Source organism: Musca autumnalis, unplaced genomic scaffold, assembly GCF_047663935.1.
Source record: "Musca autumnalis isolate F117 unplaced genomic scaffold, ASM4766393v1 scaffold_2, whole genome shotgun sequence".
Taxonomy (NCBI): domain Eukaryota; kingdom Metazoa; phylum Arthropoda; class Insecta; order Diptera; family Muscidae; genus Musca; species Musca autumnalis.
The window spans coordinates 177,523,991-177,628,229 of NW_027411755.1; the positions used below are offsets into that span (position 1 = coordinate 177,523,991).

The window sequence follows — 104,239 nt, forward strand, 5'->3', positions numbered from 1 at the left end:
AGTTAAGCGAATTTGAGCTTCCTCAAAGTCGTGCAATTTTTGAATGTGCAGGTAAGCAAAAAATACTGTATAAGATCACTTTTTATTTGTAATGGTTCTACCACCCACAAACTGTTGTCCTCACAATCTCACTCCACACGGGCCCATACTACAGTTTCAGATTGTGGTGGTAATCTCCGATACTCGATGGTTGAGCATTACTTTTATATCCGACGTCAAGGGGTATTTCAACATTTCGCCAAATCATTACTCTTTGTCCCATATAAAGATTGATGCCGTGGCCAATAATAAAATCTGCCCCAATGATAACTTCATGTCGGCAACAATAAATACATGATTGACGCTAATGTTGGCAATGGTTAATTTTATATTTATCTTACCATAGACAGTGGCAGGCTCTCCTGTAGCCGTGCATAGACTTACCCTGCATAATGGTTCAATTGTTTTAGTTACTAAATCAGGTCTGATGATAGACTGCGATGCTCCAGTATCTATAGTAAAAATGTGCTTTCGACCATCAATGTACCCACAAGCAGTAAGATTGTTGTCTTTCTGCAGTATTACTGATAAGGAGATTGTGGGGCCTTCAGATGTGGGATCCAGATCCTGCCCCTTGGTGCTAGCTCTTCTAAGTTTAAAGGTGACTCTTGTGATAATTGGTTACTTACCTGCCGGTTGTTTCCTGGTGGCGAAATAGATCTTGTTCGTTTTCTCGGCGGTTTACAGTTTCGTTGAATATGACCGGCTTTACCGCACTTATAACATCTTACTTTAGTTTTGCTCTGCTGTTCGTTTATTGCCTGAATAACAGCCTCTTTTATGTCATTCACTATACTTCTCTCATTTTCAGTTATAATCTCGACGTTTCTCACCGTCTCCTGTGGAAGTGCGAATGAGACGGTTTCTTCAAATTATGACTTTCGTGTAGCACACACTGCATGTTTGACTTCAGGATCACGAATGCCGTTCACAAATGCCTCGATCTTGAATTGATCCAAAAGAGGATGGTTTTCTCCAGGATAAGTCAACTGTACCAAACATTCAACACCCATCGCAAAGTCCTGTACACTCACATTGCCATTTTGCTCTCCACTACGCAATTGCATTCGGTATATTTCCTTCTTATGTTCGGCACCATACTTGCGTTTTAGTGCATCCATTATGTCATCATAACTATTTCTGTTGCATATTGGTACGCTCTCAAGAACTACTGCTGCGTTTCCTTTCAAGGCCAGGATCAACTTTAAAGCTTTGTCCTCGTTGCTCCACTTGTTCCTAACAGCAACTGTATCAAACTGGAATTTAAACACATTGAACGGAGTGGTGCCATTAAAACAAGGGGCCTTTATTATGCTAGAGGTTTCTGGAAAAATTCGCACCGGTCTATCTTGGCATTAACGGTTTTTAATCTTTGTTTCCATATCGTGCAATTTGCCATCAACGTTACACTCTATATTGGAAAGCTTTTCGTCAAATTTGCTGACTTGTATTTCCAGGTTATCCACTCTGCCGTTCATAACTTCCGAAATTTCTTGAAGTTTCCCGTTTCTGGTTCTAGAACTTTATTCAACTTTAGCTAACAATAGCTCGTTGTTGATTTTTGAACTTTCTTGAACTTCAGCTAACAGCCGCCACTCGTTGTTGGCTTGTGCTTCTTGGAATTTTTCCATCATAGCGACAAACATTGTGCTTAAATCCATGGTGCTCGCAGTTGCACGAGTATTTACTTCAATCTCTTCTTTATCTTCAAATTCATACGTACCGATCTCGATGCCGCGACGCTGGAATTCATCTATCAACCTCTTTTGTAATTCTGCTTTATTGTCTGTGGTCGACAACTCCAGTTTACCCAATTCTTTCTTGAGTTGCTCCACTTTCAGTTCATCAAACTTAATGACTTTTTGCATGCAATCCCACTTCTGACACCAATTGTTACGTTTTTACCTTTTAAAAACGTTGGTTTATTCCCTTTAAATAAACCGGGTTCTTATTGATTGCAAAAATAAAAAGCGTCCAAATAGTTTGAAGAAAATTATAATAATAATGAGTATTTATTTTCAATGTAGACAAAACAATAAAAAAATAGGCACAATTTGATGTGCCGAACAAGGAATTGAAACACAATTTCATAACAATATAGTTTTAGATAATTAAATGAGATCATATATTAGTGCTGTAATATACTGTGGTACGATCGTGGACATTATAATAATCATAAATCGTAATCGGCGAAATTTTTACATTATCCACTTGATGAGATTTATAAAGAATAAGGTCAAATGATTTAGCTTCCTTAGCACAAAGTTCTTCAAAGTAGATAATTACAAGAGTGCCATGATTTTTAGTTTCAATTCTTTTAGCTCCAGCTGCCTTACGCATTTGTCGTATTTTATCATTTGCCAAAGTAAATCCCGAAGGTAAAACCATTTCGATTATAACCATATTACAATATTTAATTTCTTCAGATAATGGTTTGTATTCTACTCCCAAATTCACAAGCAGTTGTCCTGGGAATTGAGTTGCCTTCACTTGCGGTTGTATAATAAAGCTGGACTCGTAATTGCATGCGGTATTGATGTTATAATGATAGAATAACTGTATCAAAGAAGTTCCTTGCCCAATGGCATCGAATTGAATTTGCTTTGTAGATGAGGGTAACTGGAAGAAGATATAAATATGCATGTTTTTTTTTAATGTTAATATTGAATTCCGAAAGTTTAACTCACCAAATGTTTTTGTAGTGTGGCGAAATTATCCTTGTCAACATGGAACAAACCAGAAGTTGTTTCAATGTCATTCTCAACAAAACCTTTGAATTGAATCTCAACTTTGCCACCATCATTTAAAGCAGCATATTTTTTAAAACATTTCACCAAAACTTTCAATCCAACACTGGTGTCTCTTGCACTATCATAACCTCCCAAATGATTACGCTGGACCACCAACCACTTGATAATGGGTAAGAGTTGTTCCAGTTCTTCCGTTTCCAGTAGAGATTGCAAAATATAGGAAGTCATTTCGATGTCATTGCTTGGATATTTCTGTGAGTCATTGCAGGACCACCATTTTAAATTATTTTCACATTTTGCTTTGAGTTGTAATTTCTGTTTAATATTTTCAGTTTGAGGATGCTTTATTTTCTGGAACACCATAAAAATGTGGGCCAGCGAATATGGGTCATCTTCATTCACCACAATTTCGCTTAGGTATTGTATTGCTGCATCAATTTCCTTTTTATATTTTAGAGCGGTATCCTGGAAAAAAATAAAGAAACTCTGTATGTAGTTTTGTATTGCCTAGTAGCAAATTTTTAACATTTTGCTGGAATTAATAAATTTCATTGCATGTATGTCAAATAAATCCCTAATAATGGAGGGTAATATGGCAAAAAAATTTAATGTAAACATAACCATAATCTTTAAAAAATAAAGTCCATTGATTGTTTTTAGCACCGTTATTATCGGACAAAATGTAGCTACAAAACAATAGACACGGGACAGTAAATCATTATTTTAGTCCTCAAAATTATATTAAACTCCTAGAGGACTGAACACTTTCGGAAGCACCTCCGATTTCTATTAGAATTTCGTAAGGGATTTTATTTGCCCAATTTGTTCAGATTTCGTTATGAATTCAGAGCGAAATGTCGGAAATAAATTTTCCTTCGAATATCCCCATGTCTTTCTTCCAATTTCGATACAAGTTTGGAATGAAATCGATCCGATTTGTCTCCGACATTTCGTTTCGCAATCATGTCAACCACTTCATACAACTTTCGTTATTGGGGTATTCGAAGGGAAATACAAGTTTGGTATATATGGTAACATGGGGCGGCTTCGCCACTGGGGCGCCTTCGCCAGCACCGATTTTCTTGATAATTATAACTGCTACAGAAATGCCGTTAAAGGAAAAATTGTGAGTTTAACGAAGATCTTTCATCTCCCAAAAATTGGCATTTCTATCAAATATATGATTGCTGATGCACGCGGTTTCATGTTTTTGGGGTATTGCGAAAAATATTTATGGTAGGTATATTTTGTGATATCTTGTATACCTTTTGTGATATCAAAATTATATTTTATACCGTTAATAGACAACTACTGAAGAATGAAAATCCAAATAATTTGCATGATAAAAGTAATTATAAATGTTAATATATTCATATTATGAACTATGTAGGGGGTGGGGCGGCTACGCCATGATAGGGGTGTTGTGGGTTAATGTGAGAAATATGTCAGGTTTAACTTAAATATTGTTCTAAACCTATCTAATTTGGCAAAAATTTCATTTTTATGCCTAAATTCAAGGTACCTACTTCAATTAACGGCTAGAATATCTTTCTTTTTGTAAATTTTAGAATCATTTTTGATTATTAAATAGAAAACATGTTTCTTTTATGCATAATGTTGATATTTGGGAAGGAAGTATGGTAAATGTCATTTTTAGAGTCCGTTGATATATGTCCTATGTCGATGGCGAAGCTACCCCATGGGTGGGGAGGCTTCGCCACTTTTTAGACATTTTGTAAATGCTCAAAAATAATATTTTAAAAACAAAATTATAATCATTTATATATCAAAACTTATAGTCAAGACATGCTAATATTCTTACCAAAAATAATATTTGGAAAAACTTTAATGATGTCGATATGAGAACATTTTGAAAAAAACATGGCGAAGGCGCCCCATGTTACCATATGTAAGTTGTTCAAGGATGGACTGCATCAAATAAAATCTTCATAATTTCGAAACTATCGTCTACCGCATTTAATGGGGTTTGGAATGTATATTAAGTTTGTTTTTCTGTTTGTAACACATCGAACTAATCACTTGCGACCATATAAAGTATATATGAGGAAAAGTCAGAATTTTTTAATATTCCATTTGAAAAAAATTACAATTTTATAAAACATTATATCGAGAAGCATTGTTAATTTACTACATACTATATGTTTACAGATGTCCCAGTGAAAAAACTTGTAAATTTTCGCGGAAATTAGGAAAGAATTAAAAACAATTGATAGTTTGCAACTTGTTTTAATAAAATTCAAGCTGTTTATGCATCTGAAAAATATATACGTAATCTAAACATCGCGAAGATTTAAATGAAACAAAAACTGTACAAATCCGTTTAGTGGTTTGTATATTATAGCAAATACAACAAAATATATTAAGGAAATTTATAAAATGTTTGTATGAGAAAATATTTATTAAAATTTATTTTGTGAGTTAGTTGAAGAAAATGTAGGAAAAATAGGTCGGAGTTATTCTTCTATTTTAGTTAAATTTCACGCAAACATCATATTTTTTATTCTAATAACTTCTCGAATACATGCTAACATCTTGCGGAAGATGTGAGTATCGTTCAAATAAATGTTGGGTTCCTTTAAATGGGGTATAACCTTGAAATAAAACTATATCGGATAATGTTCATTTTGAAATTCGTGTAAATCGCGAAATCCTCAAAATCACTTGATGCACATGCGGTTTACCAATACAGCGGATTCTTCTCTTTTAATTTGTACACATTTGCCAGGATTTACTTTGGTCGCTCTGATGTAGCATCGTCTGCAGTTTAGTGTGCAACAAACTGTATAACGCTTATAATTTGCACAAAGTGCATACACTTTTTATGAGCATCCGATTTCGCTATCATTCATGAAAAAATACATTGATCTAAACCTATTTGAATAAAATCTATCAAGAGCCGTGCCACTACATTTTTTTAAACCGCTGTTTTCGCAAAAACGCGAGGGATGAGTCTGTTTCTTCATTAAAAGAAAACGATCCACAGGAAACACGATTAAATCCGCGATATTTTCAAAAACATTTTACGCACATTTTTCGGTTTTTGCAGTTGCTGTTTTCGCCCTTCTTGTGGATGGATTTTCACGACCTATGATTTATATGATCCGGACCGTCAAAAAACTAAAATATCTTGGGGTCCCAGCACAATCTGTCTGTCTGTCCGTCTGTTGTAATCACTCTGGCGTTCGCAATAATTGAGCTAGAGCGCTATATTTTTGCACTCGAGTATCTTTTTTTCATAGGCAGGTCAAGTTCGAAGATGGGCTATATCGGACCACTTTTTTGATATAGCCCCCATATAACGGTATCTCCCGATTTTCGAGATTTTGGAGATTTTAGCTAAATTTTTTGACCGAACTACCTGTAATTCCACGTTTTTGGTTCCCAGTTGTTACAAAATATCTCCACTAAAAACCGTCATCATAGGTCCATGTTTTGGTATAGCCCCCATATAACGGTACCTCCCGATTTTCGGTATTTTGAGGATTTTAGCTAAAATTTTTGCCCGAACTACCTGTAATTTGACAGTTGAGGTTCCTAGTAGTCACAAAACATCTCCACCTAAAACTGTGAACATAGGTCCATGTTTTGGTATAGGCGCCATATAACGGTACCTCCCGATTTTCGGTATTTTGAAGATTTTAGCTACAAATTTCGACCGAACTATTTGTAAGTCGACATTTGAGGTTCCCAGTGGTCACCTAACATCTCCACAAAAAACTGTCAGCATAGGTCCATGTTTTTTGTGGTCTTCTCATAAAAGAGCAGAATATCTTCTCATAAAAGAGCAGGACGACTCTCTAAGAATTAGCTATGTGCAACCGACTTGCACGCTGAATGACAGGGTTCGATTCCCACGCCTTGCCACATAAAATTTTCAATGGTGGCAAAATACCCCTTAGTAATGTTGGCGACATTTCCTGTGTATTTCAGCCATGAAAAACGTCTCTATAGCATCATCGGGCTCGGCGATAAAAACTAGGTCACATATCAATAACTTAATATGAATCCATTGATATAAGAGAAGCATCCGTTGTCCCTGCTGGGATGTTTTAGAACAATTATATAAATTATACATTTCTAAAAAATATTCGAACGTTGGAAAATTCACAGTGATTAGCCCCTTCTGCTACATGTTCAAATTGTCTTTGAATATCAGGTTCCTTTTTGGAATAACCTAAAATAAATAAATATATATACAATGCAATTTTTTATATCTCTGATGTTTGATATTTCGGAAAATTGTGAGTTTATTGAAGATCTATCGTCCAAATATTGTGCACTTGTACCTCACATATGCTTAATAATGCACGTACTTTTGCGCTTTTTAGGGTATTTCGAAAGTAGTTCATTGTGGGTATATATTGTGATATCAAAAATATATTTTATACCGGTAGAAATAACTAATAATGAATAGAAATTCAAATAATTTGCATGCAAACAAATTTATAAATCCCAAAATTATTTATATTCAATTACACACCAAAGAAGATAGTATAAGTCAGCTATACCCTCTGCCTCTGACCAAAAAAAGAAACAAACACAATAATTATGTCGTATAAAAATATATTGATTTTGTATAACGAGTTTGCTTCAAAATACGTGAAATCTATAGGTATCGTAATGTGGGGCTATACCAAATCAATTTTAGTAAACTAATTTCTGATTTTTGAAAAAGTTTGAGAATTATTTTTCGGATTTGTAATTTTAGTTGGAGCCGCCAGGGGTTTTTGGAACTCAGGAAGTGTGGACTTATCCGGAAAAATGTACCGTTGCAATAAGGACCGTGAAAAGAACCTTCTTCAAAAAAATTCCAATAGACCCGATAAGAGTCCTCAAACAGCACTTTTCCCAAATTTTGGTTGGGAGGCATTCGAAGGAGGGGACCAATATAGTCCATATTCCAATGATACATGACTGAATGAAATAATACGATGTGCAAAGTTTGGACCAATCAGAAAATCCCCTTGAGAGTTATTTTGCGTATTTGCCATTTTATTTAGGTTTCTTGTTTGTTTTTTCAGGGTTTCTTGAAGCTTTTCGGTCATAGTCTCAGGAAGTATGGACTTGCCATTGCAATTGTACCATCGCAAAGGGGACCGCAAGGAAATCTGCTGAAAAAGAATTCAAAACTATTCGAGACGATTCATAAATTTCATTTTTCCGAATTTTGTGTGGGACGTACCCGAATGTGTGGACAGATATTGGCTTACCCGATCTATCGATCGATTGCTTACTTCGCCAGTTATCGTTCACACAATGTGGGGGAGGTGTGGACCTATATTGCCTATATTCAAACTTAAACTAAGTTTGGACAAAATATTCGAATCGGTAGATCCGTTCGATAGTTATCGTGCGCACTAGCCAGCTAGACAGCAAGAGAGATAGATGAACGGACAGTGCTAAATCGACTCCAAATTGTCTAAACGAATTTCGTCCAAACATAATTGGGGACTAAAACCATTATTTCGATGAGACACATCTTTGGTCGTATATTGTATGTATCCCCTTTACTGTAAATCTTGAGGTATAAAATAGGTGGCGAGGCGAACCCATGCTGCAATATTTATATAAAAAATCCAATTGGACAACTGAACTGAAAATGTCTCTGTCATCATAGAGACAAACCCATGTAGCATGGGAGGAAATTGTGGTTCTCTACACAAAACCCATTATATATTAGGCAGTAGGCCCGTTATCTAGCAGACACATTATTACAATTTGCATCAGGGAAAAGGTCAATATTTATTTTTCCACATGTAGGCTACTTTGCCGGTATATGCTCTGCAGGATTTAAAATATGGACAAAAAATAAAATTTGGATATTTTTCATACAAAAGTAATGGTCTATGTCACCCGCTAAATAATATCAGATCATCATCAAACATTTTAGGCATCTTCTTTGACCTAAACTCTTACCTCGTAAACTCTTATTTCGTGACTCTTATTCGTGACCTAAAGGCTGAGGGTATTAAATAGTTGGCGAAGCGACCCCATGCTGCAATATTTGTATAAAAAAATCCAATTGGACCACTGAACTGAAAAATTCTCTGTCATGATAGAGACAATTTGTAATATGGGAGGAAATTGTGGTTCTCTACATAACAGTAGGCCAGTTATCTAGCATACACAATATTGCAATTTGCGTCAGGGGAAATGACAGTAGTTATTTTTCCATATGTAAGCTACTTTGCCGGTATTAAAATATGGACCAAAAACACAATTTGTATATTTTTCATACAAAAGTAATGGTCTATGTCACCCGCTAAATAATATCAGATCATCATGAACAATTGTAGGCATTTCCTTCAACCTAAACTCTTACGTCCTGCAAAATTTCGTGACTATTGAGCTGTAATTGCGACCTCTAGCGTGTTTATGATTACACTGCAAACAAACAACTGGATGTATTAGGCTGTAACTCCGTTATCTGATCACATACATCAACATAATTGACATCAATGGAAAGGTCAAGAGATCAAGGTCTTTCAAATATAACTCACGAGGGAGGAATATTTCTTTCAGGAACAAAGATTTAAGCAGTATATTAAAAATTTTCACAATTTTCACACAAAAGTTGTGGTCCATTTAACCCTCTAAATATTATCTATTATCAAATTGCAAGATTCTTCTTTGTCATATGCTCTTACCTTATTTAAAATTTCGAGGCGATCGGACGATTATTGCGACCTACAGGCCAGCTACAAAATCGGATAAAAATTATGTTTTTGGTCCATTTTACCCGCTAAATATTTCACGAACATCACCAATTAAAATAGAGATCTTTTAGAAAACCTAGAGTCTTCTTATAGAAGATCTGAGGCCTTCTTCATCTTATATCAGATCTGAACGACTTCTTATAGAACACCTGAATGTCTTCCTATAGAAGGCCTGGAGGTCATCTTGTAGAAGACCTAGAGACCATCTTACAGAAGATCTGGAGGACTTATTTTAGAAAATCTGCAGCAATTGTTATACAAGATCAGGAGGGCTTCTTATAGAAGGCATGTAGATCTTCTTATAGAAGACCAGTAGGTCTTCTTATAGAAGGCATGTAGATCTTCTTATAGAAGACCTGGAGGTCTTCTTATAGAAGTCTTCTTATAGAAGACCTGTAGGTCTACTTATACAAGATCTGGAGGTCTTCTTACAGAAGGTCTGGGAGTTTTACCGGAGAAGATCTGCGATAAGGCGAAGGCCATTTATAGTGATATTTAATTAATTCTCTTTCGAGTTGAGCTGTTATGCCTTTAGAGATACATTGAAAAATGAGGAGTCTACCGAAGTCCCACGCATCCAACCATTACACTACGTCTCACGGGTAGTAAAGCCGATGTTCAGGTGTATTAGGATATTGTTGTTGTGGCATACGAAGGCAAAGCTTGGAAACTAGTATATATATCGCACTTCATTAGATAAATGTATATGCGAAATTATGTCAGTTAATTGAAACTCCAAACTTTTCCTGCTTGGTAATCCCATAGTCCTGCTTGGTACTCCATTCGGAAAAATCTGTGCTATATGCCACAGTATGAAATATAAAAAATTTGGCTGCATTGAACTATGTTTCGGAACTTTTTTTGTTTTAATTATTAAGGCAATGATTATCTAGTAAATAAATTACAAAAAGTTAACCAAAAAATAATTATTGTTAATAAAATGTATTAAATTATAAGATGGTATTTTCTTGCAAATTTTAAATCGCACGAGGAACACACGCTCTTTGATACATAAAAACGTATAGGATCCACCAATCAAAATTTTTTGTTTTTTTTTTTTTAGATAACACTTCAGGGGAAAATACCAAATTATTATTTGCCTTAAAACGGGCTTTAAAAACTGGCTATGCTATATGGCAGAGAATCACCGAAAGGGTCAAGATCCACATAAAAGGTCATCGGGTCATCTCTAATATATTCGAAACTTGACAAGCCTTCACTTGTTATGAACACAATTGGCATAATGTATAGGACGTCGATCATAACCTCTGTCAATGTTGCAATAAATACATATTTTTTACACTCCACCATAGTATGGAGGATAGGTACATTAAAATTCTTTTCCGTTTGTAGCGCACTGAAATAATCATAGCCATGTCCGCCATGACATGTCTTTTTCCATAGTCAGGTCAAGTTCAAAGATGGACTATATCGACCCACGTTTTGTTATTGCCCCATATAAAGGTACATTCCGATATTCGGTATTTTTAAGATTTTAGCTAAAATTTTTAACCGAACTAGCAGTTATTTGACATTTGAGGTTCTACACCAAAAATTGCCAACATAGGTTCATGTTTTGGCATAGGACCCATACCATGGTACAATCCGATTTAAGGTGTTTGGAGGAGTTTGCTAGACAATTTTTCCTAAAATTGTGTATAGGATATACAACTAAATATTCCATTTTAATTCAGAATATTTTATGGTGAAGTGCGTCCTGACCGAATTTAACGATTTTTTTTTACTTATTATCTGCATATTTAGGTTCTATGACACTCACCTGGTCCTCCAAGAAAGCGTGTAGAATAAATGCCGTTACTACCAATTCATTGTGAATAGATCCACCAGTGATCGCAAACTGACCATTGTCCTTTTGCATTTGTACCAAATAGTCGAAGGCATCATCAATAATTTTCTCATCAATGCTAATGTATTGGCGAGCCTGTAACATTGATCGTGCTACATAGGCAGTAAGGCAGGTGTTTGATTTACTGCGACCCCTTCCAAATTGGCTGTATGAACCATTTTTATGTTTATAGGTTATTTGCTGTTGATATCCAAGTTCGAGGGAATTTTTTAATTTCTCAACCATGGAGGAAGAGGTATTACTATCGTCAGCATTCAAATATTCCAATAACGAAAGGTTTGTTACAAATGTATGCATATTTTCTTCTCCACAGGCAATTGGGGTGCTTAGCAGCTGATCTATATTCTCCATTATGGGTGCCAAAATATCTCCTACAACCATTAGCTCTAAATGTTGCGAGTCCATAACAATGTTATTTGGAATCATGGCTTTAAAGGTATCTTCAACAGAATTTTCATTTGATCCGATGTTCAAAAGATGAGCTTCATTTTTATATTGGGTCGCAACGTCGCTTTCTACTTTCAGATTTCGATGTATGGTTTCTTCGAACAATGAAGTTGAAGCTTTGATCTTCAACATTATTTCACCCACAACTTTGGGTTTTACTCTAAACATTATGGTCTCCTTGGTCATGGAGGCAACACACACTTTTTTAATTAGCTTATCAGCATCAAGGGTTTCTTCCATGAGTTTATATTCATTATCTAGAATCTCAAGGCTAATCTCTGTTTCGAAATCTTCTTCCATATTATTCCATATTTTAATGGGTATTGCTATGACTTCACCCAACTTAATAGAATATGGAAGGCTTGTATGCAAAGAAATGGGTTTAAACACATGAACCTTTGTTGGTTTTTGGGTTAAACAAAATCCGGTTTGTGGATTTAAAGAAAATCCAGTAATAACCCATGATGATGCCGAATCCTCGGGTATTTGTTTGGTGAATGTGGCCAAACCATTAGAATCGGTGCTGTTAAAGATAATAAAAAGTACAAAGTAATCGTATATAAATATTTAAATCACGAAAAAAGCAAATATTACCTCTCAATATCTTCAAAAATCCAGGTTTCGGCTGGAAGTTCTTCATTCAAAGTTGCATATTCTTCTATACGATTTTCTTCGCATGATGTTTTGTCATCATCGGATTCACTAGGAACAGGCCAATTTCTCCTATGTTTTGGGAATCTAAAAACTCTTTCTGCATTGGGAAAAAAATAATTCAAGATTATAGGCTGATTGAAAGCAGATAGACTAAAACAAAACTTTTTAAATCCTCCACCCTAAAATTAACTGAACTAAAATGGATTACTTTGTTTCCTTTCCTGTTCACAATTTAGGTGGAAAAGTTCTTGTATATAAAAATGTGTAAATGTCTTCAATCGGGCGGTACCTGTATTAAAATGCGGACATATGTTGACAATTTTTGATAGAGAAGTTATGTGGCCACTGAGAACCTAAAATGGCAAATAGAATGTAGTTCGGTCAAATAATGCAGCTAAAATTCTCATAGATCCATAACATCTACTCGTATGTTGACATTCACCTCACATTTTTGTAGTTGACTGTATCCTTAATTTGTGGGCGGTTGCGTATCTTTGGACCAGAGTCGGAGAAAAAAGTATAAAAATTGGATATTTTCAAACGATTTTTACTATTTTTACCATTAAGAAGCGTTCATAGACATTTCGCATATTCCAGAAAATTGTTTATTGAAGCCTTTGCTACAATATTGTGGTTGACTGTTTTCTTGAAATTTGAACGGTTTAATATCTATGGAGCAGAATCCTAGAAAAGATGATAAAAATCACAATTCTTTTGCTATTTTGAGCATTAAGATCCGTTTCTACAGAGTTCGTATATTGAGATCTGAGGTACATTTTGGTAGTTGGTTGTTTGCTTCAAATTTGATCGGTTTGATAGCTGTATAACAAAACTTGAGAAAAATTTTAAAAGAAATTTTACCATGGCGAAGATATGGTCCTGACTAAATGACCCTTTTTGCATCAAAGCCTCAAACCTTTGGAGGCCTATAACCTCGAAAGTTGATGAGATAGGGAAAAACGGCGAGACACGTGTCTTCTCATTTTTGGTGTTCTATCACACTGTGGAGTCAGAATATGGTTAATAAAACATGACTCAAAAAACAAGTAAGCAAAGGCTATAGTCTGACGGAGCCGACCATGTGATACCCTACACCACAACCTGTAGGTATTAGCTATGTACAACTGCCTAGCACGCTGAATGTCCGGCTTCGATTCCCATCAAATTGTCTACGGTGGCAAAATGCCTCTTAGTAATGTTGGCGATATATTATATGGATGAAATAATACGATGTGTAAAGTTTCGACCAATCAGAAAATCCCCTTAAGGGTTAACTTAAGGATTGGCGGCGCAAGTACAATCTGCTGAAAAAAATTCAAAACGATTCGAGAGGACTCTTAAATTTCCCTTTTCCAAATTTTGTGGGGAGGTACCCTAAGGACCGATATAGTCTTATCCGATCTATATCTGGAAGGAGTAATAATATATGGATAGTTTGGAGCAAATCGATTGCTCATTTCGCCAGTTATCGTTCACACAATTTTTCGAAAATAATTTTGAACTTTTTTGGGGGAGGTGTGGACCGACATAGCCTACATTCGAACTTAAACAAATTTTGAGCAAAATATTACGTTGTATAAAATTTGGTTCTAATCGGTAGATCCGTTCGAGAGGGACAGATGAACGGACAGCGCTAAAAAGACTCCAAATTGTCTGAAACGAATTTCGTCCATATATACTTGAGGTCTAAAACCAATATTTCGATGAGACACATCTTTGGTCGTATTTTGTTTGTATCCCCTTTCTTTATGATTACACTACAAACAAAAAACTGGATATATTAGGCTGTAACTCTGTAATGTGATCACGTACATCAACATAATTGACATCAATTGAAAAGTCAAGAGATCGTCTTCCAAATATAACTCACGATTGGGGAAGGTGTCTTTCAGGAACAAAGATATAAGCTGTTTATTAAAAATTTTCTAAATATTATCTGATCGACATCTGAAATTGCAAGCTTCTTCTTTGTCATATAATCTTACCTTATTTAAAATTTCGAGGCGATCGGACTATTATTGCGACCTACAGAGCAGCTGCAAAATCTGATAAAAATTATGTTTTTGGTCCATTTCATCCGCTAAATATTTCACGATCATCACCAATCAAAATAGCGATCTATTCTGATGTGAAGCCCACCTCCATACCAAATTTCGTGACGATCGGTCCATAATTGCGGCCTGGAGTTTGATTACAATTTATAATGGACAGACGGACACACGGACGGACGGACGGACGGACACACATCTCAAAATCGCTTTATCTCGCCGAGATATGAAGATTGGTATACCACATTGGGGGTCTCCGACGAATATTTCGCGGTGTTACATGAATTTTTCCCAAAACAAACTTATAATACCCTTTCCACATAGTGGTGTAGGGTATAATTACACACAGTGTAATTATTGCCAACCGAGTTTAGTTTACTTGAAAATTTGTATTCGTTTAATAGAAAATGTTCTTATAAAACAATTTACAGCATAGACCGCCATTCCCCCAAACATCCATTAACATTAACAAACGAAAATGAAGACAAGTAAGCCAAGGATATATTCGGACGGGCCGATCATTTGATACCCTACACCAAGGAATTAGACTTCCACAAACCAAAATTTCTTTATGGAACAAATAAACTTATTCTAAAACAAGTAAGCAAAGGCTATAGTCGGACGGGCCGACCATGTGATACCCTACACCACAACCTCTAGGAATTAGCTATGTGCAACCGCCTTGGACGCTGAAAGTCGGGGTTCGATTCCCAGGCCTGGTCACACCAAATTTTAAACAGTGGCAAAATATCCCTTTGTAATTTTGGCTATATTTTCTGAGTATTTCAGCCAAGAAAACCGTCTCTACAAGTGGCAACTTAGGACACGCCGTTCGGAATCGGCGATAAAAACTAGGTGACATATCAATAACTTAATTTGTAGCATTGGAGGAAATTGTGGTTCTCTATACAAAACCCATTATATATTAGGCAGTAGGCCCGTTACCTAGCAGACACATTAGTGCAATTTGCATCAGGGGAAAGGTCAGTAGTTATTTTTCCATATGTAGGCTACTTTGCCGGCATATGCCATCCAGGAATTAAAATATGGACCAAAAATAAAATTTTTATATTTTTCATACGAAAGTTTGTATCCTGAAAATCATGAAAAATTATAGACATTTTCTTTTACCTAAACTCTTACCTCGTGCAAAATTTCGTGACTATTGAGCTATAATTGCGATCTCTGGCTTCTTTGTGATTACACTACAATTGATTAGGCTGTAACTATGTTATCTGATCACGTACATCAACATGATTGACATCAATGGAAAGGTCAAGAGATCGGCTTCCAAATATAACTCACGAGGGAGGATTGTGTCTTTCAGAAACAAAGGTATAAGCTGTATATTAAAAATTTTCACAATTTTCACACAAAAGTTGTGGTCCATTTAACCCTCTAAATATTATCCGATCGCCATCTCAAATTGCAGGCATCTTCTTTGTCATACACTCTTACCTTTCTTAAATTTTCGCGTTGATCGGACTATTATTGCGACCTACAGAGCCGCTACAAAATTGGATAAAAATTATGTTTTTGGTCCATTTCACCCGCTAAATATTTTGCGATCATCACCAATTAAAATAGCGACCTATTCTGATGTGAAGCCGACCTCCATACCAAATTTCGTGACGATCGGTTCATAATTGCGGCCTGGAGTTTGATTACAATTTATAATGGACAGACGGACACACGGACGGACGGACGGACGGACACACATCTCAAAATCGCTTTATCTCGTCGAGATATGAAGATTGGTATACCACATTGGGGGTCTCCGACGAATATTTCGCGGTGTTACATGCATTTTTCCCAAAATTTTTCCTTTCCACATAGGGGATAAAAATATATTTGTGGATTTCTGGCACCGTATCACACCAAGGTTATAAAATAATAAAATATAGTATCCCAAAAGGGACAAGAGAGATTTCTCTCATATCAATGAGTGAGTGTACCCCGATTCATATTCGCTCAAAAATATGGGACCCGCGAAATTAATAACCTGCAAAATAATTGAGATACGTCACTGAAATGTGGTACAAACTCAGCTTGTACCTGTGGGCAATAATGGGCCAAATATGAACAATATCGGCTGATGTTTTGGTATAGCCCCCATATAACGGTACCGTAAGATTTTCGGTATTTTGAGGATTTAAGCTACAAATTTGTAGCAAATTACCTGTAATTTGGTACTTAGGGTACTTAGTGGTCACAAAATATTTGCACCAAAAATTATGGACTTATGTAACGCCCATGTAACCGCACCTCCCATGTAACCGCACCTCCCAATTTAAGGTATTTTGAATATCATGACCACATTTTTAAACCAACTTGGCTGTAATTTTGCATTACGAGTTCTCACTGCGTATAAATCTTCTTACAAAACATTTTCAACATGGATTTATGTTTCGATATAGCCCCTTTTATGTTTCCCCCGATTCGTTGAATTTTTACTTTTTATCCCATGTTTAATAACATTTTTATCTATAATATGGTATTATAGTGTCTCCGGGGGGTAGAAATCGTCCTTACAAATATTTCTCAAGATAGCTCCATATTTGGATTTAGCTCCCATACAAAGGCACAGCTAAATTTGTATGAATTTTATGCAAAATCCCTTATTTTAAAAGTGCAGTCATCAAAATATTTGCAAATATTTGCAGCCCTAATGTGGTTATTCCGTATCCAGAGAGTCCCCAAAAAATAATCAAAATAATCATTCCCCAAAAAATAATCGAACCTATGTTCGGCCAAGTTTACAAGATGCACTCTATGGACCAAGCGCGTACAACCCCTAAAAATACTAAAAATTTTATTTTTTGAAAATGTATTGCTATATAACTAAGTAGCTCCATGCCCCAAACTAATTTTTATAATTTAAATCTCACCCTCTGCTATTAATTAAAAATAAATCTTGTCCAGTTTCATTACGAATTTATTTAACATTTAAACAAATATGAAGTTATTTTTTTGCAACAATTTTTTAAAATCTGATGCAACAAAAACTCTTGTATTTGATAGGGAATAACTGAGTGAATATTTACAACAACAAAAATGAAAAAAAAAACAAAATCTTTGTCTGCAAAGTGTCTGTAATCGATACAATGGAAAATATTTCGCAATTTTATAGTTCGATTTTTTGACTTTCGCGCCGCTAGATCAGTGGTCCTAAGACACCGCTTGTAGAGAAGTTTTGCATGGCTGAAATACTCAGAAAATTTCGCCAACATTACTGAAGGGTATTTTGCCACCGTTGAAAATTTGATGTTACCTGCCTGGGGAATCGTTTTGAAAAAAGGTGACAAACCGACCCATGCTGCAATGTATGTATAAAAATCCAATTGGACAATTAATACGCTAAGGCACCATATATGGTAACATGGGGCGGCTTCGCCACTGGGGCGTCTTCGCCAGCGCCGATTTTCTTGATAACTATAACTGCTAGAGAAATGCAGTTAAAGGAAAAATTGTGAGTTTAACGAGGATCTTTCATCTCCCAATAATTGGCATTTCTATAAAATATATGATTGCTGATACACGCGGTTCAATGTTTTTGGGGTATTGCGAAAAATATTCATGGTAGGTATATTTTGTGCTATCTTGTATACCTTTGTGTGAGAAATATGTCAGGTTTAAATTAAATTGTTTATGCTATTGATATACCACGCTATAATATGAAGTTCAAAATAGACATTGAAATAGCAAAAATTCCCACAGAGCTGAATTTTGGTGGAGAGCTAGGGTTTGCCATTAGAAGCAACGTCCTAAAAGTCCCCATCGATCCAATGTGTGCAAAAAATTATTCGGGGTCAAAGGTCAAATTTTAAGGGTTTTTTAGGCTCTCGGATTTATTTTTTGAAAACGGTTGATCTAATCAAAAAGTGACTAAAGTAAATATTGTAGACCGGAAAATTATCTACAAGTTTGACTTTTATAATTTTTTCCTAGGAGGAACCATTTTTGAGATATAGCTGTTCTAAAAAACACATGATTTTTATGCACTTATAAGGGAAATATGCACATGTTCAGACGAACCGGCTAAAATAAGCGAAGTAATCGGGTCTGTCCCCCAAAAAATATATGTATTCTTGAAGAGCGAAATTATTGCTATCTTCTAAAAAAATCCAACAAAATCGGAGCGTGTTTAGTAGAGTTATTCAATGTTAGAGTCATTTTATGCGAAAATAGCCCATTTAACCCACATGTATAATCGAAAGCCCAACGGGAACGACCCCAACGAAAACGCTGATTACGGAAATGTATAATTTTCAACGGTTGCGAATCCGGTTCGCCGGTTATTATACCCGAAAGACCAAATTTAAAAACCGGGTTAGACCCGGTTCTACTGAACCGATTACTGCAAAGTGGATATCGTTTGAAATCTTACGGAAGTATCTAACACATAGTGTCGTTACTTTAACCGGTTCTCCTCATAATGTACTTACGCGGCTAATTCTTTATTTGACCTTTAGATCGCGATATCTCGAAAATGGTCCGTCTTTTTTAAGAATCATAAAGACCACTCTTGTAGACAATTATTGAATCTACAACTTTTACTTTAGCCGGCTTTTGCTAAGTCTTACCGTTTTTGAGAAAAATTAAAAAACTGAATAATGCCTCCAAAAATGACCTTTGACCCCGAATAACTTGTTTTGCACACATGGCATCGATGGGGACTTTTAGGACGTTGCTTCTAATGGCAAACCCTAGCTCTCCACCAAAATTCAGCTTTGTGGGAATTTTTGCTATTTCCCCTTATACGCATGTCTATTTTGACCGGACTATATCTAATTTGGCAAAAATCTCATTTTTATGCCTAAATTCAAGGTACCTACTTTAATTAACGGCTAGAATATGTTTCTTTTTGTAAATTTTAGAATCATTATAGATTATTAAATAGAAAACATGTTCCTTTTATGCATAATGTTGATATTTGAGGAGGAAGTATGGTAAATGCAAGTTTTAGTGTCCGTTGATATATATCCTATGTCGATGGCGAAGCTACCCCATGGGTGGGAAGGCTTCGCCACTTTTTAGACATTTTGTAAATTCTCAAAAATAATATTTTAAAAGCAAAATAATAATCATTTATATATCAAAACTTATAGTCAAGATATGCTAATATTCTTACCAACAAGTAAAAAAGTATCAGTCGGTTTTGCCGACAGAGATATACCCTCAGCCTGTGTATATTGAAACAATTTTTTCCCAAAATACGTGTGTTTTTAGGGGGTTTTTACAATTTTGGGCAAAAATTTTGATTAGGATTAAAGATCAAAAGTTTTGCGGAGTAGATACTAAAAGGAATGGATCGACATTGACCGTTATGGAAGTGGATCTCCAGCCAAAACATATGGTGCCATAGGGGGGTTTTTACACTCTTCGGGCTGTTTGCTCAAGAAGTATGGACTTGCCCCTAAAAAAACTTTTACCATCGTAATTGAAGCAGCGAATACAAGTTGCTTCAACAAAAATCAAAGTGATTCGATATTAGGTCTTAAAGTGAACTTATCCGAAATTTTGTGTGGGAGGTACCGGATGGAGTGGACCAATATAGTCCATATTTGAACCTGATCTATATCTGGTAGATATATTAGGATGTATAAAGTATAGACCAATTCGGTCACTCCCTTCAAGAGTTACCGTACGAACAATTTTTCCGAACATTTGTGGGGGAGGTATCTTCAAACTTAAACTATGTTTGGACAAAATATTACTAACTATTACGAATCGGCAGATTCGTTCGAGAGTTATCTTGCGCTCCAACCACCTCACACGGTGTCATAGGGGTTTTTTGCATCTTTCATGCTATTTTGTCAGGAAGTATGGACTTGCCCTTGATGAAACTTGTACCGTCGTATGGACCGAATCGGCAGATTCGTTCGAGAGTTATCTTGCGCTCCAACCACCTCACACGGTGTCATAGGGGTTTTTTGCATCTTTCATGCTATTTTGTCAGGAAGTATGGACTTGCCCTTGATGAAACTTGTACCGTCGTATGGAGGCCAGTGAATACAAGTTGCTAAAACAAAAAACAAAGCGATTCGAGAGCTGGTCCTAAACTAAACTTATCTCAAATTTTGTGTGGGAGGTACCCGAAGGAGTGGATCGATTAAGTCCATATTGGAACCTCATCTAAGTCTGGTAGATATTTAACGATAAGCAAAGTATGGACCAAATCGGTTGCTCCCTTCAAGAGTTATCGTACGTATAATTTTTCCGAACTTTTGTGGGGGAGGTACCGAAAGGAGTGGACCGATAAAACCCATCTTCGAACTTAAACTAAGTTTGGACAAAATATTACGAAAGCCAAGTTTTGGATCGAATCGGTTGATCCGTTCGAGAGTTATCGTGCGCTCCAGCCAGCCAGACAGACGGACGGACATTGCTCATTCGACTCCAAATTGTCTGAAACACATTTCGTCCAAACATACTTGGGGTCTAAAACCATTATTTCGATGAGGCACATTTTGCCCGTATGAAAGTGTATATACCCTCGTTAGCATAAATGTTGAGGGTATAAAAATGTGTTCAGCCAGGTGAAAGCTGCCGCCTATGGGGCTATATCAAAGTGTCTACCTATCTTTAAAATTTTTGGTGAACAAATTTTGTAACTACAGGGAACCTCAAAAGTCAAACTTTGTAACTACAGGGAAACTCAAAAGTCAAATTACAGGTAGTTCGGTTAAAAATTGTAGCAACATTTTTCAAAATACGGAAAATCGGGAGGTACCGTTATATGGGGGCTATACGAAAACATGGACCTATGTTGGCGGGTTTGGGTGGAGATTTTTTTGTTTTTTTTTTTTAATTCTATGAACTGAAAAAATGTCTCTTACGACACCACTTGGTTGAAATACACAGGAAATGTAAGCCAGCATTACTCTGAAGTAAATCAGAATGGCGTTAAGTTCACCCGGGCCGAACTTTCTATAACCTTCACAAACTTATTTTTACAAGGGATATTTTGTACCTGTTATAGCGTGGCTTAAACTTTAAAAATGCGAAAATTGAGAAGACTGTTAAGGGAGCTGTATCAAAACGTGGGCCTATATCGAGAAATTTCTGAAGGAAAGTTTTACAACTCCTACCAAGACCAAATAACAAGATTTCATCCGTTCATGTTTGGAAATGACGTACGGTTCTTTTCGGAAATATTTTATACCCACCTCTCCCCCCCCCCCAAACACCAAATGCCATCCATTTCGGTTTGAAACCTTCAAAATACCGAAAATTGGGGGCTATGTAAAAATGTTAAACTATACCGACAAATTTCTGGGGGATACTTTGATACCCCCAACGAAGCCTAAATACCAAATTACATCCATTTCAGTTTGATAATGACACTGAAACCTTAAAATTACCGAAAATCGGGAGGTACCCTTCTATTCGGTCTATATAATGATGTGAACCTATACCAATAAATTTCTGGTGGATAGTTTAATACCCCCAACGAACACTAAATGCCAAATTTCAGCCATTTCAGTTAGATATTGAGTCCACAACCTTCAAAATAACAAGCATGCGGAGATACCCTTATATGGGGGCTATATGAACACGTGTACCTATACCGACAAATTTCCGTTGAAAAGTTGTATACCCCTAATGAAGACTAAATGCAAAATTTCAGACATTTCGGTGTTATATTGAACCCACAACTTTGAAAATGCCGAAAATGGTAGGTACCATCTATGGCGGCTATTCTGAAAACGAGGACATGTACTGAAATCCTTTTCTTGAATATTTTATACCCCCAACGAAGACTAAAGGCCACATTTCAGCTACTTCGGTTGGATATTGAGGCCACAACCATCAAAATACCGAAAATCGGAAGTACCCTTCTATGGGGGCTTATGATAACGTGGACCTATAGCGACAATTTACTGGTGAAAAGTTTCATACCCCCAACGAAGACCAAATGCCAAATTTCCATCAAATTCTAAGTGGTAAAACCAACTGATGGTTTGTAAGGTACTGAGACGTGGGTATAAATATTCTTGGAGAATGTATTTCTTACGGCAGTTAATCGACAAATTTGTATATCGTCACCATAAATGCCCGAAGACGTAACCGACATGAAAATCGAAATTCGTTTTTTTACGTAATATGATACATAAAGCTAAAATACATGCTCTGGCAAAATTTCAAGTTTCTATGTTCAAAAACAACGATCCTATTCAAGAAATGGCATTTCGGAAAATGGGATAATATTGCATATTTTGTTGTAATGGAGGATCTCAAAACTAAGCCTCAGCGGTTTTGGTTTCTCTACTTATTACCCTTCGTATATGATCGATAATATCCCATATACTCCCCTTCATAACATTAATATTCCATAAAACAGTTTTTAATTTCACAACGTTTTTTGCTTCTCCTGTAAAGTTTTGATTTTGTGGGTTACGTCTTCGGGCATTTATGGTGACGATATGTTTTTCATCAGAGAGAGAAAGGGAATTACTTTTCTGACAGCGCATACAACATTGGCCTCCTCTGTGCGTCCGATCGCTACACGCAGAGAAGAGATATTGTAGGAGCAATCATATTCTAAGAATAAAATAATGTATTGTAAAAATCTGAAAATATATATTGTGGTTACAACAACATATTTTGTGTCATTATGCTGCCTGACACAAAATATATGGTTGAAACAACAGTACATATTTTCAGATTTTTACTATACACTATTTTGTTCTTAGAATACACGGTGTGCCTTAACTAAATTTAAATGAAAGGAGCTTAAACCTTGAAAGTTTTTGCAGTTTCTGAAACTACAATGCTCATAGATGGAAAAAAAAAAATAAAAAAATCGCCTTAGGAATTTAACGACTGGACTATAATGACTGAGTATTTAGATGTCTTAGAAACATCATCAATATTTCTGAAACTTCAACCATGCCTATATTTATGCTCTGGGTACTATTTCTGTGATTACCCTACTCTGTGACAATCGAAATATCGTCAATCGTCATAAGGACAATTTCTTCTTGTTATAGTAGGTGTCCTCTGGACAGAAGACATATTACAGACCTTCCTTAGATAAATTATCATTGTTTGATCTTCTAAAGGTATAATACAAATCATCCTGAAGAATTTAATATTTAATATTTCCAATATTTGTTAACAATACTCACTTGGCTGGGGAATTTTAGCATTTGTAAGTGTAAGAAATCCATCCATTTCTCCAGGTCGAATTATGTTCTCATTTTCTTTTAATGTCTCCGACTCATAATTACATAAAGCGTCAAAAATATTTGTATAGTTGAAATCATAAACAGATCTTGATTTTTTAGTTTTTGAAAAGACACGTTGATCAACAGCCATTAGACCTACAAATGACTCCGGATCAGTTTGAATTTTCAATGTTAAATCTTCACCAGTTTTAATTTCTTCTGGAGCTGAAATTTCCAACTATAAAAGAAGAAAGATATTCATCAAACCATTGGATATTCGAACAACAGCAACAACATACCTTTTGTTGAAAACTAGTCTTTAGTGAAATAAATTCAGAGCTGTGATATATTTCTCCATTATCTCCAATAAAATATGCAAATATTTTAGCATAAGGAAGCATATCAAAAGTGACTGGAATTTTTACGACATATCTTTTCTCTTTCTCCTTCAAGTGAACAAACTCATGATAGAGAATTACACCATTTGCCATGATAAGATATGCAAAATCGGATTTACTTGTTCTGATGTCAATGGGTACCTCGTCACCTATTTTGAAACTGAAACAAAAAACAAACAAAGTTTTTTTTGTGTTTGTAATGAAGTCTGGTGTCTGATGAGAAACTGCAATGGGAACTCTATAAGAATGGTAAAATTTTGTTAAGGTATTCAACATCGAATTCAAGGGTGAATTACTGCCTAATTTGTGTTCAGCGGCACAAATCAAGGTTCCTATATTCCTCTTTTATACCCTCAGTCTTTAGACTAATGATAAGTTGATTCAGGAATGTCCGTCCGTCTCTCTGGCTGGAGCGCATGATTACTTTCGAAAGGATCAGCCAATTCGGTCCAACAAAAATTGGACTTGGTAATATTTTGTCCAAATATCGGTCCACTCCTTCGGGCACTTCCTATGCGTTGAAGACCCAATGCAAGTATAATTCGGGAGATCACATTCAACAGTGTCATAAAGTGTACCCAACGGATAATAAAGGTAGTCACTTCACAATTATTAGATCCTTCTGTTCAAATTCGCAGTGGCAAAAAAAATGGCAGTTAGCAGTACCAGATTTAAGCATCTCGATATTCATAAGGGCGCCTGGCTGTCGCGAAATCAAAGAAATCAAATTGATCACGTTGTAATAGATGGAAGACATTCATCGAGCGTGTTGGAAACGTCGCAACAACACCTAAAGGCGACGCACTATATTATATCTGCCATGACCAAAAGCATGAGTTAAAACATCTGGTCGCCAGCTGAACGAAAGACTTGAAAGACTCACTCAACATTAGCTTTATCTGCGCTCATGCTCCAACCGAAGACAAGGGGGAACAGACCAAAGATATATTGTACGAGCGCCTAGAAGAAACATTTGACCGTTAACCTGGCCATGCCATTAAATTATTCTACGCGATTTTAGTGCCAAAATTGGAAAGGAGAATATCTTTGGCACAAGAGTCGGGAACTTCAGTCTCCCCAGTGAAACATCTGACAATGGAATGAGGCTGATAGACTTGATAGTTAGCAGTACCAGATTTAAGCATCTCGATATTCATAAGGGCACCTGGCTGTCTCCAGATCAAAGAACAATAAATCGAGTTGATCACGTTGTGATAAATGGAAGACATTCGTCGAGCGTGTTGGATGTACGATCGTTCCGAGGAACAAACATAGTCTCGGACCACTACATTGTTGCAGCAAAGGAAAGTACCCATCTAAACGTCGCAAATAAAGCACGAACAGACACAGCACGGAAGTTGGACATCGGTAAGCTGCAAACACAACAGATAGCTAAAGCATATTCCACTCAACTGACCCAACTGCTTAATCAAAGCACTCCTCGTCCCAATAACATATCAGCACAATGGCAAAGTATTACCCACTCAATGCAAACAGTCGCAAAATCCATACTTGGATACCAGAGACCTCCACCAAGGAATCCATGGTATCATCAGGAGTGTCGCGCTGCTACCGAAGAAACAAATGCGGCATATAGGGCTGCTCTACAATCAGTAGCAACGCTTAGCGCTCGAGAGAGGTATCGGAAGAAAAAGAGAGAAGAGAAACTGGACTAATGGATAATTGCAGTGAACTTCATACAGTTGTTGTTGCAAAAATAAATAAGAGAACAATAACAAGATCAAAGCAAACATAGAAAAGTAGTGATTGGAATTCTTACGTCTTTTCCGCAGAAAAAAAGAGAGATGGAAAAGCGGGAATGCGAAAAAATCGAGATGTTCAGGAGCCAGAATAAATTCCGAAAAAGCATCAAACTGAAGGCTTTGATGATTGCACATCCTCCTGCAGAGACCAGCAAGCTAATTTGGTAACTGACACAGATAGTGTGCTCGGGATATGGAAAGAAATTTTTTCCAAACTGCTGGTTTCCAATATTAAAGAAGACAACGAAGATATCACAGATCTAATCGCAGAAGATGAGGTAAAGACAGCAATAAACCGGCTGAAGAATAATAAGGCTGCAGGAGACGATGGCATACCAACCGAGCTGTTCAAATCCGGAGGCGACACGCTGATAAGGTGTATGCATCAGCTAGTTAGCACCATCTGGCAGGAAGAACGCGTACCCGACGATTGGAACGTGAGCATACTATGTCCAGTACACAAGAAGGTAGATAAGATTGTGTGCTCCAATTACAGGGGCATAAGTCTGCTCCCTATTGCATATAAGATAGTATCTGGCATATTGTGTGAGCGACTAAAGCCTATGGTCAATGAAATAATTGGTTCCTATCAGTGCGTCTTTAGGCCGAGCAAATCCACCATTGACCAGATATTTAGCTTGAAGCAAATCCTGAAAAGCATCCAAGAAATGCAGGTCGACATCTTCCATCTTTTTGTCGATTATAAAGCAGCATTCGACAGCCCTATACGTTCAAAGGTGTTCCAAGCCATGTCTGATTTTGGTATTTCCGCAAAGCTCACTCGGCTTTGTAAAATGACATTAACTGAGACTCGGTTCTCAGTTAAAATAGAAACAAGTAAGAATGGCGTTACGTTCGGCCGGGCCGAACTTGTTATACCCTCCACCACGAGTTGTATTGAAGTAAAATGGAAAAAATAGTTTCAATTCGTGTATGAAGACAACTTAATACAAAATTTCAGCAATTTCGGCAAAACAATGTGAGGCACCGTTTTATCGGGGGTATTTCAAAACGTCGATCTATGCGGACAAATATCTGCCGGAAAGTTTTATAAACTCAAAGAAAATTTCAGCCATTTTGGTGGAATATTGAAGCCGCAATCTTCAAAATACCGAACATCGGGAGGTACCTTTCCATGGGGGCTATATGAAGGCGTGGACCCATACCGGCAAATTTAAAGGGGAAGTTTAAGTATCCCCAACCAAGTCTAAATACCAAATTTCAGCCATTTCGGAGGAAAATTGTGGCCACAATCTTCAAAATACCGAAAATCGGGAGGTACCTTTGTATGGGGACTATATGAAGGCGTGGACCTATACCGACAAATTTATAGGAGGAAGTTGTATACCCCCAACAAAGGCCATATACCAAACTTCAGCCATTTCGGTGGAATATTGAGGCCACAACGTTCAAAATACCGAAAATCGGGAGGTACCGTTGTATGGGGACTATATGAAGGCGTGGACCTATACCGACAAATCTAAAGAGGAAAGTTGAGAACCCCCAAACGATGTCTACATACCAAATTTCAGCCATTTCGGAGGAAAATTGAGGCCACAACCTTCAAAATACCGAAAATCGGGAGGTACCGTTGTATGGGGACTATAAGAAGGCGTGGACCTATACCGACAAATTTATAGGGGGAAGTTGTATACCCCCAACAAAGGCTATATACCAAACTTCAGCCATTTCGGTGGAATATTGAGGAAACAACGTTCAAAATACCGAAAATCGGGAGTTACCGTTCTATGGGGGCTATATGAAGGCATGGACCCATATCGATAAAATTCAGGGGGAAGGTTTTATACCCACAACTTAGACTAAGTACCAAATTTCAGCCATATCGGTGTGATAATGAAACTAAAACCTTCAAAATACCGAATATCGGGAGGTACCGTTCTATGGGGGCTATATGAAGACGTGGACCGGTACCGACAAAATTCTGGGGGAAAGTTTTATACCCTTAAAGAAGACTAAGTACCAAATTTCAGTCATTTCGGTGTGATAATGAAGCTAGTACCTTCAAAATACCGAAAATCGGGTGGTACCGTTCTATGGGGACTATATCAAAACGTGGACCGATATAGCCCATTTTCAATACTAACCAACTAAGTACCAAATTTCAGCCATATCGGTGTGATAATGAAACTAAAACCTTCAAAATATCGAAAATCGGGAGGTACTGTTCTATGGGGGCTATATGAAAACGTGGACCGGTACCGACAAAATTCTGGGGGAAAGTTTTATACCCCACGGTGCTCTTGAAACAATTTTAAATGGAAGGTGCTTACACCTCGGAAGTTTTTGCGGATTCTGAAACTACAATGTTCATAGATGAGAACAATCAAAAAACAAAAAAAATCGCCGGAGCGCTTTTTAAATAAATCGCGATTCAAGTTGACATTTTTAGGGGTTGTTTAGGTTTTCGCGATTTTGCTTAGAAACCGCATTTCCTATCAAAATGGAACTAAAACAAATATTGTAGCTATGAAAATTCTCTACAAGAGCGACCTTTTTGGTATTTTCGTAGTTTTTACCATTTTTGAGATATAGAAGTTCAACTTGGGATAATGTACTGACTGTTTCGCCCCCTTATAAAACAATGTCATGTAGGGTGCGCCTTAACTAACTTTTGATGATAACCGCTTACACAGGGAAAGTTTTTGTGAATTCTGAATCAGCAGTGTTCATAGATGAGAAAAATCCAAAAACAAGAAAAAATCGCTGTAGGGATTTTTAAATAAATCGCGATCAAAATTCACATTTTTACGTGTTTTTTAGGTTTTTACGATTTTGCTTGAAAACCGCAAGTCCAATCGAAATGGAGCTAAAGAAAATGTTGTAGCTGTCGAAATTCTCTAGAGGATTGACGTTTATGATTTGTTCCCAGCGTGTACCATTTTTGAGATAAGGAAGCTCAGTTTACATTTTTAGTTTTTTTTTTTGTTAGGGTTTCGCGAATTTGCTTGAATACGGTAAGTCGTATCGACATGTGACCTGAGAAAATCTTAAAGCTGTGAAAATTCTCTACAAGACTGGCTTAAGTAACTTATCCTTAGTTGTAAGATTTTTTTAGATATATAAGTTTAAGTTGGCAATTTGCAGTCATGACATTGTTTTATAAGGGGGCGATACAGAATTGAATTGAATTTGAATTGTCCCAATTTGAACTTCTATATCTCAAAAACGGTAAACCCACGAGAATATCAGAAAGGTCAATCTTTTAGAGAATTTTCATATCTACAACATTTGTTTTAGTCGCATTTTGATAGGAGATGTGGTTTCTAAGCAAAATCGCGAAAACCTAAACAACCCCTAAAAATGTCAACTTAAATCGCGATTTATTTAAAAAGCGCTCCAGCGATTTTTTTTGTTTTTTGATTGTTCTCATCTATAAACATTGTAGTTTCAGAATCCGCAAAAATTTCCGAGGTGTAAGCACCTTCCATTTAAAATTGTTTCAAGAGCACCGTGACCCTTAAAGAAGACTAAGTGCCAAATTTCAGCCATTTCGGTGTGATAATGAAGCTAGTACCTTCAAAATAATGCCGGGCATACACTATGGGCATGCAGGACAGCAACCGATGAACCCTTGTGTAAGTGTGTGATTGAATAGTGTGTGGCATTCCTTCAATCCATATTGCAAAAATTATGAAATTTCCTCCAGAACTCGATTTTGGGTTGAAGTTTTCCAAATTTTTAATTTCCTCACAAATAATATTTGTTGTTTTCAAAAATTATTTGTTGGTTACTTGGAAAATAAACAAAATTCATCGGATTGAAAGGGGTTCATTTACAAAATCAAAACTATTTTGATTTCAATCCTGCCAAAACTACTCCCAAATACATTGACAAAAACTTCAAAATTTACTAATACTATTACAAATGCTGTCCTGCATGCCCATAGTGTATGCCCGGCATAACGAAAATCGGGAGGTACCGTTTTAAGGGGGCTATATCAAAACGTGGACCGATATAGCCCATTTTCAATACCAACCATCCTGTAAGTAATAAAAACTTCTGTACCAAATATTGACTCTCTATCTTTAAAATTGCGAGCTGTATATTGATTTCAACAGACAGACAAACGGAAGGACGAACGGACGGAGAGACGGACATGGTTAAATCGACATAGAGTTTTAAGCTGATCAATAATATATATACTTTATAGGGTCTTCGACGAATATTTCGATGTGTTACAAACGGAATGAAAAATTTAAATATACCCTCCATAATATGGTGGAGGGTATAAAAAACCTCACCGAAGAGTTTATTACCAAAAGAGGTTTCAGACAAGGAGACGGCCTGTCGTGTGATCTCTTCATCATCCCGTTGGAAAAGGTCATACGAGACGCAAAGGTCAAAAGAAGTGGGACACTATACACCAATAGCCACATGTTACTTGCTTCTTCTGATGATATAGACATCATGGGACGATCAGTAAAAGAAGTAACCGATACCATTATGAAGGTCGAAGTAGAATCTGGCTAAGGTGGGTCTGGCAGTAAACGGCGTTAAAACCAAGTTGATGGTATCGACGCGTAATATGTCCACAGATCTCGCACCATCTGTGAATGTTGGTAACGGGTGTTTTTTTTACAGGTTTGTTTTTCGAATAGAGATAAAACTGGCATTGTGTGGTCAAATCTGGCAACTCTAATGTCATTTATGTTCAGTTTGGTTTGCCATTTCATCATGAACAGGTTGACAAAAGAACAACGCTTGCAAATAGAGCAAATTTATTTCGAAAATAATGGTTCAGTTCGCGAAGTTTACCGCAAGCTCCGTCCATTTTATGGTCGACATAATCGTCCATCGGAGCAATTAATATGATTAATCATGGATCGTTTTCGCACAACGTTTACTCTATATGATAATACGCATCCGCAGAGACGTCAAACCGTGCGCACCGAAGAAACAATTGCCGCTGTAGAGCAAAGTGTTGAAGAGGACCCGAATGAATCGATTCGCCACCGTGCACAGCAATTGGAGCTTTGTCCATCAACTTTATGGAAGATTTTGCGCAAAGATCTTGGCTTGCGACCTTACAAGATCCAGCTTGTGCAAGAATTAAAGCCGCGAGACCATGCAATGCGTCGTGATTTTGGTGTATGGGCCGAAAATGAGATTGATCTCGATGCTGATTTTCATCGCAAAAGTTTTGTTCAGTGATGAGGCTCACTTTTGGTTGAATGGCTACGTCAACAAGCAAAATTGCCGCATTTGGAGTGAAGAGAATCCACATAAGACCCTTGAGACACCATTACATCCACAAAAACTGACTGTTTGGTGTGCTCTATGGGCTGGTGGAGTCATTGGGCCATACTTCTTCCGAAATAATGATGGAGAGGCAGTTACCGTTAATGGAGACCGGTATGGAGCCATGATAACCGACTATTTTGTTCCTGAATTGGATGTCATGAATGTGGATGAGTTGTGGTTCCAACAAGACGGCGCTACATGCCACACAGCGCACGTCACAATCGATTTATTGAAGGAAACATTCGATGAGCGCATAATTTCGCGGAATGGACCTGTCAATTGGCCACCAAGATCGTGTAATTTGACACCATTGGATTATTTTCTTTGGGGATATGTGAAGTCGCTCGTCTACGCCAACAAACCAGAAACGTTAGGGGAATTGGAAGCCAACATTCGTGGCGTTATTGCCGACATACGGCCCCATATGCTCGAAAAAGTGGTTGAAAATTGGACCTCTAGAATTGGCTTTATTCGAGCCAGCCGCGGCGGCCATATGCCCGAAATCATATCTAAACATTAATGGCATAAAATTATCCTTCCAATAAAGCCAAAATGATGGACATTAAAACGATTTTCTTGTGTTTTATTTCAATTCGAAGTTCTATACCACTAAAAAACACCCGATACGTACAATTTTCAGGTAGTAGAGGACTTCGTCTACATCGGCACCGCCATAATCACAAAAAACAATATCAGTTGTGAAATACTAAGAAGAATAGTGTTGACCAACAGATGATACTTCGGGCTGAGCAAGCAGTTTAGGAATAAAGCCACATCTCGTCAAACAAAAGTAACACTTTACAAAACACTGATACTGTCCGTGCTAATGTATGGCTCCGAAGCATGGGTACTTGCGCAAGCAGATAAGGCAGTGCTTGATGTGTTCGAGAGAAAAATTCTTCGAAAGATCTACGGACCAATCTGCGTTGACGGCGAATGTCGACGTCGTATGAACAACGAGCTGTATCAACTATACAACGTCATCAATATAGATGAACGAATAGAGATACAGCGATTGCGTTGGCTAGGCCATGTCATAAGAATGAGTGATGACGAACCCGCTAAAAAGGCGTCTAAATAAGGACCGCATGGCGGTTCAAGCAGATCTGGAAGGCCAAAAATTCGTTGGAGCGAACAAGTGAAACGAGACATCAGAAATCTACATACATATCCCAGATTGGGAAAATACAGCAGCAAACACACGCAGAAAAATATATGTTAGAAATACGTTTGGATACAAACAAATATTTGTTTGGGACTGGTTTGTGTCCAAACAAATATATGTTTGCAACATTTTGTAACATATCTCAATTTTATTTGTTTGGGTACCAACATATTTTTTATGTCAGAACATACTTTTTATGGTTGGAGAGAAGATTTTTGTCAAAGAGAGTAACAACAGGACTCTCGCGGCTGCTTTATGCTGTTTTATAACGAAACACGTGTGTGTCGTGCTTTGTTGTTGTTAACCAACGTAGCTAGCGAAGAGGAAAGAAAGAAATGGTATTAATTATGTTGTTCTTTTTTCAGTTTTCTAAATACAATCGTTGAGTAAAGACGGTAAAGTGAGTGAATAGATCAGTGTTTTGTGTTTTCTTGAAGATATGGTGCTTTTTTAGTAAATTAAATGCCCAATACATTTTATAATTTAAAAATTTTATAATTGATTGAAAAAGGTGAATGGAAATATTTTATTGGACAAGGAAGAAATCGCATTTAATATTGGTAATTACAACAACATAATTAATACCATTTCTTTTTTTCCTCGTCGCTTGCTACGTTGTTTAACAACAACAAAGCACGAAACACACGTGTTTCATTATAAAACAGCATAACGCAGCCGCGAGAGCCCTGTTGTTACTCTCTTTGACAAAAATCCTCTCTCCACCCATACAAAATATGTTCTAACATAAAAAATATGTTGGTACTCAAACAAATAAAATTGAGATATGTTACAAAATTTTGCCTACATGTATTTGTTTGGACACAAACAAATTATGTTTGGATCCAAACTTTTTTTTTAGCGACCAGTCCCAAACAAATATTTGTTTGGATCCAAACATATTTCTAACGTATATTTTTCTGCTTGTAGATTAATAAAAATTCGTCTAAATTAACTTAAATCAAACGGGGTTACCTTCGTAACATTACTTACTCATTCCAAGCGATGGATACTACTGGGTTTGAAACAGAACCATCTACTACCTCTTCCTCCTCTTCCACTTCTTCTTCTGAACTGCTTAGATCCGAAGCGTCTTGGTATTCTTCCCTCCCTTTAGGACGCAGTATAATATGATGTTTACTTATTTGCTCTTCGAACAACAGTTTAACGAAGTTATATTCTATATTCTGTGTTAAGTGCAATTTAAAAACAGCCACCCCATGCGAATTAATTTCACTTTCCGCGACAACTTCAGTTCCTTGGGGATTTTTACAATCCTCAATTAAAATTAATTTCATTGGTGATTTAACGTTCGTTATTGGCCGGCCAGTTATGTGTTTGACCACAGCGCTCACCTCGAATGTTTCATTAACTTCATATTCTTGTGGCATATCAAGTAAGGTTAACGTGTAGCGTTGCATAATGAAGTACGCTTTGGTTGAAGTGTTTCCTTGCATACCCGAAAATGAATCCGTAATATTGATATTGAAATTTATTTGCAAACAATTGACTTCTTTGTAGTATTGTTCAAAATCAAGTTCTTCCATAAAATTGAATTCCAAACTTAGTATACCATCAGTTTCCATGATTTTTTCTGCGCTAGACAGGACTTTGTCATCATCCATTAGTTTTGCATTAAGTTTCACAATGCCTTTTACAAAATCACCATTGGGATATTTGGAGTAAATTGTTAGATTCGTTATCCTGTCCAAGATAGGCACCTCTTCATCACTTTCGATTTCAATGGTAAATTCTGGTGGGTTATATTTTGCTACTCGAAACGGTTTTTGGGTTTTGACTTTATTTCCATGGCCTTCGGTAATGGAAATTATCCATTGTCCATACCTTGTCTGGTGGGACAATTGAAATCGTCCATGATGAACACCATTGTGGAATGGTATGTTCTTTACTTCCCGAAGTTTATGATTCTCCCTATCTTGTATGATCAAGTTTAGTGGTTCGAACAGTTTGGCTGGCTTTAGTTTTCTGTCCAAGGCTATGATTCGATACTGTACTGTATCTCCAGGTTTATAGGTGGCTTTGTCCATTTGCAAATGTACGCAGGGGTGTGCACATTTATAAAATAGCTTTGCTGATTCCTTAAAAATCAAACCCTTTGTCCCTTCGGCATGAAGTATGTATTGATCGTCCTTCAGCTGAGGGGGAATTTTGAAGTTTACAATTGCCGAAGATAATGGTTGTATTTCTATGGTTTCACTTTGGTTATATGATATACCCGTTATAGCCAATTGAATGGTCACTGGTCCGGAGTTTTGGTGCAATGTGACTGTTACTGTGTAATCAGTATCCGGTTGAATTGAACCTGGAGCAACAATGGTGTAAAAGCTGAAAGAAATATACAAATTATCGTTAAATACTTTCATATATATTGGGTTACCTCCCGCTTCTACTCAATTATCAACTATATCTTCTGTTAATAGGCGTGGCAATTGCGACCGGTGAATGCAGAATTTATGTGGTTGTTCTGTCGAAATTTTTAAATTTTGTGTGACAACATTAAATAATATTATATGTCTATAGGCTCCGATTTCTGCGTAAAATATGGTAGTGGCCAGATTTGAACAACTTTATATATACAAAGTCAGATCTAGTAATAAAAGAATGTCTTAACGATGCACAGTGAGACAAAAATAGTAAATATTGGCATATCATCTTAAAACTTTAGAGACTGTGTATTTATCTCTACATGAGAATCGTCACAAATTTTGAGCATGATCAAGTATGCTTAAGTATCCTTCCGTTACTAAAACCATTTATACACATACATATCAATTAATAATACCACTTAATGATGTATTAAAAATCAATGTCAAACAAGTAAAAATTATCCGTCGGATTTGCCAGCAGAGATATATCCTTAGCTTGTGTGATTTGAAAATATTTTTTTATACCCTCAGCCTTTAGGCTAGAAAGGGTATATACTAGGACGGAGCGATTTGTATGGAAGGAAAAAAACCTTAATGGGCCCTTCGCGTTTCTTATTCCTGGGATTGAACTGAGCAAAAAAGTCTACTAGACCATAGGTCTATCGTGAAAATCGAGCCTATATATATAATTTTGCATCAGAACGCTTAAATATTTTTCTGGTCAACTTTTGTAGCACAGTGCCATTTATCGACATTTTTCGAAAAGTTTGCACATTCTCAAGGCCAAAACCGCCTGAAGGAGCGTTCCAATGCTTTTGCGATGTATTAGAGAGTTCTTAACTACTGTCTTGGCTACAATTGTTGCCCGTGTGTTTGATCGAAAATCTCAATGTTTTGGTTGTTATATGCCAAAATGTCCAAAAAACGTGGATAAAAAACTTAAAGTAAAAATCGGGAGGCTCGATTTTCACGATAGACCTATGGTCTAGTAGACGTTTTTGCTCAGTTCAATCCCAGGAATAAGAAACGCGAAGGGCCCATTAAGGTTTTCAAATCGCCCCGGCCTAGTATATACACTTTCATACGGTCAAAATGTGCCTCTTCGAAATAATGGTTTTAGACTGTGGGGCTGTGGGGCTATATCAAAACGTTGAACTGCACTGCTAAACTTCTGGGGGAAAGTTTTGTAGCCCCAAAGAAGAATGAATACGGAACTACAGCCCTTTCGGTGTGATCATGAGGATAGAACATTTAAAATGAAGAACATCGGGAGGTACCGTTCTATGGGGAATATATCAGGACGTGGACCTATAACAACTAAATATTGGGGAGAAGAAGACTTAATACCTATTTACAGTCATTGTGATAATGAGACTAAAACATTTGAATTGCCGAACATCGAGAGTTACCGATCTACGAGAGCTATATGAAAATATAGACCTGCAATGACAAATTTCGGGGGAAAGTTTTGTAGCCCCAAAAACGGCTTAATGCCAAATGTCAACCATTTTTGAAACCGAAAAAAGGAGCTGCCATTCTTTGGGGGGCTATATTACAACGTGGACCTTTATAGTCAACTTTCAACACCAAACATCCTAGGAGTAATATAAACTTATCTACCAAACAAGTAAGAAGTCCTTAAGTTCGACCGGGGCGAACTTCTTGTACCCTCCACCATAAACTAATTTTAACAAAAATGCAATAATTAGTTTCATTTTCTGTTTGCAATTTTAGGTGCAAAACTTTTTCGACCACAGATTAAATTATCTAATTAATTCGAAAAATGTGTTCAGTCAGATAAAAGGTACCATCTCCGGGGGGCTATATCAAAGTGTGGACCTATCTTTACAATTTTCGATGGAAAAGCTTTGTAACTGCAAGGAACTTCCATTGTAAAATTACGATTAGTTCCGTCAAACAATGTCGCTTAGACTCTCCGTAGGTACCACTGAGAACCTCAAATGTGAAATTACTGTCAGTTCGGTTAAACATTTTAGCTTGAGTCCTAAAAATACCGAAAATCGGGAGGTACCGTTGTATGTGAGCTTTTTTCGAGTCGACGTTTCATGACCACAGAGAACCTCAAATGTCACATTACAGCTAATTCGGTTAAAAATTGTAGCTAAAACTCTTAAAATGCCTAAAATCGGCAGGTACGGACCTATATAAAAATTTTTTTGGTGGAGAAGTGCTGCTACCACTAAGAACCTCAAATGTCAAATTGGTTCAAAAGTGTAGCTAAAATCCGCAAAATACAGAAAATCGGGAGGTACCTTTATTTTGGGGGCTATACCAAAACGTAGGCCGATATAGCACACTCTGGTTCAAAACTATTGTGTTCCAGCTCAATTATTGTGGACGCTAGAGTGATTACAATAGACAGACGGACGGACGGACATGGCTATATCGGTGGAGGGTATAAGAACAATGCTCTATCTTTATAATTGCGAGCATACGGAAGGACGGACGGACATCGTTATTTCGGCTTGGAATTGAATACTAATCAAAAATATACATTTGGGGAATTCTGAGTGAAATCAAACACTTTTTGAAATTTTTAATTTTATTTCCTTTATTTTTTGATGGGTTGATGCTGTTCATCAGCAAAACATTTCGGATTTTTTCTGGTTTTTTGACTAAAGGTTGCAGAGATATCGCGCCTTTAAAAAGTCGAATTGTGTAAAAACTATATGCAAAGAAATACTCATAAGTTTTTTCTAATATTGGTCCAAATAGAAAAATCATTTGTTTTTATCAGCTATCTAATAAAAAACAGAAAAAGATTTTGCACGGTGGGCATGGATGTAATTTTCGCGATTTTGTATTTAAAATCGATTTTTCTCAATGATTTTAATCTTCGATTTTCTTGAAAATTTTTGTATTAAATTACGATTAATTACAAACAAATTGAGTCCCATTTGGTAGTGGGATTCGAGCAATTCAGTCAGTACAATTTTTCCTTTGTATTAGTGTCAAACATTTATTTTACCTAAACATAAAAATTTTAATTTATTAATATTATTTTGTTGTTTTATTTAGGAATTTATCTCAAACATTTAAAAAACTTCTTCATTTTTCGATTTTAAAAATGTTTAACAATTGTTGTATCAGACCGGACAATAAACTAACTAAATAAATAATGAAATAACTACAGCTTGAGAATTATATCCAAGCCGAATAATGTAACAAATGAGGCGTCCAGCGCCAAAACGGCCTAACATACAGGTTCAAAAAAAATCAGACAGACTATAAAGATTTAACCGAAACCTTTTCAAATAAATACTAAAAACTTCATATTGCATTGTTTTAGCAGGTATTATAACCTACCGTTCGTTATACAATGCAATAGGGAGCCTTTGAAGCGATTTCCCTGAAATTAACATCAAACGCTCAATGTTTGCCGTTGTTATGTATATTTTATTAATTTCGGTGTGTGTGCCCTAGGTACAAGTTTAGTTAAACTTAATGAGTGCATCGGCTTGCAAATTAATTTTCGAGACAACGGTGGTTGCGCCCCCGATCAAGAAAAACGATATATTTTCAAATCTCCTTAAATGGTTCAACGATCCATCAGCCATGGAAAACTAAAACACATAATTAGATCGCTTTAGGATAAAGACAAGGGACATGGACTATAAAAAATCCTAAACAGCATCAATGTGTGAAAAAATCCGACAGTCCGTAGGAGAAAAGAAAGTTTACAGACAAAATCTGTTTTTAAATTTCTAATACTCCTCGGTTTGGCAATGAACCGAAGAAGTGAGGTAGAAAATACCTATTTTTGAATTGTCAAGCATAAAGTCCATAAAAAGATTCATTTAAAACGTATTACGTCGGTTCAGCAATGCTGACCAGGGTCTGCTAGTCATTGATAAAAATTGATTTTAAATATTAAATCACGAAAATTGCATCCAAGCCCACCATGCAAATTTTTTCTATTTTTTTACCCTCAGCATTTATGCTAACGAGGGTATATACACTTTCATACGGGCAAAATGTACCACATCGAAATAATGGTTTTAGATCCCAAGTATGTTTGGACGAAACGTGTTTCAGACAATTTAGAGTCGATTAAGCAATGTCCGTCCGTCTTTCTGTCTGTCTGGCTGGCTGGAGCGCACGATTACTCTCGAACGGATAAACCGATTCGGTTAAAATTTTGGCTTTCGTAATATTTTGCCCAAACTTTGTTTAAGTTCGAAGATGGGCTATATTGGTCCACTCCTTCCGGTACCTCCCCCACAAAAGTTCGAAAATGTTCGGACAATTTGTGCGCACGATAACACTTGAAGGGAGTAACCGATTTGGTCCATGCTTTGCCCATCGTGAAATGTGGAGCAGACTTAGATAAGGTTTCAATATGGACTCAATCGGCCCACTCTTTCGGGTACCTCCCACACAAAATTTCGGAAAAGGTCAGTTTAGAACCATCTCTCGAATTTTTGTTTGAGCAACTTGTATTAACTGCCTTCCATACGACGGTACAAGTTTCACAGGGGCAAGTCCATACTTCCTGAGAAAATACCCCGAAAGTTGCAAAAAACCCCTATGGCACCGTGTGAGGTGGTTGGAGCGCAAGATAACTCTCGAATGGATCTGCCGATTCGGTCCAAAATTTGATCTTAGTAATATTTTGTCCAAACATAGTTTAAGTTTGAAGATAAGCCATATCGGTCCACTCCTTTAGGTACCTCCCCCACAAAAGTTCAAAACTGTTCGGAAAAATATTTCGTACGGTAACTATTGAAGGGAGTGGCCGAATTGGTCTATACTTTACACATCCTAATATATCTACCAGATATAGATCAGGTTCAAATATGGACTATATTTGTCCACTCCATCCGGTACCTCCCACACAAAATTTCGGATATGTTCAATTTAAGACATGCTCTCGAATCACTTTGATTTTTGTTGAAGCAACTTGCATTCGCGGCCTAAATTGCGATGGTAAAAGTTTTTTTTTTAGGGGCAAGTGCATAATTCTTGACAAAAACATATCAGATTCGAATATGGACTATATTTATCTACTCCTTCGGGTACCTCCCACACTAAATTGTGGATAACTTCACTTTAAGACCTGCTCTCAAATCAGTTAGATTTTTGTTGAACTAATTGCATTCGCTGCCTAAATTACGACAGTAAAAGTTCTTTTAGGGGCAACTCCATACTTCTTGAGAAAACAGACCGAAAGTTGTAAAAAAACCCTATGGCATATGTAGTGATTGGAGAGCTCGAATACTGCGTTCGTTCATACTTTAGATATAGTAATATTTCTTCGAATATTAGATGAAATTCGAAGGTGATGCTTATAGGTCCGCTCCTTCCGTGACCTCCCCCACAAAAGTTCGAAAATATTCGCTAAAATGGTACGCACGATATCTAGTAGACGTAGCATCCGATTTGGTCCAAACTTTGAATCTCTTAATATTGTCGAAACTTAGTTTATGTTTAAATTTGGGACCTATCTGTCCAATACTTGGTGTACCACCCACACAAATATTCAAAATTTTGGTGTGGTTAAGGGGTCTGTTCGAGGACCCTTTACACATTTTTACCGAAGGTTTTCCTAGTGGCCCTGTTTACAGCAATATTATGTTTTTCGTAGGATAGTATAGATAAAACCTATCTATCGATAACCCCGCAAATTTTCGAGCTGTAATCCTATCCATATTTTTGTCGGTTTATACGCTCAATATTTTGAAAATTCCCTAAATACATAAGTTTTTTTTTTTTTTTTGGAAAAAAGATTTTTCAGTCCATACAGGCTGAGGGTATATCTCTGTCGGCAAAGTCGACTAATACTTTTTTACTTGTTTTTTTATTTTTTAATAAGCTGATAAAAAACTAAAAATAAACGAAACACGCGGTTGAAACACCTTTTTCTAATAAAACACGTACATATGTATTTAGGAGTCTTCAGAATTTTGGGCGTATGAAATCTCAAAAGTTTGGACAAAATATTTCGAGATACAAAGTTTGGACCAATTCGGCAGCTCCGTTTATGAGATATTGCGCTTACCATTTTAGGGAATATTTTATATGCAAAATGTGGACCAACGCAGTATTCGGTTCACTACACATGCTGGCCGTAGGGTTTTTTTTACAGTTTTCAGGTCATTTTCTCAAGAAGTATAAACTTGCCACTGAAAAATAATTGTACCATCGTAATAGGAGCCTTGAGTACAACCTATAGCAAGAAATATCAAAACAATTCGAGTTTAGGTCCAAACCGGCACTTTCCGAAATTTGGTGTGGGAGGTATCCGAAGGAGTTGACATACATATATAGTCTATATTCTAACCTGATCTATGTATCGTAGAAGTATTACGATGTCCAAAGTAATATTTTGCCCAAAGTCAAATCATGTTATAAGGTGGGCCTTATAGATCCACTTCAATGGGTACCTCGCCGGAAAATTTTTTCGCTAAAATGGTGCACACTATAACTCTCGAAGACAATAACCGATATGGTCGAGAGTTATAGTGCGCACCATTTTAGCGAAAAGTTTTGAACTTTTGTGGGACAGGTACCCATAGGAGTGGACCGATTAGGCCCATCTTAGAACTATGACAATTTCTGCTGATCTGTTCCAAAACTTCTTTTGCCACCATCGAAAATTCTATTTATTTTTAAAATAAGGGATCTGGTCGTAGGACATTTAGGTATACCACTCCTGTTATTGTTATTTTTTACAATCATAGGCTAAGGTCCAAAGTCGACTGATTCTTTTTATTTGTTTTATTACAAATTTAATATGATATCTCTTCACACTATGAAAAGTCTATAAGGACTTAACAAAATAATCTCTGAAAATGCCACGATTACGGCATTGATGTCGCTGTAGTATTCAAAATCTCTTGGTTTGAGAAAAACTTTCTTCATAAAAAATTCATTTTTTATATATACCCTTCATTATTTTTCTTAACAATATTTTCTTGCATTTTCACTTAGATATTCATATATCGGACACGTCAGCATACTACTAAGCACAATAAACAACTGAGAACAGCTGGAGTAGCTAATAGACAATGTGTGAATGAATCCATTGTAGCGAAGAGTCTATCCCAACATGTTCTCAAATCAAAGAGAATACATATGTATGTTAGAAAGTTTTTCTATAGATTTAATTATATATATGTGTATCTTTTAGATAATAATAGATCAGATGATGATGATGCTATTAACAGTGGTACGTATAGATATGTAGATTTATGTACCTACATACTCGTATGTACGCATCTATATTTTGGCATACGTCATGTAAATAACATTAACATTTAGCTATAGAATGTTAGAAGAATGAATGCTAAGAGAGAAACATCAAGATTTTGCAGACGTAGATGAAAGGAAAAAATTTAAAATAAAACATCAAAATTTTAATTTATTTACAGTTTTATATTTATTTTATTCAACTTTCCTTTTTATTTCATAATATTATAGAAAATCAAAGTCCTCTTCTTTGGCTCATAATAATCATAGATGAGCATGGCGGCTGATTGCAATTTCTCAACATAATGATATTTTTCAGCATAAATGTCAAAACAAAGTGGTTTATCGGTTGGCAAGCTATCCAAATAGATAACAATCTGAGTGTTATCATTGCGACTCTCGACATTTTGTACAGCTTCCATATGAAGTAGATTTTCAAAAGCATTTTCATGTGTCTTATAACCGGATGGTAAAAAGATTTCCATAACAGACATATTCGATTCTCCGATTTTATCATCAAAGTCGGCCTTATATTCGGCACACACATTCATTGTCATAAAATCGGAAGCAGATGGTGTCTTGAGTTCATATGTTAGATGGTAACCGTTATTTTCAGCTTGATTCAATACATTGTAGTGATAGGCAAATTGTAAAAGGCCACTTCCTTCACCCACGGCGGAGACCATTAGTTTTCGTGTGGTTTTCGGTAACTGGAAAATATAAGAAAATAATGTTGAAATTTTATTTTAATGAAGAATTTTTAGAAATGCTTTTTAGTAAATCTGTACATATCGAACTTATTTATAACAAATAAACTTTTAGTAAATAATACTTGGTAAAAAGATAAACAATATATATTTATTTAGACTGCCCAAAGAAACTTTTTTTGGAACTCCTAACCCAAAATTTTTTCCATTGATGCTAAAACCGTTAAGCCGTGGCACCTGGGCGATCTATGTTTTCATAATACTGTGGATGGGGCCAAAGGTCCAATCGTTCATTGTTGTGGCTAAAAACGTATCCTACACAAAATTGTGAAAATTGGATCGGATTTTGATATAGGTCCGATAGGCTCTCTGGGCCCTACATAGCTATATTTTTTGTAGGATTCGTTTTTTTATCCACAACAATGAACTGGTAACAATATTCATCGACTGGGCCATAAATGCGGCTTTTGGAGAATTTTCAAGAAAATACCCCTTTAGCCCCATAAAAATTACAATGAAATCAAAGATCGCTCGTGTGGACGTACAAGTTCACAAAAAAATGTGTCAGTCTAAGGGATATTTATTTTGCAAAATCCACGAGTTAAACCCTCCAAAGCGATTCTGTAACTACCCAATAAACCAAACATTCAGAACTCGATCCGAATTCTACACGAACGTAGTATGGAAATGTTGACAAGATATCAGACTAAAATCTGTAAATCCAACGTTTAAAGCGTTTTTAGGTGTTTAAAAACTATTTTCACAATCCACATTGGACGCTTTTCAAAAGTCCTTTGGAAGGTAGTTTAACATTTATTTTTAATAATCCCTTTTGGAAGCTTTTTTAAGGTGTTTTAAGGTGATTAAAAAAAACTATTTTTTAAAATCCACGTTTGAAGCTTGTTTAGATGATTTATAAATTATCTTTAAGGATCCACGTTTGAAGCTTTTTTAGTTGCTTTAAAAAACTATTTTTAAAAATCCACGTTTGAAGCTTTTTTAGTTGCTTTAAAAAACTATTTTTAAAAATCCACGTTTGAAGCTTTTTTAGTTGCTTTAAAAAACTATTTTTAAAAATCCACGTTTGAAGCTTTTTTAGGTGCTTTAAAAATTATTTTTAAAAATCCGAGTATGAAGCTTTTTATGTGTTTTAAAAAGCTATTTTTAAAAATCCACGTTTGAAGCTTTTTTATGTGCTTAAAAAACAATTTTTAAAAATCAACGTTTAATGCTTTTTTAGGTGTTTTATAAAACTATTTTTAAAAAAACAAGCTTTAAGCTTTTTTAGGGGCTTTAAAAATTATTTTTAAAAATTCTAGTTTGAAGCTTGTTTGGTGTTTTAAAAAGCTATTTTTAAAAATCCACGTTTGAAGCTTTTTTATGTGCTTTGAAAGCATTTTTTAAAAATCCACGATTGAAGCTTTTTTTAAAAAACTATTTCTAAAAATCCACGTTTGAAGCTTTTAAGGTGTTTTAAAAAACTATTTTTAAAAATCCAAGTTTAAAGCTTTTTAGGCGTTTTAAAAAACTATTTTTAAAAATCCACGTTTGAAGCTTGTTTAGGGTTTTAAAAAACTATTTTAAAAAATCCACGTTTGAAGCTTTTTTAGGTCCTTTAAAAAACTATTTTTAAAATCCACGTTTGAAGCTTTTTTAGGTGCTTTAAAAAACTATTTTTAAAAATCCACGTTTGAAGCTTTTTTAAGTGCTTTAAAAATCTTTTTTTAAATCCACGTTTAAAGCCTTTTTAAGTGCTTTAAAAACAATTTCTAAAATCCATGTTTGAAGCTTTTTTGGGTGCTTAAAAAAACTATTTTTTTTAATCCACTTTTGAAGCTTTTTTAGGTGCTTTAAAAAACTATTTTTAAACATCCACGTTTGAAACCTTTTAGAACTATTTAAAGAACAATTTTTAAACATCCACGTTTGAAGCTTTTTAGAACTATTTAAAGAACAATTTTTAAAAATCCACGTTTGAAGCTTCTTTATGTGCTTCAAAAAACTATTTTTAAAAATCCACGTTTGAAGCTTTTTTAAGTGCTTTAAAAAACTATTTTTAAAAATACACATTTGAAGCTTTTCTAGGTGCTTTAAACCACTATTTTTAAAAATCCACTTGTTAGGTTTTTCGTTAAGTGCTTTAAAAAAACTATTTTTAAAATCCACGTTTGAAGCTTTTTTAAGTGCTTTAAAAACTAATTTTAAAAATCCCCGTTTGAAGCTTTTTTAAGTGCTTTAAAAAACTATTTTTAAAATCCACGTTTGAAGCTTTTTTATGTGCTTTAAAAAAACTATTTTTAAAATCCACGTTTGACGCTTTTTTAGGTGCTTTAAAAGACTATTTTTAAAAATCCACGTTTGAAGCTTTTTTAAGTGCTTTAAACAACTATTTTATAAAATCCATGTTTGAAGCTTTTTTGGTGCTTTAAAAACAATTTCTAAAAATCCATGTTTGAAGCTTTTTTGGTGCTTTAAAAACAATTTCTAAAAATCCATGTTTGAAGCTTTTTTGGGTGCTTTAAAAACTATTTTTTTTAAATCCACTTTTGAATCTTTTTTAGGTGCTTTAAAAAACTATTTTTAAACATCCACGTTTGAAGCTTTTTAGAACTATTTAAAGAACAATTTTTAAAAATCCACGTTTGAAGCTTCTTTAAGTGCTTCAAAAAACTATTTTTAAAAATCCACGTTTGAAGCTTTTTTAAGTCCTTTAAAAACTATTTTTAAAAATCCACGTTTGAAGCTTTTTTAAGTCCTTTAAAAACTATTTTTAAAAATCCACGTTTGAAGCTTTTTTAAGTCCTTTAAAAACTATTTTTAAAAATCCACGTTTGAAGCTTTTTTAAGTCCTTTAAAAACTATTTTTAAAAATCCACGTTTGAAGCTTTTTTAAGTCCTTTAAAAACTATTTTTAAAAATCCACGTTTGAAGCTTTTTAATTGCTTTAAAAAACTATTTTTAATAATCCACGTTTGAAGCTTTTTAGGTGCTTTAAAAACTATTTTTAAACATCCACGTTTTAAGCTTTTTTGTTGCTTTAAAAACTATTCTTAAAAATCCACGTTTAAAGCTTTTTTACGCGCTTTAAATTTTTTTTTTAAAAATCCACGTTTGAAACTTTTTTTAGTGCTTTAAAAAACTATTTCTAAAAATCCACGTTTGAAGTTTTTTAAGTTGCTTTTAAAAACCATTTTTAAAAATCCACGTTTGAAACTTTTTTAAGTGCTTTAAATTTTTTTTTTTTAAATCCACGTTTGAAGCTTTTTTTAGTGCTTTAAAAAACTATTTCTAAAAATCCACGTTTGAAGCTTTTTTTAGTGCTTTAAAAAACTATTTCTAAAAATCCACGTTTGAAGTTTTTTAAGTTGCTTTTAAAAACCATTTTTAAAAATCCACGTTTGAAACTTTTTTAAGTGCTTTAAAAAACTATTTTTAAAAATCCACGTTTGAAGTTTTTTAAGCGCTTTAAAAAACTATTTTAAAAATCCACGTTTGAAGCTTTTTTAAGTGCTTTTAAAAACTATTTTTAAAAATCCACGTTTGAAGCTCTTTTAAGTGCTTTAACAAACTATTTTTAAAAACCACGTTTGAAGCTTTTTTAAGTGCTTTAAAACTATTTTTAAAAATCCACGTTTGACGCTTTTTTAAGTGCTTTAAAAAACTATTTTTGAAAATCCACGTTTGAAGCTTTTTTAAGTGCTTTAAAAGTATTTTTTAGAAATCCACGTTTGAAGCTTTTTTAAGTGCTTTAAAAAACTATTTTTAAAAATCCACGTTTGAAGCTTTTTTAAGTGCTTTAAGAAACTATTTTTAAAAACCCACGTTTGAAGCTTTTTTAAGTGCTTTAAAACTATTTTTAAAAATCCACGTTTGACGCTTTTTTAAGTGCTTTAAAAAACTATTTTTAAAAATCCACGTTTGAAGCTTTTTTAAGTGCTTTAAAAAACTATTTTCAAAAATCCACGTTTGAAGCTTTTTTAAGTGCTTTAAAAAACTATTTTTAAAAATCCACGTTTGATGCTTTTTTAAGTGCTTTAAAAACTATTTTTAAAAATCCACATTTGAAGGTTTTTAGGTGCTTTAAAAAAACTATTTTTAAAAATCCACGTTTGAAGCTTTTTTAGGTGCTTTAAAAAACTATTTTTGAAAATCCACGTTTGAAGCTTTTTTAGGTGCTTGAACAAAAGATTTTTAAAAATCCACATTTGAAGCTTTTTAGGTGCTTTAAAAAACTATTTTTAAAAATCCACTTTGAAGCTTTTTTAGTTGCTTTAAAAAACTATTTTTAAAAATCACGTTTAAAGCTTCTTAGGTTTTTTAAAAAACTATTTTTAAAAATCCACGTTTAAAGCTTCTACAGGTGTTTTAAAAAACTATTTTTAAAAATCCACGTTTGAAGCTTTTTTAAGTGCTTTAAAAAACTATTTTTAAAAATCCACGTTTGAAGCTTTCTTAGTTGCTTTAAAAAACTATTTTTAAAAATCCACGTTTGAAGCTTTTTTAGTTGCTTTAAAAACTATTTTTAAAAATCCACGTTTGAAGCTTTTTTATTTGCTTTAAAAAACTATTTTTAAAAATCCACGTTTGAAGCTTTCTTAGTTGCTTTAAAAAACTATTTTTAAAAATCCACGTTGAAGCTTTCTTAGTTGCTTTAAAAAACTATTTTTAAAAATCCACGTTTGAAGCTTTTTTAGTTGCTTTAAAAATTATTTTTAAAAATCCACGTTTGAAGCTTTTTTAGTTGCTTTAAAAACTATTTTTAAAAATCCACGTTTGAAGCATTTTTAGTTGCTTTGAAAAACTATTTTTAAAAATCCACGTTTGAAGCTTTTTTAGTTGCTTTAAAAAACTATTTTTAAAAATCCACGTTTGAAGCATTTTTAGTTGCTTTGAAAAACTATTTTTAAAAATCCACGTTTGAAGCTTTTTTAGTTGCTTTAAAAAACCATTTGTAAAAATCCGCGTTTGAAGCTTTTTTAGTTGCTTTAAAAAACTATTTTTAAAAATCCACGTTTGAAGCATTTTTAGTTGCTTTGAAAAACTATTTTTAAAAATCCACGTTTGAAGCTTTTTTAGTTGCTTTAAAAAACTATTTGTAAAAATCTACGTTTGAAGCTTTTTTAGTTGCTTTAAAAAACTATTTTTAAAAATCCACGTTTGAAGCTTTTTTAGTTGCTTTAAAAAACTATTTTTAAAAATCGACGTTTGAAGCTTTTTTAGTTGCTTTAAAAAACTATTTTTAAAAATCCACGTTTGAAGCTTTTTTAGTTGCTTTAAAAAACTATTTTTAAAAATCCACGTTTGAAGCTTTTTTAGTTGCTTTAAAAAACTATTTTTAAAAATCCACGTTTGAAGCTTTTTTAGTTGCTTTAAAAAACTATTTTTAAAAATCCACATTTGAAGCATTTTTAGTTGCTTTGAAAAACTATTTTTAAAAATCCACGTTTGAAGCTTTTTTAGTTGCTTTAAAAAACTATTTGTAAAAATCTACGTTTGAAGCTTTTTTAGTTGCTTTAAAAAACTATTTTTAAAAATCCACGTTTGAAGCATTCTTAGGAGTTTTAAAAAACTATTTTTAATAATCCTCGTTTGAAGCTCTTTTAGGAGTTTTAAAAAACTGTGTTTAATATTCCACGTTTGAAGCTTTTTTAAGTGCTTTAAAAAACTATTTTTAAAAATCCACGTTTGAAGCTTTTTTAGTTGCTTTAAAAAACTATTTTTAAAAATCCACGTTTGAAGCTTTTTTAGTTGTTTTAAAAAACTATTTTTAAAAATCCACGTTTGAAGCTTTTTTAGTTGCTTTAAAAAAACTATTTTTAAAAATCCACGTTTGAAGCTTTTTTAGTTGCTTTAAAAAACTATTTTTAAAAATCCACGTTTGAAGCTTTTTTAGTTGCTTTAAAAAACTATTTTTAAAAATCCACGTTTGAAGCTTTTTTAGTTGCTTTAAAAAACTATTTTTAAAAATCCACGTTTGAATCTTTTTTAAGTGCTTTAAAAAACTATTTTTAATAATCCACGTTTGAAGCATTTTAGGTGCTTTAAAAATTTTTTAAACATCTACGTTTGAAGCTTTTTAGTTGCTTTAAAAAAAATTTTTAACATCCACGTTTGAAGCTTTTTAGTTGCTTTAAAAACTATTTTTAAAAATCCGCGTTTAAAGCTTTGCATATACTTTGGAAACTATTTTTAAAAATCCGCGTTTGAAGCTTTTTAGGTGCTTTATGCAATTCGCATTTGAAACGTTGTGGGTGCTTTAATAAACTATTTTTAAAAAATTACATTCTAGGTCTATTGCTCCATACTTTTAAAGCTCCGTAGGTGTTGAAAAATCTATTGTTAAAAATCCATGCAGTTATATATGTGTACTTGAAAAACTATTGCAAAACTATAGCTAAAAACTTACCATAAACGATTTCAAACTGAAGGCTCCATCTGTACTCTCAACACTCAACGAATTACTGCTGATAACTTCGTCCGCAGAATTTCTTGCCTCAAATGTTATGTCCATTTTACCCTTAGCACCAATGTTGTATTTTTCGGCAAATTTAATTAAAGCCTCTAGAGCAACGACAGTATCTTGAGTCGACAAATATCCTCCTCGGCTATTTCTTTTGCTCACAATATATTTGATAATAGCCAATAGTTTAGTGTCATCAACAGCAGGTACTTCAGGAGCTTCCAATAGTGTTTCCAGGAAATAGGCTAAAATTTCAACATCATTACTGTAGTGTCCTGACACGGCCACAGGCCACAATTCCCACAGCTGGTCAAAACGTTCCAAAAGTTTTGCCAAGGCGGGTTGATTAGCTCTACGGAATACCAGCGATGTTATGGCCATGGCATAGGCATCGTGAACATTGTTAATGCTGCGCTTCAAATATTCAATACCCTTTGAAATTTGTGAACGATATTTTTGTCTATAATCCTGTAAGAAAATAAGAGGGTAAGAGTTGGTTATGTTGGTGAAAGTTTTGCTTATTTAGCTTACCATATCTTCCAGGAATGCCAACATAACATGTGCCGTGGTGACCACAGTGTCCTGACTTTCATGTTGATATTCTCCAGTTTGACTAAAGTCACCGTTAATAGTTTGTAACCCAGCCAAATAGTCAAGGGCTTTATCGATAATTTGCTTGTCAATGGTGATGTATTTTTGGGCCATTATAAATGAACGGGCAACTTTGGATGTTAGCCTGACATTTGGTTCACTGTAGTAGTAATAACGATGGAATTGATAAAAGCCACCTTTGGGTGTTTTGTAGCTCAACTGACGTTGATAGGCTGTTTCCATAAAACGTATGGCCTTTTCCTTCAATTCAGGTTTGTCCGCCTTCATGGCTTCCAGGTATTGCAATAACATAAAATTAATTGTAAATTCCTTCACATTCTGTTCAGAACCACCACCACTGGGCATATATACCATCTTCTCAAGACTTTCAAGGGCTGGTCCTAGAATATCACTTACAGCTGTTAATTCGAAATATTCCGAATCTTTTACCACATCTGATGGTATTGCGGTTTCGAAGGTATACTTGAATTGTTCTTCCTTGGATTTCAAATTCAAAAACATTGCCTCATTTTTAGTTTCCCTCACTCCTTCAGGTTCAACTTTAAGTTTATGTTGTACAGCATCACCGGCCAGGGGGGTAATGGCCTTTATTGTCAAAGTTATTTCACCCAAAATACGTGGATAAATCTTAAATTCAACTGTAGCATCCGAGTTTGATTTCACCTCCACCTCTTGGGACATGTGTTGTTCCGTTAGCATATTGCCCTCAGCATCGGCAAAATTGAACTCTTCATTGTTATTTTCCAGAGTTATTTTTGCCATGACATCATGTGCCATATTGTTAAACACCAACACGGGTACCGTGAGAATTTCACCACGTTTCATGGAATAAGGAAGGCTTATAGCCACAAAGAACGGTTGGGATACACTGATATTGATGGGATGTTCAGTTATACCAAATCCTTTGTTTTCGTTAATAGAAAAGCCGCTGATAACCCATGAAGTCAGTGTATCGGGTAGGGTTTTGGAGAATTTTGCAGAACCAGTGGCGCCGGTACTGGATGGATGGAAAAAGAGAAGAAGAAGAAGGATAACAATGAGTTAAAAAACAGAGAAATAATCTTTAAGGAAAGTACCTAAATATAGAATACCAGGGTCTTGAAAAGGTCAGATAAACACCTACCGATTATGATCAAAGAGGTACTTTATGAATAAACGACCTTTTATGGGTCTTTTATTGAAGGATGTTTTAGAGGTCTCTCATGGATACACCGGGGACCCATAGACAAAAGAAATTATAGGGGTATTTTAAAGGTCTTCTATTTACAAAAGAGTTCTTCTATATACAGAAGTCCTTATGAGATCTTCAATTTGAAGACTTTATAAGGATCTTCTATTAACAAAATACCATTCCATAGATGGAAAACCTTGTAGAAGTTACGTCTTCTACATATAAGCGGAAGACCTTTTACAGGTCATTGTAGAGGGATCCCATAGAAGGGAAAACTTTCACATATCCTCTATAGAAAGGTATCTCCTATAGACGGAATATTGTTTAGATATTTTTATGAGCTTTAAGGGATCTTCTTTAGATAAAAGTCATCTTAAAGGTCTTCTATGGATGAAAGACCTTTTAGATGTCTTCTATGGACCTACGAAAATGCCTTTTAGAGGCCTTCTATTGATGGAAGACCTTTGGGGGGTCTTTTATGGTCAGAAGACCCTTTAAAAGGTCTTTTATGGATGTGAGACCTTTTAAAGGTCTTCGTGGACGGAAACCCTTTTAGAGATCTTCTATCGAAGGAAGACCTTTTTAGAGGTCTTCTATGGACCTATGAAAATACTGTTTGGAGGTATTCTATGGACGGAAGACACTTTAAAAGGTCCTTTATGGATTGGAGACCTTTTAAAGAGATTCTATGGATGGGAGACCTTTTAGATGTCCTCTGTCTGCAGGAGACATTTTAGAGGTCCTCTCTCTGTAGAAAACCTTTTCGAGGTCCTCTGTAGATGGAAGACCTTTTAGAGGTCTTTTATAGATGGAATAACTTTTAGAGGTCTTCTATGGATGAAAGGCCTTTTAGAGGTATTCTATGTACCTATGAAAATTCCTTTTAGAGGTCTTCTATTGGAAGGCCTTTTAGAGGTCCTCTCTGTAGAAGATCTTTTAGAGGTCCTCTATGGCTGCAAGAACTTTTAGAGGTCTTCTATGGATGGAACACATTTTAAAAGTCCTCGAGGACCTTTGATACATCTGTAGATAGATCTATCTATAGAAGACCTTTTAGAGGCTCTTTATGGATGTAGGAGCCTTTAGAGGTCTTCTATGGATGAAATACCTTTTAGAGGTCTTCTATGGACTTAGGAAAATGCCTTTGGGGGTCTTCTATGAACAGTAGACCCTTTTAAAGGCCTTCTATGGATGGAAAATATTTTAGAGATCTTCTATGAATGGAAGACCTTTTAAATGTCCTCACTCTGTAGAAGACCTTTTAGAGGTCTTCGATGGATGGAATACCTTTTAAAGGTATTCTGTGGATGAAAGACTTTCAGAGCTCTTTATTGACCTATAAAAATACCTCTTAGAGGTCTTCTATTGATGGAAGACCTTTTGGAGGTCTTCTATGGACGGAAGACCCTTTGAAAAGTCTTTTATGGATGGGAGACCTTTTAAAGGTCCTTTATGGATGGAAGACCTTTTAGAGGTCCTCTCTCTGTAGAAGACAATTTAGAGGTCCTCTTTAAATGGAAGACCTTTTAGAGGTCTTCTATGTACCTATGAAAATACCTATTAGAGGTCTTCTATTGATGAAAGACCTTTTGGGGGTCTTCTATGGATGGAAGACCCTTTTAAAGGTCTTATATTGATGGGACACCTTTTATATGTCAGTTTAGTTTTTTTGAAAGATGGAAGACCGCTTAGAGTTATGTTATAGGTGGAAAACCTTTAAGAGGCCCTCTATCTATAGAAGACCTTTTAAAGGACCTTTTAGAGAGCTTCTGTGGACCTATGGAAATACTTTTCAGAGGTCTTCTATGCACCTGTGAAAAGATCTTTCAGAGGTCTTCTATTGATGGAAGACCTTTTCTAGGACTTTCATGGACGGAAGACCCTTTTAAAGGTCTTCTATGGATGGGAGACCTTTTAAAGGTCATCTATTTATAGAAAACCTTTTAGAGGTCCTCTATGGATGGAAGACCTATTAGAGGTATTTTATGGAATTAAGAACTTTTAGAGGTCCTCTATGGATGGAAGACCTTTTAGAGGTTTTCTATGGATGGGAGTCCTTTTAAGGATCTTCTATGGATGAAAGATTTTTAGAGGTCTTCTATGGACCTATGAAAATACCTGTTGGAGGTATAGTATGGACGGAAGACCTTTTAAAGGTCTTTTATGGATGGGAGACCTTTAAAAGGGGTTCTTTGGATGGAAGACCTTTTAGAGGTCTTCTATAGATGGAATAACTTTTAGTGGTCTTCTATGGATGAAAGACCTTTTAGAGCTATTCTATGTACCTATGAAAATACCTTTTAGAGGTCTTCTATTGATGCAAAACCTTTTGGGGGTCTTCTATGGATGGAAGACCCCGTTAAAGGTCTTCTATAGATGGGACACATATTAAATGTCTTCTATGGACGGAAGACCTTTTAGAGGTCCTCTCTCTGTAGAAGACCTTTTAGAGGTCCTCTATGTCTGTAGAAGACCTTTTATAGATCCTCTATGTCTGCAAAACCTTTTAGAGGTCTTCTATGGATGGGGACCTTTCAAAGGTCCTCTATATATAGAAGACCTTTTAGAGGTTCTCTATGGATGGAAGACCCTTCAGAGGTCTTCTGTGGACGAAAGTCCTTTTAGAGGTCTTCTATTGATGAGAGTCCTTTTAGAGGTCTTCTATTGACCTACGAAAATGCCTTCTATTGATGGAAGATCTTTGGGGGTCTTCTATGGACAGAATTTTCATCTATTGTTCCTTCCGGGTCATCCATCGTCCTCAGTAGGGAGAATAATAATTTGCAAATTGTTGGAATACCTTACCTTTCAATGTCATCATATATCCATGTCTCCTCGAAATTTTTACGTATAACTGGTTCAATGGATTCCATAGCACCACCAATCGGCATAGCAGCCCCATATTGAGCAACGTTTCGAGGTAGTGAATACTGTGGAACTGCATCGATATATCCAGGCCCATATGCATATGATCTGTGAATATCGTCTGAAAATAAAAGTATTAAAAAATTAGACCGTGGTTTTGTTTCTGTTTATTAACCCCTAATAATAGCATTGTTCCAAAAACATCCCAGGCGGGACAAGGGAGACTTCGAGTGCACCCCGATTCGTATTAGCTCAACGGATATGGGACCTACAGTTTATCGCCGAGTCCGAACGGCGTAGGAATAGGAATCGAACCCACTGCCTTCTGCGTGCAAGGCGGGTGTGCATACCATTACACCACCGTGACACCTAGCCGGGGAATCGAACCCACGGCCTTCTGCGTGCAAGGCGGGTGTGCATACCATTGCACATCTATTAACCTCTTTTTCAGAGAAATGCTTCTTGGAATAATAAGAAAAGAAAAGAACAATATCCGTTATGATATACTTACCATGACGTGGATAACAGCCATTGGTTATGGTCAAAAATCCACCATCTTTACCGGGATATGTGCTATGACGACCATTGGTTTCGGGAGAGGATGATTGAAATTTATCCAAATTATTGTAGATTTCTTTGCCATTTAAATCATTGCCGGATTTCAGCAATAAAACACTTTGATCGATTGCTAGCAGACCCACAAAAGAATCCGGCTCCGTTTCAATATTCAATGTAATCTCATCACTGACATTAGCTGCAGGGGGTCCAGTAATTACCAACTAAAGAATATCACGAAAATACAAAAATATTGAGGTAAAATGTCACATTTTATTAAGTTATAGAGGACCCTCAGTTAGTTAGGGTTTCGTATGACTAACTTCCTAAAACTCACCTTATTCTGGAATGTTCCCGGAACATTGAGCGTCACAGTATACGATTTCATTTCACCATCATCGATTAGGTAGGCAAATATTTTTGCCTTTGGCGCCATTTCAAATGTCGGTTGGATTTTCAATTCGTATTGTTTTTTGTTATCGCCAACTTTAACATATTCATGTCGAACAATTTTACCCCTGGACATTATGGTATAAAAGAAGTATGGTATCGGATCATCGGACTCAATGTCGAGTATTATTTCTTCACCTAATTTGGGTCTGGAAGACAAAGTGAAAGAAAACAATTAATGGGTGTATCTACAAGATTGCTCTATTTGTAGTAAATTCGACTCATCTACTCATCACTACACATAGCTTACACAGCTAATATTTTTCCGAATTAGTTTCGAAATCGGACAGAATCATTGAACAAATTCGGTGGAAATTTTTTGATTTTTTGAAGAAAATCAGTCCGAATTCGAAATAAAATTCTAGAATTCTGGGCTCTGACGCCTCTGATGATATTCACACAACACCGAACAAAACCCCAACTCAGAGTCAATTTTCTTTTTATGCGCTATATTTATGGAAGATTCTAAGTTCAAACGTTCCAATGATTTTCCCCGATGTTATTTTGTCATTATTAGTAGAACAATGTGCACGAGTATGTTGAAGCTATCAACCTTGAATTATTAAATGCAACATTTACATCAAGAAAATAAAAATTGCATATGCAAATTTTAAAACCAGTCACTTTGTTTTTCGACAACAACCGAACAAAAAATCCCTTAGAAAATCAATTAGAAATCGGAACGAATTCGGAACGAAGATTCTTAATAGCCATCAGAAAATGTGCAGAGATTCTTAAAAAAAACTTTAAGAAAATTGGTCCAACTTCTAGGAAAATATTAGAGAAGTCGGCAAATTAAAAAAAATATTCAGAAAATCTCGGAAATCAGAGCCATCGGAAAAAATTGTTAACAGGATAGTTGCATAATTTTATAAGATGTAGATACATAGATGACCAGCTAAATATTTTTTCCGAGGGCTTTGTTTTCCAATTTTTTCCGAGATTTTCTGAATATTTTTTTTACGATTTCTATAATATTTTTCCTGAAATTGTTCCGATTTTCTTAAAGATTTTTTTTTAATCTCTGCACATTTTCTGAAGAATCTTCGTTCCGATTTCTAATCGATTTACGTATGGATTTTTTGGTTCGGTTGTTGTCGAAAAACAAATTGTTTGACTATAAAATTCGAATACAAAATTTTTTTTTTTAATTTTTTAGATATAAATACAACATATAATTATAGAAGTTAGTGTTGATAGTTTCAACATTCTCGTGTACTTCGTGGACATTGTTCGACTGTTAATCACAAAATGAAAAAATCATTAGAATTTTTGAAATTAGAATCTGACATAAATAGCGCATTAAAAAAATATATCTGAGTGGGGGTTTGATCTGCGTTGTGTCAGTATAAAAGGCGTCAGCGCTTTTTTCCGATTTTTATTAGGAAATCTAAACATTTTTTCGAATTTTCCAGAATTTCTTTACGAATTCGGACCGATTTTCTTCACAAAATCTAAATTTTCCAGAATTACTTTCAGAATTCGGACCGATTTCTGTTAGAAAATCTAAATTTTTCTCCAAATTTTTCAAGAATTTACTTCCGAGTTCGTCTCGAAACTCTAATATTTTTTTTTAGAATTTCCTCAGAAAATTATTTTTAATTTCGGTGACCACGCCCATACAACTTTCGTGCGGAATTCGGTACGAATTTTTGAATCCGAAGCCTTTTTCTTATCAAGACATTACAATTCATGAAAGAAACCCCACTTCGATTGTACAGTGCATGTATTGAGAACGTTTGAAATTAGAATCTGCCATAAATAACGCATTAAAAAATTGTCGCTGAGTGGGATTTTGTTCTGTGCTGTGTCAGTATAAAAGGCGTCAGCGCTCAATATTTTTTCCGATTTTTATTAGGAAAACTAAACTATTGTTACGGAATTAGGTTTAACTAATCTCCGTGTAGACGTTGTTTTATTCCCCGATACGATTCGTACCAAATAAAACAGGGTTCGTTTTAGATTACGTTTCTACAATGCTTTATTTACTTTATTACACTTATCCGGAACTGACTTTAATTACTAAGCACACAGCAAGTCTCTAGTTAGCACGCAGCTATTCTTTAACCGATCTGTTCAGTTCAACGCTTAAAACACAACTCAACTCCTCATTGCCAGTTCCCCTGTATTTATACCCCAAAGTCTCCCTGTTCTAGAGTCCTCTAGAACACATATGGCAACACCTCGAATCTGTGCAACGAACACACAGACGCACATTCGCACTAAGCGAACAACCATACTCACATACATACATGGGGGAATACAAGCGGACGACAAGCACAGTAATGACGTAATTACAACAACAAACAGATGCAAGAAATAAAGAAGTGACAAACTAAACAATAATTACATGACTATGGCAAAACAAAATAACAGCACATTAATGAAAGGTAAAGTAACATCTAGAATAATGAAGAGATTTCTACATGGTAGTTGTTGTTGCTTAAATAAAGTAACTGCGTAATAAAAACTTTACGTTACAATTCAAATTTTTAAATTAACGGAAATTAAACTAAACTAACTTAAACCTATCAGTTACATTCGTAACACTATTCTTCGAATTTTTCCGGAATTTCTTTAGGAATTTTAGAATTTCCTTAGAAAAGTCTTCGATGACCACGCCCATACAACTTTCGTGCAGAATTCGATACGAATATTTGTATTTGAAGCCTTTGTCTTATGAAGGCATTACAATTCATGAAGGAAACCTTCTTCGATTGTACATGTGTGTGTATTGAGAAACGATTCTAAACAGGACGCCAGGTTGACTTAATAAGAAAAAGGCTTCCAAAATACTTCATATCTGCAAATTTGCAATAATGTTTGTATAAATAGAAGTTATCAGACTCAGCCTTTGTCTTCTAGCCGTTCACAGTCGATATGCCTGATGAGCTGAATTAAACCACCAGCGAAACGATCGTAGAATATTGGTTGGGTGTGTGGGACTTCGCTAGAATTCACTTTTCCAATACAAACTAGCTCGATTAATTCCATTAATTAAAAACTTTCATAAATAATCAACTTCGTCCTAATAAGAAGATAATAAATAAAAACTCTAGCGTTGACGATCCCCGCAAAATTTTAAAGGACCATGATCTGAAAATCTGCACTTAGAATGTTCGGACTCTACACACTGTCTGTATGATGGTATGAAATACGATGGGTTGAGAAAGCTGCCATAATATAAAGCACGATTTTGGTTGCGGATTTGTAGTTAGTAGGAGGTTAAACATATTGTCTCCAGCTTCACCCCTGTGAACAATTCGGTTCGTGTAAATTGTTCGACATCAGTTTTATTTGCGTTCATACCCCCACTGAAAACAAAGATGAACAGATCGAAGGTATAGTCCATAAGCGCTTAGAAAAAACATGTGACCGGCGTCCTGACCATGACATTAAAATTACTGTAGGCGATTTTAATGCCAAAATTGGAAAGCGAAATATCTTTGACCCAATAGTCGGATAATTTATTCTTAACAGTGAAACATCTGACAATGGCTGATAGACTTCGAAGCGTAAAAAAAACAAGTAGTAAGTAAAAAAAAGTATCAGTCGGCTTTGCCGACAGAGATATACCCTCAGCCTGTGTATATTGAAACAATTTTTTCCCAAAATACGTATGTATTTAGGGGGTTTTAAAAATTTTGGGCGTTTGAACCGACAAAACTGTTGATTAGGATCAAAGATCAAAAGTTTTGCGGATGAGATACTAAAAGGAATGGATCGACATTGACCGTTATGGAAGTGGATCTCCAGCCACAACATATGGTGCCAAGAAGTATGGACTTGCCCCTTAAAACGTTTACCAACGTAATTGAGGCAGCGAATGCAAGTTCCTTCAACAAAAATTAAAGTGATTCGAGAGCAAGTCTTAAAGTGAACTTATACGAAATTTTGTGTGGGAGGTACCGGATGGAGTGGACAAATATAGTCCATATTTGAACCTGATCTATATCAGGTAGATATATTAGGATGTGTAAAGTATAGACAAATTCGGCCACTCCCATCCAGAGTTATCGTGCGCAAAATTTTTCCGAACATTTTTGAACTTATGTGGGGGAGGTACATGAAGGAGTGGACCGATATGGCTTATCTTCAGACTTAAACTATGTTTGGACAAAATATTACTAAGGCAAAATTTTGGACCAAATCGGCAGATCCGTTCGACAGTTATCTTGCGCTCCAACCACCTCACACGGTGTCGTAGGGTTTTTTTGCAACTTTCAGGCTATTTTCTCAGGTAGTATGGACTTGCCCCTGATTAAACTTGTACCGTCGTATGGAGGGCAGTGAATACAAGTTGCTAAACCAAAAACCAAAGCGATTTGAGAGATGGCTCTAAAGTGAACTTTTCCGAAATTTTGTGTGGGAGGTACCCGAAAGAGTGGACCGATATAATCCATATTCGAACTTGATGTATGCCTAGAGGTATTATTACCATATGCAAAGTTTGGTTCAATTCGGTTACCCCCTTCGAGAGTTATCGTGCGCACATATTTTGCGACAATTTTTGAACATTTGTGGGGGAGGTACCTGAAGGAGTGGACCTATATGGCCCATCTTCGAACTTAAATCAAATCTGGACAAAATATTTGGGTGCCCAAAATTTGAACCGAATCGATTGATCCGTTCGAGAGTTATCGTGCGCACCAGCCAGCCAGACAGACGGACGGACATTGCTAGATCTACTCAAAATTGTCTGAAACGGATATCGTACAAACATACTTGGGGTCTAAAACCATTATTTCGATGAGGCACAAAGTGTAAATACCCTCTTTAGCCTAAAGGCTGAGGGTATAATCTAACTATCATTATCATCCAGATTAAGACATCTCGACATCCATAAGGGTACCTGGCTGTCTCCAGACAAAAAAAAGAAACGAGCAGCCAAGGTACATACCCGGTTAAACCTAGCAAATAAAGTATGAAAAGACACAGCACGGAAGGTGGATATCGGTAAGCTGCAATCAAAAAAGTTAGCCACAGCATATTCCACTCAACTGGCCCAAAAGCCACTTTTAATTTTTCTACAAATTTTTTTATTAGGGCGAAGATAATTTTTAATATTAGGTTAGGTTTGGTTCAGGATGCGTAACTGCCATGCTGGCAGCTACTTCACTCGGAGACCTTGAGGTCCATTGTGATCATCCAAACTATTGAATTGTGTGTGTTGTAGAGGTGAAAGATGTTGTAGTGATGTGTGGTTTGGCTTTTTGATTGTATATGATGGATATGGCTATGTGTGTTGATGTTGATTGGTAGAGTTGTGCCAAAGGAACTATATGGAACTATCTCGTTCACTTCGCAGTTCCAATGGCCCACCTTTTTTCTTTGAACAAACTGCGTATACTTACTATCGCACGTTATATTTAATGATGTTACTCATACGCTTTGGAACTAGGAACTAGATGACCCAACTCTATTGATTGGGCGATGGTGTATGAGAGATGTGATGGTTATGCATGGGTTACTTGTAGTACGGCTATATGGTGTTTTGTGCTTGTAGATGGTGATGATGTGTAACTGATGGCTACATGGTGATTTGTGTATTTCGGTGATGACTGCGCAAAAAGATATGTTATATATCTGTAGAAGATGATTCGTGGCTATTTCAGATGATGATAGTGTGTGAATATATTGGCGGTGTGGAAGGCAATTGATGTGGTGCCTGTTGTGGATGGAGCTATGTGGTGCTGTGTGACTGTGGGTGATGATATATGTCTGTTGATGATTAGGTTGGAAAGGTTGGACAGCAAGGGAAGCGGAAATTTGTATGACAAGAGAGAAGAGTAAGAATAATTAGTGACTGTACTGGAGAAATCAGGTTATTTATAGAAGGAAGATGGTTTAGTAGCTAACTACGATTTAATTACTAATGGTTTTAGGTCTGTGCTGGCCTGCCCCAGAGCAACTTAAGGCTCTTGCAGTAAACTACCAATACTGCAGGGTCAATAGAGGCGAAGTAGGAAAGAGATTCAATCACGTGTTCACCAAATAGTCTATGTCTTTTGACCATCAGTCTAGGACATCTACATAGAAGGTGCTCGATTGTCTCCGTTTCCTCCTCATCCTCACATAACCTACAGTACTCAATGTTATTGCCATCCCACTTGCAAGTCATGGATCTTATTCCACAGTGACCGGTTATTACCCCCACAACGGTTCTGATTTCTGATTTACACAGCGAGAGGAGGGACGAAGTTCTACGCCATTAGATAACCGGCCAGATTGACTTAGATACCTTACATCCAGGCACATCTTGCCCGGCGTAGGGCTTACTGAGTTTGTCGAGGAAAAATAGAGAGGTGGCTTGACACAATCCTCTACGGTGAGGTCCGAGGATTGGGATCCTCTTCCAGCCAATTCATCAACTATCTCGTTTCCCTCAACATTGCAATGCCCTGGAACCCAACAAAACCTAACAACTATGTTACATGTTTTTAAGAGAGACCTGCATCTTTGAACTATTCTGGACTTAATACTGTATGACCCTAACGCTTTTAGAGCAGCCTGACTGTCCACATAAACAGTGACTGCCTTATCTATAGGGTCCGTCATTCCCACTATTAATTCCAAGGCTTTCAAAACCGCAAAAACTTCTGTCTGAAAAACACTACAATTGTCATTAAGCTTTAATATTAACTAGCAGACCCCGGTCCGCGTTGCTGGCCCGTCGTAATGAGTTTTAATGACAACTTGTTATGGACTTTGCTTGACAATTCAATAATAGATATTCTCTACCACACTTCTTCGGTCTATTGTCAAATCGAGGAGGATTTTAAATTTATCAACAGATTTTGTCTGTAACCTTTCTTTTCACTTACGGACTTTGTCGGATTTTTCGCCCGTTAATGCTATTTAGGATTTATTATCGTCCATGTCCCCTGTCTTTATCCTAAAGCTATCTAAGTATAAACGTTAAAAAATAGTTAAGTCGAATTGTCCTGCTTATTGAGACTTATATGTTTTTATACCCTCAGCCTTTAGGCTAAAGAGGGTATTTACACTTTGATACGACCAAAAATGTGCCTCATATATAATAATGGTTTTAGACCCCAAGTATGTTTGCACGATATCCGTTTCAGAAAATTTTGAGTAGATCTAGCAATGTCCGTCCGTCTGTCTATCTGTCTGGCAGGCTGGTGCGCACGATAACTCTCGAACGGATCAATCGATTCGGTTCAAATTTTGGGTATCGAAATATTTTGTCCAGATTCGATTTAAGTTCGAAGATGGGCCATATAGGTCCACTCCTTCAGGTACCTCCCCCACAAATGTTCAAAAATTGTCGTAAAACTTGTGCGCACGATAACTCTTGTAGGGAATAACCGATTTGGTCCATACTTTGCACATCGTGTAATTTCTACCAAACTTAGATTAGGTTCCAATATGGACTCAATTGGTTCACTCCTTCGGGTACCTCCCACACAAAATTTCGGAAAAGTTCAGTTTAGGACCTGGTCTCGAATCGCTTTGATTTTTGTTTACGCAAGTTGTATTCGCTGCCCTCTATACGACGCTGTAAGTTTCATTAGGGGCAAGTCCATACTTCCTTAAAAAATAGCCGTGTGTATTGGTTTGAGCGCAAGATAACTCTCGAACGGATCTGCCGATTCGGTTCAAATTTTGCTTTCGTAATATTGTTTCCAAACTTACTTTAAGTTCGTAGATAAATATTCGGAAAAATTGTGAGCCCGATAACTCTTGATGGGAGTGACCGATTTGGTCCATACTTTACACATTCTCATAATATCTACCATATATAGATCAGGTTCGAATATGGACTATATTTGTCCACTCCATCCTGTACTCCCACACAAAATTTCGGATAAATTCACTTTAAGTCCTGCTATTAAATCACTTTGAATTTTGTTGAAGCAACTTACATTCGCTGCCTCAATTACGATGGTAAAAGTTGTTTTAGGGACAAGTCCATACTTCTTGAGAAAACAGCCCGAAGGGTGTAAAAACCCCCTATGGCACCCCCAAGGTCTATGTCGGTCCATTCCTTTAAGTACCTTTTCCGCAAAATTTTTGAACTTTAATCCTAATCAACATTTTTGTCTGTTCATACGATCAATATTTTGAAACCCCCTAAATAAATAAGTTTTTTGTGAAAAAGGTGTTTCAATTTGCACAGGCTGAGGGTATATCTCTGTCGGCGAAGCCGACTGATACTTTTTTACTTGTTACCATTTAAGGAAATGTCGTTTTTCTTGATCGGAGGCAAATCCACCGTTTTCTCGAAAATATATTTGCAAGCCGATGCACTCATAAGTTTAGCAAATATAGCGATTATAAAACAATAGGCCCCCGAAATTCGTGTACAATATGTAGCATTTTGGAACACGGGACATTCCTGAACCTTTTCTGAAAATTGCATGAAATTAGGTTCGGTCGTTTTCGAAAAATAATGCTTTGAAAAGAGTGGGCATGGTAATCAGTTTTCATGATATAACATGTTTAAAAAAGTGGGCGTGGTCTAATTTTTTGGCTCCAAATATGTACCTAGGCTACACACAACCCCATTGCGTTCCAGAGTTTATGCTGAAACCGAAATAATCTAATGTTTGGCTTAGACATAAAGCTTTTGAAAAAAAACATCGTCAAACATTGAGTTTTTGCTGCAAATTTCATGGAAATGGGTTCAGGATTATTGGAGATATAACAAGAAGTACCTAATTTTTGCAAATATAGCATTTTTTAAATAGCGCATAGGTGAGGTTCCCCGTCCCCTTTGGAATTCAATAAAATTCACTGAAAATTCACTGACAATTTCAGAAAAATCAGTTTAGTAGTTTTTGTAGAAAAAAATTTAAATTGAAAAAGTAGGCGTGGTAAAATTTTCTTTCCATAAAAAACCTAAGTTGGGTTATGAAGGCATTTGAGTTTAATAGATAAAGATATGGCGTTTCTTTAAATATGACAAAGGGTAGTTCCCCGCTCTTCAATATTCAAGAAAACAAAATTCAAGAAAAAATGCATCCTATTTACACCGGGAGCCATCCCGGTACATTCCCTAAAAATTGCAGGAAAATTGGTTCAGTAGTTTTTGAAGAAAATATTAAAATTGAAAAAAGTAGGCGTGGTCAAATTTTCTTTGCATAAAAACCTAAGTTGGGTTAGGACGAACATTTCATTCAAAGAATTTTTTAGTATTTAATTTTTCAAGGGCATTTTTTATGTCCTTGTTATCCTTGAATGCAATAACTAAAAATTATTATATAAACTCAATATTTTCCTCTTTAATATGACACCAACACCAGCGTCGTGCGATGAATAAAGGTATTTAAAATATTTTTTTTTTTAAATTTTGTCCCTTGAAATTTGAATGTCCTTTAAAAGGTCAATAGGATCAGAAAACGAAAAGTCTTAAGTGCCATTTCACTCCATTTTGCCTATAGTTTCAGACGTATTTAGTCCGGTTCATGTATAATTTTGGCTGTCGGACGGTGTTATCTTACCGAAATAATACCAATTCGGTATTAAGTCTTCGTTGAGGGTACAAAACATTCCCAGTGAGAATCATCGGTACTTATGCACCTTTTGATATATTCCCCATATAAAGTACCACCCAATTTTCTATATTTTCAAGGTTTTAGGCACATTATCACACAGAAATTGATGATACTCGTATTTGAATTTGGTCTTCGATATGAGACTACCATATTCCTACAGAGGTTCGTGGGAATAGATGCAATTTATAATATAACCCCCATTTAAGAGGTTCACCCGATGTTCGGCATTTTTCGAGGATTTTTGCTATTTTAAGGATTCCATCCCATTTTCTATACTACAAGTAAAAAAGTATCCGTCGGCTTTGCCAACAGAGATAAACCCTCAGCCTATATGAATTAAAACTTTCATCTACGTACAGATCGAATAACGGCTACACAGCCAAAATCCTTTTTCCCATAAATTATGTATTTAGGGGGTTTTCAGAACTTTGTGGCCCTTTTTAGGCATTTGAAACTGCCGGCAAAAATGTGGATTAGTATTAGAGATTAAAAGTGTTGCGGAGGAGGTAAATGAAGGTGTTTTTAAGTTTTGGGGGGAAGTGCCGGAAAGTGTGGACTTATATTGTCCACCTTTGAAGTTAAACTAAGTTTGGACAAAATACTACAAGTTGTTACAAAACGATTCGAGAGCAGGTCTTAAACTAAACTTTTCCGAAATGTTGTGTAGGAGGTACCCGAAGAATCAATCGATTTACACCTAATAGAAATTGTTGCGAATATTTTTGAAATTTTGTGGGGAGGTACCCAAAGGAGTGTACCGATCTGTTTAGAGTTTGTTCGAAGATCCTTTGGGCTTCTATACCGATGCTGTTTGTTGTGGTCCTGTTTAAAGCGATATTATGTTTTCCGTGGACAAGTCCATGCTTCCTGGCATACTGGTCCAAAAGTTATACGATGACCCACTGAAATGACTAGTGGGCGCGATATCTATCGAAAAGCAATTACTCCCAAAATAAGATCCATTTCCATAATGGACCAAGTCGGTCTATTCCTATAAGTTCCTCTTCCGCAACACTTTTGAACTTTAATCCTAATCTACATGTTTTTCGGCAAACTAAAATCTCCAAAACGCGCCACAAAATTAAGAAAAGGCCCTAAATATAGGATAAACATAGGCTCAGAGTATATATCTGTCGACAAAGAAGACTGATACTTTCTAACTTGTTCAATTTTACTTCAATACAACTCTTGGTAGATATAAAAATTTCGGCCGTACCAATTTAACGACGTTTTCAATTGTTTTGCCAAATAAATGTTTTCATTTTCAGTGAACGTTTTCATTTCCCTGATCCCTAGCGAATACAAATAAACCATAATTCATACATAAAACTTACTTGTTATTTCTGGGTGATATTTTTAATGGACCAACTGGCGGCTTGTGGGTACTTGGAGCCGGTGTTCGCGGTCTATATGGATGTCCTGGTTGTTCTATTGTTGTTGTTTTCTCTTGGGGATCCACAATTGTAATAACTCCAACATTGTGTTTTTTCTCTTCATACATGACGACAACGTTCTCATATCGTGCTGGCAGAGTAAATTTCAAATTAAAGATGGCAACACCATTTTTATCAATATCAGCTTCGAACATCAGACCATCACTTTCGCAGCCTCTATATCTTTTTAATATAAGTTTAGCTGAACTACGCGCATTTGTCACCGGCAATCCATTAAGCTTTTTAATATAAGCTTTAATTTCAAAAGGCTTATTAATTTCATAGCTGTCTTGCATTTTAGGCACTTCAATGGTGTAACGGGCCGCTTCAAGTTTTATCGAGGCAGTAGTATTCTGCTGCAGTCCTGTGTGCTGTTCGCTGACAATGGCTAATAGCTTCAGTTCATGTTTCAAATGATCCATTACAATATCTTCCATAAAACTAAATTCCATTTCTGCCTTGCCATTGGTAAGCTCCATGTGTTTTTCAGCTTTGGGTAAGCGATGACTTTCACGATCATCAAAGTAGGCTGTAACACTCACGTTGCCATTAACCATTCGACCATGAACATATTTTGAACGTATTGTCACTTTAAAGCTACGATCCAGGACAGCCACCTGCTTATCACTTTCAATGGTTACACTGAACTTTGGTAAAACATATTTTGCAACTTCAAAGTTCTTTCTGGCTTTTGGAGTTGGTACTAGCTGGATATTGCGGGCTGTGTAGCCAGTAAAACTATGATAAGGTGCTGCAACACTTGATGAGACATGTTGTTCACTGCCGTCTAAAATATCTATAGACCATTTACCAAGCATCGACTCCTCTGATAATTCAAACTTTCCACTATAGACACCTTTAGTGAATTTTAAATTTTGAATTTTCTTAATGCGATTACCCTCACTATCGTAAATCATCAACGTGAGGGGATCGAAGATCTTGGCAGGTTTTGCACTATCATCCAAGGCTATAATGCGATATTTGACCTCATCGCCTGGTTTATACATGGCCTTATCCGTTTGTATATAAACATTGAAGATATGTGGTTTGAAAATGAGTTCAGAATTTCGCTTGAAAATCAAACCTTTTACACCCTCGGTGTGTAGTTCATAGGTTCCTTTCTCCAGTTTGGGAATATCGAAGTGAACCATTTCGGTTCCATATGAGGGCACTTCAATGGTTTTGGTTTCATTGTATGAGGGGCCAACTATAGCCACATTTATTCTAGCCGTTTCATAAGTGTCGTGTACCGCAACCGTTACAGTGTATTCCGATCCAGATTGTATGGTACCCGGAGCTACAATGGTATAATAACTGAAAGGAGAAAAGAAGTAAGATTAAATAGATTTAAAACGTTTTTGTATATGGTTACAAGCTGGGATGTGATAGGTCCTGATTGGCTTGAACAATGTAAACTCCAGGATATATCTGGGTCACTCTTTAATCTGTAGTGGTCACTGATCTATCCTTGGTGTTGTCAGGAATTTATTTCCACTAAAAATGTTCTTTAAAGGTTCTTATTTCAAAAAAAGAACCCCTTGTATGTCAAGCCACTTAGAACTCAATGCATCCATCCCTCAATGCGGTAGCTGTTGACAATTTCAAATGCCTTGACCTATTTGACCACTACAACTTACCCATTTGCTCGTACACCAACTAAAGTGTATAGCACAATAGAAATGAAACAAATTAATTGTTTCATTTTGTCGAATTTTTTTTCTGCAATAGCCAACCGACTTTTTCACCCGCCGCTTCAATTGGAACTGAAACTAGAGCTCACAAAAAATCATTTATATTGACACTTTTGCTTTTCATTAGAACTGAATTAAATTCAGAGCGCATTTGCGATAACAATTGACCTCGTTTCAGATAATACATAATATGGTACGTATGTACCACCTTTCTATGCACATATTTATGTGCTTAACAGATGTCAGCAAGCATTTCCCTGAGATAATTGGAAAGTGGAAGACATTTAGACAATTTCTTTATAATCTTCCTTAACAAAAATTGCGCTATCAGAAACATGTGTTTCTTTCCAAGTAGATTAAGCAAAGCTAAAGCGAACAAAGTTCAAAAGATGTTGCAATTAAGACTGCCGTCACGCAGCGAACTTTCTTTTTTAAAACTGCGATAATTCATCGAGAAATATACATTAATGGCATCTTACGAAATATTCGCAAAAATAAATCCCTTTTTATGCATTGCAATAGAAAAATAAGAAATAGGGAATTTTTTTGAATTATCAATTCTGAAAAATTAAATTTTGTTATCATTGTCAATGCCATTACCTGTTGTTTCAACATTCGATACAGTTTTGGAATTTTACTAAACTACTACTAATGTGGGAAACTTCGTGAGATCTACCTTGAGAAAGCGCACCGCAGATAGCTTATAGAACCTATGTATATGCAGGATATCCAAAACAATGTGACTTGCGATTTCTCAAATTTGAACATTTTCATTTTGCCACTCGAAATGTTGTTGAGAATCACTGTGGGAATTTACATTAGAGTTTTTGCACATAAGAAGGTACTTACTTACTTAGCTGGCCCATTACAGAACATTTGTTCCATAAGCAGAACTAAGAAAATATCTCCAACTCTCTCTGTTTAGTGCTTCGCTTTCTGGAATACCGCGCCTTATCATCTCTTCATCCACTTGTTTGCGCCATCTATTCTTTGGCCTGCCAATTCTGCGTACACCGCCATGCGGCCCGAATTTATACGCCTTTTTAGCGGGTTCAGAATCGCTCATTCTTATGATATGGCCTAGCCAACGCAATCGTTGCATCTCGATACGTTTATCTTTACGGATGTCGTTGTATAGCAGATACCGTCATAGATCTTTCGAAGAATTTTTCTCTCAAACACACCAAGCACTGCCTTGTCTGCTTGCGCAAGTACCCAGGCTTCTGAACCATACATCAGCACGGGTAGTATCAGTTTTTTGTAAAGCGTTGTTTTGTTTGACGAGATGAGGCTTTATTCCTAAACTGCTTACTCAGCCCGAATTAGCATCTATTGGCCAACACTATTCTTCATCGTATTTCACAACTGATGATGTTGATTGTGTTTTCGGCGGTGCCGAGTTAGACGAAGTCCGTTACTACCTCAAAATTATAGGAACCAACGTCAACAGTTGGCCCGATCTCTATGGACGCATTGCGCGACGACACCATTAAATTTGTCTTCTCACCGTTTACCGCCAGACCCACTTCCCTTTCGACTTTTTCAAAGGTATCAGTTACTTCCTTTACCGATCGACCTATGAGTCAATGTCATGGGCATAAGCAAGTAACATATGGCTGTTTGTATATATTGTGCCACTTCTTTTCAACATCGCATCTCGTATAACCTTTTCCAGCAGAATGTTGAAAAGATCACACGAGTGGCCATCACCTTGTCTGAAACCTCTTTTGGTAAAAAACTCTTCGGAGAGGTTCTTTCCTATTTTAACTGGGACCGAAAATTAGTTAATGCCATTCTACAAAGCCGGATGAGCTTTGCAGGAATACCAAATTCAGACATGGCTTGGAATACCTTTGAACGTAGGGGGCTGTCCAAGGCTGCTTTGTAATCAACAAAAAGGTAGTAAGTGTCGATCTGCATCTCTTGAATCTTCTCCAGGATTTGCCGCAGGGTACATATCTGGTCAATGGTGGATTTGCTAGGTCTGAAGACGCATTGGTATGGCCCAATTATTTCATTGACCATAGGCCTTAGTCGTTCGCACATTATCCCTGGCACTATCTTGTAGGCAATAGGTAGAAAACTTATGTCCCTATAGTTAGAGCATACAGTCTTATCTCCTTTCCTGTGGACAGGGCACAGGATGCTCAGGTTTCAATCGTCGGGTACTCGTTCTTCCTGCCAGATGGTGCTAACTAGCTGATGAATATACCTTATCATCGTGTCGCCTCCGGTTTTGAACAGTTCGGCTGATAAGCCATCGGCTCATGCTGCCTTATTATTCTTCAGCCGATTTATTGCTGTCTTTACCTCACCTTGTCTGGGCGGTATACATTCAATACCTTCTTCTGGGATTGGATCTGTGGTATCTTCGTCGACTTCGCTACTATTGGATACCAACAGTTTGGAAAAATGCTCTATTCATATCCTAAGCACACTATCTGTATCAGTTACCAGATTACCTTGCTGGTCTCTACAGGAGGATATTCCAGTTCCAAAGCCATCAGTTTGATGTTTCACTCATTGGTAGAATTTTCGGACTTCATTCTGGTTCCTGTACATCTCAATTTTTTCACACTCCCGTCTTTGCATTTATCTCTTTTTCCTGCGGAAAAGACGTTTCTCCTCTCTCCTTTTCTCCCGATACCTCTTTCGTGTACTACGCGTTGTTACTGATTGTAAAGTAGCCCTATATGCCGCATTTTTCTCTTCAGTAGCAGCACGATACTCCTGGTCATACCTAGGATTCCTTGGTGGAGGTCTCTGGTATCCAAGTACTGATTTTGCGGCTGTTTGCATGGAGTGGACAATGTTTTGCCATTGTCATGATATGTTATCGGGACGAGGAGTGTTTTGATTACGCAGTTGTGTCAGTTGAGTGGAATATGCTGTGGCTATCTGTTGTGATTGCAGCTTACCGATGTCCAACTTCCGTGTTGTGTCTGTTCGCACTTTGTTTGCTAGGTTTTATCTGGTACGTACCTTTGCTGCAACAAGGTAGTGGTCCGAGTCTATGTTTGCACCTCGGAACGATCGTACATCCAACACGTGTCTTCCATCTATCACAACGTGATCAATTTGATTTCTTGTTCTTTGATCTGGCGACAGCCAGGTGCCCTTATGAATGTCGAGATGCTTAAATCTGGTACAGATAACAATCATGTTTTTTGCTGCTGCGAAGTCTATCAGCCTCATACAATTGTCAGATGTTTCACTGTGGAGACTGAATTTCCCGATTGTTGGGCCAAAGGTATTCTCCAATTTTTGCATTAAAATCGCCTAGTATAATTTTAATGTAATGGGTCGGACAACGGTCATATGTTTCTTCAAAGCGCTCGTAAAATATATCTTTGGTCTGTTCGTCCTTGACTTCAGTGGGAGTATGATCGCAAATAAAGCTGATATTGAAGAATTTAGCTTTTATTCGAATTGCGGCAAGTCTTTCATTCACTGGGGTGAAGCTGGATACCAGATGTTTTAGTCTCCGACTAACTACAAATGCGCAACCAAACTCATGCTTTGTGTCATGGCATCTATAATATAGTGCGTCACCTTTAGGTGTTGTTGTGACGCCTTTCCCGTTCCATCGTATTTCCTGTATGGCAGTAATGTCGGCCTTGTACTTTTCAAGTACATCTGCCAATGCGTAAACTGCACTTTCTCTATAAAGAGTGCGAACATTCCAGGTTTAGATTCGCAGATCATGGTCCTTAAAACGTTTGCAGGGTGCGTCAACTTTAGAGGGGTTTGTTTTTCTTTTCTTTAGTTTTTTCATAGTAGGCTGTTTTTTCTAGGAGAGGGTTACTAACCCGACGCCCAAACCCAAGTTTTCGACGTTCTTATGGGTGAACGCGCGGCACATGTTACCTCACTACCTTTAACGGGGAGGTCAGTGTCCACTTGAGATGAAAGAGGGACCAAGATAATTCCTGGACTTTGCCATGTTAAAGCCGGTCAGGACCGTGCCTTGGTATCTTCCATCCCCTACATCACCCAACAAACAAAAATAACTACTTATATTACTCCTTACTAAGTTATGGGTACGGTGTCACAGAGCATGTGTGTCCGACTATAAATCCGTACCGGCGTTGAGCTTGTGTGTTCAACGAGCTTTTCGTTGACAAACTAAAGAACATACGGTGGTGCACATGTTAGCCTTTAAACAACATTAATGCTCGTACTCGTGTCCGCCCAGGAGAAATTCGAATCCGTTAGTCAATATGTCACCCATTACAAAGTAATGAAACAAAAATAACTACTTACCCAGCAAAATAAATTGGAAGCAGTGCAATGTAGACTACTTCTATCACGGCATGTTTTGATGCAGTTCAAACGGAGTCATGAAAAAGGCACTCCATTCCTCACATATTAACCGCTTTTGGATGCAATCCAAAGAATCACATCCATTTGCAGTTAAAATGCAGTGCCAAGGGTCAGTTAAAATGCAGTGCCAAAGGGTTAGTTAAAATGCAGTGCTATGGAGTGCATCTTTCAGTAGTCACGCTCTTGTAAAAATCATGAGTGAAAATGCATAATTGGATGCACTTCCAGATTACTTGTACATATAATTTAACTGCATCTTTGGAGGCAAACATTTTGCTGGGTTACGTTACTCCTTACTAAGTTAGGAGTACGGTGGCACGAGCGTATGTGTCCGACTATAAATCCGAGGGTTGTGTGTTTCTTGTTTGTTTGAGGGTTGTTTTATTAAGAAAAAAAAAAACAATTAAGAATGGCTTTAAGTTCGGTTAAACCCTCAACAACGAGTGGTATGAAGCACGAGTGGTATGAATGAAGTAAAATGGAACAATAGGTTTCCTTTTCTTTTTTGAAGAATACTTAATACTAATTTTCTGCAATTTCGGTAAAACAATGCCGCTAACCTTCAAAATACCGAAATTCTGGAGGTACCGTTCTATGAAGGCTATAGCAAACCGTCGATATATACCGACAAATATCTGGCGTAAAGTTTTTAGACTCAAAGAAGACTAAATACCAAATTTCCGATATTTCAGTAAGATAATGTGGTTAAAACCTATAAAATACCGTAAATCAAGAGGTACGCTTCTATGGGGGATATAAGAAGAGGTGCCGTGACATAACTCCCAACGGGCATAACTCCCAAAACGAAATTTTTTGGGAACTATGTCCGACCCCCCTAACGGGCATAAGTCCCAATGGGAGTTATGTCCGCTTTATACATTTAAGTAATTTTTATTTAAATACAATTTTTATTTCACATGTATAAGAAAATTAAAAAAATAACTTTAAGTTCATATACATTTTTCATTTCATAATATAATTTATAATTGATTTAACATTTTTAAGAAAATTAAGTACAAAATAAGTGTAACCAATACAAATCGAACTATATTCAATGGAACTATATTCATGAAAAAATTCTGCTTGCAAGAAAATAACAAGTGTTTGGTAAAATTTGTAAATACTTTCTAAAAAACAAAAATCGGCACTTTTCGTTTTTCAAAAGTATTTGAATATTTTTACAAATATTTATACCCTATACCACAATGTGGAAAAGGGTATTATAAGTTTGTTTTGGTAAAAATTCATGTAACACCGCGAAATATTCGTCGGAGACCCCCAATGTGGTATACCAATCTTCATATCTCGACGAGATAAAGCGATTTTGAGATGTGTGTCCGTCTGTCCGTCCGTCTGTCCATTATAAATTGTAAACACGCTCCAGGCCGCAATTATGGACCGATCGCCACGAAATTTTGTATGGAGGTCTGGTTCAGATCAGAATAGATCCCTATTCTTATTGGTGATGATCGTGAAATATTTAGCGGGTGAAATGGACCAAAAACATAATATTTATCCAATTTTCTAGCGGCTCTGTAGGTCTCAATAATAGTCCGATCAACGCGTAATTTTAAATAAGGTAAGAGTATATCACAAAGGAGAAGCATGCAATTTGAAATGGCGATCATATAATATTTAGAGGGTTAAATGGGCCAAAACTTTTCTGTGAAAATTGTGAAAATTTTTAATATACAGCTTATATTTTAATTCCTGGAAGGGACATTCCGGACAAGTGAGATATACTTGAAAGTGGTGTGCGGGATCAGATAACAGAGTTACAGCCTAATATATTCCGTTATTTGTTTGTAGTGTAATAATAAACTCGCTAGAAGCCGCAATTATACATCAATAGTCACTTACAATTTTGAATGATGATCTGAAATTCTTTAGCGGGTAAAATGGACCATTACTTTTGTATGAAAAATATAAAAATTTTATTTTTGGTAGATATTTTAATTCCTTGCGGACATATATATTTCGTAGGCTACATATGCTACATACATATACAAAACTACTGACCTTTCCTCTGATGTAAATTGCAATGAAGTGTTTGCTAGATAACGGGCCTACTGCCTAATATACATATATTGAGTTCTGTGTAGAGAACCACATTTTTATCCCATGCTACATATTGTCTCTCCTAAAGTTTATGTAACACCACGAAATATTCATCCTAGACCCCTATTTGGTATGCCAAAATCCATATCTCGACGAGATATAGCTATTTAGCGATGTGTGTCCGTCCATTCAAAATTGTAAACAAGCTTAAGGGCGCAATTATGGACCGATTGTAACGAATTTTTTAAGGAGGCCAGAATAGAAATGATTAGTTTTTGCTGATGATCGTGAAATATTCAGGGAATGAAATGGACAAAAAAAAATTTAACCAATTTTGTAGCCACTCTGTAGGTCAAAATAATAACCCTCAATATTTTAAACAAAGTTTGAGTTTATGATGAAGAAGAAGCGCACAAACCAACGCACAATGGTCCCAAATCCAAATTTTCTGGCCAAAACTATTTCAACGTCCATTTAGCATTGAAATTAATTATTATTTATAATAAATGTGTACAAACAGCAATTCTTACGTTTTAGAGACAAAAATGACCAAAAACTGCCAACATTTATTGAACAGGGTGGTCTCGTTGTGTGGGGTCTAAACCAAAACATTGACCTATGTTAATAATTTTTGATACGAAGGATTCATATCTTCCAAGAGGTCAAAATACCAAATTTCAGCCAAATCGGTCATAAAGTGTCGCTAAAATCGAAAAAATATCTAAAATCGGACGGTACTTTTATGTGGGGGCTATGACAAAAAATGGACCTATTTTCAAAAAAATTATACATACATGTTTTCTACACTCTGAAACTCTTAAATATGAATTTTAAAGAAAATCGGTTGATAGATGCGGGTATTACCGTTCTATTTCAATTGGATACTACGTACAATCACAACAGATATTTACAAAAAATTCTCCCATCTTGAAATAGAAAAATCCACTTTATTTTAACTGTGGCAAATTTGAGCAAGAATTTATTTCTCAATTTATTAGTTCATTCCCCCAGCTATCTTCCGAAATCAATTTGGAGGTGGACAAACTTGGACATTTTTTTAAAAGTTTAAGAATATTTAAAAAGTATTTGTAAAAAATAATTTTTAATATATATAAAAACATTGATTTTATTACGCTAATTTTACAAATTTCATCGTTCTTTTTGTAAATGTTATGAAAGTACTCATTAACAGCTTCCCGATTCATAATAACTTTGGTATCACTTCTGTATATTTATGCAGCTACGCAATACAGCAAAAGTTGTATATTTTACAGCACAAAGTCTGTTTTATTTTTACATAAAAAAGTGTCAACTTTGGTACTGCGCCAATCAACGAATAATAACTTTATTTACAAAAACTAATTATTTTCAGATGACTTGAAGTGTTTTTTTATTATTCTGTGCAAAAAAGAATTAAAATTTCGAAACTTTAAAAATAGGGTTTTGGCCAAAAATGTCCTGATTGAAACCTATGTTCAACGTGAAGATCAGATAATATTTAGCGGGTTAAATGGACTGAAACGTTTGTGTGAAATTGGTAAAAATTTCAATAACGTAGCGCTTAAATAACGGAAGTAGTAGTACTACATAAGTGGGTTTCATTACATTTTATTTTGTGTGAACTAATTTTTCCTTTCCTGCTACAAAAATGTCTTTGTCATGCTAGATAACTTTTTGGTTTTGGTCATTACATCTCTGATATTTGATAATTAAATTTTCACAATCATTGAAAAGAAGTTCCGTGGAGAGCGATTGTCCAGGGATAGTGGTATAGGGTATCCCATGGTCGGCTCCGTCCGACTATAGACTTTTCTTACTTGTTTAAGAAGGACTTTCTGCCGTAATGACAAAATAAAAGAAATAACAATAACAGACAGTCGGTGAGGGAGCTTTTTTATGCTGATATGTGGTATTTTCGATGTTTGTAAAATACACAACAAATGTATGACCCCAGTATACATATTCTTCCATAAAATGCCAATTCGATTTCCATCAGTCTTCCCGTCCGTTGAAAATTAGGCAAAGCTCTCAAAATTTTTGATAGAGCTTTTAATTATTTAAAATTATATAACTCCTTTGGAGTGGTCTGCAAGAAGAACGAAGTCTTTAAAAGCCGCCAGAAACCAAAGACTTTCGATAATAGAAAAAAAATGTAATTTAATTGAGTAATATTTTTAACAATTAGTTAAGTTAATTATATTAATACTAAATTGTAATTGTGTGATCGGGAACATTCGACTGTGGATTGGCAGATAAAGGAGAATTTCGGAAATTAGATGTATACTACTATGTTCTAGAAAATTGTCATATTTTCGATATTTTGTCGGTTTTAAGCACATTGTGCAATAGAACATATGCGATTGGTCTTCGGTCGAGGTACAAACATTTCTTGCTAAAAATGTTCGGCGAAGCTCCACCGCTCGATAGCGGTACTTTTGGAGTGCAGCCTCAAAAAATGTTGTATTTTGTGTTCCTAGCATTTCTTACAGAAAAAATAGTTAACCATGTTTTGAAGCACGAAACACGGCAGATTTAACACTGCGCTTTGGGTATTCTTGATCACTTATATACCACTGATTCTGACTCGCGGTACTGGAATATGACAGGAAATATAACACAACCACATAAAAGGCATTTCATATCATTATTTACAGTCAATAAAACCGAAATGTATTTACTTTCTCAAATCATAAACCAAAAATAATTGCTCGAAACCAATAATAAACGTTGACAATTTGTATCTTTTTAATTTCTTCTAAACATTTAATTGTCGTAAATAAAATAATTCTTTAGAACTTTCATATATTTATAAAACCGTATATTGCATATCGTCAGCATAAATGCCCGAAGACGGAACCCACAAAACCAAAACTTTATAGGAGAAGCAAAAAACGTTATAAGATGAAAAATGATTTATAGAATATGAATCTTAGTAGGACGATTATTTTGGGTATTTTTCAATCATGTTCTAAAGGGAGTATGCAATGAAACCAAAACCGAAAACGCTTTGTTTTGGGATCCTTCATTATAACAACATCTGCAATGTTATCCCATTTTCCGAAATGCCATTTCTTCAATAGGATCGTTATTCGTAAACATATAAGGTTGAAACTTTGCCAGAGCTTGTACTTTAGCTATATGTATCAGATTCCATCGAAAAAACTAATTTCGATTTTCATGTGGGTTGTTTGTGGTAAATTAAGTATATTTTTAGAATTTTTAAATATTGATAAAACTTACGCTTTTCGCAAAAAAAAAATGAGAAAAGGTAGAAATAAATAAGTCGACAACCAAAGCCCCCAACAAAACGTAAGAAACCAATTAACTTTCATAAAAAAATATTTCTGCAAATTTTCGCGGATTTTTCGCGACATCTAAAAAATAAAATATGTCAGATCGTTCCTTGGATAAATATAAATATTTTAAGACAATCGTAAAACAAATCGAATGTAAATTGGTGGTGTTTTTACATCTTTCAAATATTGATAAAACAAAACGTAAATGTCCATACATACATTTCGCTAAAAATTTAAGAAAGGTGGAAATAAGCAAGTCAACAACAAAAGCCTCCAACGAAATTTGAGGAAACAATTAACTTTCTTCAAAATATATTTTCGCGGATTCTTCGCGATATCTCGAAAATAAAATACGTCAGATCCTACGAACATTTGAAGACAAACGCCAAACAAATCGGTTGTAAATTGGTGAACGTCATTTGAGTTTTATATAATAGAGATGGCTTCTTACGAAATATTCGCAAAAAAATCCCTTGTTATGCATTGCAATAGAAAAATAAGAAATAGGGAATTTTTTGAGTTCTCAATTCTGAATAATTAAATTTTGTTATCATTGTCTATGCCATTACCCGTTGTTTCAACATTCGATACAGTTTCATATCTAGGTGGAATTTTACTAAACTATTACTACTAACGTGGCAAATTTCGTTAGATCTACCTTGAGAAAACGCACCGCAGATTGCTTATAGAGCCTATATGCAGGATAATCTGGTTAAAGCCTAAAACATACCGCAAATCAAGAGATACGCTTCTATGGGGGATATAGGAAGAGGTGCCGTAACATAACTCCCAACGGACATAACTCCGAAACGAAATTTTTTGGAAACTATTTCCGACCCCCTAACGGACATAAGTCCCAATTAGGGTGTCCAAAACCGAAACCGGTTACCCGGTTTTGAGTTACAAAACCGAAACCGGTTTTAGCCAAAAACGTCATTTTCGGTTAACCGAAAAAACCGGTTATTTGTGTCGGTTAACCGGTTTTGAAAATATAGTAATATTTTTTATATTTCATTACAATTATATTCTAGAATATAAACTAAACTTAACCTTTACCTTTAAATTTTAAAAATATTTTGTGTAAAATGTAGAGTTGTGTCAATATAGCTCAATCGAACGATCTAGTTCCAATGGTCACATGGTTGTATGAAAAAATTGTGTATACGTAATATCACACTTTGTTTGTATTACGTTACTCATACATAATATCACACTTTAGTTTGTATTACGTTACTCATACGTTTTGACCGCCGAATTTTCCGATGTTGTATAATATTCACTATGTTCAGCCTTATTAGGCGAACGTGAAATTTTGAAATTTAATGATCACTTTTAATTATAATTTAACCGAAACGCTGTAAATCTGTTCGGAAAATCCAAACTATAACAAAAGAAGACTTATAATAATGGGAGTTAGAGCACAATTTCCGTATAAATTTTGCTGTCCCTACTTCGAGGTAGAAATTCAAATAACAAGGATATTATAAGATAATTATATAATAACGAAATCGTTATGCTTTATTTACTCCTTGCAGCTCATTTTTAATAAAATATTTATTAATTATGATCAACTTTGTACCTATTTAACAAAACCGGTTTAAACCGGTTAACCGGGTTTGAAAATTTTTGAAAACCGAAAACCGGTTTTTGGAAAAATGGAAAATTTCGGTTAACCGGAAACCGTTTTTTTTGGAAAAACCGGTTTTTTGGACACCCTAGTCCCAATGGGAGTTATGTTCGTTTTATAAATTTAAGTGATTTTTATTTAAATACAATTTTTATTTCACAGGTATACGAAAATTAAAAAAATAACTTTAAGTTCATATACATTTTTCATTTCATAATATAATTTATAATTAATTTAACATTTTTAAGAAAATTAAGTACAAAATAAGTGTAACCAATACAAATGGAACTAAATTCTTTCGAACTATATTCATGAAAAAATTCTGCCTGCAGGAAAAAAACAAGTGTTTTGTAAAATTTGTAAATAATTTCTAAAAAACAAAAAGCGGCGCTTTTCGTTTTTCGAAAATATTTCAATATTTTTACAAAAGTTTTTTATCTTAAATATTTTTGTAAAAAATCGCGGGATTTTTTTTAAATATTTTTACAATTTTAGTAGATAAAAAGTTTTTGTAAAAATATTCAAATACTTTCTAAAACAGGAAAAACGGCCGCAGGCGAAAATATTTTTGAAAAAATCGCGCGATTTTCGTAACATATATTTTTACAATTTAAGAAAATAAAAAATTATTGCTTAAGTCTGGAGTATTCCCCCATTGGCTTAACTTCATCACTTTCCTCATTGCAGAGAAAAATGTTTAAAAAAGCACTGACAGCTTGCAAAATTTACTGATCGCTACCAATATCATGATTTCATCCCGGCGAAGAGAATTATCAATTGGCTTTTCAGTTTTTGAAATGATGATTTTTTTGTCAAAACCTGAACTCTTTAAGCATCGAGTATTCTCATGTTAATGAGAATGATGCTCACTTTTCGGCTTTCCCAAAAAAACACCAGAACAAAATATTTGCAAGCTGACAGCACGATTTTCTTACTACTCCGAATGAAGAAAAAAAAAACAAGGGAGGATTTGTGGCGATTCTGCCTTACACATTGGTAAACATCGCCAATTTTTTCCCCCAAATTGTTTTAATACAATATAAAAAACGATTATGGAATTAAGCCTGACTATTTTGAAAAGCGAAAAAATATATGTACATGTCTATATTGGAAAATTTTAATAATTATCATGTATACAAAATGTCTTACCCACATTATTACAAGTCTTCTTTTGTTAAAGTGTGGATTTTACGAACAGATTTATAGCGTTCCGGTTAACTTAAAGTAAAAAGCGATCATTAAGTTTCAAGGAGGACCTTCTTGCTATTAACTTTTATTGTGAAACTTATATTTTTAATGCCTCCAAATATGTTTATTTTGCGTTTTCAAATCCATCCAATAGTAAAAGAAAAATATAATAATGGACCTTAATCGAATACCGTAGTATGGTAAAACTTCTCCTAACTGCTACTGACATAATTTCATTTTTAAACCATTTTATAAAATCTGGCTGATGACATCTGTCTATTAACACACAACTTCTCCGCGATGGAAGCAAAACTTATGAAATTATTTCTGGGGGAAGTTTCGTACCCCCATCGGAGACTAAATACCAAATTTCAGCCATTTCCGATGAATATTGAGGCCACAACCTTCAAAATACCGAAAATCGGGAGGTACCGTTCTATGGGGGCTATATGAAGGCGTGGACCCATACCAAAACCAGTAAGGAAAGGATCAAAGTCGGGCGGGGCCGACTATATGATACCCTACACCACTGTGAATATGTAAAATATAAATCGGAGCTATATCCAGATCTTAACAGATTTCGATATAATTTGGCACATTTATTTCCAGACCGAATTCAGTCATACATTCCTAATTTCATCGAAATCGGAACTATATAGCGTGTTTGGTACAGAAAATACGTGAAGTCGGCCGAAAATATATATGGAAGCTATATCCAAATCTGAACCGATTTCGATATTATTTGGGAAACTTATTTCTAGACCGAATTCAGTCAAACATTCGAAATTTCATTAAAATCTGACGTATATAGCGTGTTTGGTGCAGCAAATACATGAAATCGGGCAAAAATGTATATGGGAAATCGGACATATATAGCGTATGTGGTACAAAAGATACGTGAAATCGGCCGAAAACATATATGTGAGCTATATCCAAATCTGAACCGATTTCGATATAATTTGGCACACTTATTTGTAGACCGAATTCAGTCACACAAGCAAAATCTTATCAAAATTGGACGTATATAGCGTGTTTGGTGCATCAAATACGCCAAATCGGGCGAAAATATATGTATATGAGAGCTATATACAAATCTGAACTGATTTTCACCAAAAGCAACAGCGTTACTCCTATTGCTAAAAAAAATTGTGGTCCCCAATTTTCAGCTGAATCGGACAAAAAATGCGACCTCTAGGCTGAGAACAAAAATACATGGACAGACAGACGGACGGACGGACAGACGGACGGACATGCATAAATCGACTCAGAAAGTGATTCTATGTATATCCCTCAAAGGAACTATATGTCTATCTGGCTTCCTTTTACACGTTACATACAAATGCACAAAGACATAATACCCCTTACCACATAGTGGTGTAGGGTATAAAAATTCTTGGGGAAAGTTTTATACCACCAACGAAGATTAAGTGCCAAATTGCAACCATTTCGGTGTGATAATGAAGCTAAGACCTTCAAAATACCGAAAATCGGGTGGTACCGTTCTAAGGGGGCTATATTAAAACGTGGACTGATATAGCCCATTTGCAATACCAAACATCCTAGGAGTAATATAAACTTCTGTACTAAATTACAAAGCTTTATCTTAAAAATTGTGAGCTGTATTTTGATTTCAACAGACGGACGGATAGATGGACATATGGTTATATCGACTTAGAATTTTACCCTGATCAAGAACATATGTATATACTTTATAGGGTCTCCGATAAATATTTCAATGAGTAATAAATTCTTTGTGTCATATTAAACAGAGGGACCGTTTCTGCAACAAATTCATACAAATTTCATCAAAAAGTTAATATTTGTGTAAAAAAAATACCAAAGATATTTAGAAGTAGCATTCAGTGTGTTTTACCGTATCGACCAATGAAAAAAGGGTCAATATTAGAAGCATTACATAAAGCCATATCGATGACTAGACATCGGATTTTTGCATGTTTTTTATTTCTCATCCGATTGAACTCAAATTTTGGATCTAGGCGTTTTAAGGGTCAATTTTTCGATATTTGGGGTCATATCAAAAACATGCAAAAAATATGCAAAAAATATGCAAAATATATGCAAAAAATATGCAAAAAATATGCAAAAAATATGCCAAAAAATATGCAAAATATGCAAAAAATATGCAAAATATGCAAAAAATATGCAAAATATGCAAAATATGCAAAAAATATGCAAAATATGCAAAAAATATGCAGAATATGCAAAAAATATGCAAAATATGCAAACAGTTTTTGGCCGAAAATCGTCATAAAAGTCGTTAAATTGTCAATTAATGTTAGAAAAATCGTCAAAAATCTTCAAAGTGTTCTAAATTAACATAGTTGGCCGTTTAACGTCGATTTTTTTAGCAGATTATTGTGTTATCGAGACCTCTTACGACAGTGTGGTGTAGGGTATAAAAGTATGGTACTGTAATAAAATTTTTTTATTATTAAACTATGCAAAAATATAAAATTTGATAAAATATCAAACGTTCTATGTAAAATTCAATATTTTCTTTGTTATAATTTGTAGCGTTGGGCTGGTTATTGTTCAAAGGGAACAAATCGATGTCGGATGTTTTAAGGCGGCAACCGTATAAAGTTTTTAGTTTGGTCAGATTTTAAGACTGTCAAAGTTTGAGCACAATTGGAATATGTTAACATGTGCCACTGGGGCCTCGACATTATGAAAATCTCGATTTTTTGGCTATTTAGCGATTTCAGCGACCCATTTCTCTGGAATGGTTAAAGCTTTTTGTCCATATTAAGCATTAAATTAAAGGCCATTCTGTTCTTAAAATTTCTTGCTGACAACAAATATAAGTATATATAATAAATCTAATACTAAATATGTATTACAGAATTCGAGATAATAAAGCCAATGTCCCGAAAAACGTGACTAGGTACGCCTTTGTGCGAAAATGGAAACTATTAAAAAAAACATGTAGTTTGCAACTTTCAAGTTGTTTACCATCCTTTGCGCCTCCTGGAAATTCGGAGTTAATGTTTAATATCTTGAACAACAAGAATTATGCCAGACCCTTTTCTACGATTTTCGGCAGTTGCTCTTTTGGAAGTTTGGATCGAATATTTCTGAAGAAATTTTAATCTTTGCTTTGTTAAGATTTTTGTCGCCTTTTGGCTCTTTACGGCGTTTTGCACCGTTGGATCAAACAATGCCAAGTCAGCAAGTTCAGGACTAAGATACAACAGATTATTAATTATGATGTTATTTTCCTTTTTCTGAAATTTGTGTGTCAATGTTTTCATATTTCAATACATTTTCAATGAGGACTAGGTCTTGTTTTGATGCTAAACGTATCGTAGAATCTGAAGAACCATCTGTCCCGAAAACAATCAAGCGTGGCTTCAAGAAAATCGTAACTATGCAATTGTCATTGGTGCTGGACCCCTGTAAGGTGTATAGGAACGTTACTAGTATCATTAGGCTACAGTAGAAGCTATCGGAGAGGATCCCTACAAATATAAGATCTCTAGAAGAATTATCCGTGAACAGCGGAGAATAAACCGTGAAAAATAAACGCAACAGCTTCAAGGAACGAGGCTATTTGTTGTACTGGCATGGAAAACTTTTACCAGATATTCTCAAAACAGGGAAGAAAAAACGCGTTGCTGTTCTGGTATCACATAGGGGTAAAGAACAACTCCTAGGTGTTCCTGAAACTGACTGTAGCTCATGGGAGAAACAAGAACTAGTAGTGTACAAATGCCTAGAAAAATGGGGTCTCACCAGCTCGAGCAGATATTAGGTCGAGAGCTTCTGTACCACCGTACAAACTTGTTAGAAAATTGTTGAGAGGGATTTTTGACTGCAAGTTTGGAAGCACATCCGGACATCAACCAAACATATTCAAGCGATTTCTATAAGAATAGTCTGCGATTGACAAATCCAAGTTCGAAGTAAGCGTTAGTGTTTTAAAACTACTGCCTAGCCCACTTCCCAAGAACAAGAGGCCGTAGAAGCACCTTGCGTTTAAATCGTTCGAGACTGGACGCCCCCAGAATGTTTTTTCTATTTTATTTATTTATTTTATATCCCACACGACAACAACTGAGTGTTATAAGTGAGAGTTTGGGTTATTGATTTTACAAAACGTATAATGAACAAGATAATGTTTATATAGATATTATATAGGATATATTGGGTAAACATTATCAATAGGTTAAAAAGAAATAGAGACAATAGATTGAGTTTAATACAAAAAATAGTGAAAACGATATTCAGAAATATTTTTAGGTCCAAAACAGGACCTAAACCGCATTGAAGATTTACTTAATACGAAAAGCATTCACGAACAAATATCTGATAAAAGAAATAAAACAAAACACCGTAAAGATCCAAAAGACGACAAAAATCTTAACAAAGCAAACTTACAAAAATCAACTGCCGAAATTCCTAGAAAAAGCTTTACCAGGCATAATTACAAGTGAGACTTAATTGTTGTTCAAGAGATTAAACTTTAACACCGAATTTCTTGAAAAAGATAATGCAACTTACCACAGAACATAAATTACCAGGAGGGGTAAAGGATGGTAAATAACTTGAAAATTGTGAGCGACATATCAAGCAGTTGAGTTCATCACCAAGTTTTCATCTGTACCCAGATGGCTCCAAAACCACATTATGTCAGTCCCTTAATGCCCGTTATTTCAACACGTAGCTATCTATGAGTTCGCAGATATCTCCCGTGTAAGCAACATTTTATAATCTCAACGCATAGGTAACGTTACCGGATCAAAAACGGCCGTGTTACTTACACCAAGGATTTTACCTGCTTAATCGTTGCCAATGTTTTAAAAGTTGTAAAACACTTCTATGTGGCAATGATTTTGCGAAATCATGAATGAAAATCACCAATATTACCACATGATTTCAAAATTTACACGCCTCGGTAAATGGCATGTAGAAATTACCAAACACATAGGTAAAGATAACTAATAGGTAGCTACCTACCCGTTTACCCAAACGTTGAAATTACGGGCATAAGTAAATTAAAATATGTATGAACAAAATGTAAGCGTTTGTCATTGAAGCCATACAATGAATGTACAAATGTCCATCGAATCTTCGGCTTTCCTTTTTCACTTGCAAACATCATCGGTCATTAAGCTCGACTCCAACGAGAAATGAATTAAAATTAATATTAAAATAGATCTTCGCCTTAATAGGCAACATTTTCAAATTCGTTTTCATTCGCAAAAATTTGATAATATAGGAAGAAAACAGTTGTTTTTTAAATAGACCCCTAAGGCCTTTTTCGGGACATTGGGTTTATTATCTCGAATTCAGTAACACTTACGTACTTTGTTGTTCAGCAATAAATGTTAAGAACAGAATAGCTTTTAATTAAATGCATAATACGGGCAAGTAGCTTTAACCGTTCCACATATATGGGCAGTCGAAGTCGCCAAATAGCAAAAAAAAAATAGATTTTCATAACTTCGAGGCCCCACTACCACGTTTTAACATATTCGAATTGTGCTCAAACTTTGGCAATCTTAAAATCTAACAATACTTAAAGGTTTAGGCGGCTCCCCGGCTAAAAAATCCGAGATCGATTTGGTGCTTTGAGTTAAAACCAGCCCAATGCTACAAATTAAATAAAGATGCTACAAAAAAGAAATTGTTGAATTTTACATAAAATATTTTATCAAATTTTATTTTTTACATAGTGTAATAATAAAAAATGGTATTACGATGCCATATTTTTATACCCTACACCACGGTGTCGTAAGAGGTCTCAATAACATAATAATCTGCTGAAAAAATCGACGTTATACGGCCAACAGTCTTAGTTTAGAGCACTGTTATGTATTTTTTGATGGTTTTTTCAACTTTAAATGAAAATTTTACGACTTTTATGACCATTTTCGGCCAAAATCTGTGTGCATATTTTGCATATTTTTTGCATATTCTGCATATTTTTTGCATATTTTGCATATTTTTTGCATATTTTGCATATGTTTTGCATATTTTTTGCATATTTTGCATATTTTTTGCATATTTTGCATATTTTTTGCATATTTTGTGCATATGCAAAATATGCAAATATGCAAAATAAATACGAAATATGACCCTGCCATTGAATTTAGATTTCTTTGAAACGAATTTTGGTCCAATCAGAATCTTCGTATCTTTAATATTAAAAAATATGCAAATATGCAAAATCCGATGTCTACTTACTTCCTCAACCTCATTTCTAAAAAAATACTATTTTGACTTTTTCATATCAAACGATTGCTATTTTTGTGTTTTATTACTGCAACCACTTGTTATCTCAATATGTTGTCGCGGTTCTTCAAATATTAGCTAAATTTGTTCTCCTCAAACTCGTATCTTAATACCTGAGCAATGATGCCTGACTGACAATCAATGCCCAGGTGAAACGGCGTGAGCTAGAATCTTCAAATTTTGGGTGAGGATTAGTTTTGGGACGTAGGTGGTCGATATGGCTGGGTGTACTTAAATGTACAAAAATGTACAAAACCACATGAGTGAGGCAACTTCGAGGCTAAATCTAGATGGTTCCTATTGATGTGTAGATGTGTTCGTAAGAGAAAAGTACTAAAATGTACAAACAATTTTACATTTCATATTAGGTGAACGAGTAAAACTAGAATTCTAAGCAACAAATTGGGACACAGACGCAGTGCAAGATATTTGTATCAAAGGGTTTTGAAAAAAGTACTAAAATGTACTAAAAGTATACCATTTGGTATTATGTGAACGAATAAATTTAAAATCTTCAAGATTGTTATGCTAATATCGGTTGAGATATTTGGTTTGTGTAAGGAGGCAATTAGGAAATGTGTGCAAATATATACGAAAAGGACTAAATAATACTAAATTTAATACTATTTGTCATTGAGTGAACGGATAAAAGTGCAATACATACATACATATGTCTCCTATCAATGAGTGCAAGCCAATAATTATTGGCTAAATGAGCACGAACGGCGTGTCACCTAGTGAAGTTATTCATGGCTGAAATGCTGAGAAAATGTATGCCGACATTACACTGAGGGGATTTGCCACCGCCGAAAATTTTGAGGTTCTGGTCAACGACTGAACCGCTGGCCATCTGAGTGCAGGGCGCACGTGCTTACCACTGCACCACGGTGGTTCCCAATGCTTATGCAATAGTTACCATAAAAGCAGACAGTCTTTATGGTGGTAAGTGGACGATAAAAATAATCATATCGCTCATTTACTCAAAGAGTGACACATCTCAAAAAATCTAGTTTCGAGAAAAACGCATTTTAAGTTGACGATTGAAATTTGACCTTCCAATTTAAAAAGACTATTGCTCAAAAAATAAAATAACTACTTGGGCCATATTTTGCAAACAGCTATCCAGATATCAGTGCTAGATATCAGCAATTTGACACAAGAGCTGTAATTGGTATTTTTTGGAGCTAGGGAGAGTATTCGTGTGTAACGTTGGTACATGGACGTTTTTTAAGAAATACGTACCATAAATTTATATCGTAATTTGTTATTGTGTAAGGTTAGCAGGAATATTTGAAATTTTAGGAATAGGTTTAGGAAATTCATAGTTGTGTATTTATATGTAAATTACTATTATTGGGTTTGGAAAAACTGATAAAGCTAGAAATGAGATTCGCGGTTGTTATAAATGGTTGATATAAGAAGGCAATTTTTAAGGTTATACCCAGGTGTATGAACAGTACTAAATTTGGTACCATTTTGTTATTGTGTGGAAGATAATGTAAAGAGTTTGTATTTTGAAATGCTTACAAATTCTAAAATTTAGTATGCGGGTCGCTAATGGGCTACAAAAAGTACTGAACGGTACTAAATTTGGTCTTGGGTTTATTTGTTTACAAGCATGTTTTACCTTCTGATGACAGAAAGACCCTAATTAATATTCCCCATAAAATGTGAGATAATGTGTAAGGTAAGGTTTTTTGTTTTTGTTTCTTTTTTTGAAAACTGTTGTGAAAAGTACATAAATAAAATTTAATATTGATTAAAAATGGTATTAGTGCAACAAAATTTTCAGCGTTCTGCATTTCCATATTAAATATTGTTTTTTTTATTTTCTTTCCGCATACGAAGTAGCGCGCATTTTGCTAGTCAAAATATAAATTACGTGCGTGGAGCATATCTGCCAGGAATAGAGATATATTCGTTATACTAACAGTTTTAAAAATTTTCACACTAAAGTTTTGGTGTATTTAACCCGCTAATTATTATACATATAATGTTAAACTGCAAGCTGCTTTTTTGTCGTAAACCCAAAACTATATAAAATTCCCGGCGGTCAAATTTAGATAAAAAAAATTGTTTTTGGTCCATTAATATTTCACGATCATCACCAATTACTATAGGGATCTATTCTGGTTTGAACCCGACCTTCATACACAATTTCGTGACGATCGATCCATAATTGCGGTCTGTACAATTTTTAATGGACGGACGGACACACATCTTAAAATCGCTTTATCTCGTCGAGATATGAATTTTGGTATACCACATGGTATACGACGAATATTTCGCTGTGTTACTTGAATTTTCGGAAAAACAAACTTATAATACCCTTTCCACATTGTGGTGTAGGGAATAAAAATAAAATAAAAAAGTATTACAAGTTTTGGACACTTCAAAATTTCAACTTACCGAACATTGTCCGCAATTCTGTCTTTGACTAGTTACAGAATCAATGGACTGGTATACCCCTTTTGCTTGATAAAATAGCTGAACATAACCATTACGTTATCTCTTAAAGACCCTACAAATAGTTCTGAAGTATAGCTTTCAATTTTTGAATTTATTTCAATATTAAAATTTACACACCTTTTTCTTCTGCCAAATAGCTGTTTCGGAATCCGCTACGATTCCATCATCAGCATCCATGTGCATAACTCTTTATATTTGTTTTAATGGTAGCCATTCTACCTTCAATATAAAGTTGTAATGCACAGCAGGATGGACAGCTATTTGGACATACACAACGCTTAACTTTGGAAGTGATCCACAATTATGCCAATTAATCGGACAATAGTTGAATATAGCATTTGTCAGAATTCTTACTATTGAGATTAGATTTATTCTAGTGTTTTCCCGAGTAAACCAAACTGTGCCAAAATTTCAGATAATACAGTTTGGAATGGTGAAATAAACTCCCAGAATAAAAATAAACCCAACGGTTTTCTCGAATCAACTTTCAAATGTGATAAGGAACTATAGCTCCCTAATGGAGGGTAGAGTAGACGAGTCCATAGAAATGCCATATAAAGGGAGAGATTAACAGCATATTTAAAGAACTTCTCAAACTTAATACAGATTCCAACAAATACTATGTATGTGTATGCAAAACCGTTACTTACCAAAAAAAACACAACGAAACGAAATCGGTATGCTTTTACTATAGCATTTGAGGGAATCGTAGCGTATGCCAAATAACAACTGCCTTTAAACCGTAACGCGATTACCCTACCTAACAACGCGAAATAGGTCTATTACTTTTGAACATATTTGAGAGAGATTTGAAACCCTAATTTCATACACTTATCAGACTTTTGTCTTGAAGATTACGGCAACACATTCATTTTCGATAAGATTCTGAGTACTTACTGCGTTCAGGATCATAATTAGCATCAGTTAAAGTTAACAAACCAGAAGCTTGACCAGGTGGTTTAGATATGGTTTCGATTTCCTCGTCTTCCCCGTTTTTGGCTAAGATTTTATGGAATTCAGTGGAATTGTTCTAAAGGATAAAGGAAATTTAAAGACAAATTTAAAATATTGAAATAAATTGTGCAGATGGACATGAACAATTTAATTGAATACTTAGTAATATCATGATTAACCTACAGAGGGATCACTTTAAATATGTTTTTTTTCGCAAATCAAAGAGCTTCAGGCAGTCCATTTATTGGTCAAACAACTCTCAGAAGACTTATCTCCCAGACCCAGGATGAGTATCTTTATGAAAATTTAAGTACCTCCTTAAAGACTCATACATTTTGGCCCTGGCTAGACTGAAAGACAAAGACAGACAAACTAATGACACGTAGATGAAAGAGACAAACTTCGGGTGATGGTGCCAAAGTTAAATCTAAATAAACATCAAGTCCAAGATCAACCACATTTGTTATTATTTAATATTGTATATCGAAAACTTAGACCCTGGTGGTCTCAAACAAACCTATTAGTGACATTCACTCCAATATTGGGGAGACAAAAATTAGGTAAACAGTTACTAGAGGCCCCCAGGGTGGAGTGCTCTTATCGTTACTGTGGTTACTTGTTATGAACAATATTCCGACGGAGCTGGATAATCACGGTATCAAACTTGTTGCTTATGCGGACTGATTTCCCGTAAGTTTCCGTCAACCATTTCGGAGCTTATGCAAGGATTCTTATCGACGCTGTCCCAACTAAGACAGAACTGGTAATGTTCACGAGAAAGCGTAAGCTCGGCATATTTATTCCATCAACACTAGATGGAGTGCAGATTCAGCTCTCGCCCGAGGCAAAGTACCTTGGTACAATCCTGGACTGTCAATTGCAATGGAACAGGAATGCATAGGAGCGGGCTAAGAGAGGACTGATTGCACTTTATTCTTGCAAGAATTCTGTTGGGAAAAGTTGGGGTCTAAACCCATCGATTATACACTGGTTGTATAACACTGTGGTTAGACCCATTTTATCCTATGGTTCCCTTGTTTGGTGGCACTCACTGCGCCAAAAATCGACATCCAGCAAACTTGACAAGGTGCAAAGAGCTGAAGCGATTCTCATAACTGGAGCCACACACCCCAAGATGCTCTGAACACAATGCTGAACCTAAGACCTCTGAGCCTCAGCATTAAGTGTCAGGCATCTCGTAGTGCCCTAAGGCTGCATGAACAGAATCTCTGGCGCGGTTGTGCTTATGGGCATGGATGTATCCTGAATGAATCAGGTATCAATGTGAACCAACGTGGAAAACTGAGCGATTATATATCACCAGTCCTGAGATTTGACGATATATGTAGATGTCGTTATACCTAGTAGGGACGACTGGAACCGCAGTAACCCCCCTCTAGACGGCCTGCCTTTTTATACAGACGGTTCCAAGATGGAGGAAGGTACGGGGGCTGGCGTCTTCTGTGAAAGGCAATCTCTTGAGTACGCTTACAGGCTAGATAGCTACTGTAGTGTCTTCCAGGCTGAAATCTTCGCGATTTGGAAGGCAGCGGAATTGATAAAAAGTTTGGATGCAGAAATCTTTGAACCGGTGACTATCTTTGTGGATAGTCAAGCGGCTCTTGAAGCCATCAAATCCTGCAACATCAAGTCCGATGTCGTCCTTAAGTGTAGATCAGCCTTGGGAACGCTAACTAACGGCATTCGGCTATGCTGGGTACCAGGACACCGCGATTATATGGGTATTGAAAGAGCAGGTGAATTAGCTAGACGATGATCGCAGTCTACAGATCTAGCAATCGCTGACTCCATCAAATCACCCATTTGTCACTTTTTCCAAAGAACTGAAACTTCCCTGACGAAAGAGCCAGTGAATTATGGCATAATGAACCTAGGTGCATTGTGGCAAGATCCATTTGGCCGTCTCTGTCAGTCAAAAGAACGAATTCCCTGTTGAACCTGAGTAAAGCTGAAGTTAGAGTAATGACGGCAGTTATCACTGGACACTGATATATCAGGGCCTTCAGGATGAGGAGGAGATGAAGACGATCGAGCACCTCCTGTGTCGATGTCCAGCCCTGTCTCGTAGGCGGCATAGATTAGTAGGAGTTCACTTTCCACCGTGTCTAACCTTCTATTCAACTGTGGAACCTGCTGTAATCTACAACATCATTAGAAATCTGAAGTGGCTGGGACAGCGCAACCTGAACACGTGAACCGTATTTCAAATATTCTACCAACCATCACCACCCAAACTTTTCCTTCTCTAAAACTATTTTTCCCTTCTAAAATTTTCTACTTGATTATTTCTTTATACTTTCATAGTTTCCTTTTTATTTTTGCCTCTTTCTTCGTTTCTCTATCTTTTCTGTTCTTTACAGCACATCCCTCATTTTTCCCCGGATGATCACAATGGACCGGAACGTCTCCGAGTGACGCAGTCACAAATTAGTGGCTGCACATCCCCAAACCTAACCTAACCTATGTTTGGCTCATAGGTTATTTTATTTGTTAAAATAATGAGAATCTCACTTTGCTGATGACTCAATATTGCGCATATATGAAGGCGTTAACAAAGGAGAGAGAGCATGTAAGGAGAACATGTAAGAAAGACGTTAAGTTCGGCCAGTCCGAACTTGTTATACCCTCCACCGCGAGTTGTAAAATGGAACAATTAGTTTCCTTTCGTTAAGACTAAATACCAAATTCTAGCAAGTTCAGTAAAACAATGTGGCTTACCCTCAAAATACCGAAATTCAGGAGATACCGTTCCATGGGGGCTACATCAATTTCTGGGGGAAATTTTTTTCTTAAAGAAGACTAAATACCAAATTTCCCATATTTCGGTAAAACCGTCATAAAATACCGAAATTCAAGAGGTACGCTTCAATGGGGGATATAGGATTGGGATGGGCGTCACAACAACACCTAAAGGTGACGCACTGTATTATAGCTGCCATGACGTAAAGCATGAATTTGGTTGCGGATTCGTATTTAGTCGGATGCTAAAACATCTAGTATCAAGCTTCACCCCAGTGAATGAAAGACTTGCTGCAATTCGAATAAAAGCTAAATTCTTCAACATCAGCTTTATTTGCGCGCATGCTCCCACTGAAGAAAAGAACGAACAGACCAAAGATATATTTTACGAGCGCTTAGAAGAAACATATGACCGTTGCCCTGCCCATGACATTAAAATCATTCTAGGCGATTTTAATGCCAAAATTGGAATTTCTTTGGCCCAACAGTCGGGAAATTCAGTCTCCACAGTGAAACATCTGACAATGGTATGAGGCTGATAGACTTTGCAGCTGGAAAAAACATGGTAGTTAGCAGTACCAGATTTAATCATCTCGATATTCATAAGGTCACCTGGCTGTAGCCAGATCAAAGAAAAAGTAATCAAATTGATCATGTTGTGATAGATGAATGACATTCATCGAGCGTGTTGGATGTACGACCGTTCCAAGGTGCAAACATAGACTCGGACCACTACCTTGTTGCAGCAAAGGTACGTACCCTTCTAAACGTTGCAAATAAAACACGAACAGACACAACGCGAAAGTTGGACATCGATAGGCTGCAAACACAACAGATAGCCACGGCATATTCCACTCAACTAGCCCAATTGCTCAACGCGAGCACTCCTTGTCCCGATAACATAACAACACAATGGCAAAATATTGCCCACTCCATGCAAACAGCCGCAAAATCCATACATGGATTCCAGAGACCTCCACAAAGGAATTCATGGTATGACCAGGAGTGTCGTACTGCTATCGAAAAGCAAAATGCGGCATATAGAGCTACTTTGCAATCAGTAGCAACGCGTAGCGCACGAGAGAGATATCGGGAGAAAAGGAGAGAAGAGAAACGTCTTTTCCGCAAGAAAAAAAGAGAAATGGAAAAGCGGGAGTGTGAAAAAATCGAGATGTACAGGAGCCAGAATGAAGTCCGAAAATTCTACCAAAGAGTAAAACATCAAACAGATGGCTTTGGTACAGGCACATTCTCCTGTAGAGACCAGCAAGGTAATCTGGTAACAGATACAGATAGCGTGCTCAGGATATGGAAGGAACATTTCTCCAATCTGCTGGTATCCAATAGTAGCGAAGTCGACGAAGATACCACAGATCCAATCCCAGAAGATGGTATTGAATGTATACCACCCGGCCAAGATGGGGTAAAGGCAGCAATAAACCGGCTGAAGAATAATAAGGCAGTAGGAACTGATGGCCTACCAGCCGAGCTGTTTAAAACCGGAGGCAACACGCGGATAAGGTGTATGCATCAGCTAGTTAGCTCCATCTGGCAGGAAGAACGCGTACCCGATTGGAACCTGAACATCCTGTGTCCCGTCCATAAGAAAGGAGATAAGACTTTATGCTCCAACTATAGGGGCATAAGCCTTCTCCCTATCGCCTACAAGATAGTGTCAGGGATATTGTGCGAACGACTAAAGCCCATGGTCAACGAAATAATACCAATGCGGCTTTAGACCTGGCAAGTCCACCATTGACCAGATATTTAGCCTGCGGCAAATACTGTAGAAGTCCCAAGAGATGCAGATCGACATCTACCACCTTTTTGTCGATTACAAATCAGCCTTCGACAGCCCCGCAAAGCTCATTCAGCATTGTAAAATGACTCTAACTGAAGCAAGATCTTCAGTTAAAATAGGAAAGAACCTCTCCCAAGGGGTTTGTACCAAAAGAGGTTTCAGGCAAGGAGACAGCCTTTCGTGTGATATTTTCAACATCCTGCTAGAAAAGGTTATACGAGAGGCAAACATCCACAGAAGTTGCACAATCTACACCAATAGCTACATGTTACTTGCTTATGCTGATGATATAGACATCATGGGACGATCAGTAAAAGAAGTAACCGATACCTTTATGAAGGTCGAAGGAGAATCTGCTAAAGACCAAATTGATGGTGTCGACGCGCAACGCGTCCATTGAGCTCGGATCAACTGTTGAAATTGGTTCCTATAATTTTGAGGTAGTAAAAGACTTTGTATACCTCGGCACCGCCATAAACACAACAAACGACATCAGTTGTGAAATAAAAAGAAGAATTATATTGGCCAACAGATGCTACTTTGGCTTAAGTAAGCACTTTAAAAACAAAGCCACAACTTGTCAAACAAAAATAACGCTTTACAAAACACTGATAATACCCGTGCTGATGTATGGTTCCGAAGCCTGGGTACTTGCGCAAGCAGATAAGGCAGTGCTTGGCGTGTTTGAGAGAAAAATTCTTCGAAAGATCTACGGACCAATCTGCGTTGACGGTGAATATCGTCTTCGTATTAACCACGAGCTGTATCTGCTATACAACGACATCAATACAGTTAAACGTATCGAGATGCAGCGATTGCGTTGGCTAGGCCATGTCATAAGAATCAGCGATGATGAACCCGCTAAAATTCGGGCCACATTGCGGTGCACGCAGAATTGGCAGGCTAAAGAATAGATGGCTCAAACAAGTGGATGAAGAGATGACAAGGCGCGGTATTTCAGAAAGCGAAGCACTAAACAGAGAGAATTGGAGATATTTTCTTAGTTCGGTCTATGGAACAAATGTTCTGTAATGGGCCAGCTAACAAAAGTAAAGTAAGTGAGGTATTTGGGGTTCCCATTGCTAAAAAAATATCCACATAAAATTGTGAAAATTTATTATTCCATATAAGTTCAGTTTTTAATGGTTTGTTTATTTATTGTTGGCTTATTTGGACGAACGTGGTTATTTGTAAAAGTTTTTAATTAATTGAGCTACCATGACCTAAGGAGTTCCTATTGAAAAAGTGATACCTAGCGACGTGAAATGAACTGATGATCATTTGTGTTGTGAACTTCGTATTTTTCGTAAATTAAAATTATTGTGTACATCTTTATGTATCTGGCGATCATATGTAATGATCCCATAGCCGATGTAAAGTAACTTCATTTATTTTTAAGATTTCGTAATTTTCGTAAACTGAATCCATTTAAAGTAAATTTGTATGTAAAAATCACTTACCTCACACTCCGTTGTATTGGCAAAAAATATTGTCAAATCTTGCCAGATAAGATTTTCATCTTCAATGAAGTACACAAAAACGTTAGCCTTAGGTATCATATCCGATGTGGGTGTAATGGTTATATAATCAGTGGTATATTCACCGCCAATATCAAAATATTGATGTTTTACAAGTTTACCATTGGCGATTACATCAAAGACAGCATATTTTAAAGGTTCGGTGGAGTTGATTTTGATCAAAAGGTCTATCGTAACGCGATAACTAAAAAAAGGGGAATTTTGTTTATTTTTCAGAAATTAAAACATTCTTAATCCCCAAAATGTTACTTACACTTCTTTTTTAACGTTTAAATTCAATGGCCCGAATCGTTTCGTTGTAACATCTGTAAGACCTACTCCCGTTTTCACTTCGCTCACTTCTTCTGTTACGTTTGCAGCATTTTCATAAATCAAATCAGTTGAATTCTCAAATTCCACACCCTTGATACCTCGGACTTTCAAAGTGTATGTTCCATTGGCCAGATACGATGGTATATTGAATGTTGCCACAGTGGTTTTATTGGCTTCGAATTCGAGTGTTTGAGTCGCATTAATAGACGGTCCCGACATGCTAACTTCGACAACGGCAGTTTCATTGTTTTCCGGTAAGGTGACACTAACCGAATATTCACTTTTTGGTTGTATGACATTGGGGGCTACCGCGATGTAGAACCTATAAATGGAAGGAAAAATATAATATTAAAAAAAAAACAAGTAAAAAAGTATATAAAGATATACCCTCAGCCTATGTGAATTGAAACTTTAATCTACGGACAGAGCGAATGTATTTTGCGTCTTTTCAGAATTTTGTGGTCCTTTCTGGACATTTGAACGTGCCGACAAAAATGTGGATTATACTTCAAAAGTGTTGCGGAGGAGGAATCGACATAGTCCATTATGTAAATGGATCTTATTTTGGGTGTCATATTTTTTTCGACAACTAACATCCACGCTAAATGAAATTCGGAGGGGAGACATGATAATTCTCATGGGTGTCTTTAACGCAAAAATAGGGAGCGACAACACCAATGCCCGTTCAAAAATGGGAAAGCATGGATGTGGAGTTAAAAACAATAACGGAGAGCGCTTCACAGAACTATGTCAAACATTTTAACTTGTCATTGGTGGCTCCATCCTCCAGACAAGGAGATTCATAAATACACATGGTCATCACCGAGCGGCAATACTCGCAACCAGATAGATCACATATGCGCAGACATTGACAGTGACCATGAGCTCATGATAGGCGAAACCAAAATCAAATTGAAATGACAAAGAAGAAACACCAGACACAGAAGGCGGAAAAAACTACGCCTACAACAACTCCAAAACAACACAACCAGAAACACCCTAGCCAGGACAATACGCGAAAAGTTACCAACAAACCAACACCACACATGGGAACAAATCACATCAACATACCATCAACTTGCGGAAGATACACTGGACGTAGTCCCAAAACACAGAAAAATCTGTATATCAACGACACTTGGAACCTAATTTCTCAAAGAGGTGAACTTAAGATACAGTTGGATAACAACAATATCAGAAGAGAGCAGTATAAACAACTAGCTAAACAAGTGAAGAAAGCTGCAAGCAGAGACAAAAGAAAGTTTCTAGAAGACCTGATAAAAAGCAGTAAGCCAGAATAACATGAGAAAGCTACTCTGGACGATAGATAAGCTCACAAATCGAAGGTGTACCAGGAACCAAGCAGTAAAAGATCACAATGGTAGACTACTAACGAACAATGATGAACAAATTCAAAGATGGAGAGAACATTTCGGAAAAATTAGAAACTTTGGAAACACCATCGAAAACAATAAAATGTGCAATAGCAGTCCAAGGGAAAATACGTTGAATATACCTTGTAACCATCCCAGCTTGAATGAAATAAAAGAGGCAATAGAATAACTAAAAAGTAACAAATCAGCAGGAGATGACGGTTTACCGGCAGGAGCTTTACAGGCCGACGGTAGAACCGCAGCTGAATTACTACGACTTCATATCATATCAGCTTGGGAAAAAAGCCTGCCTCCAACATGGAAGAAAGATATCATTGTAAATTGACCCAAAAAATGGTGACTTGAAAGACTGTAACAACTGGAGAGGAGTAACCCTGCTCAACACCATATACAACATAATAGCAGTTATAATACAAGAAAGAATTCAAAAGCAACTAGAAAAAATTCTGAGAGATGAACAAGCTGGCTTCAGACCAAATAGAAGCTATGTAGACCAGCCAAACACCCTACGAGTCATATTAGAACAATCAATAGAATGGCGCACTCTCCTGTATCTAGTGTTCATCGATTTCAAGAAAGCCTTCGACACCATCAGACGAATTGCCATATGGGAAGCATTGAGCAAAAAGATAGTACCCCAGAAAATAATCCGAATAATAAAAGCGCAGAACCCTCAGTTCTTCACAACGGAAACATAAGCCAACCATTCCTCACAAATGCGGGAGTAAAGCAAGGATGCCCTCTTTCACCCCTACTGTTCACAATTGCACTGGATGAAATAATGAATGAAGTCTGCTCTCAGAGATCTCACGACAACTCCAAGACTTAGACCAGGTATCGGCACTAATACAAACGCATTGTTTGCGGTCTCACGCATACGTTTCTCTCTCGATCTCTCCGCAAACAGCGTTTGCGTTAATGCATTGCTAAAAATAAAAATCATTGAAACAAGCGACAGCAGAACCTTCTTCATTGACTTCTGAACGAAGACTGAGTGGTGGTTGTTATTCTCATCAAGGCCACGTGTGCCAATTTTTGCCGGATGCTGACTTAGACTTTTGTTGGGGAGGTAACTTAAGGAGTGGACCGATATGGGACATTTTAGAAGTTAAACTAAATTTAAACAAAATATTAGGAGATAGAAACTTTGGACCAAATTGGTTGGCCTGTTCAACAGATATCGTGCATACCATTTAAGTGACATTCTTTAAATATTCGGGGGAAGTTCCGGAAGTTGTTGACCTGTTTTACCGATCTTCGAACTGACACTAAATTTGGACAAGATATGATGAAGGCCAAATTGTGGACCAAATCGGTTGATCAGTTTAAGAGTTATCGTGCTCTCCATTCAATACATATGGTGACATACGGATTTCTTTACAACTTTCGGGCTGTTTTCTCAATAATACAAGTTACTTCAGCAAAAATCAAAGTGATTCGAAAGCAGGTATCAAAGCGAAAGTTGTGCGTGGGAGTTACCCGAAGGAATAAACAAATATGCCCCATATTCGAACATGGTAGATATATTAGGATGTGTAAAGTATGGACCAAATCCGAACCTTTTTTGACTTTTGTGAGGGAGGTACCTGAAGAAGCCGATATGGCTTATCTTCGAACTTAAACTAAGATTGGACAAAATATGAATAAGTGTTGTTGAAATTTATTTCAAATTCCCATTGCGCGTGCCATCCGCTGTTTTGATATTGGTAGCGATCAGTAAAATTTTGGCAACACTGTCAGTTCGTTTTGAACTCTATGTAATAGAAAGTAATGATGAAGTTAAGCCATTGGGTTAATACTGCAGACTTAAGAACAATCAAAGTTTTATATTTTTTAACAAGTGAGAAAAGGCCCTACCTCTGTGCATAATCTTTTCACTCGAAACATTTCTTTTAGATAGACACGAAAGTTTTCACCTATCTGGCTTTTATACCAAATAACTTAAGGCGAATATTTAATTTTATATTTGACTACTATCGACATCACCAACATTAATATGCTTCTATCTCTGTGAGAAAGTTTCGTGATGATCCGATCAAAATTCCGACCTGTAGTGTGATTGCAGAAAAAGTGGAAAAAAGGGATGTATTACCGACTATTGAGATATCTCTATTATTGACCACCTACGCCAACCTACTTTGCATAATTTTAAAGATGGGATTTTCTACTTTCTTAATTAGGCTTTGCTTTTAGATGGTCCACAAACAAAAGTTGAAATATTCGTCAGTAGAATTAAAATCGCAAAAATGAAAATTTGGATTTATTTGCGACTATTGTGATATCTTCGTTGTTTAATCACCTACGAGAACATATTTTATATCATTATAAAGGTGAAATTTTCTACATTCATTGTCAGGTTTTGCTTTGGTATATCCCATATAGAAGCTGAGATATTCGCTTTAGAAAAAAGTTGTCTTTTTATATAAATAAGTTTTTTGCCCATTACGACCCCTAAATATTATCCGACCATCACCAAAATCAATAGGCTTCTTCATCTGTGAGACCCCCACTAACCCTTAAAATTTCGTGACGATCCGATCAAAATTGCGACCTGTAGCGTGATTTCCAAAAAAAATTAAAAATGGGATGTATTGCCGACTATTGCGATATCTCCGTTATTTGGTCACCTACGCCGACCTAGTTTGCATCATTGTAAAGATGTGATCTTCTACTTTCATAGACAGGTTTTGCTTTTGGAAAGTCCTTAACCAAAGCTGTGATATTCGACATCATAATTAAAATCGCAAAAATGAAAAGTTGGGTTTTATTTGCGACTATTGTGATATCTTCGTTGTTTGATCACCTACGAGAAGCTACTTAACATCATTAGAAAGGTGACATTTTCTACTTTCATTGTCAGGTTTTGCGTTTGGTATACCCCTTATAGAAGCTGAGATATTCGCTTTGAAAAAACATTGTCTTTTTATCCAAATAAGTTTTTTGCCCATTCCGACCCCTAAATATTATCCGACCATCATGAAAATCAATAGGCTTCTTCCTCTGTGAGCTGTAACTTGATTTCCAATAAAATGGATAAATGGGATGTATTACCGACTATTGCGATATCTCCGTTATTTGGTCACCTACGCAGACCTAGTTTACATCATTGTAAAGATGGAATCTTCTACTCTCATAGTCAGGCTTTGCTTTTGGAAAGTCCTCAACCAAAGCTGTTATATTCGTCATTATAATTAAAATCACAAAAATGAAAAGGTGGGTTTTATTTGCAACTATTGTGATATCTTCGTTGTTTGATCACCTACTCTAGCGTCCGCAATAATAGGACTGGAACGCAATAGTTTTGCACTTGAGTTTCTTTCTTCCATCGGCAGTTCGTAGATGGGATATATCGGTCCACGTTTTGGTATAGACCCCATATAACGGTACCCTCCGATTTTCGGTATTTTGACATTTGAGGCTCCCAGTGGGACTGTATCTATCTGTAATTTCACATTTGAAGTTCGCAGTGTTCACAGAGTATCTCAACAAAAAATCGTCGATTAAGGTCAATGTTTTTGTATAGCCCCCAGTACAGTACCATCCGGTTTTCGGTATTTTGAGGATTTTAGCTACATATTTGGACCAAACTACCTGTAATTTAACATTTAAGGTTCCCTGTGGTCACGAAATATCTGGACCAAAAATTGTCTACATAGGTCCATATTTTGGTATAGAACTCATATAACGGTACCTCGCGATTTTCGGTATTTTGCTGATTTTAACTGCATTTTTTACCGAACTAGCGGCAATTTCCCAGTGATCACAAAACTTCTCCATCTTATATTGTCAACATAGTTCTATGGTTTGGTATAGCTCCCATATTTCGTTGCCCCCGATTTTCGTTATTTTGCAGATTTTAAACACAATTTTAAAACAGAACTAGCCGTAATGTTCCTTGCGGTCAAAACACCTCTCCACCGAAATATGTCAATAAAGTTCCATGTTTTGGTATAATGCCCATATAACAGTACTTCCCGATTTTAGGTGTTTTGAGAATATTAACTATTTTTGGACTGAACTACCTGATATTTGATATTTGAGGTTCCCAGTTCTCCCAAAACTTCTCCACCAACAATTGTCAACATACATATGTAGGTCTATGTGTTGGTACAGTGCATATGTAAATTATCAGTGTTCAAAAAACTTTTCCACGAAAAATTTCAAAATAGGTCTAAACTTTGGTATAGGCTCCATTTAAAGAAGACATTTTTGATAAATTTTTTGAAGATATTTAGGCATTTGGGAATGCGTGGTAATATGTTATGGTGGACGCTATAAAAAGTTCGGCCCCGAACTTAACGCTTTTGTTTTTTTGTTACCGTTCCGACCATTACCAAAATCGATAGGCTTCTTCCTCTCTGTTACCTCCATCTCGGATCGTGATGATCCCATTAAAATTTCGACCTGTAGACTGATTACGAGGTTTAGATGGACAACCGCACTGATACACATTTGTAGGCCTACTCAGCTTGTCGAAACATTCATTTTAGAACGCATAAAAGAGTGGGTTAGGACCATTATACCGATTTGTTACAAACTTTTGAGCCAAAACCATGAGCTTCGTCTTTCCGTCCTAGGCAATGACCAGAGGGGCCGAGCAAATTGATAGCTCCTCATTTTGCACGGTGAACTAAGAGGCTACTACGAAGATAAAAGAGATTGCCACAGCTCGCCAGACATCAGCATTGTGGCAACCCGTCTGGTAAATGTCGTGTCCTCGCAACCCGTCATTTTCCTTGGTTCAGACCTCCTCCCTATCATGGTCTCCGTTAACAGACCAACTGATTTTATAACCTGTAACTGACGTATTTTTCTGAAAAATGGATAAGGGTTCAGAGAATTTATCAATCACCGCTTCAGAGATCAGCTCATTCTCTCAGATATTCGGGTGGCTGAAAGAATTTTTCGCAACATCATCTCAGCTGCAGCCGGTCGCAACATACCTCCTGGCCGAATACCCGAAATTTTACCAAATTCCCGAGCAGAGCGACGGCAAGATCAAATTAGCGTGATGAGCTTTGTTGTTCGAACCCTGATAACGGCCGTACGTTAATGAACCATGGAAAAACTGTTTGATTAGGGTTCAGAGAATTTAACAATCAGAGTGCTGACTATTCTTTCAGATCATCGGCTCGCTGAAAGAAATGTGGGGATGTCATCACAACTGTCGTCGATAGCTACATACTTGCTGTTCGAATACCCGAAATTTGACCATAATCATAAGAAGACGACGGGGCCTAATGAGCTTCGTGGTAAGACCCAAGAGTTAGGTAATTTACTCTTGAAATTAAAGGGTTATTAGGTGAGGTTTAGCGGAACAAGTGAACAATGCAACCATGTAGCAATGCCTCATTGGTACAAGATTAAATAATTGTGAATAACGGTTAAATCACTCTCGAAGCCGGGAAAGACGGCGTGACAGTACCGAGTACAGTCTCGCTCACCCCGAGAGTGAGCGATGTTGTAAACGTCATCTGAAACGTGAAATCATCCAAAACGTTGGACCCACACGGAATCTCAATGATACTGCTTAAGCAAATGATGAACCGGGAGTTGAATATGTAAGAAGACAGACAAGGATATCATCAGAGGTGAATCGTACACACCTATTTCCCTACTGTCGCCGGTAGCGTATATTCTGGGGTCATTACCACCATGATGAGAATCCGTTGCCCAACATCAGCATGGATTCCGGAAAATGCACAGTTCCACAACGGCATTACACGTCATATCTGCACATATCAGTCGAGGTCTGAAACAGAAGAGGCCGTGCGATCGATCGGTGGCTCTTGACCAATCAAAGGCCTCCGACAACCGACAACCATGTCAAGCTGCTCGAGGACATAGAGAAGACTTTCCTCCATCCGTGTTTGCAATGTTGGATAATCAACTATATGTGTGGGCGCCAGTCCTTTGTGGAATTCCAACATAAGACGCCTTAGACCGATACAGTGAAACAGGGTGATATCTCCAGAACTGTTTAATCTCTAACTTTCCAGAGAGCACAGAGAAAGTAATATATGCGGATGATTTTACAATCATAGCGCCGGGTCCTATCTTTACAGTGACTTGAAAAAATTACCTTGCGAAGAAAATGGAATCTACTTGTTAACATTTTCGTCCGAAAATTTTTCACAACTCTCGATTTAATGAATTCAATCGTGGCGGACTCTCGCTACAAAACGAAGGTCGTCCAAAAACGGCCGTTGTGCCAGAAAAAAATTAGGCCGTGCGTGAACGGATAATCCAAGATCGCCATGTTAAATACCGTCAGATAGAGACAAATCCAACCAGATTTGGAAATAGACCTTCGAAGCAAATGTTCGCCTGTCTCTTCGGCAATACTGACTGTGTGGCGACTCTACGGCTTGAGAAATAAGGGACGATTAATTCTGAGCATTACACTACAATTTGTTTGCCTAAGTCTCCTGAGAAATTCGAAAAACGAACAAGAGAAGACGAATTGTTCTGCATCATGACAATGCGAGCTCTCACACATCGATTCAAACCAGCGCCTGTTTGACCGGACAAAACGTGGAATTGATGGGTCATACGCCGTACAGCCCCGACTAGGGATCCAATGATTTCATGTGATTCCAGCAAATCACGAAAAAAAGACGTGGTCAACGATTTTCGTCGCCAGAAGATGTTGTAAAAGCGTTCAAAAACCATGTTTTGGAGGTTTCTTATTCAAACCACTGTAAACAACCCAACACATGGTCATATGTGAAACTGACCTGAGTACGCTTAGGCTAAAAAATGTCAAATGACACCTGGCGACACTGCGAGTGGCCTAGGCCAGAAGGTTTTTAGTACCCCTCGTATAACCCCCATAGAACAATGTAAATTTTCAGTAAGCATATGGCTGCTGCTCTGGTCATGACATTAAGATTGTTCTAGGAGATTTTA

General features: G+C 36.1%; 3 protein-coding genes across 3 annotated transcripts in view; all 3 read right to left on the reverse strand.

Annotated features, from left to right (window-relative positions):
* Positions 1-2,018: 2,018 nt before the first annotated feature.
* On the reverse strand, positions 2,019-41,722 carry LOC141394920 (thioester-containing protein 1 allele R1-like). The gene is made up of 8 exons (XM_073970080.1): positions 41,591-41,722; positions 33,291-34,643; positions 24,012-24,270; positions 23,674-23,950; positions 12,435-12,591; positions 11,307-12,363; positions 2,727-3,254; positions 2,019-2,658 (listed from the first exon to the last, which is right to left on the reverse strand). The coding sequence occupies exons 1-8, from the start codon at positions 41,623-41,625 to the stop codon at positions 2,161-2,163; spliced, it is 4,164 nt and encodes a 1,387-aa protein (XP_073826181.1). The 5' UTR covers positions 41,626-41,722; the 3' UTR covers positions 2,019-2,160.
* A 336-nt stretch (positions 41,723-42,058) lies between these two features.
* On the reverse strand, positions 42,059-67,434 carry LOC141394922 (thioester-containing protein 1 allele R1-like). Its single transcript, XM_073970081.1, has 8 exons — positions 67,302-67,434; positions 65,566-66,978; positions 54,601-54,862; positions 54,220-54,487; positions 53,649-53,829; positions 49,592-50,669; positions 49,007-49,528; positions 42,059-42,603 (listed from the first exon to the last, which is right to left on the reverse strand). Exons 1-8 carry the CDS (start codon positions 67,364-67,366, stop codon positions 42,106-42,108), a joined length of 4,287 nt encoding a protein of 1,428 aa, XP_073826182.1. The 5' UTR covers positions 67,367-67,434; the 3' UTR covers positions 42,059-42,105.
* Positions 67,435-88,823: 21,389 nt separating this feature from the next.
* LOC141394923 (uncharacterized) overlaps positions 88,824-104,239 on the reverse strand; it is a 16,630-nt gene continuing 1,214 nt past the window's right edge. Inside the window, exons 2-4 of the mRNA XM_073970082.1 lie at positions 95,878-96,258; positions 95,547-95,808; positions 88,824-89,601 (exon numbers count right to left, since the gene is read on the reverse strand). Of these exons, the coding sequence (XP_073826183.1) occupies positions 89,440-89,601; positions 95,547-95,808; positions 95,878-96,258 (805 nt within the window). The 3' untranslated portion in view covers positions 88,824-89,439. The remainder of the gene's footprint in view (positions 89,602-95,546; positions 95,809-95,877; positions 96,259-104,239) is intronic.

What these genes read in the sequence shown, in the direction of transcription:
- LOC141394920 (XM_073970080.1), bottom strand. Translation starts at nt 41,625, where the DNA reads ATGCAAGAAAATATTGTTAAGAAAAATAATGAAGG. An exon ending in GTATCCATCGCTTGGAATGA is followed by an intron (nt 24,271 to 33,290) that starts GTAAGTAATGTT and finishes TTTTTGTTTCAG; the next exon opens with TTTCAAAATAGGTGACGAGG. An exon ending in ACGCTTTCTTGGAGGACCAG is followed by an intron (nt 3,255 to 11,306) that starts GTGAGTGTCATA and finishes ATTTTTTTCCAG; the next exon opens with GATACCGCTCTAAAATATAA.
- LOC141394922 (XM_073970081.1), bottom strand. Translation starts at nt 67,366, where the DNA reads ATGAAACAATTAATTTGTTTCATTTCTATTGTGCTATACACTTTAGTT. An exon ending in TGGCTGTTATCCACGTCATG is followed by an intron (nt 53,830 to 54,219) that starts GTAAGTATATCA and finishes TTTTATTTTCAG; the next exon opens with ACGATATTCACAGATCATAT. An exon ending in ATATATGATGACATTGAAAG is followed by an intron (nt 50,670 to 53,648) that starts GTAAGGTATTCC and finishes CCATCCATCCAG; the next exon opens with TACCGGCGCCACTGGTTCTG.